The 144,179-nt window shown below is 44.2% G+C and overlaps 1 protein-coding gene across 2 annotated transcripts; it reads right to left on the bottom strand.

Moving 5' to 3' along the window:
• Positions 1-73,882: 73,882 nt before the first annotated feature.
• On the bottom strand, positions 73,883-117,891 carry LOC108925456 (rho guanine nucleotide exchange factor 9). 2 transcript variants are annotated; one of them, XM_018737400.1, is made up of 11 exons: positions 117,763-117,891; positions 94,842-95,021; positions 94,331-94,420; positions 92,372-92,572; positions 85,008-85,187; positions 83,072-83,304; positions 82,099-82,228; positions 77,114-77,245; positions 76,499-76,742; positions 75,776-75,844; positions 73,883-74,106 (listed from the first exon to the last, which is right to left on the bottom strand). In XM_018737400.1, the coding sequence occupies exons 1-11, from the start codon at positions 117,859-117,861 to the stop codon at positions 73,925-73,927; spliced, it is 1,740 nt and encodes a 579-aa protein (XP_018592916.1). In that variant the 5' UTR covers positions 117,862-117,891; the 3' UTR covers positions 73,883-73,924. The 2 variants fall into 2 exon arrangements, with proteins under 2 accessions (XP_018592916.1, XP_018592917.1); XM_018737401.1 differs by lacking the exon at positions 94,331-94,420.
• Positions 117,892-144,179: the final 26,288 nt, after the last annotated feature.

Here is a 144,179-nt window from a genome sequence, read left to right as displayed (position 1 = left end):
ACAGGTTAAAGTCCTCCAGGAGAATCAATAAGTACTGAGCTCCATGAACCTGCCCACCCTCTACAAACAGCACAAATGAAAGAGAGAAAAAAAAGATTTGTTTGTGCTACATTTGTGCTGTTTGTGCTAGATTTGTTTGTGCTACATTTGTGCCATTTTGTGATGTTAAAATAAAAATTTGTGCCATTGTTTTTGAGAGATTAGCAATTATTTTTTCCAGGCTGTGACATCACCCAGCCCCTTATGATGTGTGAACTCGAATTCGGGTTCATTGTTTAGTGCTACGTTTGTGCGGTTGTTGTCCCCTGTGGTTGTTGGGGTAGTGACAGAGGCAGCATGAAATTTAAAGGAGCATAGACCAGACAGGTGAAGAAGGAGAACAGAATATATGCACTAGGGAAGGAGGAGCAGGCCAGTGCCTCCACTTGTGCCAGAGGACTGAGGGGTGAGGGAAAAGGAGTAGATCGTGGAGAGGGCAGAAGGTGTGCCTGTGTTATCCTGGGTGACCCAAGTTCCTGCAAGGCAGTCCAGCAAGAGGGGAAAGATGTAAGTCTGGATGAAGACAGCCTTCTTTACTGCACACCGGCAGCTCCAGAGCCCCATGGTGAGGTTGAAGCAGCTTGATGGACCAGGATATAAAAAGTTGTTGCAAAGGAAGTGCCTGGGTCTCTGATGATGGTGATGCATAATTTGATTTCCAGGGATAACTTTGGTGTCAGACATTTTCTGCGTATGATCCCAGGCAGAACACGATGTGGATGGCAGAACTCACGCAATGGCAGCGGCCTCCTTCAGTGGACTCCTGCAGATAGACTTTGCACCCTGAATCTTCGCACTGTGAAGCTGCTGCTATAGAACACTTGCTATAATTTGAAGCTGGTTAATATAAGTTAGCTGAAGGGCAAAACCAAAAATACTTTGTGATTAGAACAAAAACAAAAACAAAGGGAGGTGCAATTAATCCATATGCCTGAGTAACACATAGTCTATAGTATGTGACAGAATTGGATTTTGGAGCTCATTGACAAAACTGCAGGTAAATAAATAAATAATCAACAACTGCACAACCCACAACAAGAGATGACTTGCAGGACAGATGCAAAATACACCTGCTAGTAAATGTTTTATTGACCTCCCTTGTTTCACTGGTGTCTCAGTGTTACAACATCTGCAAGAAACAACTGCTATCACAACTAGAGATTGATGAGGTACAACACAAATGTTACGGCTAGGAGGAGCCAGGACAGGTCAGGGGGGAGATATCATCATCCCCACAATCTGAGATTCGGTACCAAGCCCCAAGAACAAGGAGCCCTTGTAAGCTGAATGCAAGAGCAGCTGACCTAAGAGCTAAGATCATGGCTAAGAAGGACACCTGGCACCCCTGTGGCCGATTACCAAGACCAAGTGAAGTACCTACTGAAAGTCTACTAGAAGATGTGAATGCAGCACTATGAACAATCCCTATGGAGACCAACCAGCTGATGTACAACACAGCAACAGTGATGCTTGAGATGCTTGGGTACAAGATGAATACCAAGCATAAGAAGCAGTATCCTCCATGGAAAAGAAGGCTAGAGGCCAAGATTAAGGCAGCACGAAGGGAAGTTAGCCAGCTATCGGAACTGCAGAAAGGGGTGATGAAGACCCTGCCTAAGAAGTACAGCAAGCTGTCTATACCTGAGGCCTTAGAAACTGCCAAGCAAAGACTCACAGCCTTGGCTAACCACCAGAAGAGGTACACGAGAGAGATAGAGGGCAGAAGAATAAACCAGATGTTCACAGAACCATCCAAAGTGCACTCTCAGTGGCAGGGTAATAACATGAGAGCAGACCTACCAAGGTTGGAGACTGAGCAATACTGGAAAAACATATGAGAGAAGGAGGCATCACATAATAAGAAAGCCCAGTGGCTAGTGGATCTAAGAGCAGACCACAGCAACCTCCCTGAACAGGATCCAGTAACCATCACAGTGACAGACATCCAAGAAAGAGTCTCAAGTATGAAGAACTGGACAGCACCAGGCCCTGACATGATTCATGCCTTCTGGCTAAAGAAGCTAACTGCACTCCATGAGCACCTGGCAACACAAATGAACCAGCTTCTAATGGATGGGACCCACCCTGAATGGTTAACAGAAGGCTGGACAGTCCTGATCCTGAAGGACCCCCAGAAAGGTGCAGTCCCATCCAACTATTGCCCGATAACCTGCCTCTGCACAATATGGACGCTGCTCTCAGGTATCATAGCGGCTAAGATGAACAGACATATGGCTCAATACATGAGCGGGGCCCAGAAAGGAATTGGTAGAAACACCAGAGGAGCAAAACACCAGCTAGTGGTAGATAGAACAGTCACTCGAGACTGCAAGACCAAACAGACCAACATGTGCACCGCTTAGATTGACTACAAGAAAGCCTATGACTCGATGTTTCACTCATTGATCCTGGAATGCTTAGAACTATACAAGATCAACAGGACACTAAGAGCCTTCATCAGGAACTCAATGGGGCAGTGGAAAACAACCCTAGAGGCCAACTCCAAGCAAATTGTGCAAGTCACCATGAAGTGCGGCATCTACCAAGGAGATGCATTGTCCCCACTGCTGTTCTGTATAGGCCTGAACCCCCCTCAGCCAGATCATCACCAAGACTGGCTACGGATACTGACTACGGAATGGCGTAAACATCAGTCACCTCCTCTACATGGATGACATCAAGCTGTATGCCAAGAGTGAACGACACATTGATTCCCTGATCCACACTACCAGGATCTACAGCAATGACATCGGAATGTCATTCGGATTGGATAAGTGTAGCCGGATGGTAACAAAGAGAGGGAAGGTAGTCAGAACTGAGGGGATTGTACTACCAGAAGGCAACATAGCAGATGTTGAGGAGAGCTACAAGTACCTTGGAATCCCGCCGGCGCATGGGAATCATGAAGAGCAAGGAAAGCAGCAAGCACCAAATACCTGCAGAGAGTAAGGCAAGTCCTGAGAAGTCAGCTGAATGGGAAGAACAAGGTCCGGGCTATCAACACCTACGCCCTGCCGGTCATCAGATACCTTGCTGGCATAATAAGCTGGCCAAAAGAGGAGATAGAAGCCACTGACATCAAGACAAGGAAGCTCCTGACAATGCATGGAGGGTTTCACCCCAAATCCAGCACCCTGAGGCTGTACACTAAGTAGAAAGAAGGAGGCCAAGGACTAGTGAGCGTCAGAGCCACTATCCGGGATGAAACAACAAAGATCCTTGACTACATCAGGAAGATGGCCCCAACTGATGAGATACTTAGTGAATACCTCAGGCAGCAGAAACCTGAGAAGGAGGACAAGGAAGAACAGGAACCATCATGGAAGGACAAACCCCTACACGGTATGTACCACCGGCAGATTGAAAAAGTGGCTGATATCAAAAAATCATACCAGTGGCTGGACACAGCTGGACTGAAAGACTGTGCTGTCTAATCATAGCAGCACAGGAACAAGCTCTAAGTACAAGATCAATAGAGGCCGGGGTCTACCACATCAGGCAGGACCCCAGGTGCAGGCTGTGCAAAGATGCCCCTGAGACAATCCAGCACATAACAGCAGGGTGTAAGATGCTAGCAGGTAAGGCATACATGGAACGCCATAACCAAGTGGCTGGCATAGTGGACAGGAACATCTGTGCCGAGCATGGGCTGGAAGTCCCAGGATCAAAGTGGGATACATCCCAAGGGTGGTCGAGAATGACCAAGCTAAGATCCTGTGGGACTTCCAGATCCAGACTGACAAACTGGTAATGGCTAACCAACCAGACATAGTAGTGGTGGACAAACAGAGGAAGAAAGCCGTAGTGATAGATGTCGCCATCTCAAGCAATGGCAACATCAGAAAGAAAGAACATGAGAAGCATGAGAAATACCAAGGACTGAGAGAGGAGCTAGAAAAGATGTGGAAGGTGAAGGCAACATTGGTCCCCGTAGTAAACGGAACACTTGGGGCTGTGACCCCTAAGCTGGGAGAGTCGCTCCAGCAGATCCTGGGAATAACATCCGAGATCTCTGTCCAGAAGAGCGCAGTCCTAGGAACAGCTAAGATACTGCGCAGAACCCTCAAGCTCCCAGGCCTCTGGTAGAGGACCCGAGCTTGAAGGAGTAAGACTGCCCGCAAAAAAAAAAAAAAGGGGCGAGTGGCGATTTTTTTTTTTATAAATATATATTCACAGTCATATTCCCAAAAATGTATTGTGCACTGGAGGATTCTAACTGTCACGTCCACAGCACAGGCAACAAAACCTGACTCCGCACTAACTCATGAGTAATCACTCACTTTATAAAGACCCTCTTCAGCTCCCGTACCACTGCAGAATCTCGTTTGGGACAACCGCCCTTACTCGTGTTACTACACGCACTCTTGCTCTGGTCACGATCTCCGGTTTTTTTTTTTGGACTCCTTGCTTCGTTCTCCGACTATGTCCATGGATCCTCATTCCTATCCGGTTCGCTGATCTACTAACCCTTCGCCTGTCCCTGGTTTTGAGAACTTGCCTCTTCCTTCAGCTTCTGACGAACAACACTGCACTTGGGTTCAGCCATCCCGGCTCCCTGTGTTCCACGTGACACTAAACTGTTAATGTTAATATTGTTTTTACATACTTTGTTTAAATATCATTTTTTGCTACTGTGTCTTAATGTTACATACAGAAACCACACCACTTTATTTAAATATCCAGAGATATTAATGGGCAAAACATACACACACAGAAGCCACTTGTCGTGAGCAAGGTCGCAGCAAACCAGAGTCTAGCCCAGCAACACAGGGCACAGGGCTGGAGGGGGAGGGGACACACCCAGGATGGGACGCTAGTCCATCGCAAGGCACCCTAGGCGGGACTTAAACCGCAGACCCTCCAGAGAGCAGAACCTGGCTAAACCCACTGTGGCACCACATCCCCCATGGGCTAAACAAATAATTATAAAATACACTTTATTTAAAATTGCCAGTTGTCACGCCCCCCCTCAGCGCAATGAGGATCACCTGCAGCAGATCAGGGGATGGGTGTATAAAAAGGTGGCTCAGAGCATACACTGACGCGGAACTTTGCTTCAGCCCTGCTCCTTGCTATCAGTGTGTGCGCTTTACCTTGCCTACCTTTCCCATTCCACCTGTCCTCTACCCTGTTCTCCTGTTCCATCATCCGTCCTTTTCTTGACTCCACGGTTTTCACGATATTCTGCCTGTCTCGCAGATTACAGTTTTTGGATTCTCCTCTTGATCTCATTTGTACATCGGCTTGGCTTTCGACTATGGTTTCTGGATTCTCCTATTAAACCCCGATGCTCTGCACTTGGGTCCAACAGCTTCCTTCTGGTGTGACACCATGACAGAAGGTTCCGCCTCTGATTCGGACCCAGCAGCGTACGAGTGCTTCCAGCATGCGCTCTCATACCAGGAGAAGCAGCTGTGAGCACAGGAGCCGGCACTCAGCAGTCTGGTCACTTCTTTCCAAAATCTGGTAAGTACTTTGCTGGCTGCGGGGCTGCACATGCACACCAATCAGGCCCGGGATGTGCCTACCCCTGCGGCCGAGGCTCCACCTCCTGAACACAATCCTTGGCTGGCAACACCGATACAGTATGACGGCACACAGTCCCGGTGTGCGGGCTTCCTCATGCAAACTGAGCTTAACTTTGCGAGTCTGCCCCAGGTCTACCACACTGATCAGACCAAGATTATATTCTTAATTTTGCTCCTGACTGGCCGCGCGCTTGACTGGACCACTACCCCTTGGAAAAACTGTGCCCAGTGTACATATCAGGACTTTAAAGCCTGCTTCACTGCAGTGTTTGGTAACCCTGGAATAATAAGACTCTGCTGGCTTGTTTCAGATGAGGACTGACTCAGAATCAGCTTTATTGGCCAAGTATACAAGGAATTTGTTTCCGGTTTAGAGCAACCTACATTGCACATTCACACGTACAGAATACGTAAGCACATACTAAACTAGATATAGACTAATACAAACATGATTACCAATAATGCAGCAGACAAGAACATAGTATAATGCAGACACAATATAAAACCATACAGACGTAATACAACTAAATGACCAAGCATAGGAAAAGCACGCGTAGACCTGTATCATAAAGTGACATTATAGTGCAGTGATTGTCAGTTATTTGGAGAACATATTGCACGTGGGTATGATGTTACTCAAAGATGTAAGAAACATATTGCACATGGATATGATATTGCACAAAGATATAAGGAAACACATTACACATGATATTGCACAAAAGATGTAAGAACGTACTGCACATGGGTGTAATGCTGAACAGGTGGGGTACAGTAGTAGTAAAAAGTCCAATGATGACTGAGGTTATAGGAGGGTATTTAGAATCTTTATGGCTGCCAGGAAAAAAGCTGTTTTGGTGTCTGATAATTCTTGTTTTGATTAGTCTGTATCGCCTGCCCAAGGGAAGTAGGGCAAACAGACAGTGAGTCGGGTGTGAGGGGCCCCCTACAATTTTCTCAGCCTGTTTCCTGACACGGGACATGTACAGGTCCTGGAGGGAAGGCAGGTTGGTCCCGGTGATGCACTCTGCTGACTTAACCAGTCTGTGAAGGTGACGCTTGTACAATTGGGTGGCAGAGCCGAACCAGACAGTGACTGATGAACATAGTACGGATTCAGTGGTGGTCCTGTAAAATTGACACAGTAGTTCCTTTGGCAGGTTGTGCTTCCTTAGTTGGCAGAGAAAGTACATCCTCTGCTGGGCTTTCTTTGTTATGGTAGTGATGTTCTTCTCCCACTTCAAATCTTTGCAAATTGTAGTGCTAAGGAACTTGAAGGAATCAGTGCTGGACACAGTACAACCTTCGATAGTGAGTGGTGGCAGAGGAGAAGGTACTTTCTTAAAGTCAACTGTCATCTCCACTGTCTTACTGCTATTAAGTTCCAGGTTGTTGTGTCTGCACAACAAAGAAAGTCGGTCCACCTCCCGTCTGTATGCAGACTCATTGCAGTCCTTGATGAGTCCTATGACTGTAGTGTCATCAGCAAATGTCAGGATCTTAACTGATTAGTCCACAGAGGTGAGGTCGTTTGTGTATATTGAAAAGAGCAGAGGGGAGAACACACATCCCTGGGGGGCACCGGTGCTAAGTGTGCGAGTGCTAGATGTGAATATCCCCAGCTTCACCTGCTGCTCTCTGTTGGTGATGAAGCTTGTGATCCAGTTGCAGATGGATGTTGGCACAGAGAGCTGACTGAGTTTGTAGTGAAGGATGCCTGGAATTATAGTATTAAAGGCCGAACTGAAGGCCACAAAGAGTATTTGTGCGTATGTCTTTGTTGAGTCAAGGTGCTCCAGGATGTAGTGCAGCCCCATGTTCACAGCATCTTCCACAGCCATATTTGATCTGTAGGCAAACTGGAAGGGATCCAGCAGTGAGCCTCTGATAACCTTCAGATATGCTAGCACTAGCCTCTCAAAGCACTTCATTGCTACAGAGGTAAGAGCCACTGGTGTGAAGTCATTCAATCCCGAGATGCAGGTTTTTTGGGAACAGGATTATTGTGGAGCGCTTGAAGCACGATGGGACCATGCTTAGTTCTAACGATCTGTGTAAAGATGAGGGCTAGATGGCTCGCACAGATTTTCAGGCAGGACGGAGACACCTGATGAGGGCCGGGAGCCTTCCTTGTCTTTAATCTTTTGAACAGATGCCTTGCATTGTCTTCACTGATCATTGAAGCTGGATGGGAAGAATGGTGGCTGGGTAGAGACTGGGGGAGAGGGGTTAATGGGCCCCTCAAACCTGTAGTAGAAAATGTTCAGGTCTTCAGCCAATTGTTGGGCATTATCTGAGTGCTTTGAAGTTGGTGAGGAGTTACAGGTCTCTCCACGCTGACTCCGTATCGTTAGCTGAGAATGTTTGTTTCAGCTTCTCGGAATAGTCGTTTAGCAGTTTTGATCTCTTTGGTCAGCATGTTTCTGGCTTTGTTGTATAATGACCTGCCTCCACTCCTATAAGCTGCATGTTTGTCCTTCCGTCGCTATCTCAATTTAGTAGTAAACCACGGTTTGTCGTTGTTGAATTTCCTGCGAGTGGTGGTCGGGATGCATATATCTTCACAAAAACTTATGTAAGAAGTAACAACATCAGTGAGTTCGTCGAGGTTGTCAGCTGCTGCTTCAGATACACTCCAATCGGTGCAATTGAAGCAGTCCTGCAGAACCGACTTGGCTTCACCTGTCCATTTCTTCACTGTAGTGATTGTGGGTTTAGCAGATTTATGTTTGTATGTGGGGATTAGGTGAACCAGACAGTAGTCAGAGTAGCTGAGTCCAGCACGGGGAACAGAGTGGTAGGCCTCCTTTAAGACCATGTAGCAGTGGTCCAGAGTGTTCTTTCCTCATTGGGCACTTAATGTGCTGCCTGAATTTTGGGAGTTCAACATTTAGTTTTGCTCTGTTGAAGTCACCCAGAACGATGAGGAGTGAATCTGGGTGGTTCCGCTCCATGCCTTGAATGTGGCTGCAAAGCAGATCAAGCGATTCACTCACGCAGGCTTGTGGTGGAATGTAGACATTAATCAGAATGAAAGATGAAAACTCCCGTGGTGAATAGAAGGGCTTGCAGTTTATGAATAGTGCTTCCAGAGAGGGCTCACTCACTGTTTTTAAAACTGAAACATCAGTGCACCAATCCTCATTTATGTAAAAGCAAACTCCAGCACCTTTAGACTTTCCTGTTTGCGCAAATATGCGAGCCGCATGGTAAATCTGAAAGCTGGGTAGGTAGACCGTATTGTCAGGCGTTAGGTCGGATAGCCATGTCTCTGTGAAGTACAGTGCAGCAGATTGCGCAAAGTCCTTGTTGGTTTTGATGAGCAGATGTAGTTCGTCCATCTTATTCCTTAGTGAGCAAGGGTTAGCAAGGTGTAGAGCAGGGAGCAGGGAGCGGGGAACGAATTTCCCGATTGTGGAGCCTTACCAATGCGCTGGCTCGCTTACCTCGCTTCCATGTTTTCCATAGGAATGTAGCAGCCACATCGACTAGAATGCTCAAAAACTGAGTTGGATTAATGAGGTTGGGGATCAAATCACTCGGAGTGAGAGTTCTTATGTCCAGCACTTTCTCTGTCGTGTATTTGAGAGGGTCAGCAGTACAAATAACAATAAACATTAAAACAAATTAACAAAGCATGTAGGAGCACTCTACCTAAGTAGCCATGCGTGATGCCATGTTTAGCAATAATGACACCCGGCTGAAACAGGAAATGAGGTTCCAGGGCGAGAGGTGGATACTCGATCAGCTTATTCACACCGCCATTGACACTCTCGCCGGGGACCGTAAGTTCTGCCCGAGACCCGCTCCAGCTTCATGTTCCCTGTCACTGGAAGTGTCTGAATCACTGCAGTTAGGGCATGGTCACCTGACTGCAGAAGAACGGTGGTGGAGGTTCCGCAGTCACCTGTGTCTCTACTGCGGAGACCCAGGGCATATCCGTGTTAACTGCCCAGTACGTTGAAAGCCCCAGGTGAGTGGAACCCTTACATGTAACTGGCTCATGGTCCCCATTATCCTGTCCTGGAGCGCCATCACCGTGGAAACTCTAGCACTAGTGGACTTAGTGGCTGCCGGTTACTTTATGGACACCGCATTTATAAAGACCCACCAGGTTCCCTGGAGTATGTCCAAGGTCCGGATGAAGGTCTGCGCTATAGACGGTCAGCCACTGGGTAAGGGATTTGTGGACACTCAGACCAGGCCTCTCCGGTTGCAGGTGGGGGCCTCCCACAAGGAAAAGTTTCAGTTCCATTTGATTCCATCACCCGAGGCTCCAGTCATTCTAGGTTTCCCGTGGCTCTCCCTACACAACCCTGTTTTTCAGTGGAGCATGGGAGAACTGGTGTCATGGGGGACGCGGTGTCAAGGAACATGTTTGTGGTTCCCCTGCTGAGCCACTTCCGTCGAGTGTGCAGACCCACAGGTCGACATCTCCCCCAGAATATCAGGATCTGGTAGAGGTGTTCAGGAAGGAACAAGCAACAAGCGGCCATATTGCCTCCTCATAGACCCTGGGACTGTGCCATCGATCTCCTCCCCGAGGTCAGGTATATCCTCTCTCCATACCCGAACAACAGGCCATGCAGCGCTACGTCTCGGAGGCCCTTTCAGCAGGTATCATACATCCCTCCGCCTCACCAGCGTCGGCCGGATTTTTCTTTGTGGGGAAAAAAGGACGGGGCCTCTGCCCTTGTATTGATTACCGGGGTCTTAACAGTGTAACGGTAAAATATCCTCACCCCTTACCTTTAATCACAGCTGCTCTAGAGCAAGTCCAGAAGGCTCAGTGGTTCACAAAGCTGGAATTGCGCAGTGTTTATAACCTTTTCCATATCTGGCAGGGGATGAATGGAAGACTGCTTTTAGCACCTCCCTGGGTCATTATTTATTTTATTTATTTATTTTTTATTTTTACAGAGCACTATTCTCACGCAGTGACACAGAGCGCTTTAACACAGGCATAAAGCAAGAAAAACTGATACAAACAAAGAAGACAGTCAACTAATGGCTACCATAATGAAGAACATTGTAGAGCTATACCAACTGGCCACCGGGGAAAGGAACAAAAACTCCGAACTGAAGGTTGAGGGAGGAAAAAAAAAAAAACCGGTGGGGGTCCACGGGTCAGTGGTTGCGCACCCCTCCTGGGCATTCTAGAAAGTAACAATTTGTAAACCAGTGTGTAACAAGTAATAATGATAATGTTGGTAAATGGCATCTTGGATCCCCAACTGAGCACGGAACGTCTCGATTGTCATGGCAGATGGGCATCATCCTCTGTCAGCATGGGATTCATCTGTCACCACTGGCTGGCCTCCTCAGGTCTTATGTAGCGAGGTAGTGCTCAACGAGAAGATAGAACAGAGTTAGTAATTTATTACTTAAATAAATTTAAGTCCCAAAAGCCAGAGTTGGCGCCCGAGGTTTGGGCCGGCCGGGCACTCGGCCCCGACCACTGCCCAAATCACAACGCACCGGCCCCTTATGTCCTCTCCGGCAGGTGGTGAGCCCATCGAAGAGCGTCTCCATGTCATGGCTTCGGGGTAAGCCCGGCCAGGCCCCGTGAGCATAGACCTGGCCACCAGGCGCTCGCATGCGAGCCCAGTCCCCAGCCTTAGCGGATACTCTCCACTATTCTGGCGTTGCCCAGGGTGAGAGGCGGCGGGCTGGTGTGAGCTTATTAATAGCCCCCCAGTTCAGCTGCCATGTGTTGGAGTCTACCCCGGTGAATGAGAGGGTCGTCTCCCTACGCCTTCAGGTCAGGGAACGGTCTCTCACTGTCGTTTGTGCTTATGCGCCTAGCGGCAGTGTAGAGTACCCAGCCTTTTTAGAGTCCCTCGGGGGGGCGTGCTGGAAGGCGCTCCCACTGGGGACTCTGTCATTCTACTGGGGGACTTTAACGCCCACGTGGGCAGCGACAGTGACACCTGGAGGGGCGTGATTGGGAGGAACGGCCTCCTGATCTGAACTCGAGTGGTGAGTTGTTATTGGATTTCTGTGCTAGTCATGGTTTGTCCATAACAAACACCATGTTCATGCATAAGGGTGTCCATCAGTGCACTTGGCACCAGGACACCCTAGGTCGAAGGTCGATGATCGACTTCGTAGTCGTTTATTCTAATCTTCGGCCATATGTTTTAGACACTCGGGTGAAGAGAGGGGCTGAGCTGTCAACTGATCACCACCTGATGGTGAGTTGGATTCGATGGTGGGAGAAAAAGCTGGAGAGACATGGCAGGCCTAAACGCATAGTGAGGGTCTGTTGGGAACGTTTGGCAGAGGCCCCTGTCAGAGAGGTCTTCAACTCCCACCTCCGACAGAGCTTCAACCAGGTCCCGAGGGAGACTGGGGACATTGAGTCCGAATGGACTATGTTACATACCTCCATTGTTGGGGCGGCAGTTCGGAGCTGCGGCCATAAAGTCTCCGGCGCCTGTCACGGCGGCAATCCCCGAACACGATGGTGGGCACCGGAGACTGGACGCCGGATGCCATCAAGCTCAAGGAGTTCTATCGGGTCTGGCTGGCTCATGGGACTCCTGAAGCAGCTGACGGGTACCGGCGGGCCAGACGGAGCGCGGCTCTGGTAGTCGCCGCGGCAAAAGCTCGGGCCTGGGAGGAGTTCGGTGAGGCCATGGAGGAAGACTTTCGGTCGGCCTCAAAGAGATTCTGGCAAACCGTCCGGTGACTCAGAGGGGGGAAGCAGTGTTCCGCCAACACTGTTTACAGTGGAAGTGGTGCGCTGCAGACCTCAACTGAGAATGTCCTCGGGCGGAGGAAGGAGTACTTTGAGGATCTCCTCAATCCCTCCGACACGCCTTCCGTAGAGGAAGCTGAGGCCGGGGACTCGGAGGGGGACTCGTCCATTACCCTGGCTGAAGTTGCTGAGGTAGTCAAAAAACTCCTCGGTGGCAAGGCTCCAGGGGTGGTGTCACATCCCACGGGGTCACTGCCCCTCCTGGTCAGAGGCGGCGCCACTCAGTGCCGCTAGCTAACGCTTACCTATCACCTCACAGTCTCGTAGGACATGGAGGTATAAAAGGAGCCAGCGGAGCAGAACTAGTCGCGGATTCTTAATCAGCAGTTCTCTTGTGCTTCGTTGGCGATTGGTAGTATCTTATTCCCTCAGTTTGTTTCCTAGGTGTGCATGTTCCAGTCCCGAGTGCCCGTCCCGTCAGTTCCTGCCTCTTGTTCTTCAGTCCTGGTCCATCGTTCCTGTCCGGTATTTCGTCACGTCTCAGGGTTGCGGTCAGACTCACAGATTAGCGTTTCACTGTTCACCGTAGTTCCAACACCGTGTGTGTTTCCTGGTCTCGTGTTTCGTGTTTCACTTCCACCGAGTGTCTTACAATACTCACCGTACACGTCTAACCTCACACTGCACGTGAAGTCATTATATATTTCGTCTGTGTTTGGACGTAATAGCAACGCGCGTCCGTGTCGGACTCCCGTCCGGACGCTACAGAAGAATCCGCCAGCTAATATGACTTCAGCGGAATGGCGTGAGCTGGCGGATCTGACAGAGGCGAACCAAGAACGACTCCTGGTTTGCACAAACGCCGCTAGCCGCCTCACAGATCAGGTGGAGCAGTTGACACGACTCCTCAGTCACGGTGGGCGGGGCGCCGATCCGACCAGTTCGCAAACGCATGATGATTGGCGGACATGTCTTTTTGATCGTCTTTATGCTTCCTCGGGTTCTCGCGCGGAGCCCACGAGCCCTGTGCAGACCAATGGGATCAGCGCTACTGAGCAGCTGTCCGTTCCCTTCCAGGAGGCTTTGCAAGGTAACAGAGGTGAGAACCAGAATTACACAGAATACTCAATCCCCAGTCCAGCCTCTCTGTTCCCAGGGCCCTACTTTCCTGAGTCACCCCCTAGCCCAGACAGAAAGACAGAGAGACAGTTCTTCCCCAGCACCAAGAGTTTTCAGGTGCGTTCCTGGTCTCCAGTGGAGAAGACATCCAGCCCCCGATTGTCAAGACCACTCTCTCAGGAGTTCTCGCCGGATTACCGGAGCAACTCCGGGTCCAGCCGGACCCCGACGCCGCCAGGGCAGCAGGTGCCCTACAGCCCTGTGGACAGTGAGCCGGCTCAAGCACGCAACCTTGTCGGCTGTGCAGGGCTCGAAGAACAGTGCGTCAGACAGGGAATAATACGACTCAGTAACGGGCGTTTGACAGAAGAGGAAAGGAGGCGCCGTTTTCTGCAACGCTTGTGCTTTTATTGTGGAGCTGCGGATCACGTTCAGGTTTCCTGTCCAGTGCGGCCACCCCGTGGATCCCAACGGACCGACTTACTGGTGAGTGATGTATCTCTCCATACCTCCCTGTTGACAGTACCAGTTACAGTATCCTGGGGTTTCCAGCAGCAGCAGACGAAAGCTATGGTAGACAGTGGCGCTGCAGGGAATTTCATGGATCATGATATGGCCGCGTCCTGGGGCTTGCCCTGTGCCCGATGCCCCAAACCCTTGGCTGTTAAAGCTATTGATGGCGCTCCAATCGGGTCGGGGCGTGTAGAGCAGCGCACAGAGCCCGTTACTATGCAGGTAGGGCCACTCCATAAGGAACAGATATGGTTCTATCTGATTAAGTCCCCTGATAACCCCATTATTTTGGGATATCCATGGTTATGCACCCATGACCCTATTATATCTTGGAGTGAGGGGAAACTGCTGTCTTGGGGACGGCAGTGTCCCGAACACCTGGAGACGTCTTGTAACTCCACATCCATAGAGAGCCCTAATGCAGATCTGCCCCTGCAGCTTCCAAGGGAATATGCAGATCTAGTGGCGGTGTTTAGCAAACACAAGGCTGCAGAACTGCCTCCTCATAGACCTTGGGATTGTGCTATAGATCTTTTTTCGGGCACTACACCCCCTAGGGGGCGGGTATACCCTCTTTCTCAACCTGAACATCAGGCAATGGAGGCTTATATAACGGAGGCACTAGAAGCCGGATTCATCCGGCCGTCTACCTCTCCAGCTTCCGCTGGCTTTTTCTTTGTTGAGAAAAAGGACGGAGGTTTGCGCCCCTGTATTGATTATCGGGGGCTAAATGCCATTACTGTGAAGTACCCGCACCCCTTGCCTCTTATCACGTCGGCCCTCGAACAGGTTTCTGGTGCTACCATCTTTACGAAACTGGACCTTAGGAGCGCATATAACCTGATTCGCGTTAGGGAAGGGGATGAGTGGAAGACCGCTTTTAGCACCGCCCTCGGCCATTATGAGTACCTGGTCATGCCTTTTGGCCTGGCGAATGCACCTTCCGTATTCCAGGCTTTTGTTAATGAAGTACTCAGAGAGCTAATTAATCGCTCAGTATTAGTGTATTTGGATGATATCCTGATCTTTTCTCGGTCCCGTGAGGAGCATATTGGACATGTCAGGGAGGTGTTGCAAAAGCTGGCAGCACATAAGCTGTACGTGAAAGGGGAGAAGTGCCAGTTCCATGTGCACTCTGTGGATTTCCTGGGGTACATCCTAACACCCAACGGGGTCACGATGGATCCACAGAAGGTCTCGGCAGTTCTGTCATGGCCCCAGCCAAAGACAGTAAAGGACCTGCAACGGTTCCTAGGTTTTGCGAATTTCTATAGGCGCTTCATAAGGAACTTCAGTTCCGTTGCAGCCCCGTTGACTGCCCTGTTAAAAGGAGCCCCTAGGCGCCTGACCTGGACTCCTGAGGCGAGTCAGGCCTTTGAAGACCTAAAGAAGCGTTTTACTTCTGCCCCAATCCTGAAGCACCCTGATCCCAAACTGCCCTTTATTGTGGAAGTTGATGCTTCTGAGGCCGGGGTAGGGGCAGTGCTCTCACAGCGCCAGGGAAGTCCCCTGAAGCTCTATCCATGTGCGTATTTCTCACACAAGATGTCGCCTACTGAACAGAATTATGATGTAGGAAACAGGGAGCTCTTAGCCATAAAGATGGCCTTGGAAGAGTGGAGACATTGGTTAGAGGGGGCTACGCACCCATTCTTAGTGTTAACTGATCACCGGAACCTGGAGTATCTGCAGAAGGCAAAGAGGCTCAATTCCAGACAGGCGCGGTGGGCCATGTTTTTCACCAGGTTCCGTTTCACGGTGACCTATCGTCCTGGCTCCAAGAACGGCAAGGCCGATGCCCTGTCCCGTTTGTTCGAGGTATCGCCTCAGCTCTCCCCGCCAGACACCATCTTGTCCCCGACGCAGTTTGTGGCTCCTATCCGTTGGGCTTTATTGGACGACATCCAAGCAGCCCAACGTCAAGAACCCGGTCCCAACGAGCAGCCCCAAGACAAAGAATACGTCCCGTCCACTGTTCGGTCCGAGCTCCTACACTGGGCCCATGATGGTCCAAGTACAGGACACCCAGGGGTCAACCGAACCTTGAAGCTTCTCGCTGAACGCTTCTGGTGGCCATCCATGAAACAGGACGTACGAGACTTCGTCCTTGCCTGCACCACATGTGCCCAGGCCAAGGTCCCACGACAGCTGCCAGCAGGGCTTTTAGAGCCACTCCCGATTCCTAACCGTCCATGGTCCCATATAGCGGTGGACTTCCTTACTGATCTTCCGTGTTCTGATGGAAACACCACCATATTGGTCGTCATAGATCGCTTTTCCAAGGCCTGTCGATTGATTCCTCTGAAAGGTCTACCTACAGCCCTGGAGACCGCGGAACTGCTGTTCCAACATGTCTTCCGGCTGTATGGCCTGCCAGAGGATGTCGTCTCGGACAGGGGACCCCAGTTCACCTCAAGGGTCTGGAAGGCCTTCTTTGCCCGCTTAGGAGTCTCAGTCAGCCTCTCCTCTGGTTATCATCCACAGTCTAATGGGCAAGTGGAACGCCTCAACCAGGAGGTTGGACGTTACCTGCGGAGTTACTGTGCTCAGAATCAAGCGGATTGGAGCAGATACCTCCCCTGGGCAGAGTACGCCCAGAACTCCCTGGTCCATTCGTCCACCAACTTAACTCCTTTCCAGTGTGTGCTCGGTTACCAGCCTCCGCTGTTCCCGTGGACGATGGAGACCAGTGGGTTGCCAGCTGTGGACGACTGGTACAAGAGGAGTGAGTCGGTGTGGGAATCCGCACATGTCCGTCTCCAGGAGGTGGTATCCAACCAAAAGGAGAAGGCCGACAAAAGGCGTAGGACTGTATTGTACCAGCCAGGGCAGAGAGTATGGTTGTCCACCCAGGATCTCAAACTACATTTGCCCTCGAGGAAGCTTGCCCCCCGTTTCATCGGCCCCTTCAAGATCCTGAAGAGGATCAACCCGGTTTCTTACCGTCTTCAGTTGCCCTCACATTATCGTATCTGTCCCACGTTTCATGTTTCGCGCCTCAAGCCCCATTGTGTTTCCGCCCTGCAGAGCCCAGCAGTCTCTCCACCTCCACCGTTGGATGTGGATGGTTCTCCTGCCTACTCCGTCAGGGCCCTCCTGGACTCCAAACGGAGACGGGGTACGCTGTACTATCTGGTCGACTGGGAGGGCTATGGGCCGGAGGAGCAGTCTTGGGTACCAGCACGGGACATCTTGGACCCAGCTCTTATTGAGGACTTCCATGAGTGTCATCCAGATCGGCCTGCTCCGCGACGGCGGGGGCGCCCGCCTACCCGCCAGCGTTCTGCGGCTGGAGCCGCCCCTGGAGGGGGGGGTACTGTCACATCCCACGGGGTCACTGCCCCTCCTGGTCAGAGGCGGCGCCACTCAGTGCCGCTAGCTAACGCTTACCTATCACCTCACAGTCTCGTAGGACATGGAGGTATAAAAGGAGCCAGCGGAGCAGAACTAGTCGCGGATTCTTAATCAGCAGTTCTCTTGTGCTTCGTTGGCGATTGGTAGTATCTTATTCCCTCAGTTTGTTTCCTAGGTGTGCATGTTCCAGTCCCGAGTGCCCGTCCCGTCAGTTCCTGCCTCTTGTTCTTCAGTCCTGGTCCATCGTTCCTGTCCGGTATTTCGTCACGTCTCAGGGTTGCGGTCAGACTCACAGATTAGCGTTTCACTGTTCACCGTAGTTCCAACACCGTGTGTGTTTCCTGGTCTCGTGTTTCGTGTTTCACTTCCAGCGAGTGTCTTACAATACTCACCGTACACGTCTAACCTCACACTGCACGTGAAGTCATTATATATTTCGTCTGTGTTTGGACGTAATAGCAACGCGCGTCCGTGTCGGACTCCCGTCCGGACGCTACAGGTGGATGAGATCCACCCCAAGTTTCTCAAGTCTCTGGATGTTGTGGGGCTGTCTTGGCTGACACGCCTCTGCAGCATCGCGTGGAGTTCGGGGACAGTGCCTCTGGACTGGCAGACCGGGGTGGTGGTCCCTCTTTTTAAGAAGGGGGGCCGAAGATTGATCCCCCATGGACACACTCCTTAGCCTCCCTGAGAAAGTCTATGCTGGGGTACTAGAGAGGAGAATCCGACCGATAGTCGAACCTTGGATCCAGGAGAAGCAATGCAGTTTTCGCCCTGGCTGTGGAACACTGGACCAGCTCTATACCCTCACTAGGGTGTTGGAGGGTTCATGGGAGTTTGGAGGATTCAAGAGGATCTCGTCTCTGCTTTTTGTGGACGATGTGGTCCTGTTGGCTTCATCAAATCAAAACTTACAGCGTGCACTGGAGAGGTTTGCAGCCGAGTGCGAAGCGGCGGGGATGAGAATCAGCACCTCCAAATCCGAGACCATGGTCCTCAGTCGGAAAAAGGTGGATTGCCCCCTCCGGGTTAGGGGGGAGCTCCTCCCTCAAGTGGAGGAGTTTAAGTACCTCGGGGTCTTGTTCACGAGTGAGGGCAAAATGGAGGTAGATTGACAGACGGATCGGTGCGGCGTCTGCAGTAATGCGGTCATTGTACCAGTCTGTTATGGTGAAGAAGGAGATCTCAATTTACCGGTCGATCTACGTTCCTACCCTCATCTATGGCCATGAACTCTGGATCATGACCGAAAGAATGAGATCGCGGATACAAGCGGCAGAAATGAGTTTCCTCCGCAGAGTGGCTGGGCGCACCCTTAGGGATAGGGTGAGGAGCTCAGTCACCCGGGAGGAGCTCGGAGTAGAGCCGCTGCTCCTCCGCATCGAGAGGAGCCAGTTGAGGTGGCTCGGGCATCTGTTCCGGATGCCTCCTGGACGCCTCCCTGGGAGGTGTTCCAGGCATGTCCCACTGGGAGGAGGCCTCGGGGCAGACCCAGGACACGTTGGAGAGACTATGTTTCCCGGCTGGCCTGGGAACGCCTTGGGGTTCCCCCAGAGGAGCTGGAGGAGATTTGCGGGGAGAGGGAAGTCTGGGGGGCTCTGCTTAGACTACTGCCCCCACGACCCGGTCCCGGATAAGCAGAGGAAGATGAATGGATGGATGGAGTTTTATGGACATAAATATGTACTATTAATTCTCCAATATAATCAGTAATAATAACTGGCAGGTAAAAGCTGTACATTGCTTGGGAGAAAAGCTAAATGTAATGTAAATGCCTCTGCATTTAGATAGGAAACCTGAAACTAAAGTACATTTTTAAGTGGAAAATCTCTCCACACATACAAACTGCAATGTAGCAATTGCGACATTATATTTTTATGGGTGCCATAATGGTACAGCTTTAACATAAACAAAGCTGCTGCGAATGGTGATATCATCCTTTCAGACTTTTTAAAAATTTATTTCCTCCCAGGCATCAGCTGTCATAATATATACTTTTTATTCGAAGCATTTGAATAATTGTTCTGTTTTGATATGCACATGAGTGGGTGTGTGGAGCAGCTGGTTTGTCCAGTGCCTCGCTGTTTGGTCCTTCTTAATACCTTGTACTAGGGTGTACCTTCAGCCTTACACCCAATGTTGCTGGGAAGGCTCTGGCTTGCCGCGTCCCTACTTGTACAGCAGTTATTGACACTGAATGGATGACGTATATACTATGCACTGAGGGACATAATGTCAACATAGGTTTTCTTTATTAGTGGGTTTAAAGGATATCCTTCAAATATCACTCTGTGTATATTGGAGAAAATCACTGCAAAAATGTTGGGGAAAAAAAAAACCTAATGAAGACATGGCAATAATACGATGGGGCCTATTAAGGTTCTCTTGAGATGATTCAGTCTTGGCATTGTCAGTTTTTTTAATTTTTAATACTCATCCTTTTACCTATTGATACCAGAAAGTTGAAAGCCACTTCTGCGGCTGTTCTAAAGTCTGATAAGATACTAAGTGAAACGAAAGCATCTCATGTGCACACACCAAATCCTCCAGTGGATTGCAGAAAGATAGCTGAGAGAACTAATGTGATTAACTGTGCTGCCCTTGATTTATTCCAACTTTCACAAGCAAGCTTTGATTTTGTGAGGCTAGTATTTCTTAAGGGATCTCTTCCAAATCGCAACTGAACCACATTGTCATGTAATGGATTTCCAGTATGTCAGAATGGGAAAGGGGGGGGGGAATTGGCTGGAAAATAAAGAGACTCTTCAATTGGTGATTACCAAGTCCTGCTAGATTTTGCTAGGCAATATGTTTTCCTTTCAAAGGGCTTGAACTGATTATTGCAGAAGGCAAGGATGTACATGTGTATATGAAAAAAACACACAACTAATTATTTCAAAATTTTTGTATCTATCCTGTTACAGACGTTCCTGCTAAAAGGTATTCATGAGATGAGCAGCATTGAATAACAAACTCTATTACTTGAAATAAGGTCATCCCAATCTTCTTTGTGTGAATGTTAAAAAATAAGTTAAAAATGCTACTCATTCACATTTAAAATATTGTGCTGAATAGAAAATACTATTTATGATAAAATTTTGCCAAAAAAACAGTTTTCTATAAAAGGTTTAGTCTTTAAATATGCATATTAACTCATATGATTTAAATTAATTACCTTAGACTCGACATCTAGGGTCTACATGTCAGCTGTTGACACTGATTTTATTGCGCTTGGTCGGGATTTCAAGAGACTTGAATAAAAACCATCACTTATTGACATATCTTAATAGGCTGCAACAATCAAGACTGATTCCCAAACTTAAGCCAGGGAGAAGTGCTGAGACTTTGATAGTTGAATTTCTGGAACTATTACATGCCAAAAGTGGTGATTTTTTTTTTTTCTGCATCAATTCCAGTGTTTTTTTGTTGTTGTTTTTGATCTATAAACTGGACAAGTACACGACTCCATATGAGGGCATATTGGATATCTTGAGATTTTGCTTTTCATTTTCATGCTGTCATCTACCAGTTGACACCGTTGCTACATATGAAACGTGCTTTTCAGGTAGAATCAATGATCAAACTCAACTTGTTCTCATTATTATTATTCCTTGGACATGGTACTGTAATTACTCGAGGGGAAGTATACATGAATATATTATGAAGTACACATTACATCGATTCAAGACAAGGTCATATATAATATTGAATCTACAAGTACATTATTTATAAATTAACCAAGTAAGCAATAACTACTGTACCTAGAAATATACATCTTAAATTCATTACCCACTTACAACTATTATTAGGCATAAAAGACCCTTTACACCATTATGTATTTTACTAGTAAACCAATTGCACCTGGTTCTTTTATTTTCTCTATTGAATTTTTGTGCACAAATGTACAAGTTACAGGAATATATGGAAATTGATGTCATAGATCCATGACAGTTATTCTGAAAAAAAATCAGCTTTGACATGTAAATAATCCATTTATAGCAGTACTTGTTGAGTAGCTGGGAATATTGTCTGAAAAGATGCAGTTGAACATAAACTGCAGGTAGAAGAAGCAGGAATAAATCAATCTTTGCACTCAGCTGCAGGTGGAAAATTCCAAGACATCATTTGCAAAAGAGTTCTTTTGCTGCCATACTTATTATAAATGCCAAATCCAGTTGCCTTGTGGCTTAGTTCATCATCTTGAGCTTCATCTATATCTTTAAAATGTCAACCCTGAGCATCATGAAGATACAAAAAAAAATGGATCCCATATTGTTTGCTACAGGCATACAACATCTGTTCTCTCGCTTTATTCAAATGCACTTTGAAAAGTTCTCATTAGCGATCATAGATTTTCTTTGTGTAACCTTATGGTTTTCTCCAGAGCAAAATTTCAAAAGGAAAGACCGCTCATATTCATTAGTGCATTTTTTGACCACACCTGTCTCCTTCTATCAAAAGTGGTACTGACACTGCTTCTATTCCAGATGTATCATAATTCTTGAATAATGAACAAACCAACACACACACACATTTTCAGAACCGCTTGTCCCATACGGGGTCACGGAGCCTAACCCAGCAACTCAGGGCGTAAGGCCAGAAGGGGAGGGGACACACCCAGGACAGGACGCCAGTCCGTCGCAAGGCACCCCAAGCGGGACTCGAACCCCAGACCCACCGAAGAACAGGACAGCGGTCCAACCCACTGCGCCACCGCACCCCCTTGAACAAACCAACAGAACAAATATATATCCTTTTTAAGAAGCATTGCTGTTTTTTTTTTTTTTTTTTTTTAAATCATGAGTTTTTCACAATGGATTATACACTCCTCAGATGAATCTGGCACCTACAACAAAAAAAACTTGTATTTATAATGTAGAATCAAACCTACATGTGGGCGAAATGTTAAGGACACCTCAGATCAACATATGCTATCTGTGGGGGGGGTTATTATTTTATGATGTATTATACAAGTATTTGCATTTACATTTATTTAGCAGACGCTTTTCTCCAAAGCAACGTACATCTCAGAGAAAATACAATGTGTGCATTAGATTAAACAAAAGATACATAGCTGTAGACATATGATTCTTGAATAAATGTAGTTAGTGTCCACTCGGTGTACCAATGTTTATCGCTCAAGTAGGTTCATAAAATGCAAGATATATGAATCCTGATATCATGGTTGCAATGTTGACATGATAAAATCACCTGGATAAAACCATGGGGATGCGGGGAACATGCAAACTCCATCTAGCCAGAGCAGCAATCAAACCCATGTTTTCTTATACCAAATGTTCATTTAAAAGAATATTTAAGAGAAAAAGGAAATCATATCTAAATTCACTTAGCAGAAGTTAAATAAATGTAAATTAGCTCTGGAAGATAAAATGTAGGAAAATTGATTTTATTGATCCACATGTGCTCTGTTGGCACATTTAGCCTTGAGCCTTCTACAGTTCACAAAATGGTGAAGGCTTTCTTTCCACAGAGCATCTTTTTTGGCTTACAGACAGATTTTCCAGTACACTGCTTATCCATAGCGTGATTCCTAAGCTTATGGCTTGAGCATTTACATTACATGGGTAATGTTCAGAATGCAGGCTCAGAGAGCTATAAGGCCTCAAACTTCTACAGAGAACAGGGTTCCCATTGACCTCTGGTGGAGTCTGACAGAAAGGTGCCTGCTGATCAGATTGACTTAAACTGTGCAAAATTAGGGAAAAAAAATCCAGCATGTTACCTTTTAATTTTTATAAGGACTCTAACCAGGAGTTATGATGACATTCTTCTAATGGAAATGAATACACAGGTCTTGGGTGCTGGCTGCAGAATGAATGGCATAAAAAAAGGAAATGTTTAAAGAAAAATTGATTTTAAAAGTCAGAGTGAGAACCATTTCAGAATATAACGATTTCTTTGAAGGCTTGCACACATTTTTGCTTATTCTCTATTCAAGGAGGCTTTCTTTGTCTTTTAGTTATCTGGCTGTACTTTCCCTTTCTGATTGTGTGTTGACATGCACATGGTCCAATACCATGTCAATGGGTGGTAAAGAGAACAAAACCCTACTGCTGCTGTTGTTATTTCCTGGAAAAGTCACTTGATGAAATGGACACCCCTGCTGTGCCCACTCTCACCTATAGTGCATTCAGATTGTGTTTACACTGCTTCAATTTCTTCATTTTTTAATGTGGCAGCCTTCTGCAAAAATCATTTAAATTCATTTTTTGCCCTCAGTTTACACTCAACACTACGTAGTGACAAAGCAAAAACATTACATTGACATGCAGTATGATTTTAGATGCTTTGCTAAAATGCTTGAAATGTTGAAAAGTGCAATCTGATTTCCCTTGATTACCTTTGAGACATCTCTACACCTTGCTTGGAATCCACTTGCAGTAAACACAGCAACTTAAGATAAGTACCTTGCTCAAGGGTACTAAAGCTGGAGATGATGCTCAAACCCACAAGTTTTGGGGCTAAAGGCCACTAACCATTATGCTATCAGCTGCCCTGATGTTAAAATCATGTAACCTTCTGACCTTCCCTCCTCTGTCATCGTGTTATAAATTGTCAAGGAAATGTTTAAATACAAAAAAATACTAGGAAGGTGTTTAGGAATCATCAATATTCGGATAAAGTTTTATGCAGCTACTCGTGTGATGTAGATTAGTCATATGGTGGAAAGTAACAAACTAAGTGTACTTAAGAATCATGCATCTGGATCTAAGTCTCCTTTTTTGGTAAAGTAATGCACATATTGTATTTTCTGAGATGTATGTCATTTTGGAGAAAAGCGTGTGCTATTTAAATAAACGCAAATGTAAATTAGAAGAACCTTGAAGACTCCATTCTTTGATCCATTCCAAATGGTCATCAGGTAATTATGTTTTTTATGTTCCTTGGCAAAAAAATCAACAAAGGGCTTTTTTTCTCTCTTTAAGAAGTATGCTTACATAATAGCGTTCACTAAGAAATGACTGATTTAGTGGAATATAGACATCTAATTGTACATTATATTTTGCTTTGGAGGTCTGTCGTGTTTTGTCGGAGTATATTCTTGCTACTGCTTTTTTCTGACGCATTATTGTCATGTAGCTGTGTGGAAAGACAGACTATATAGATACAGACAGATAGACACAGTGTGCCTGTGTAGTTGTGGGTGGGATTTTTATTAATTTGTTAAATTGTATTTTGTGGTTTGTTAGGGCACACTTTCACCTAAACAATTCTGTGTCCCATAGTGTGAAGTGGGCATGATTCCGTCAACTGATCACGTCTGTTTGTTTTGATAGCAATTGTTGGAATAGTTTTGATTAGAAATCTCAACTGACTGGAATTAGCCTTGTTTAAATAGTGGCTGGTGACCTGTAGCGGGAGCGGTTGGGGCATACTCTTGGTACAAAGACTTGGGATGCAAAGACGAGGAATTCTACCTGTGGGAGTTCATCAAGGAAGGCTACCGGCATCGTATTCCACAAGAGATTATGCGTCAAACATGTTGACCATCAAAGTTTGTCCTCATTTAATCGCATGCTCTCTCTATCACTGCCCCAATCACGCTTGTTGTGGTTGTTCTTTATTACTCTCCTGGCCCTCTCAGCTGCTTCTTGGATGACCTTAACATCTTGTTCAGCTCTCTCCCTGGGGACAATGCTCCATTGATTCTTCTGGGTGACTTCAACCTGCTTGTTGATGACATTCATGCAAGCGGCCTTCTGTTGTTCCTACAGTCCTTTGATCGCGCCCTGTCCCAAGCCCTTGCTAGTCATAAAGTAGGCAACTGTCTTGATGTTGTATTTTCCTGCAGCTGTGGTTGTCCCATCCTCTCTTTCACACTGCTGCATGTCTCTGATCACTTCATTTCCTTTCAACCCTGCCTCACCACTAATTCCTCTCCTGTTTCTGCACCCATTGCCATCCTCTGCTGCAACTTAAAATTTCTCGTATCATCCTGCTTTGTCTCTGCTATGCTCGCCGCTCTCCTTTCTGCACAATTCTTGGATTTATCAACACCTTCCTCTCTGCCCTATTTTCCACCCTTGATTCTCTGTCCACTCTTCAAGAACAGCACACCCAGTCCCACCCCATGGCTAACTGATACGTTACGAGCTAACAAGACCAAACTGCAGGCTGCAGAGCAGCGCTGTCGAAATGCCAAGACGCTCACAAACCTAGATGTCTACCAGCCACTCTTAATTACTTTTTACTCTGCTGTCTCTTCAGCTAAAACCTTCTTCACCCTGCCTGGTTCGCTCTGAACCTCCCTGCAAAGCCATGCTCTCCAAATTTAAGCTCCTTTCTGAATCTGAAATCTTCACCCTCATGATATCGTACAGAACCACCCACCTGCTCACTTGATCCGATTCCATCGTCCTCGCTCTTCTCTGGCTGTTTCCCAGCTGCCTTTAAAACTGCTCTCATTTCACCTCTGTTAAAGAAACCCTCCCTGGATCCCAATTCGGTCCAAAACTACGGGCCAGTTTCAAGTTTTGTCATAGGTACTAACTATCATGGAATGCTTCTCTACAGACTATGAACAAAAACAATAGAAATATTGCACAAAACAGAACAATAACAATGACAGTAATAATGGTATAACAGTAGACAGCCAATGTGCTTGGAAGGAGCAGTCCAATTCTAGTTCCAAAAGGTGGCACATTGGTGAGTGTTGTATACGATTACAGCAGTGCGGGGGTAACAGCTTTTCCAGACCCATTCTGCCTAAGATCTCTTCAGCTCATGTATGGTGTAAATGTTCATGTACCGTAACTTCATGAGCATCCTCAGGTAAGCCTTTATCCAGCTGCTACTCAGGCATTTTATGTCTATGTATGCTATAATATTAAAAAATAAAAATGTAGGAAGGTATCAGGATTTGTCTATCCTTTGTTTTATGCACCTGCTTGGATGATGGACATCGGTGCAGCAAGTGGAAGGTAACAAAGTAGGTTTACTTGAGAGTCACATGTCTGGAGCCATGTCTGTTTCTTTTAATGTAATGCATAAATTGTACTTTTTCTGAGATGTACGTCGCTTTGAACAAAAGCATCTATTAAATGTAAATGTGAAGCTGTTCCTGTACCTCGCAGTGTGGTTTCGAATATTCCTGAGCTGCTTTCCAGATGGCAGAAAAGAGAAAATTGCCCATGCGGGCTGACTATGATTTTTCATGATGCACATTGTCGTTCTGAGGCAGTGCGTGGTATAGGTGTCATGGACTGCTGGTAACTGTGTGCCAATGATTTTCTGAGCTGTTTTGACCACCCACTGTAGGGCTTTCTTGCCCTGTATGGAGCAGCTGCCACACCAGGATGTAATGCACCGTGTGATGACGGACTCCACAGCACACCTATAGAAAGTAGAGAGGACTGTAGTAGCCGTCCTGCCTTTCTTCAGATGCCTGAGGAAGTGGAGATGTTGATGGGCCTTTTGGATGGTTGATGCTGTGTGCTTAGTCCATGTGAGTTTAGCAGTGAAAGTGACCCCTAGGAATCTGAAGCTGACCCTCTCTACAATGTCCCTTCCTGGGTGCATAAACCATATACTCTTTCTTGAAGTCAATCACCAGCTCCTTAGTTTTACTGATGTTGAGAGACAGGTTGTCCTGGCACCACTCTGCAAGGAGTCTCACCTCCTCTCTGTAAGCCTCCTTTCCCTGCTGCCTAAAACTCCTGAGCGGGTGGCCTGTGATCAATTGTCTGATTTCCTCACCCGGAACAATCTCCTTGATGGATATCAGTCTGGTTTCAAAGTTGGTCACGCCACTGAGATGGCCCTTCTGGCAGTGTCTGATGCTCTCCAATCTTCTAGAGCCCACCTCCCTCTCATTGGTGTTCATCCTTGTTGATTTATCTGCCAGCATTTGACACCATCAACCATCGGATTCTACTCTCCTCTTTTAGGCAGCTTGGGATCAAAAGAGTGGCAATAAGATGGTTTGAGTCCTACCTATCTGACAGATCCTATCAAGTGGTCTGGCGGAGCTCTCGTTCTTCTCCTCTGCCGCTATCAACCGGTGTCCCAGAGGACTTGGTACTCTCTTCTCGATCTACACCTCCTCCCTCAGCCCGGTCATAGCCCTCCCATAGATTCAAATACCACTGCTATACTGATGATACTCAAATCTCCTTCTCCTTTCCACCTTGAGCATCAGAAATTTCTGCACGCATTGCTGCCTACCTGTCAGACATCTCTTCACGGATGTCTGATCACCCCCTCCAACTCAACCTCTCCAAAACAGAGATCCTTCAACTCCCATCTGGCCTGTCCTCCTCTTACGATGTATCGCGCAAACTGGACAACTCCCTGATTTTGTCTACCTTCTCAGCTAAGAGTCTGGGAGTGATGATTGACGAGTCTGTCTTTCTCTCAGTACATCGAAGCCACAACCCAGTCCTGCAGATACAGCCTGCATAATAATCGTGTGATCCATTCCTATTTCACAACTGACGCTGCCCAACTACTTGTCCAGGCCATAGCGAGATCCTGTCTGGACTACTGCAATTCTCTCCTGTGTGGCCTTCCTGCTACTACCATAAAACCTCTGCAGCGGATGCAGAATGCTGCTACACAGGTTGTGTTTGATTTGCCAAAGCGTTCCCATGTATCTCCTGTACTCATTTCTTTGCACTGGCTTCCTATAGCTGCCTGGATCAAATTCAAAACAATGGTTATTGTCTACAAATGCCTTAATGGAACTACTCCCAGCAAATTACAAGTCTTGATCAAGCGCTACACCCCAGCCAGACCCTTTTGCTGGTCCACTTCTGCTTGCTTGGTGGTCCTGCGCAGGAAAATTAAAGCACAGAGGTTCTCGGTTCTGCCTCCATTGTAGTGGAATGACCTCCACCTCTCACTCAGAACTTCAGAAACTGTCTACATTCAAGAAGGGTCTGAAAACTCACCTTTTCTGAATTCACTTCACCCAAGATCTTTCCAGCTTATGTATGGTGTAAATTCATGCACGATAACTTAATGATCATTTCCAGATAAGACTTTACACAGCTGCTACCCCTGCATTGTATGTGAATGTTTGTGTACATTATAATAAAAGAAAAAAATGTAGGAAGGTTATAAGGATTCACATGCTGCGTTTTATGCATCTACAAGAGCAATGAATATCAGTGCTTCAAGTGAAAAGTAACAAACTAGGTTTACTTAAGAATCACGTCTGTAGCTATGTTTCTTCCCCTTAATGTAATGCACAAATTATATTTTTGCTGAGATATACGTCACTTTGGAGAAAAGCATCTGCTAAATGAGTAAATGTATTGGTTTTCCTTTGACACCGTAACAAAACAAAGGTGCCCAAAAAAAGCATCTTTCATAAAGCTGGAACGTCACTAGCACCAATGGCTTGGTCCTGAAGTTCTAATTTTCACCTCCCCTTCTCGGTAAAGCTCTTATGCAGCCCAGAGTGACTCATTAATTTCCCAGCCATACTGTTATCTGAGCTGATGGAGAAGGATAGTATTCCTGAAGACAGTAGCTACTGCACTTCAGCTGTCTTCCTCGAACAGTAAACAACATACAGCTTGATTGAACGGAATCTGTCAGTTGTACCAAATTCAAATTATGCTAGAAACGAGTTATCATAAATGATTAAAATGACTATAGAATAATTTGTACACATACAATACATGCACATAAAAGGAAAATGTTTATTTTTTTTTATTTTTGTACGATTTGTTTTAATAATCTCTTACCTTTAGGGGCTTTACAGATAGCACATTAACTGTCATCAGCTTCCTTACTAAATGTTTGTTTAAAAAAATCCATATATTTCATGAACAGTTTTATCTTTTTTTTTTTATATATATATTAAGAATGGTGAAAGACTTCTCATTCAACAAAAATGCTTTAATTCTTTTTTATTTATTCCATTAAAAAAAAAAAACCCTAATTTTACTCATTATTTGTGTATAACAGTAAAGTTGTGGCAATCCAGATCCCATGTACAGTTTGCTAGGCTTAGAAGGGTACAACCTAGGATTGAACACCAGTCTATCACAGAGTAACGACACACAATAGTTGTTGAAAACAGTTGACTGATCATTACTTGCAATTAAAAAAAAATCAACCAATTGAAATAATTGTCATTTAAAAAAGATTGGAAGAACCCAGTTAAACTTCTATCTCCATATCAGAGACATTTGACTGTGTGCAGCTGAACTAGTCCTGTCATGGTATGGGTTTCTATACTTTCTGACCATTTCTTGTAATTTTGGCCCACCGAAAGCTTTGTCAAAGAGAACAAGGACTGTGATTTTATCATGCTATAAAATCTAGTTCATTTTGAGGAAATTCATTAGAATTAAAAACATATTACCTCCTAAATTTAGTCTTTTAGAATTTTGAAGATATGAAGAACTTTGTCCTTATCAGCATGTTGATTAGATAAAATACTAAATCACATTTGTAATTGCCATTTAAATGTAAACTGTTATTGGACCTAACAACTTAAATGATATTAGCAGGTTGTGGAATGGTTAATGGTGTCATATGAAGCCATGTATGTTATACTTGTTTACCATTAAGTCCTTACACGTTAAGTATTGGTAGACTGTCAAACAATCTGTGTAACACATGGTAAAAGTACAAAAGGAGTAAATTTTCATGATGGTTAAATATGGTACTTGCATGCACATGCACACACGCACGCACGCGCACACACACACACACACACACACACACACACACACACACACACACACACACACACACACACAGAGGCTGAAACCGCTTATCTCGTTCAAGGTTGTGGAGAGCTGGAGTCTAACCCGGTAACACAGGGCATAAGGCTGGAGGAGGGAAGGGACACACCCAGGACAGGGCACCAGTACTTCTATCTTGTAATGTGCAAAGCAACACCTCTCTATGGATATCCCACTCTCTGGATATTTTTTCCCACCTGCTATTTTAACACCTCTGAGTTTTAATGTCTTGACAACATAGCTGCATTCTCCTGACCTCTGTTTTGGTGGCATGAAATTGGGGTAGAGCACTTTCAATCATAAAATGTGTTTAAGGAAGAACCATTAACAGTCACTTTCTCTGCGGCTCTTATTTTATTCAGAGGTTCTGTCAGGTGTGAGGAGGAGACTGCTTAGGCTACGACCATCCCTGGTACTTTGCACCAAGGTAGGGAGCCTTTTCTAGTACCATTGTTCTACCCTTTTACTAACCAGTCCCCATGGTCCTGTACTTTATGCTCAGAGTTGTTGTATCTCACAGCAGCTCCATCTGTCTAAAGAAGTAAACAGATGCTTAATAATGTTTGGCCTTAATGTTTTTTCCCTTGTGTGTATGTGTTTGATATAATGATGCTCACCAAGAGTAGGTTTTATTTGGTCGTCATCCTTTGTATTTAATTAGTAATGTGAGACAATGTGGTGCAAGTTTGAAGGTGGAGTGTTATCAGACCTGCTGGAAAACTTTTGCATGTTGAGCTTTGAGCTACTTACAAATCCTGCAGTACACTAAGTTGAAATGCTAAAAGCTTTAGAAAATAAATAATCCTGCTGAGACACACACACACACACACATTGTCAGAACCGCTTGTCCCATACGGGGTCACGGGGAACCGGAGCCTACCCGGCAACACAGGGCGTAAGGCCGGAAGGGGAGGGGGACACACCCAGGACGGGACGCCAGTCCGCCGCAAGGCACCCCAAGCGGGACTCGAACCCCAGACCCACCGGAGAGGAGGACTGCGGTCCAACCCACTGCGCCACCGCACCCCTCCCTGCTGAGACCCAACACATATATTGTCACAAGTTTATACTTGCTTTAGTTTAGTGGCTTTTTATACATAATAATCATGGGAATGATTTCTTTCACAATATTTTTTTATCATTTGTATTTATAATTCTACCAGTGGTATTTGTACTGGTTTCATAAAAAATATTTTAAATTATTTTTTCATATTTAATTTTAGAGTGGAGATGGAAAGACTATAAAATTCATTACCATTATTGAGATCCTTTGAAAGAAGCAAAGAAGAGAAATCCTTGAACTTTAAAAAAAAAAAAAAAAAGTTTTCCCATCTAGTTATTCATTGTCAAAATGCTAATAAAGCGGTAATTGATAGTGTAGTGCCTAGAGCTGCTGCCTTTGGATCTGATGGCCAAGCTTAATTTCTTCCAGTGAAGTTGCTCAGCTGTATAAATGGGTAAATTGGTGCAGATAGCTCAAGGTTGTAAGTTGTTTTTGAGAAAAAAATGAAATATAATAAATTTATTTTAAATGCTTATAATTCGAGGGGGGCGCGGTGGCGCGGTGGCGCAGTGGGTTGGACCAGGTCCTGCTCTCCAGTGGGTCTGGGGTTTGAGTCCTGCTTGGGGTGCCTTGTGACAGACTGGCGTCCTGTCCTGGGTGTGTCCCCTCCCCCTCCGGCCTTACGCCCTGTGTTGCCAGGTAGGCTCCGGTTCACCGTGACCCTCTATGGGACAAGTGGTTCTGAAAGTGTGTGTGTGTGTGTGTGTGTGTGTGTGTGTGTGTGTGTGTGCTTATAATTTGGTTAAAAACTAGTGTCAAGAATAATGAAAATTGGATCAACCAAATCTTCTGCATATTATTGGATCTTAATTTTGGACAGAGTGCTCAAAAGTTGTTGCTTTTAAAATCATTTCAATAACATCTGCTATTGATAAACATGATTTATTCATAACAACACTTTATTCATTAATAAAATAACGCAATTTTGATAATTTGGGAATTCACTTCACACTACAATAAAAATAAAATTTCTGGTGTCTTTTCCCCATTTTCTTTATGTTCAGTAGAAGATTTTCTGAGATCATCAGAAAAGGTATGGATACATTTGCTTGATTTCAAAGTAAACGCATTGTAAGAACAGCAAGAATAAGAAAATTGTGTTCTTTATGTATGCAGTTAAAGAACATAATTGTGGTATTAGACAGAATATACACACACACACACACACACACACACACATTTTCAGAACCGCTTGTCCCATAGAGGGTCACGGGGGAACCGGAGCCTACCCGGCAACACAGGGCGTAAGGCCGGAGGGAGAGGAGACACACCCAGAACGGGACGCCAGTCCGTCGCAAGGCACCCCAAGCAGGACTCGAACCCCAGACCCACTGGAGAGCAGGACCGTGGTCCAACCCACTGCGCCACCGCGCCCCCCTCAGACAGCATATACATACAGTTTTTTTGCAAAAGCAAAAACTACAGTGACTTGTGTGTGAGAAGTAATCAAAAACAGAAATGTGCTTTTGGTAAAGCTGAATATTTTTGAACAAACAGCTCTATTAATATGCAGCTCCATTACGTGAAACATACGAATTCTCAAAAAGAGTTTGATTTGAACTGTAATTAATTATATAAATAAAAAAGTACATTTTCCTTAGTTTGTGTTTCTTCCCTCTGGCTTCTTTTCTGAATTTTAATTATAGCATGCATAACATTTAGTGATATCTACTTTATTCAGATTTTATAAAAATAATCCGTAGTATTATTATCCACTGTTGTGAATAGTCACTGAACCTATTAATGTGGCTCTTTTGTGACAAGAACTAAGATTCAGAATCTTTTTCAGACACGTTGACATAAATTTTTAGATGGACTTAGATTCAAAGCTGTGTATAACATTTGACTGGAATGGAGTGGTTAGATCTGAGACACACACTTGTATTAAAAAATTAAGAATCACTCAGAAATGTTCATGTTTTTGAAGGAATTGATACTGTTTTAATCAAGGTATCATTAAATTGATTTAAAAATATTATTACAACATTATTTATAATTAGGGGGTGCGGTGGCGCAGTGGGTTGGACCACAGTCCTGCTCTCCAGTGGGTCTGGGGTTTGAGTCCTGCTTGGGGTGCCTTGCGGCGGACTGGCGTCCTGTCCTGGGTGTGTCCCCTTCCCCCTCCGGCCTTATGCCCTGTGTTTCCGGGTAGGCTCCGGTTCCCTGTAACCCCGTCTGGGACAAGCAGTTCTGCAAGTGTGTGTGTGTGTGTGTGTGTGTGTGTGTGTGTGTGTGTGTGTGTGTGTGTGTGTGTGTGTGTGTGTGTGTGTGTGTATGTGTATATGTGTATATGTATGTATGTGTATGTGTATGTGTATTTATAATGCTGTCACAGAATTGCTTGAAATGACTGATTTCAAACATTTGAATGAGATACCCCTCCGTGAACCGCCACCTTACCGCGGTGGAGGGGTTTGAGTGCCTGAATGAGTCCAGGAGCTATGTTGCCTGGGGCTATATGCCCCTGGTAGGGTCTCCCATGGCAAACAGGTCCTGGATGACAGACGAGACAAAGTGCGGTTCAAAAACCCCTTATAAAGAAAATAAAATCAAGGCTTTCGTTCACCCCGCCCGGTATGGGGTCACCGGGGCCCCACCCTGGAGCCAGGCCTGGGGGGGGGCTCGCATGCAAGCGCCTGGTGGCCAGGTCTATGCCCACGGGGCCTGGCCGGGCTCAGCCCGAAGCCATGACGTGGAGCCGCTCTTCGGTGGGCTCACCACCTGCCGGAGAGACCGTAAGGGGCCGGCGCGTTGTGATTTGGGCAGTGGTCGGGGCCGAGTGCCTGGCCGACCCAAACCTCGGGCGCCAACTCTGGCGTTTGGGACTTGGAATGTCACCTCACTGGCGGGGAAGGAGCCTGAGCTGGTGCGGGAGGTTGAGAGATACCGTCTAGATATAGTCGGGCTCACTTCCACTCACAGCTTGGGTTCTGGAACCACTCTTCTCGACCAAGGGTGGACTCTCCACTATTCTGGCGTTGCCCAGGGTGAGAGGCGATGAGCGGGTATGGGCTTATTAATAGCCCCCCAGTTCAGCCGCCATGTGTTGGAGTCTACCCCGGTGAATGAGAGGGTCGTCTCCCTACGCCTTTGGGTCAGGGAATGGTCTCTCACTGTCATTTGTGCTTATGCGTCTAGCGACAGTGTAGAGTACCCGGCCATTTTAGAGTCCCTGGGGGGCGTGCTGGAAAGCGCTCCCACTGGGGACTCTGTCGTTCTACTGGGGGACTTTAACGCCCACGTGGGCAGCGACAGCGATACCTGGAGGGGCGTGATTGGGAGGAACGGCCTCCCTGATCTGAACCCGAGCGGTGAGTTGTTATTGGATCTCTGTGCTAGTCACGGTTTGTCCATAACAAACACCATGTTCATGCATAAGGGTGTCCATCAGTGCACTTGGCACCAGGACACCCTAGGTCGGAGGTCGATGATCGACTTCGTAGTCGTTTATTCTAATCTTCGCCCATATGTCTTGGACACTCAGGTGAAGAGAGGGGCTGAGCTGTCAACTGATCACCACCTGGTGGTGAGTTGGATTCGATGGCGAGGGAAAGAGCTGGACAGACCTGGCAGGCAGGCCCAAACGCATAGTGAGGGTCTGTTGGGAATGTTTGGCGGAGGCCCCTGTCAGAGAGGTCTTCAACTCCCACCTCCGACAGAGCTTCAACCAGGTCCCGAGGGAGACTGGGGACATTGAGTCCGAATGGACTATGTTACACACCTCCATCGTTGAGGCGGCGGTTCGGAGCTGCGGCCATAAAGTCTCCGGCGCCTGTCGCGGCGGCAATCCCCGAACACGGTGGTGGGCACCGGAGACTGGACGCCGGATGCCGTCAAGCTGAAGGAGGAGTTCTATCGGGCCTGGCTGGCTCATGGGACTCCTGAAGCAGCTGACGGGTACCGGCGGGCCAGACGGAGCGCGGCTCTGGCAGTCGCCGCGGCAAAAACTCGGGCCTGGGAGGAGTTCGGTGAGGCCATGGAGGAAGACTTTTGGTCGGCCTCAAAGAGATTCTGGCAAACCGTCCGGCGACTCAGAGGGGGGAAGCGGTGTTCCGCCAACACTGTTTACAGTGGAAGTGGTGCGCTGCTGACCTCAACTGAGGATGTCCTCGGGCGGTGGAAGGAATACTTTGAGGATCTCCTCAATCCCTCCGACATGTCTTCCGTAGAGAAAGCTGAGGCCGGGGACTCGGAGGGGGACTCGTCCATTACCCTGGCTGAAGTTGCTGAGGTAGTCAAAAAACTCCTCGGTGGCAAGGCGCCCGGGGTGGATGAGATCCGCCCCGAGTTTCTCAAGTCTCTGGATGTTGTGGGGCTGTCTTGGCTGACACGCCTCTGCAGCATTGCGTGGAGTTCGGGGATGGTGCCTCTGGACTGGCAGACCGAGGTGGTGGTCCCTCTTTTTAAGAAGGGGGACCGGAGATTGTGTTTCAACTACAGGGGGATCACACTCCTTAGCCTCCCTGGGAAAGTCTATGCCGGGGTACTGGAGAGGAGAGTTCGACCGATAGTCGAACCTTGGATCCAGGAGGAGCAATGCGGTTTTCGCCCTGGCTGTGGAACACTGGACCAGCTCTATACCCTCACTAGGGTGTTGGAGGGTTCATGGGGATCTCGTCTCTGCTTTTTGCGGATGATGTGGTCCTGTTGGCTTCATCAAATCAAAACTTACAGCGTGCACTGGAGAGGTTTGCAGCCGAGTGCAAAGCGGCGGGGATGAGAATCAGCACCTCCAAATCTGAGACCATGGTCCTCAGTCGGAAGAAGGTGGATTGCCCCTCCGGGTTAGGAGGGAGCTCCTCCCTCAAGTGGAGGAGTTTAAGTACCTCGGGGTCTTGTTCACGAGTGAGGGAAAAATGGAGCGGCAGGTTGACGGACGGATCGGTGCGGCGTCCGCAGTAATGCGGTCATTGTACCGGTCTGTTGTGGTGAAGAAGGAGCTGAGTCGTAAGGCGAAGCTCTCAATTTACCGGTCGATCTACGTTCCTACCCTCACCTATGGTCATGAACTCTGGATCATGACCGAAAGAATGAGATCGCGGATATAAGTGGCAGAAATGAGTTTCCTCCGCAGAGTGGCTGGGCGCACCCTTAGGGATAGGGTGAGGAGCTCAGTCACCCGGGAGGAGCTCGGAGTAGAGCCGCTGCTCCTCCGCATCGAGAGGAGCCAGTTGAGGTGGCTCGGGAATCTGTTCCGGATGCCTCCTGGACGCCTCCCTGGGAGGTGTTCCAGGCATGTCCCACTGGGAGGAGGCCTCGGGGCAGACCCAGGACACGTTGGAGAGACTACGTTTCCCGGCTGGCCTGGGAACGCCTTGGGGTTCCCCCAGAGGAGCTGGAGGAGGTTTGCGAGGAGAGGGAAGTCTGAGGGGCTCTGCTTAGACTACTGCCCCCATGACCCGGTCCCGGATAAGCGGACGAAGATGGATGGATGGATGGAAGTAAATTTAAAATGCATTTTTGTAAAGGTGATTAAAAACAACCAAGGCAGGTCGAATTACATTACGAGGTGGAATGCCTGAGTGAACATATAAGTCTTAAGTCGGGATTTAAAAAGAAACAGATGGGGCATTTCTGACAGTAACTGGCAAAGTATTCCACAGTTTAGGTACTCTATACCTCCTACTGTAGTCTTATTGATCACAGATACTTTAAGGTAACCTGCATCTAATGAACGGAGGTATCGTCGTGGGATATAAAAATTAATGATCTCACAAAGGTAAGCCGGAGCAATGCCATGCATTGCCTTATAGGTCAAAAGTAGCATTTTATCATCAACTCTATAAGCGACCGGGAGCCAATGCAAGGATTTAAGTACCGGTGTTATATGGTCAGACTTCCTAGTTCTAGTGACAATTCTCGCAGCAGCATTTTGTACCAACTGCAGCCTGGATACAGTCTGGTATGGACAACCCGACAATAATCCAGCCTGCTGGAAACAAAAGCATGAACTAGTTTCTTAGAATCCTCTCTACAAAGGAATCGCCAAATTTTAGCTATGTTTCTTAAGTGAAGGAAGCACGACTTAGTCAAAGCGTTTACATGCAATACAAATGACAGGTTTCCATCCAGCAGGACACCCAGATCCTTGACACAATTCCTACACTTTAAGCTAATACCATTTTTTGTAAATATTGACGTGGTTATGTCGAGAGTTTTAGCATCACCACCCACTACAAGTACTTCTATTTTACTGGCATTTAGAGAGAAAAAATTATTACTCATCCATAATTTTATACTGGTAAAACAATTAGCTAACGACACCACATGTGATGGATCATCAGGCTTGAACGATACATAAAGCTGCGTGTCATCGGCATATGAACGGAAATTCACATTGTGTTTGGAAATAATATCACCCAATGGTAACATATGAAGTGAGAACAGTAATGGACACAACACAGAGCCCTGCGGCACACCAAACTGAACTGTAGTTGAGATGGAGGGGATGCAGTCGTCAGATTTCAATACAAATTGTTCACGGTTAGATAAATTTGATTCAAACCACTTCAGAACGGTACCTCTTAGTCCAACCAGGTTTCCAAGTCTACTCAGTAAGATACTATGGTCTACAATATCAAACCCAGCACTCAAGTCTAGTAACATAAGAATAGAGATCTGACCAGCATCAGAAGAAATGAGAATATCATTAACAACATGTGTGAGTGCCGTTTCAGTGCTGTGACCAGTGCAGAAACCAGACTGAAATTTTTCAAATATATTATGATGATTCAGATATTTTGCAATTTGGGAGGTTATTTTTTTCAAGAATTTTGGATAAAAACGGTAGATTGGAGATCGGTCTATGGGTTATTACAGTCCAGATCCAATTTCTTTTGTGGGGTCTAATAACGACGATTTTAAGAGCTTTTGGAACACAGTCATTTAGTAACGACGTATTAACAATATTAACAAAAGGTTCTGCAAGCACGGAAACTGCGGCTTTCAGTAATTTAGTGGGGATTGGGTCTAAAGGACCGGGGGTGCGGTGGCGCAGTGGGTTGGACCGCAGTCCTGCTCTCTGGTGGGTCTGGGGTTCGAGTCCCACTTGGGGTGCCTTGCGATGGACTGGCGTCCCGTCCTGGGTGTGTCCCCTCCCCCTCCGGCCGTACGCCCTGTGTTACCGGGTAGGCTCCGGTTCCCCGTGACCCCGTATGGGACAAGCGGTTCTGAAAATGTGTGTGTGTGTGTGGGTCTAAAGGACAGGTAGTACTTTTCAAAGCACGAATTAGGACGGTAATTTCCTCTACAGTTACTACGTTGAAGCTGCTGAGATGGTGCGGACAACTAATATTATCATCATCAGAAGCGCTTATGTTTGCTAAAACCGAATTAGAGGGCACTATGGATCTGCGGAATATTCACTAATTTATTATTGAAAAAACAACAAATTCATCATTAGTAATGATAGCAGAAATACATTGTTTATCTTTGTGGTTATCAGTTAAGAAAGTGATGGCATTAAACAGGGAGCGAGGGTTCTTGTGATTTTCATCAATTAACTTCGCATAGTATTTGGATCTGGCATGAAAAAGTGCTTTTTTTATATTTTTTTTTTTTATAGACAATCGGACCAGGCTACATAATAAACATTTAGTTTAGTTGAACGCCATTTAAACTCTAATTTACGACATTCTAACTTTATTGCACGAGTTGATTCGTTGAACCATGATGAGTTTCTTACAGTTCGAATAAGTTTAGTTTTTGGTGGAGCCGTAGAGTCCAGGGCAAATTTTATCACCGAATTATAATCTAAAGCCATTTGCTCAATATCTACACTCATTCCAGAATCTGAGCTTCTAATATGATCAATAATTTTAGCAGTAGTATTGTCATCAATATGCTGCACAATTTTGGTCTTACTACTGTCAGACGGCACGGGCAGGTGTAGATCAAAGGTTACTAAATGATGATCAGAAATAGCCTTGTTTAAAGGAATAATATTAACACGATGAACATCTACGCCGTAGGTTATAACGAACTCAAGCGCATGGTTCCGGGAATGAATAGGACCGGTAACAACTTGGGTAAAACTGCTGGAGTTTAAGAGAGACAGAAAACTATTAGCGAGAGTATCCAAAGACACACCTACATGAATATTGAAATCACAAATCAGGATAATTTTGTCACGATTAATGACTAATTCGGTTAAGAAGTTGCTAAATTCCACAAGAAAAGAGGAGTACGGTCCAGGTGGATGGTAGATAAGGAATATAATTATATTGTGGTTTGAGCTGAAATCTAATTGTGGAGCATCAAACGTGGTGCTATTATCACAATTTTTCTGTGTTATTTGTAATCTATTTTTGAAAAGAACGTTGACTACACCTGCACGACGTAGAGAACGAGATTTTTGGAAATAATCATGTCCGTCTGAAGCGGCATCTAACAGCGGAATCGTATTGGACTTACCGACCCAGGTTTTGCTGAGAAAAAAAAGATCGGCCTTGTAACTTGATGTCACTTACTTGGACAACTTTATGTGTTAATGAACAAACAGACAGCAGTTTATAATACTCGGGGACAGAACAAATAAACCCTTGCAGTTGAGCACCATCATGCTTAAAAAAACCTGGGCCTTTCCCAGAAAACCTCCACATTATTAACAAATGATATACAATTAGCACGGCACCACGTCCCCAGCCACCTGTTAAAGGACCCCCCCATTAAGAGTATAGGTAAAGGACCAGACACTTGTTCCGTTTCTTAGGAGTACCGGAAGACATCGTATTTGACCAAGGGCAACAGTTTTTATGGCGACAATGGAAGGCCTTTTGGCAAAAGTTGGGAGTGTACATGAATTCAACATCGGGGTTACCATCCGCAGGCAAGTGGCAGGTTGAACGACTGTAAGTTTGCTGGCAACCCGACATCAGTGATATCCCGGCCATGGACGCCTGGTATCGGGCCAGCGCAAGGGTATTGCAGACTAACCGATGACACCTCCTTTTCATCCAGGCCCAAGTCAGCCTCCCCTCCCCTTCCCTTACGTCGGCTTCTTTCTGGTGCACCACGACACACAGCAAATAATTGACTAGATGCCCCACTTCTAGCCAATGTAACCTAATCTTAGGTTTTTTTTCTTGTCTTGTAGTTTTAGTTTATATGACAGAAAATTTGTTAGGAAGTTAAGAAATTTTGCTTGCTAACTCTAAAGATTATAACAGGTTCACATGGTGCGTGGTGTTAGAACTTATTCACAATACCAAAAAAAAAACAAACCATAGTTTTTGGCTGCAGTTGGGCGGGGGCGGGGGGCTCCAAAAAAATCGCTCTTTTCGGGTGCAGCCACAACGTCTGAATGACATTCATTTCAGAACATTGAGATTGGGGATTCCACTTTTTTGTTTATTTTTAGCTATCTGGAGGTTGATTTTAGAGGGTGCGGTGGCGCAGTGGGTTGGACCGGGTCCTCCTTTCCTCTGGGGCTGGGGTTCAACTCTCGCTTGGGGTGCCTTGGGACGGACTGGCATCCCGTCCTTGGTGTGTCCCCTCCAGCCTTAGGCCGTGAGTTGCCTGATTAGGCTCCGGTTCCCCGCGACCCCGGATGGGACAAGCGGTTCAAAAGAAGATGTGTATATGAATGTAACAATCTGTTCCGGCAAAAACGTCAGTGCAGGTTTCAGGAAAGTCCTTGCTATAGTAAACTTCATCAAAATAATTCTAATTACCTTACGAACAAGTAGATTATCAAACATGAAATCACGTAATAATCAGTTTTGATAATAAATGCATTACAACCATGGTTAGAAATTATAGCATACAGTTTTGACAGTACATTCAACAACAACAGCAGATGATAGGACACAAAAAATAATAAAAAATCCAGCAAATTTGATTGAAAAATTAAAAAAATATAAATTAAGGTGGCATGACAGTCATAATTTCTTATTTTTCACATAGTGAAAATTTGTTCTTTGCATATTTCAAGCATTTGTCACTGAGGGTAATGATTGTACGGCTTTTCTAGTGAAGAACACTACTTTGCCAGAAATTACTGTCAATAGGATACACATTTTTGTCCATAGTGTAAATCTTGCAAATGGTTGTCTTTTTTGTTTACAGTGCTAGTTTCTGAGAAGCAAATTAACCGTTAATAATAAACACACAGTCAAAAACGTCTTGCCCCAGCCGGGTCATGGTGCGCCAGAGCCTACACTGCAAGCTCAAAAAGGGAGAGGACATAACCAGGCCGGAGCACTACACTGTTACATGGGTCTCCAGCGGCCAACCCGCCACGGAATTCATTTAATCAGGGAGTTGGGAGGAACTAAAATGTGCACTTCCAGGGTCAAAGTTGTGTACTGCTGAGATCCAATGATTAGTTTTAATTTGTAGATATGTAGTATGTTTATATTAATTAAAATATAAACGTTCCCAGAAGGATCACATAACGGTTTCATTTACTTGCACATGCTGTTTCAAAAATAAAAAGTCCTGTTGTTGCAATTTCCTCAGGTCACATCAAGACAACTCATTGCTGCACAATTAATTAGTATCTTAATTAGCTCAATGCCAGGGGAAATTGGGAAAGTTGCTTAAGACGAGCTGTAATTAAAAAAAATTTTCTCATTATAGATGGATCGAATAAAACAGAAGAAATTCTATACCATGTACAGTTACTAGCTTATAATTAATTTAATGGTATGCAGGGCATGGAAAAATCATGAATTATACTGAATATCAAAAAACTTTATGCCACCAACTGTATGCCCAACCATCACTCCTGCATTGAATCGCAGCGACTAAGTATTAAATAGGCTACCCGGACAACCCCAGGCTAATGGGCCTCATCTGAGTAGCTGCAACTCTGTATGATCTGCCTTGTGCTCGTCCTCAAGTCCCACCAACCCTCCCCTCCCCTCCCCTTCCCTTGGATTCAATGCTCCTGGTTCCTCAAGTAATTGCTCACGTTCTCGTGACTACGGGTCCCGAACTATCCCTTTGATGACGAATGACGATTGGCCAATCCTCGTCTGTTCTTACCTATTACCTGTCCCTCAGTAAAGACGCACCACAGATTCAGGCTCATCTGTTTGCATCTTGTTGGACGATAACATTTGTTTTCTAGATAAAACATAACACTTCAAGAATCATTGATGTACTGGTATCCAATCCTAAGTGTGTCCATTGTGCTGCTGGGTGAGGATCTGGCGTGCCACGGCCCCGCTTGTGTGTGGGTGGGTGGATTAAAGAAACTGAAACAAGAGTTGAACTCAGTGAATGTTGTCTGACATATTGCGCTCAAATCAGCCTTTTTTTTTCCTGAAATGGCAGAATATATCATTATATAAATGATTGGAATGAATTATTTCGTTTTCAATGTAAAAAAACATTTTTTTCATACCAAATAAAGTGTAACATTCACAGTATCAAAGCACAACAACATCATTCTGAATTGTTCAATGAACAGTCCTCTTTTTCATAATCTACAATTTTCGTGATTACTTGTATACTTGAATTATGAAATGACTACAAATTGCATGAGATCTGGGAAGTTCCAAGATGACCCTTTAATGAATGGACGCAAACTTTAAGGAATGAAAAGAAGAAACATCTAACTCTTGTGGTCCTCTATGCCCGATTTATCCGAATAAAAAAAAAGCTTATTCACTGGGAAGAACATTGCTGATACAATATATTGCAGTGTTTAGATGTACATGCTGTTTCGGTCATAGTGGTGTAATAGCTCGAGCCTGTAAAACACCTGTAGTAAAGCTGTTACAGGTATAATATATAATCTGAAAATTAAAACTGTATGTCTCGCAGGTTTGAAATGTCTATTTTGAACAGATGCAAATGAAACATTTAATTGGGGCAGGTGATGTGAATGAGAGAAATCAGATGTGTGACGTCACCATCATGTTGAACTCGCACTTGTTCTCTCATTTTCCAGGTGTGAAGAATGAGACAAAAAAAAAGACTAATGAATTCTTCTTTATTAATTTTAATGGATGGAGATTGAAGAATGACACCAAGATTGTCTTAAATGGCTAAGAAATGAGGAAGTTACGATTTTTTTTTGTCTGTGGAAAAATTAGCTTTTTTTTTCCCCATGCTCTTCCCTGTTTGACACAAAGAAAATTGTGATAGGAAATTGATTGAAATGCAAAAAAGAAATCACCATACCGTCCTCTAACAGCTACAGAATGTGATGAAATTTGGAAGAGAAGCAGGCAATTATGAGTGCTTCTGAATGGTCATCGTCATTTTCATTAAAGTTCTCAAGTAAATGGCGAAACATGACACTTTTACTTTATTGTCCCTGCAAAAGCCTACAAAAATGGAAACGAACTGATTGAAAAAGATTTGCATTCCAGTAGATTGTTGTCAATGGACATTCAAGTTACCAAAACCAATAATTATTCATTTACTTTTAAACACACATTAAATGCAGATTAGTGAACACAAACTCAGAACAATCTACTTCAAAGTTTAGGTCCTTTATAATTTAATGCCAGAACTAAATTCCTTTTTCTCTAAACACACACACACACACATTTTCAGAACCGCTTGTCCCATACGGGGTCACGGGGAACCGGAGCCAACCCGGTAACACAGGGCGTAAGGCCGGAGGGGGAGGGGACACACCCAGGACGGGACGCCAGTCCGTCGCAAGGCACCCCAAGCGGGACTCGAACCCCAGACCCACCGGAGAGCAGGACTGTGGTCCAACCCACTGCGCCACCGCACCCCCTTTCTCTAAACCATTTATTATTAAATATAATCATTTTTGTTTTCTCCTACTTATTACTTATGTAGTCATATACTATCTAGCTCATTCCTGGCTAAAGACTATGTCTTTCCATCAACTTTTGGCTCCTCTGGAATATCTGTGCTTAAAGTCGGGTCTCCAACTCATTCCTGAAGAAGCAGTTTACAATTCTGAAGTTCTGATATGTTCCGTTCTCCTTCATCTTTCAGAGACCCTTGGCTCACAGTGAACTTCAAGGTGACTAACTAGCGTTCTAGTTATTGTGTCAGAATCTGTTCAACGTAACAGGTTAAATAAGAACTTGAATAACTAGCAGCTGTGCCTCGAATAAAAAATGTTTTCAATTGTGTCTGTCTCAAGCCTTCTTTCCATCTTCAATACATGTCCTTCTTCAAGTCAGTGGTGGTAGAGGTGATGAAAACTTCTCATTCAGGTACCTGTCTTCCCACACCTGGTTGGGCATCTGCATTGACAAACCTCTCTCTTTTCATCGGGGGAATGTTCTAAGAAGATAAATTGTGACGTTCCAGACAACTGTTAGATCAAGAATGTACGATCAGGATGACCCAAGAAAAAAATATTGATGACAGAGTTTTGTTTAACTTAATTGGATTGCCATGTACTCATCAAGACTTGGCGCATAATTGTGGTTACATCAAGGTCTGAAACCATGTGATTCTTAGCATGTACTTTGATGAATCAAAAAATGAGAAATGCCTGTTTTGTCTTTTTTTTTTCACGTTAATGTACTTATAAGTCAAGGAAATATATAAATTAAGGTATTTTGGTGAGCATAAGTTGACCAAATCTTCCAATTGCGCAAGAGATGCATTTTAATGCGTAACGCTTAATTAAAAGCAAGTTTCTGAATCTCACTGGCATCAAACTTTACCAACATGTATTCAACACATAATACTACATTTGTAGTATTATATTATTATTATAAAGCACAAAAGATGGCTCACACTGTTCTGGTTAAGAGAAGTGGACAAAGTTTTTTTTATTGCGCAGACGATGCATGTGTGACGCTTAATCAAATACAAGTTTTTGAATTTCACTGATATAAAACTTCAACATGTATTCAACTACATTTATACTATCTTCACCACAAGTACTTTAAGGTCTATCACAGTGTTGCGGTTTGCAGAAGTGGACCACGTGGTCCAATTCTTGCGCCCGCGTGGTAAGGCATTACGTGAATTTCCGGAGAACTCAGCTCAAAAATTAAAGACCTGGCGGATGTCAGAAGAAACAACTGACATATACTCGAGGCAGCGTGGCTATAAAACCTAAATGTCACTTGGCTTTTGAAGTTTCTTGGACCACTTGTGCTCATCAGGGTTGCAGGGATCCAGAGTCAATCCCAGAATCATCAGGCACAACTGAATTATCGAGATACAAGTGAACAATTCATACTGGAGAGGTTTATTTTTTCATTAGAAATAACATATAAATCTTTTTTTTTAAGTAAATTAACATTTGTCTTATCTAATCCCTGCTTGTATAGATTCCTAAAACAACCAAGTATATAACATATTTCAGCAGTGCCAAAATGGTGACCTTAATGCGAACTGAGCTCCACTTCTACAACAAAGGTAGTGAAATACCACTATATTGTCCAGAGAACCTAATGAGAAAATTAGCATTCATTTTGTTTCCATTGCACAGCAAGCAGTCTCCTCAGTGATAATCGTTAACTCCCCCCTCATGATGCTCTTTCACAGATGGTCAGAAGCCAGCACCTACACGCTTATCACCAATTAAAACACTCCAGGGGTTTTGACAGTGATGTAAATCAAACCATTTTTGCAACATAACACATATCAGGGTTGCCACAGTAATAAAAACAGATGCGACAAATAAATATAACAATAACATAAAATATGCTGTATAATAAAACAGCAATAAATTAAATATATTTGATATGATTGAAAAATATAAAACATAACAAAACAATATAATTAAGGTGTAATAGGTAAGTTCAGTGCACTTGATCAATTTTTTTAATACGGGATCGATAAGTTAAAGAATTAAGGTGTGGCTGGATTTCGTTCCCTGGGAAGGATTACCAAAAAAAAAAAAAAAAAAAAAAAAAACTTTCCTTACAATTGGACTGTGGACTCAAGTACTGTCTAACAACTTTGTTGTAATGAAGGCTGAACAGGGAGGGAATGAGATTCAAATTCAGGGGTTAGGGTTGCAAATTCACACTCAGATTTGCAGTTTTTATAATTCCAGTTACTCTAGCACAGTACCACAAAACAATTTTGAAAGCACCTTTGTGCGAAATTAATGTGCACAACAGACAGCCGTAAATACAGAATGTAAACAGTATTTTACCATGGAAAACTGAAACAAAACAGAGACAACCATGAGCAGTTTATCAATAGGCAATAAACGAACACTGACACCAGTAAGACACATTACAAAATAATGGTTACTTTTGTTTAATAGTTAGCAGTTTTTTTCGCAATTTATCTGTCTAAATTTTTCTCTAATTTATCTCAAGTTATCTTTTGCAATTAGAGAGCTGTATGTATACGCCCTCTGGAACTGGTTGCCAATGCAAAAGGTGGCTCAAATAGTTCATGCTAAGAATATACTGTACTAACATGCTAACTGTTAATTCCATTAATTTCAGATTCGTATCTATAATTAGCCACTTTGGATTCTTTGATTTTGCTTGTCAGTACAGAACATGATTAGCAAGAATAAAGCAAGTAAATATCATTGGCCCTCTAAGATCTGCCAACTCCCTGGGACGACTCTTGTAGTCACGGTCACATCATCCAGGAAGTCTTTGATAGAAGGTTGGCATACGCCTGACTTAGTGAGAGGGCCTCTGTACTCAGCCTTGGCTGACGTCACCAGCATATTCATGGCAAGCACAAAGTCACTCAAAAGATACACACTGTGATGATAACCTTCTCAAGTTTTTGCTAGTCTGATTTTAAGGCCCTTATTTTAGCCCTTTATGAAGAGGAAAAGTTCTTATAGTAGTCCAACACGAAGCCTCTCTTATTTTCCTTACAAAGTGGAGCTGATACAGGAATTTTACCATTCTGGGGTATGGAACCATAGGAATTATGAAGGTCTAGCCACAGCACTACCATGTCCCACTATTCTCTCTGGCTTCCCTTACCAACTGAGTAACCATGCCTTTGTGCTCCAAACATCGTGAACCGTTAGAATTTCTCTGTTCTGGACTGTGGTATTGATGCGTTACTGAGGAGGTAGTAAGGCAAGCACATAGTAAGTATGGTAAAGAAAACCTTTCATTCAACAATGAGCAGCAAAATCATTCTAAACTGGGTGATGTTTGTTGTCCCCTCTTCGCTTGGAATTCACAACCCTTCTCTGCCCCTCCACTGCTTTTCAGGAATTTGCAGTATCTAAGATCTTGTTCTCTGTACCTGTGACTAAACATCTTCTGAAGAATTCACCCACTTTCGCTTCCGTGTACGAATGGTTTCCACTGCAGCTGTTTGCTGAATCCAAACAGGTTTTTGTTGTTTTAGTTTTGTACAGTGTGCGTTCTACTGATGTGTGGATGAGTCATCCGTTGTAGTGGTGTATCTAGAGGTGAAAATCACCTTGCTGAATAAGGTGTGTGGGCTGCTAACACTAGATTGAGTTGATTGGAAGGCACTTTGGAAAAAAGTGTCTGCTACATAAATAAATGTTAATGTAAATGCTATTCTACCAGCGCTGAGGGGAGTAAATGTGTAAATAGTTGGCATTAGTGTTTATGTGTGTGTACATAGTTGTGCATTGTTTCTGATTGGTTGTCGTCCTATTTATGTTCAATGTTCGAGAGTGGGATTCTGGGGAGTCCCGGGGGGAAACCCTTAACCATAGGGTGCAGCAAGGGGGCTGGGAGTGACCCAGGGGGATTCTGTAGTGTTCTGTGTCTAGTACTGTCTGAAATGTCTTTGTTAAGACTGCTGCTGGGGACATGTATGCTGTCAATAAACAGCACATTTCTTTTACTCTGTCTGTTGAGCCATTTTCTAGTAGGGGGGGATGCTACACTATAAATAAGGCCCTCTCTCTTCTATGCCTCTAATGCACTTCTAGTCTCAAAGTCAGGTTCCTCTTGCAGAGCACTTTTTACAACTCTGCAGGAGTCCTCTTTCCACCTCACAAGCCTAGCAAATAAGTATTTCTTTGGGGGAACTACAGCCAGTTGCTCTGGTGTATTTTTAACTATTAACATTAAAAAGGTTTTCTTTTAGGACTCCAGTTGTTCTAAGAAAAAGCACTTTGATAGCTGTAAGGATGCGTTATTTATAATGCAGTTTCAAAATAACACAACTATATAGATTATTTTAAATCATACCTATATATCTATTCTAGGCATTTTAGCGACGGTCTCAAAATTTCTGGCACATGTTCTGGAACTGAATACAAAAGCAGTACTTGCAGAGACCGCCACAAGAGGGAGCAGGTACATGAACACAAATATTTTAGATTTGTATGAGGGTACATCGGTTCGCATGTAATATTTTTAAAAAAAAATCATAGTGCCAGTTTTATGGTAATTATAATAAAAGATAATTTAAACTCATAAACATGTTTTTTTTTGTATTAAAGACACATTAATCCATATTTTTGAGTGTACTTGTCCCACATCTACTTTGTAAATGTAATGTTTGAAAGAGTACATAATTTTGTGACATCAAGCAGGGATAATGTTTTTTTTGTTGGGTTTAATGTTTGTTAATTTATGTTTACCTGTGAACTCATCTGACTGATTATCCAAAGGTTTATGTGGTCTGTGTATGGATCTACCAAACTGAGTATCATTCAGCGTATGTCATTATTAATAGTCCTGCCTCTTTCTCACCTTATTTTTAGTACAAAATCTCAAGCGAGCATTTATGTTTCTATTTCAACAGTCTTGTATCTTTGCCTATTTGCATATTTTACATCGCTAAACAATTCCATTCATTTCATGACAACAAATTAATTTATACATAAAAAAGAAAGTTTTATAATGATTGTATGCCATATGGCACCATTTCCAACATATGAGGGAACAATGGAGAACCTGAATCTCTCTGAAGACTTTTTTCCCGAAACACTTAGATGTGTATTGTTAGTTTTGGGGTCTGGGGGATTTAAAAATATGATTAGTTAAGAACTTAAGCTATAATTAACCACTCTTTTTATTATTTTTTATTTATTTATTTTTTTATTTTACTTGAAGAAAACAAACTTTTAGAATTACAATATTTATTAATCTGTTTTATATAACAAAATGATTAGTTTTATACACACACGCACTTTCTGAACCGCTTGTCCCATACGGGGTCGTGGGGAACTGGGGCCTACCCAGCAACACAGGGAGCAAGGCCAGAGGGGGAGGGGACACACCCAAGACGGGACGCCAGTCCATCATAAGGCACGCCAAGACGGACTTGAACCCCAGACCCACCAGAGAACAGGACCCGGTCCAACCCACTGTGCCACCGCTCCCCCTATATGATTAGTTTTATATTTTTAATAAATTGCACTTACTTAGGCCTTAATCCCTATGTTCATAAACAACAGCACAAAGATGTTTGGTTCTGCCGCTGATGTGGGGAATGGTCTCCAGTTTTGACTCAGAATTGCTCAATTGCTGTATAAAGTTTATATAGGGTCTTAGAATGCACCTCTTTCAGCACCAGTTCTCCCATTAGCTCTTAATTCATGTTATGTGTAAATTTTCACACTCTATAACTTTGAGATTATAACTGTTCAACAATGGCTGAATCTTCACACAGCTACTCTCTCTCACACACGCACACACACGCACAGAGAGTCTAAAACTGCATGTCCCAGGCATGGTCACAGCAAACCGGAGCCTACCCTGTCAAAACAGGGAACAAAGCTGGAGGGGCTGGGGATACACTCAGAATGGGACACCTGACCATTGCAAGACACCTGAAGCAGGACTCAAACACCAAACCCACACAGCTACTTGTTTGAAGTAATTTTTTTTTTTTTTTTTAAATTATTAGATATGATCTTACACCTTAATTTGGCTAACTCGTGTGATGTACATTCATCTACATGGTGGAAAGTAACTAATGGTACTTCAGGATCATGTATCAGCAGCTGTCTCTCTTTCTGCTAATGTAATGCACATGTAGAGTATTTTCTATGAAACGTATGTTACGTTGCTAAATGATTAAATGTAAAAGTAAATAAGGTGTGTGGGCTAGTAACACTAGCTAGAATCTATTGTAAGTGGCTTTCGAGAAAAGCGTCTGCTAAATGACTAAATGAGTAAAAGTTATGCTATTATCCGTATTATAGATTCCCATTACAGAGCTTTGCAGTATAGCACTCTTTTCTCCTCTTCCTATGCTTTTGTCGTAATGTTTGTTTTAAATGCTTATACATTTTTTCTATATTTATGGTTATACTAATGACGTGTCTGAATGATGGAAACATCCTTGGTTCAAACAGTTAATTTCCAAAAACCCTATAAAGTCATCTTGAGGTCTTTCACCTAACATAACACTAAAAAGGTTGATGAAAATAAGTTTCTGAGGCCAGTCAATCACTACCATTTTCCAATTTAGAATACGCTTTTTGCCACAGCTATGAACATCTCAGAGAAAATACAATTTCTGCAGTACATTAGGAGAAAGCGAGACATAGCTGCAGACATGATTCTTAAAGAAACCTACTTTGTTTCTTTGCACTTTATGCTTTGATGTTCATCGTACTAGTAGGTGCACAAAACTCGAGAGACTAATCTTGATCACCTTCCTAGCAGTTTTTTTTTTTATTTTTAAAAAGGACCACATTTACATACTATACAGAAGTACCAGCTATGTAAATGCTTTTCTGGTTATGAAAAGTGCATGAACATTTACACCATACGTGATCTTCAGAGAACTGAGTTTTCAGATCCTTCTAGACAATGTTTCACTAGTTCTGAGTGAGGGGGGGGGGGGGGGGCCATTCCACCACAATGGAGCAAGAACTGAAAGCCTTTTGAACTTTACCCTTCATGCACTGTACCACGACGGAAGCAGAAGTAGAAGAGCGAAGCAGTCTGATTGAGGTTTAGCGGTAATCAGTCATGATACTTTAAACAACCTTTTAAAAACGTCTAAATCAATCAGTTCCATCCTTAAGTGAAACATGTACAAAATGTGGGTGAAGTGCATCATGGCTGACTGATAAATTTCCATTTCATTCAACTTGACTAAATAAATAAATAATTTTCATAAAAACATGGTTTTGAGCATATAAAATGCAATTTAAATCAGTTGTCCTTTGTCCAGAGATGCAAACAATACTGGAAAGAATTAAAGAGAGGCCTTTCTCATTTAAAAGGCTATGAGTATCATCATTTAAAAAGCAAGGCTTGGATTACAAGGACCGTCAGAGTCTGCTTACAGAATTATGTCAGTATTAAAAGTAATAGTATTACTAGTAATGTTAATCGAAAATTGTTTTATGTGATAGCATTCAATGGATAGAGTTTGAATACCTAAATTTAAAAAAAAAAAACCCTGTAAAATACAAAGTATTTCATAATTAAAAGGTGTAAATTCTATCATACTCTTAAAACTCAATGAAAATGCTTCATATAGTACATAATTTATTAAATATCCAAATCCTGAATTTGCCCTTCATTAAAAGCTACATAATTTGATAATGCTGAATGGAGAGGAGAATTCTTAACATGAAAATTAAGAAAAGCCACTGGACTTAGGTAAAGTAAAAATATAACAAAAACATTAAATTGACTTCAGTCACATGACTTCATCTTTATTGTATTGTCTGTGAGGGCAATGAATGTCTGCAAGAATCAGTTCACTTCTGTTCAGGAGTCTGCCCACCCCACCACATTGCTGGCTTTTCTAATTGGAAGGTTCACTTTCCAAGTAAATGCATTCACCCCGTTGGGATGACATGGATTAACTTGAGTCTTACAACTGCTTTCATTGATTTGCAGATTATCTTGCATTGCAGACTGTTTTCCCTCTAGAAAAAGTCAACTTGAGGAAACGGTATGGAAATACCTTTCATTTCCACAGAGTTAGAGAGATTAGGGAGATCAAGCCTAGTAATCTGCAGTCCAGAGTCTAAATTTTTAAACAATGTGTCATCTGTATTGTAGGGGGAGAGAAGCAATGCAAGACAGAGAATGAATGCAAATGTATTTCATTAGAAAAATCTTTAAATAGCCATTTTGGGTCTTAGCTAGCAAATCAGTGCAAGATGTTTTATGAAATCAGTGTATAAAACTGGATATGCTTTTAGACTGTATAAGGAAAGAGGATGTTGCAAGGGTTTTTTTTTTTTTTTTTTTTTTTTTTTTGATTTATTACGTTTAATAAACTGCTAGCCAAACAGATAAAAAGTTCCCTCTTGTTTTGAAAAAAACAAATTTTACTGCAGGTTAAATTATACTTCAGCCAAATCTTTGTTCAGAAAAGCAAAAAGTATTTCACTGTTCCTCATGCAATATTCACTTAATGAAAATAATTTCATGGGGCTTGGGCAATTTGTTGAACCCTGTACAAATTCCCTTCTTGTTCTATGACTGCTTATGTATTAATGAAGGAGACAGGCACACTTTGGTGTTCTATCATAAATATTAAACCCAGAAATTGAATAAAATAAAAATACATGTATTACTGTAATTGTTATACATTACATAATTGTTTTCTCAATGGACCAGAAAGGTACACTGTTTTACCCTAAATGTTGTTTATATACATATATATCAGAATCAGAATCAGAATCAGAACGAGCTTTATTGCCAAGTATGTTCGCACATACAAGGAATTTGTCCTGGTGACAGGAACCACCACAGCACAGACAGAATGACAGTGACAAGACACAGATGAGAAGATAGAGCACGCGAGCAAGGGACAAAAAATATTAAAAAATATAAAGTACCCAATATACAAAAATAGTACAAAAATAGTCGCTAGATACAAATGCAAGGGAGTGTAAGAGAAATGTGATAAATAGTTATAAATATAAATAGCATTATGTATTGCACGGTTTACTCTCTAGGTGAGAGATTTAGGTGTTCATGAGGTAGATGGCCTGAGGAAAGAAACTTTTCTTATGCCTGGCTGTCCTGGTGCACAGTGCTCTGTAGCGCCGGCCAGATGGCAAGGGTTCGAAGAGGAAGTGGCCTGGATGTGAGGGGTCTAGAATGATTTTGCTCGCCCTTTTACTGACTCTGGACGAGTGCAGTTCTTGGAGAGCTGGGGGGGATGTGCCGATGATTCTTCCAGCAGTCCGAACTATCCGCTGCAGTCTTCTGATGTCTGACTTCGTAGCTGAGCCGAACCAGACAGTTATAGAGGTGCAGAGGACGGACTCAATGACTGCAGAGTAGAATTGCAGCAGTAGCTCCTGTGGCAGGTTGAACTTCCTCAGCTGGCGAAGGAAGTACAACCTCTGCTGGGCCTTCTTCACAATGGAGTCTATGTGGGGCTCCCACTTCAGGTCCTGTGAGATGGTGGTGCCCAGGAACCTGAATGACTCCACTGTTGCCACAGTGCTGTTCATGATGGTGAGTGGGGATAATGCTGAGGTGTTTCTCCTGAAGTCTACGATCATCTCCACTGTTTTGAGCGTGTTCAGCTCCAGGTTGTTATGACTGCACCAGACAGCCAGCTCTTGGACCTCCTGTCTATAGGCAGACTCGTCGCCATTCCGGATGAGGCCGATGAGTGTGGTGTCGTCTGCAAACTTCAGGAGTTTGACAGAGGGGTCTTTCGCGGTGCATATGTATATATATATATACATATATATATATAAATACTGTCTGAAACCACTTATCCCAAACAGGCTTGCAGCAAGCTGGAGCCTAATCCAGCAACACAAGCTGAAAGGGGCTGGTGAAACACCCAGGAGAGAATGTCAGTCTGTCACAAGGCAGGACTTGAACCTCAGACGCCCTGGAGAGCAGGACCCAGTAAAACCCATTGCGCCACCACACCACCTAGCCCCCCCCAAAAAATACATATACGTATGTAACTTTTATATATATATATATATATATATATATATGCAAGAGAGAGAGAAAGCAGATAGCCAAAAACAATCCATGTCTTTAGAAAATCTTCATTATTCATCTAACTTTAGTCTCCTTTGGGTACTATCCACCCCAGGTGCCCTTAGCTGAGCTGGGCAGGTCATGAAATCCAATAAATGTGCGATTCTGATTTCTTGTCCATTCCCCATCACAGCTCTCCAGGAGCCACTCAGAGATGCTTTCCTTCTAATTTGCACCCTATTGGGTTCTCTTTCAGTTTTGCTTTTTTATCCGAAATCCTACATAAATCCGACAAAAATTTTTGCCTAAAGAGAGTCAGACAATGGAGATCCTCTGGCTTATTCTCATGTTTTAACAGCAGGACTGCTATTAACCAAAGGTTTCAGAAAATCCTTCCTCCATTACTGATTTGTTTGCGCATGCTGACCACACAATCTGCATATTTAGCTTGTTTATTACAAAAAAGGGATTTTCCTCATTCAGTGTTATGGACACCCCTCCGCGAACCGCCACCTTACCGAGGTGGAGGGGTTTGAGTGCCTGAATGATCTCAGCAGCTATGTTGCCTGGGGCTATATGCCCCTGGTAGGGTATCCCAAGGCAAACAGGTCCTGGGTGACAGACGAGACAAAGTGCGGTTCAAAATCCCCTTATAACTATTAAATCAAGGATCTTGTTCACCCCGCCCGGTATGGGGTCACCGGGGCTGCACCCTGGAGCCAGGCCTGGGGGAGGGTGCTCGCATGCGAGCGCGTGGTGGCCAGGTCTATGCCCACAGGGCCTGGCCGGGCTCAGCCCGAAGCCATGACGTGGAGCCGCTCTTCGGTGGGCTCACCACCTACCGGAGAGAAAATAAGGAGCAGGTACGTTGTGATTTGGGCAGTGGTCGGGGCCGAGTGCCCGGCCGACCCAAACCTCGGGCGCCAACTCTGGCTTTTGGGACTTGGAATGTCACCTCACTGGCGGGGAAGGAGCCTGAGCTGGTGCGGGAAGTTGAGAGATACCGTCTAGATATAGTTGGGCTCACTTCCACTCACAGCTTGGGTTCTGGAACCACTCTTCTCGACCAAGGGTGGACTCTCCACTATTCTGGCGTTGCCCAGAGTGAGAGGCGGCGGGCGGGTGTGGGCCTATTAATAGCCCCCCAGTTCAGCCGCCATGTGTTGGAGTCTACCCCGGTGAATGAGAGGGTCGTCTCCCTACGCCTTCGGGTCAGGGAACGGTCTCTCACTGTCGTTTCTGCTTATGCGCCTAGCGGCAGTGTAAAAAGGCCGGGTACTCTAAAGTCCCTGGGGGGCGTGCTGGAAAGCGCTCCCACTGGGGACTCTGTCGTTCTACTGGGGGACTTTAACGCCCACGTGGGCAGCGACAGCGATACCTGGAGGGGCGTGATTGGGAGGAACGGCCTTCCTGATCTGAACCCGAGCGGTGAGTTGTTATTGGATTTCTGTACTAGTCACGGTTTGTCCATAACAAACACCATGTTCATGCATAAGGGTGTCCATCAATGCACTTGGCACCAGGACACCCTAGGTCGGAGGTCGATGATCGACTTTGTAGTCGTTTATTCTGATCTTCGCCCATATGTTTTGGACACTCAGGTGAAGAGAGGGGCTGAGCTGTCAACTGATCACCACCTGATGGTGAGTTGGATTCGATGGCGGGGGAAAAAGCTGAACAGACCTGGCAGGCCCAAACGCATAGTGAGGGTCTGTTGGGAACGTTTGGCGGAGGCCCCTGTCAGAGAGGTCTTCAACTCCCACCTCCGACAGATCTTCAACCAGGTCCCGAGGGAGACTGGGGATATTGAGTCCGAATGGACTATGTTACACACCTCCATTGTTGGGGCGGCGGTTCGGAGCTGTGGCCATAAAGTCTCCGGCGCCTGTCGCGGCGGCAATCCCTGAACACGGTGGTGGGCACCGGAGATAAGGGATGCCGTCAAGCTGAAGAAGGAGTTCTATCGGGTCTGGCTAGCTCATGGGACTCCTGAAGCAGCTGACGGGTACCAGCGGGCCAGACGGAGCGCGGCTCTGGTAGTCGCCGCGGCAAAAACTCGGGCCTGGGAGGAGTTCGGTGAGGTAATGGAGGAAGACTTTCAATCGGCCTCAAAGAGATTCTGGCAAATCGTCCGGCGACTCAGAGGGGGGAAGCAGTGTTCCGCCAACACTGTTTACAGTGGAAGTGGTGTGCTGCAGACCTCAACTGAGAATGTCCTCGGGCGGAGGAAGGAGTACTTTGAGGATCTCCTCAATCCCTCCGACACGCCTTCCGTAGAGGAAGCTGAGGCCGGGGACTCGTCCATTACCCTGGCTGAAGTTGCTGAGGTAGTCAAAAAACTCCTCGGTGGCAAGGCTCCGGGGGTGGATGAGATCCGCCCCAAGTTTCTCAAGTCTCTGGATGTTGTGGGGCTGTCTTGGCTGACACGCCTCTGCAGCATCGCGTGGAGTTCGGGGACAGTGCCTCTGGACTGGCAGACCGGGGTGGTGGTCCCTCTTTTTAAGAAGGGGGGCCGAAGATTAATCCCCCATGGACACACTCCTTAGCCTCCCTGAGAAAGTCTATGCTAGGGTACTAGAGAGGAGAATCCGACCGATAGTCGAACCTCGGATCCAGGAGGAGCAATGCAGTTTTCGCCCTGGCCGTGGAACACTGGACCAGCTCTATACCCTCACTAGGGTGTTGGAGGGTTCGTGGGAGTTTGCCCAACCAGTCCATATGTGTTTTGTGGACCTGGAGAAGGCATTCGACCGTGTCCCTCGTGGCATCCTGTGGGAGGTACTTCGGGATTATGGGGTTCGGGGCTTGCTGTTACAGGCTGTTCGTTCCCTGTATGAACAGAGCAGGAGCTTGGTTCGCATTGCCAGCAGTAAGTCAGACCCGTTCCCGGTGCATGTCGGACTCCGCCAGGGCTGCCCTTTGTCACCGATTCTGTTCATTATCTTTATGGACAGAATTTCTAGGCGCAGCCAGGGAACGGCGGGTGTCTGCTTTGGTGGCTGCAGGATCTCGTCTCTGCTATTTGTGGACGATGTGGTCCTATTGGCTTCATCGAATCAAGACTTACAGCGTGCACTGGAGAGGTTTGCAGCCGAGTGCAAAGCGGCGGGGATGAGAATCAGCACCTCCAAATCTGAGACCATGGTCCTCAGTCGGAAAAAGGTGGATTGCCCCCTCCGGGTTAGGGGGGAGTTGTTCTCTCAAGTGGAGGAGTTTAAGTATCTCGGGGTCTTGTTCACGAGTGAGGGAAAAATGGAGCGGGAGGTTGACAGACAGATCGGTGCGGCGTCCGCAGTAATACGGTCATTGTACCGGTCTGTTGTGGTGAAGAGGGAGCTGAGTCGTAAGGCGAAGCTCTCAATTTACCGGTCGATCTACGTTCCTACCCTCACCTATGGTCATGAACTCTGGATCATGACCGAAAGAATGAGATCGCGGATATAAGCGGCAGAAATGAGTTTCCTCCGCAGAGTGGCTGGGCGCACCCTTAGGGATAGGGTGAGGAGCTCAGTCACCCGGGAGGAGCTCGGAGTAGAGCCGTTGCTCCTCCGCATCGAGAGGAGCCAGTTGAGGCGGCTCGGGCATCTGTTCCGGATGCCTCCTGGACGCCTCCCTGGGGAGGTGTTCCGGGCATTTCCCACTAGGAGGAGGCCTCGGCTTGTCCAAATGGGGTTTTGGGAACCAGAGCCAAAGCCAGGAATACTCAGCTAAAGGGGGAGGGGATACCCCTAGGACAACACACCAATTCATCACATCACCCCTAGTGGGACACAAAGCCTAGAACCACGAAAAATTAGGCAAAAGTCCAACCTGCCCTGCCAAACGAGTGTAAATTTAATATCTTTAAATGATAACATATATCTTTTAAGATTCCCTGGAATTGTTGGAGCTTACTATACACCTGGTGCAGTAAATATTTTGTAGAAATATTTGTACATGTTCTCTTTTGACAGCTGCTCAGCAATGTGGATCTCACTTAGTGAGGCAGGAGGGACTCTGCTAAACCCTGAGGAGAGCTACCCTCCGATAGTAATGGACTTTGTTTCTGTAGTTAATGAACTGATCAAAAAAATTCAATTTTGTTTTCAGTAAGACTTTATACATTTTTTTAAGGCTGTTTGAGGGGCCTCTTCTACTCTGGGCAGTCATTTCAAGCATTTTCTTGTCTTATGTGATTTTTTCCAACTGATTTTATCTGCTATTCTCTAAAGAAACTTACAATGGTGGGTTACTTGTGATGAATGAAACATTCATACAACTTGCTCATCTGTTATAGTACCATTTCATGGTAAGTAGCTTTGCAAAGGGTACTGTAGTGGGAGACAGCAGCTGGGCTTCAAACCTTAGTTCTGAGCATGGCAGTAATTTTAGCTTTATGCCAATCTGCTAAAGAGAAGGAGGTATTTAAACTGGGTGGCTGGAGCAATATATGGATGGATGAATGGAGACAAATGCACTATGTCATGTGTATCCTTGCAGGAGGCCAGAGCACTCTTTTTTTCCTACGAACAAGAGCCCTTCTATCCACTTTCCTATGTAGTCAAAGCATGACCGCCTTTTGCTGGATTTCAGTTCTCCATCACTATTATCCTCAACATCTTCAGAGGATGAGCTGGAACATTTCTTAGTCTTGAATTACCTTTGGCGTAGTTAAATATATATAATATATTTAATATAAATGTATTACCAACTTTGCAAAATAGTCTAATTGCCTTAGTTTATTCCAGCAGCCATCCATATGATGTGTTGCATCTCATATTGTAATGGAGTTCTGTAGGATATTGCAAACATATATTTCATTACTATACAGTATGTCAGTTCATTACTGTACAGTATTCAAATATATTGTAAGACTAACTCTTTCGATAAGTGTAGGACTTCTTAGTATCATGTAAAATCACCAAAAAGGTCTGATCTTGTAAAATATCACTTTCTGGTACATTTGGAACTTCATTTTTTTTTTTTAAATCATTACACATTCAGCTGCTACTATGACTTGTTTGAAGATAAGACAATCTAAACTTATGTCTTTACTGGCAGTGTGTTTTAATTGCTTTGCGTCATACAGGGCAGGGGCTCCAGTCTGTTAGTCTGTATATCTGCCCAATTATATTGTAGAAAAGTTGCTTGCCATGTGTTCCATTCCTGTATCTAGGCAACTACTCGAGAGCCAAATATATTATTTTGCTGATGTTACGATGCTGTGAACCTTGTGTAATCCCTGTCATACGGTTCACAACACAAAATGGGAATTGCAGTTGTTCCCGAGTAGCACAACTTCAGTGCTATCTTTTAGCAGCAGCACCACCACCGGAATAATCTGTGCACTTTATTCTGCATCATGGAATAGGTTTCGGTGCTCGTGATCCATATGCCACTGGTCTTTGATTTTGAAGACAGCTCCTATGCCTTCAGAACTAGCATCTACTGATACGGTTAGCGGTTTGTGGACATCATAGTACTTTAATGTTGGTGCGTTTGTTGCTAGTGTTTTCAACTTTTGAAAACTTTTTTCTTGCTCAGTTCCCCAGTTCCATTCAGTGTCGTTTTCAAGCAGCTTTCTCAGTGGTGCACTTACTTCCAACAAATTGGGAATGAACTTGGCTAGCTACTGCAGCATACCCAGAAATCTCTGTAGAGCTTGTTTGTCTTCTGGTGGTGGTAGTTGGATTACAGCACTCACCTGCTCATCTTCTGGTTTGAGTCCATCAGCTGTGAGTACGTGACCAATGCACTTGAGCTCTGGTGTTCTAATTTGGCATTTCTTTCTGTTCAATTTAAGATTGTACTCTTGTTCTTTGCAGGAGTTTTCTTAGTCTGTGATCATGTTCTTGTGCGGTTTCTCCCCATACTAACAGATCCTCTACTATGTTGATTACACCATCCAGAGCTTCAATCATCTGTGCTAACGCCAATGATATTCCAAAAGGTAAACGTAGGACTCTATCTCCCTACTGGTGTGTTGAAAGTGCACAACCTGGAACTCTCATCATTCAATTTAATCTGCCAAAACCCTTGGTTTGCATCTAGTAGAGAGAAGACTTTGGCATTTGGCATGTTTGACACAACTTCTTCTACCGTAAGCAGTGGGTAGTGCTCTCGGTTGATTGCCTTGTTTAAGTCTTGTGGTTCAAAACAAATACGAATTTTGTTTGGCTTAACTGTTGTTAATATACTACTGACCCAATCTGTTGGTTCTATTTGTATGGTGATTACACCCCTCTTTTCCATTCTGTGTAATTCCTCGATTATCTTGTCTTTCAAGGCAACTGGCACTTTTTGTGGTGCATGAACAACTGGTTAGATGTGATGGTGTCCTGGCATACATCCTAAACCACAGAATAAATCTTCATAATCCTTCAGTATGACATTGTCCTCATCTGTCACTTCGTGTGTTCTTTTTAATTATGCCTAATGTTTGACAACTGCTTCTTCTTAGTATTGCAGAAGCATCTTTCAATTATTTGAAATTCAGTTCTGTGTTTTTGTCCTTTGTATTCACATGTAAGCAGTTTCTGTCCCAATGGCGACATCTGGTGTCCAGAGTAGGTTATCAACGTTCATGTGGATTCATTCAATTTCTCCTTTATGCCAAGTGATTTAAACGTTTTTAAGGATAGAACATTGCAATCTGCACCTGTGTCTAGTTTGAATGTGACTACGTTGTTATTCAGCCTGAGTTTCTCCCTACACTTCGTTTTATCTTTTTGCATTTCTGTTACAACGGCTTTTACGTTTTTTTTTTACTTCTTCTTTAATCGTCTGAACTTCAACTCTGCCTAGGAACACAGTAGTGTCAGCTCCGTTGTTTTGTTCAAGTACATGCATTTTTTTTTAGTTGTTTCCGTTCGTTTTAGCACATTTTGGCGAAATGGTTCTTTTTATGTAACATGTTTTAAGTGAGCCACGTGTGGACTACTCATTAAACCACAAACATTACATACTAGGGTCAGAAGTTGTAATTAAGTCGACTACGAGATGGCAGAGTTACAACCACGATCAAGCTTATGTCTCCAAGGGAATCTCGCGGAAAACTGGAAGCTCTGGATACAAAAATTTTACCTGTTCCTGACAAGCGACATTGCTGAGAAGTGGGAGAAACAGAAAGCTCAATCATTGTGCCACATTTCTGCATGTTGCAGGTGAGGAGGCTATAAAAGTTTGCAAGACTTTTGAATTTCAAGACGATGAAATAGATAAACTTGCTGTGCTGAAGCAGAAGTTTAGAGATTGAGAACCGAGAAAGAACCTACCTACAATTTTAGTGCATGATTTACACGTCTGTCCGTAGACAGGGCATTTTCTTTGTTCATGTTTGTAACCACATCTATTACATTTTATGTGTTCTTTTGACTCGCTCTTCATTCCTTTCATGTTTCAACAGTTTTAATTTTGTGCAACTTTTACATTGTTTTTATTTGGCTAGATGTGATTTCACTCGCCCGACAAATTAAATATCAACAGCTTTTGTAATGTGAATGAGGGCTGCCTCTCTGACTGAGTAGCCTGGCTCTTACTTGGTCATCTCGTATGCCACAAACAATCCGGTCTCGAACTAAAGAGTCATGCAGCTCTCCGAACTCACAGTCTTTTTTGCTTTATTTTTCAGGTTAGTAACATAGTTATCAATATTCTCGACGGTCTTGACTTGAGCGCTCGTGAAAAATATGTGACGAATGCAACTGTAACAGCAATATGGGGGAAATAAAGATCAAACACACACACATTTTCAGAACCACTTGTCCCATACAGGGTCACAGAGCCTAACCTGGTAACACAGGGCTTAAGGCCAGAGTGGGAGGGGACACACCCAGGACAGGACACCAGTCCATCACAAGGCACCCCAAGCAGGACTTGAACCCTAGACCCACCAGAGAGCAGGACTGTGGTTCAACCCACTGCGCCACCGCACCCCCTCTAGATCAAAGACACAAGCAAAAGAAACTGGGAGCTCTTATGCATTATGATAATGAATATTTATCATTATGAAAAACTACAGCAGACATGGTTCAGACTATGATCGTTAAAATGCCATAGTTTTACGCTCACATTTCCATCCATCCATCCATCTTCCTCCGCTTTTATCCGGGGCCGGGTCGCGGGGGCAGCAGTCCGAGCAGAGCACTCCAGACCTCCCTCTCCCCGCACACCTCCTCCAGTTCCTCTGGGGGAACCCCAAGGCGTTCCCAGGCCAGCCGGGAGACATAGTCTCTCCAACGTGTCCTGGGTCTGCCCCGAGGCCTCCTCCCAGTGGGGCAAGCCCGGAGCACCTCCCCAGGGAGGCGTCCAGGAGGCATCCGGAACAGATGCCCGAGCCACCTCAACTGGCTCCTCTCGATGCGGAGGAGCAGCGGCTCTACTCCGAGCTCCTCCCGGGTGACTGAGCTCCTCACCCTATCCCTAAGGGTGCGCCCAGCCACTCTGCGGAGGAAACTCATTTCTGCCGCTTGTATCCGCGATCTCATTCTTTCGGTCATGATCCAGAGTTCATGACCATAGGTGAGGGTAGGAACATAGATCGACCGGTAAATTGAGAGCTTCGCCTTACGACTCAGCTCCCTCTTCACCACAACAGACCGGTACAATGACCGCATTACTGCAGACGCCGCACCGATCCGTCTGTCGACCTGCCGCTCCATTTTTCCCTCACTCGTGAACAAGACCCCAAGATACTTAAACTCCTCCACTTGAGGGAGCAACTCCCCCCTAACCCGGAGGGAGCAATCCACCTTTTTCCGACTGAGAACCATGGCCTCGGATTTGGAGGTGCCGATTCTCATCCCCGCCGCTTCGCACTCGGCTGCAAACCTCCCCAGTGCACGCTGCAAGTCTTGACTTGATGAAGCCAACAGGACCACATCGTCCGCAAAAAGCAGAGACGAGATCTCGCGGCCACCAAAACAGACACCCTCCGTTCCCTGACTGCGCCTAGAAATTCTGTCCATAAAAATAATGAACAGAATCGGTGACAAAGGGCAGCCCTAGCGGAGTCCAACATGCACCGGGAACAGGTCTGACTTACTGCCGGCAATGCGAACCAAGCTCCTGCTCCGGTCATACAGGGAACGAACAGCCCGTAGCAACGAGCCCCGAACCCCATAATCCCGAAGCACCCCCCACAGGATGCCACGAGGGACACGGTCGAATGCCTTCTCCAGGTCCACAAAACACATATGGACTGGTTGGGCAAACTCCCACGAACCCTCCAACACCCTAGTGAGGGTATAGAGCTGGTCCAGTGTTCCACGGCCAGGGCGAAAACCGCATTGCTCCTCCTGAATCCGAGGTTCGACTATCGGTCGGATTCTCCTTTCCAGTACCCTGGCATAGACTTTCCCAGGGAGGCTAAGGAGTGTGATCCCCCTGTAGTTGGAACACAATCTCCGGTCCCCCTTCTTAAAAAGAGGGACCACCACCCCAGTCTGCCAGTCCAGAGGCACCGTTCCCGAACTCCACGCGATGCTGCAGAGGCGTGTCAGCCAAGACAGCCCCACAACATCCAGAGACTTGAGAAACTCGGGGCGGATCTCATCCACCCCCGGAGCCTTGCCACCGAGGAGTTTTTTGACTACCTCAGCAACTTCAGCCAGGGTAATGGACGAGTCCCCCTCCGAGTCCCCAGCCTCAGCTTCCTCTACGGAAGGCGTGTCGGAGGGATTGAGGAGATCCTCAAAGTACTCCTTCCACCGCCCGAGAACATCCTCAGCTGAGGTCAGCAGCGCACCACTTCCACTGTAAACAGTGTTCGTGGAACACCGCTTCCCCCCTCTGAGTCGCCGGACGGTTTGCCAGAATCTCTTTGAGGCCGACCGAAAGTCTTCCTCCATGGCCTCACCGAACTCCTCCCAAGCCCGAGTTTTTGCCGCGGCGACTGCCAGAGCCGCGCTCCGTTTGGCCCGTCGGTACCCGTCAGCTGCTTCAGGAGTCCCATGAGCCAGCCAGGCCCGATAGAACTCCTTCTTCAGCTTGACGGCATCCCTTACTTCCGGTGTCCACCACCGTGTTCGGGGATTGCCGCCGCGACAGGCACCGGAGACCTTATGGCCGCAGCTCCGAACAGCCGCACCGACAATGGAGGAGCGGAACATAGTCCATTCAGACTCAATGTCCCCCACCTCCCTCGGGACCTGGTTGAAGCTCTGTCGGAGGTGGGAGTTGAAGACCTCTCTGACAGGGGCCTCCGCCAAACGTTCCCAACAGACCCTCACTATGCGTTTGGGCCTGCCAGGTCTGTCCAGCTTTTTCCCCCGCCATCGAATCCAACTCACCACCAGGTGGTGATCAGTTGACAGCTCAGCCCCTCTCTTCACCCGAGTGTCCAAGACATATGGCCGAAGGTCAGAAGAAACGACTACAAAGTCGATCATCGACCTCCGACCTAGGGTGTCCTGGTGCCAAGTGCACTGGTGGACACCCTTATGCATGAACATGGTGTTCGTTATGGATAAACCGCGACTAGCACAGAAATCCAATAACAACTCACCGCTCGGGTTCAGATCAGGGAGGCCGTTCCTCCCAATCACGCCCCTCCAGGTATCACTGTCGCTGCCCACGTGGGCGTTAAAGTCCCCCAGTAGAACGACAGAGTCCCCAGTGGGAGCGCTTTCCAGCACGCCCCCCAGGGACTCTAAAAAGGCCGGGTACTCTACACTGCCGCTAGGCGCATAAGCACAAACGACAGTGAGAGACCGTTCCCTGACCCGAAGGCGTAGGGAGATGACCCTCTCATTCACCGGGGTAGACTCCAACACATGGCGGCTGAACTGGGGGGCTATTAATAAGCCCACACCAGCCCGCCGCCTCTCACCTTGGGCAACGCCAGAATAGTGGAGAGTCCACCCTCGATCGAGTAGAGTGGTTCCAGAACCCAAGCTGTGAGTGGAAGTGAGCCCGACTATATCTAGACGGTATCTCTCAACTTCCCGCACCAGCTCAGGCTCCTTCCCCGCCAGTGAGGTGACATTCCAAGTCCCAAAAACCAGAGTTGGCGCCCGAGGTTTGGGTCGGCCGGGCACTCGGCCCCGACCACCGCCCAAATCACAACGCACCGGCCCCTTATGGTTTCTCCGGCAGGTGGTGAGCCCACCGAAGAGCGGCTCCACGTTGTGGCTTCGGGCTGAGCCCGGCCAGGCCCCGTGGGCATAGACCTGGCCACCAGGCGCTCGCATGCGAGCCCCCCCCCCAGGCCTGGCTCCAGGGTGGGGCCCCGGTGACCCCATACCGGGCGGGGTAAACGGACGCCTTGATTTTTTTGTCATAAGGGGTTTTTGAACCGCGCTTTGTCTCGTCTGTCATCCAGGACCTGTCTGCCATGGGAGACCCTACCAGGGGCATGTAGCCCCAGACAACATAGCTCCTGGACTCATTCAGGCACTCAAACCCCTCCACCACGATAAGGTGGCGGTTCACGGAGGAGACGCTCACATTTGTCATGTTCAATTTGTAATACAGCGATAAAAATATCCGGGTAAAAATGCAATCCTATGACTTTTTATAAATTCAAGCGTGTAATTTTTACATCATATCCAGTAACTTCTTATGTCAGGGATATGGCACACTGAAATAAGTAGGTAGACTATAATGCCATATTGTCCATATTTCCAGTCTGTCTTGAAGGGCTTATATATTCTCCCTTGTGTTTCAGGAGACCAATAGAAATGGGCATTTTCAAACTTGTTTTCAATGTTAAACATAGCTCATTTAATCAGTGTTTTCTTCAATAAGTGTAATCAAGAGAAATACAGATCTCAAATGCCATGCAAAATTTTAGAGGTGGTACTGATGCATTTTGACATTGTCAGACACACCAATAAATTACATTTGTATAAGAGAATGGGAATAGGAGTCAAAGTGCAAAAATTTCCTTCATTTGTTCAAAAAAGATTTTTAGCTTAATTTGGAGAGGTTACATTTATTGTTTTGTGCCTCAGCCAGTACTATTTACTTGGGTTTATAGTCTGGCATTCTCAGTGCCAAATGGCAATTTGCACACCTTTGATCCCTTCTCTCACTAACAAACTTTGATAAATACAAAAACCCTGTAAAATATTGTCTTGTACTTTTTTTAAATTCTTTTTGTCTAGTTTAGTTGAATTGTCACAAAACACACCTGTCTTGTCTGCAATACAAATATAAAAATTTGATTTGTTCAGTATATGCTTTGGAAAAGTTTTTCAACACACCATGAAATATCTGAAAACACATTTCTGAAACATATTTTTTTACTGTTTATTTTATTATAGTTATACCTTGTATTTTAAAACATTTGCATTTTTCGTTGTAATGAACAGGAAAGATGGTACAATTCCAAAAAAAATTCAAAACATTGAGTATATCATAGATGGAAAATGGTAGCTTTTCCCTGTACATTTACTGCGAAAATGTCTTTTAGCTACTGAGCTGTCTTAGTGGTCATGAAGTCATTTGAAAGATTGAAAGACTGGTGTTGGCCTATCTAAAGGACATCCTTACTGGACCCCCCCTGCAGTTTGTTTATTGAGCAAACAAGTCTGTAGATGATGTGGTCAACATGGGACTGCACTTCATCCTGCAACATCTGGACAAACCAGGGATTTATGTGAGGATCCTGTTTGTGGACTTCAGCTCGGCCTTCAACACCATCATCCCACACCTCCTCCTGTTCAAATTAACCCACTCTCTGTGCCCACCTCCATCTGTCGGTGGATCACCAACTTCCTGACAGACAGGCAGTAGCTAGTGAGGCTGAGAAAATGTTCATCCAATACTCACACAATCAGTACTGGCGCCCCCCGCCCCAGGATGTGTGCTCGCCCCACCACTCTTCTCCCTTTACACCAACGACTGGACTGTAAAAGACGCCTCTGTCAATCTCCTGATGTTTGCAGACGACACCACACTACTCAGCCTCATCCAGGATGATGATGAGTCTGCTTACAGACAGGAGGTTAAAGAGCTGGCTGTCTGGCTGTCAACAGCCTGGAGCTGAACATGCTCAAAACGGTTGAGCTGATTGTGGACTTTAGGAGAAACACCTCAGCATTATCCCCACTCACCATTATGAACAGCACTGTGGCAACAATGCAATGATTCAGATTCCTGGCACCACCACCATCTCACAGGACCTGAAGTGGGAGCTCCACATAGACTTCATTGTGAAGAAGGCCCAGCAGAGGTTGTACTTCCTTCGCCAGCTGAGGAAGTTCAATCTGCCACCGAGGATGCTGATGCAGTTCTACTCTGCTGTCATCCAGTCTGTCCTCTATAACTGTCTGGTTCTGCTCGGCTACAAAATCAGACCTCTGAAGATTACAGCGGATAGTCCAGACAGCTGGAGGAATCATTGGCACTGCTCCCACCCCCTTCCCGTCCCCCCCAACTCTCTAAGAATTGTACTCGTCCAGATAGAGAAGAAAGGCTGGCAATATCATCCTAGACCCTTTTCACCCAGGCCATTTCCTCTTTGAACTCTTGCCATCTGGTTTGTGCTACAGGGCACTGAGTTCTAGGGCAGCCAGGCACAGGAAAAGTTTCTGTCCTCAGGCAATCTAACTCATAAACAGCTAAATGCCTCCCAGGGAGTAAACTGGTGCAATAAAGAACACTATTTATATTCATATTTAGTTTTCACATTATATCTCTAATTCACTTTCGCTTGCACTGTATATAACATACATGTACAAACATATAATGTCTAGTGTCTATTTTGTATATTCTGTACTTTATAGACTATATATATAATTTTTTTAAATTTTTTTTAATCTTTTATTAGTGAGGGGTGCGGTGGGTTGGACCGCAGTCCTGCTCTCCGGTGGGTCTGGAGTTCGAGTCCCGCTTGGGGTGCCTTGCGACGGACTGGCGTCCCGTCCTGGGTGTGTACCCTCCCCCTCCGGCCTTACGCCCTGTGTTACCGGGTGGGCTCCGGTTCCCCGTGACCCCGTATGGGACAAGCGGTTCTGAAAATGTGTGTGTGTGTGTGTGTGTGTGTGTGTGTGTGTGTGTGTGTGTGTATAATCTTTTATTAGCCCACTCTACTTTGATTATGTGTGTCTTGTCAGTCATTGTGTCTCTGCTGTGGACTTTTCTGTCACCAAGATGAAGTCCTTGTATGTATAAACATACTTGGTAATAAAGCTCATTCATTCACTCACCCCATCATTCATCTGAAAGATAATATGAAAAATTGTGATGGTTTTATGGAAGGATTTGGATTTTTTAAAAACAACCGAACCAGATATTTGAAACAATTCCATTACTCCATACTCACAGTTTATATATCCAAACAACTGGATAAAACCTACATCCAGGCTGCTAGTTTAATGTTATACAGGCTGTAGGTGAACCAACAGTTACTGGGTTCATTCAAGTTGTACTGTTCTGTGAGGTATTTTTAGATCTGTTTTGGGTTTCTACCACCTAGTGGTCATTTAGAAGAACAACATTATTCTTCATGTATTTCTTACTATTACGTTATTGGATGGATAGGCAATGTGACACAAGCATAGACATAGTTTAAAAAAAAATCAGAAAGTCTTTTCGGTCGATGTGTGTCATGCGGTCAGCTTGCAACTCCAGTTGCCTTCCCTCCTTGTTTCTTCCTTGGAAAGCATCGCTTGTAAGTTGCGTTTACATTTTTAGTAACTCATAGGAGCGTAATGCAGTGCATTTAAATATCTAAGAGTTAAGTTCTGTTTGTGAACACTGTTGATGCTGGACTGCTATGACTGGGCTATTTTCTTCACAGTAAACCTAGTTATTTTTGGTTGTATTGCACTAGACTAGTATTTTTTTCAGGATATATGTTATTTTAAGGCTGTGAAATGCTGTACAGCAGCGTGAATGCAATATTTACATTGTCAACAGTAGACATCGTGTACTTATCATGGATATTTGTATTTAAAGATGTGTAATTAACGTTTAGTAATTAGTGCTGCTTTCTTCTGTATTGTTTCAGTTTGTTTTACAAAAAAAGGAGTGAACTTTGAGAAAGAAGACAACAAGGCATTCAAGTTTACTCCAGCCTCTGACTTCCTCTGGAAGCTTGTTGTTAGCTATCTCGATTTGTGTTTAGATCATATAGATGCACACTGAGGACAGAATAAGAGTGTTTTAACAGACTGTTATGGTTATTATAGAGAAGAGTATAGTGATAACTACCAGCAGCATTTTTTTTCAGAAATATCCAGGACAGAGACAGCAAAGCCATGGAACAAATGACATTTTCATTTTGATGGTTTCATTTTTTGGGGGGGGGGGGGACGTGGTGATGCAGTGGGTTGGACTGGGTCCTGCTCTCCAGTTCGAGTCTTACTTGGGGTGCTTTACGATGGACTGGTGTCCCATCCAGCCTTACGCCCTGTGTTACTGGGTGGGCTCCGGTTCCCCGCGACCCCGTATGGGACAAGCGGTTCTGAAAATGTGTGTGTGTGTGTGTGTGTGTGTGTGTGTGTGTGTGTGTGTGTGTGTGTGTGTGTCTTTGTTTTCATTGTCCGCTCTATCTATCACTAACTAATTGTCATAAAGAAAAGTTAAAGTTACTTTTAAATGTCAAGTGGCAAACCGAAGTCATAATGATAGCCATGATATCAGTCTATGGTAACTATATTTCTGGAAATAAAAAATTTAATTTCATTAGAAAATAATGCTTAAACTAACTGTGGCACTTGGTGGAAAATGGTGATTACAGCATAAATTTGTTGTTTAATCTTCCATGTCTGAATTAATTACAGAAAGAAGAAAGGTTAAGAAATTGGGATTTTTATAACTATGTTGGATGTTCACTGCCTATTCTGATTTTATGAAGAAATGTGGTCAAGTTCTCCATGTTCTTCTCAGTAAAACTCCATTACATAAATGTGGTAAAGAAATGACAGTGAGACAAGTATAAGGAAACTATCAATGAAAAAAAAGATAGCAGTGTGGGATTTTATTTAACTGTACAAGTAAAGGCTTCATAAAGTGCAACTATAAAGTTATGCCTTTTCTTACCTGCAAGGACTTTTTCATTAGAGTGAGTTTTTTTTTTTTTCTTCTTCTTAAATGAAATAAAGGACAAAAAAACAAATACCTTCAAGTATTTTCAAAATGTATTCAAAGTTTAACTTCTCACTAGCTGCCAAGTATCCATTGTATGTGGTACAGACCTGAAAATGAGGCTCTTACTGAAATCAAGCTATGGGAACATATGGGAGTCAAAGTTCATACTTTAAGACAGAGTACACAGTGCATTGTAGAAGCATAGAGTGCAATTCTAATAAAATTGCAACCACCTTTTTGTTTTCTGTATTTGGCAAAAGACAAGAAGAAATGGCAAAAAATTTAAAAACAGACACTGTTATAAGATCCAACATGAGCTGCAGTTTACACTGAAGTAAGAATTCAGATTTCAGTTTCAATGTGGTTAATTTGATTGCCTATGGGAGAAACAAAAATAATTCAGTAACAACAAATTGGTTTGGCTTTCTTGAGATTTGTTAATCAGTTTAAAAGGGGCATTAGGCACTAGTAGATGAAAACAAAAATTTCCTCCCTAAATGCTCTTTGTTTGGAGGAAGAAGCAGGTTAATATTGCAACAGACTGCAACTTATCTGCCTGGGAAAAAATTTGCTATGTTTAAAAACAAAGTGTAATAGTATATGGAAATGGCCAAAAACTGGGGGGGGGGGGGAAAGACTGATCATATTGAAATACTCTGACACCAATGTGAAAAGATAAAATTAAACACTTGTCTAATTACATAAGGAACCAACAAAATAAGTTAGTAAGCAGTTAAACTAATTAATCCTCTGATGCATAATGTATTCTCAGTGTATTCAGAAAATGCATACTTATATATGTTTGGTTCCTCCACCTATTCAGAGATGAGGATGAACACAATTTCAGTGTTAAACAGAACACTGTAAACTGCACAGAGCTTAAAAAAGAAAGTGAATATTTATTCTTCTTTGGTCCAAAGTATGTATCAAGTTTCTTGATGAACTTGGTTTGCACCAAGTTAAGTTCTTGGTTCACTTGGTTTGAAGTAGAATGAGTTCAGTATTATAATTTTAATTTGTGGGATTTTGTTTGAAAGCAGTGTATTAAACTAAAAACATGCACTAAAAATTTCTTAAAAAATCACAGGGAACCCAAAACTGCAAAAGCTGTTTTGTGTCATGCAGAACCTTTGATGTCATGCTTTCAAAACAAAACCTAGCACATAACATCAAGAACAGCTGTATCATACTTAAAATACTAATCTTTAAATAAATGATCTTTCCTATTTACAATATATACATGATTTAGCTGCTAAGACAAAGGTAAATTATTATTCAGACACTCACTCTTCATTGTGTAACAGAACTAAGAATGTCCATGGTGCACTTTATCAAAATCTAATGTAAACAAAACCTTAAGCTCCAACTTACAGTGTCACATTGCCTGCTACAGTTCCTCCAATGCATCTGAATCATTCTCAAAGTAATAGTCAGTAATTAAAAAAAACTATATGTGCACAAAATAATTCTGTAGTTCTAACAGAAGGCAGGACAAGGAAATCAAGTCACAGGGGAATCAAAGAATACTCAGTTATGTCACTCCAGCAGAACCTTTGTTCAGTTCATTAATACTGGTCATTGACACACACACACCTCTGGTACCCCATTCTAATAAAAAATAACAGTTTCGAAATTATTACAGACATAATCTGCTCATATTGCGCAAACAATGCTGAGTATGTACTGAAAATTAATTTTTTTTTAAAACTCAAAGTGACTTATGTCTCATTTTGCTTGTATGGTGAAAGAAGATTGGACTTTGGCCATTGTGCAAACGTATTCTTGAAATTTTGGTAATGACCATGACTGTAATCAAGTGGTGTGCAAGGAAAAACACACAATGATGTCAAAAAAATGCTCTATGTGACTGACTTACCACTCTACATGTTAAGTTTTAGCAATGAAGGCACATTCAGATGGTGTTTTCTTCTCTCAAACTAGACAAAAAAAGGATTTAAAAAAAAAAACAATTCTCATCAAGACCTGAGTTTACCATGCTCTAGAGCACAGGAGGGAGCTCTGGGAGGGAGAACAATAAATACATTTGCTTTATTTTGACTGCAAAACATCTGAAACACAGCCTGTATCATGTGCAACCTGTATGCTTGTGTTTGTGTAACAAAAGGGAGAAAAAGGAAATATCATTAAACATAACAATTTGTAAAAAGGGACCTCAATAGTGTGGCCTGCATCATCTATAGTTGGAGGGGGAAAAAAAAAAAAAAAAAAACTATTGTCAACTGGAACAACTGGGAAAACCTCTAGGAACAGTTGGATGAAAATAATATATACAGTACATCCTCTCGCAGGTACAGCATGGCACCACCTACTGTTAAAGATTTATTTTCTTGTATTATCATCAGAAATACATTAAAATCACTGGTCGTGCTTTGCAGTTCCTAAAATGACAATCTGCTGCTGATATGTTGTATTTTGTGAAATTATTAAAAAATGCTGGTCTTTATTCCATGGATGGCAATTATGGGTCTTTCATTGTGGCCTGGGTTACTAGGGGAATTTGTTTCAATGGGTGAGAGTGTTTTGTAGGATGAGGGAGATGGACAGAATATGGCAATGCAGACACAGAGCTTTAATGAGCAGGGGAAAAGAGCAAAACCCACCCCACATCCACAACGTAAACTTGCGCTGATATTGCATCTGGTATCATTTCAACTATCTTTATGCCCACTGAAAATTAAAGCATGTGACATAGCTATTGGATGATTTCCTTTTGTGTCTGGGAACTCAATGCACTTCTCAGTATTTCATTTATAATTAGTAATTACCTGTTATCATGTAGAAACATTAATTTTGTACAGGACTGGCCTTAGCAATTGAAGAGCTGAATTTGGACCATTTTGGCAGGGCCTTTTACACATAAGGGTATTTCAGATTGGGTATCAGGAATACATAAAATTACACTGTTAAAGCAAAACAATATCTATATTTTTTTAGCCTATCTTTTCACATACTACATGTTAAAACAATACTTAAGATATCTTTCATATTTTCTGACTTGCAAACGCTTTCAAAATTGTTCAAAAGTTTTATGTCTTTTGCGCCACCAAATTCTATGGATAAGATTGTGATGCTATTGAGTCTACCACATATAAGATGTGATCTGTTTTAATTCGGAAAAGTTCCCATCTCTTGACACCACTGTGACTGGTACTGCTAAAATGCACAGAGCAATGAAAAAATGTGGAAAACCAACAAGTCTCTCATTCAAAGCAAGGAATTCAAAGGTTCAAAACTCTTTTCAAAATATGTGAAGAATGATGAATTGGGTTCAGTGCTTGAAGTGCCTTTCCTTGGAGCAAAACTGAGGGTAGCACAAGGGCTCAGCGTTCTTGTGATTAGCAACAAAAAGTAATCTGGAAGAATCTGAAAGATATTACTGTAACTGAAACTACTTTATGGCATAAAAAAAAGACAGTACGATCCTCAAACAAATAAAAACGATGCTGGACAGTGCAAGAGTGAGGTCAGCAGTGATTTGTACAGCTAACTGATTCATTCCATGATCCATGTGAAATGTGCATTAGAGAGATTGTTCTTGTCTGAGTGGATTTAAAACTACCACAAAAGAAATTGCCATAAGAGCATGGACAAATCAGAAATACGTGAAAATAACAAGACGAAATCTTCACGCAGAAGCACTGGCAGCCACCAAAACAGCTGTGCATGAGTGAAGCAACCACCAAAATCACAGAGCACTACATGGTGCACAAAACGGTTGAAAAGTTGACTCTAATTGGTTTCCCTCCAGTTAGGTTCATTTCTTGACACCAGAGTTTGTAATTCATGAAAATCATGACAAAAGTTCACTTCCAATTTCCAAAAATGTTAACCCTAGCGTAATTTAAAAAAAAAAAAATGCAGGTGTTTTGGTCAGACAAGTTTTCATGGGTTTCTTGGAGTTTTTGCTGCTGTTTCAATAGTGCAAACTGGTGCAGAAACAGTAGTACAAGTGACAGTTATAGTGTTAGAAGTGTCCTCATGTGGATGTACAATTCAGTGTCATTCCAAAGGGCACTCAGTTTTTTTTCAAAAGTTTGTCCTTCACAAGCCATTACATTATTTATAGGCTAGTGCTTTTCAAAAAAATCATGTCGTCCTTCTAAAAATATCAGTTTTCTCTATTTTTTAAACGGTGTTAACCTGCTGAAATTTTGCCAGAATGGAGACTGGCTCCGTTTTGGTTCATTAAAATCAAACACTTGAGATTCTGCCAAGCCGTCTGGTACCATATATTGTCCTTGGTTGATTGGATCCAGGGGAGGTGGATATGATGGTGGCATGGACCGGTTTTGGCTTACACCTGAATGCAGGAAACACAGACAGAAAAACAGAGAGTGAGCAAGAAAAGGAGGAACAGGGGAGGTGAATAAGATGATGGTATGGCTCCAGTCGGGTTTTGTCAAAAAAAAAAAAAAACATTGAAATTCTTTCAACACAAAAATATATCATGCTAAAAAGTAAATAAATTAAAAAAAAAAAAACAAATATAAACCTGACAAGTAGGTAAACACACACCATCATCATCGTATTGGCCAAGGTTGGATGCCATAGGTATCGTCCAACCACGGGGATACGATAACAAAGATTATGAAGTGCGTCGTTTATGTTAGACAATGGAAAACTGGGTAACTTGTTAATGAGAGTCACATGATAGAGGACACAGAGGTGTCAACAGAGACCTTTATGATAAATAAATGTGTTACCTGTTATATTATCACCAGTTCCTGTAAGATTCAGAGCAAGTGTAGAAATTGCCACTTAGCAATATCCGTTAACACCAACACAAAAAAAAATTTAAAAAAAAAAACCTTGCAATGAATGAAAAAGTTTCCCCAAGTCTCAAAGGTGCCATGGCATATCAAGTAATTATGCTTTGAGTTTAAAATTAAAACAAAAAATCAATTTTCAGAATCTAAATTTCACACTTAGACACAAATTCATTATTAATGCTGCAATAAATTCAGTATATAAATCTCAGATCCTCAGTAAAACATGGAATGCCTAGTGTTTTATGATATTTTCTAGATAAAGAGCATTTCAAACAAGAGTGTGCTTTGCTTTGGGTACTGAAATGCATTTCCTGCACCAGTTGCCATGACATCTTATTCAACTGTTACATTGCTACAAAGTATTCTAATGAATATACCTTTAACAGTTTCATACCATGTCCATAAAAAATGTCCAATTTTCTCAAGATGATATCTAAAAATGAATCTGAAAATTTAAAAGAATACTTCACCTTGTGCTGCCCATACACAAATGATTTCAAACACACATTATGACAAGTATCTATAATGTAAACATGACAAGAGAAAAGTATTACTCAGACACTATATAAAGATGTCAAAGCTCATGCTGCTATATATATATGTGTATCTGTATATATAAGTAATTACTTGAATATTTAAGTCCTACATTAATTTTCAGTTAATACTCATTTTTTTATTACTGAAAGGAATATTACATAAATAATGGCAACCAACAAGCTAACAGAGGTCAAACTTTGTACAGAAGTCTTTTACACAAGTCTTTTCCAGCCTTAATAAATATATGCTGCAGATTCACGTTCTTAAAACATCAACATTTTTAAGAAACATGTACAGACAGTTTACACTGGTTTTACTGAATTAACTCCTGTGTAACATCATTAGAGCATCTTCAGAAGAAATATTAAGATTGTAATAATTTTTAACAACTTTTTAAAAATATTCTTATGCTTAAAATTCATGGTTCAGATGAAGAATGTGAAATTTTCCATTGCTAATAAAGAAAAGGAACATAATTTTGGGGATTGTTCTCCTTAAAGCTACTTTTAAACCAAGCACATTGTTTCAAGAAACAAAACCACAGTACTTGAAAACTGAAATGAAGTAAAAGTAACATTTACACACTGAACAACTGCAGAAAAGCAGCTGAAATTCAAACGAATAAGTTTTCTGGTATCACCTGGTGTCTCTTTGATGTCTCACCTTTCTGTTTAGTGACTTTCCGTACTGTCATGGCTGCTTGCCGTTTCTGATATTCAGAGATTTCGAACCCTAAAGTTTTAAATGATGAGAGAAAGCATGTAAAATATCAATGTGGAACAGCATGTCAAATACTCCCTTTTGGAAATCTAACAATTTCTGTGATGTGTTCCCTAACAGCCAGATGAAATACACACACACATTTTCAGAACCGCTCGTCCCATACGGGGTCACGGGGAACCGGAGCCTACCCGGCAACACAGGGCGTAAGGCCGGAGGGGAAGGGGACACACCCAGGACGGGACGCCAGTCCGTCGCAAGGCACCCCAAGCGGGACTCGAACCCTAGACCCACCGGAGAGCAGGACTGTGGTCCAACCCACTGCACCACCGCACCCCCTCCAGATGAAATATTTCTCAAATTTAATATGGACTTTTAATTGCTGGCTGAAATATTTAAACATTGGCTTCTACTTTGCATGGGAAAAAGAGTTTCTTTTTACGGTTAATGTTACTGTAATTATTCTGACTACAACAAACAGTTCTCCTTATGAAAGCTTGAAACTCTTACAGGAACTGTAAAATAGATTTATTTGTAGTTCAAATGTACTAACACACTTTTCCCCATAATTTCATGATATGCACCCTGCCCACAGTATAGCTTCACCAATCCTAGCCCACAATGTTAGAATGAACAGTAAAAGAAAATTCAGATTTGACAGCATACCTATTTTTTCATCTTCTTGCACCATTTTTCGTTCTTCATGGAATGCTCTAAGCCATCGGATCTTCTCCTCAAGTTTCTTGGCCAGGAAGAGATGGATCTCATCTGAGTCCTTGCTTTGCAGCTTGAAAGCATTCTTCACACTGACATTGAAGTCCTCATCTCTGCCGTCGTCTGTGTCAACCATCTCGTAACGGTCCATGTCGATGCGCCCCTTGTAATACAAAATGTCTCTTCGTATCAAGTCCTGCAGGTGGAAGAAACACAAAATAAACTTTGAAGGTCTCCTTTTGCTTACAAGCAAAGCCTGTAGGATCCTGCTAGGTTCTTCATTTTGACTTGTGTAACTAAAGAGGTCTTATGCAAAAATTTTTGTCATGGGGGGGACAAAACAATCCCAATAACTATTTCGTGACTTTAAGCGAGTATCAGACTTTGATTTCCCCCCATACTTATAATTTGTTTGTAAAACCCAGTGTAAGTTGGGAACTATCAAAATTTTACAAATCACAGTTTTTGAAGCATATATAAAATATCTGAAATGATGTTAATTTATTGACTATGTCATTTGAAATCCAAGGTGAATTTTATGGCTGCTGTGTGTACTTTTCTACTCACCTTTTTACAGAGAACTAACTGATGGTCGAAAAGGAAGAAGACTCTTTGCTGACTTCTCCCATAAGGCTGGTAAATCCATGACATTTCCCCTGTATAAATCAGCTCTGAACTTCTGTCTAAGATGTCATCCCCCTATATGGACAGAACAAAATTAAAATGGGGCCTTAAAGAAAACAACATAATATTCAAACTTTGTTAACTTCTTGTTTTTTCCCACATATTGGACATTAATAAAAAGTTAAGATGTTAGTTTTTGTGATCAGGGAAAACCATTCTGTTTTTATTTAGAGTGAGACATTCACCGTGAAACACAATGAACAGTAGGATCTCTAGGTGAAAGTGTACATTGTATTATGCAGGAGGAATGCCGTGGTAGTTCATAATATTTGTGTGTTTGTTTTTCCTACCACCACAACCCAACAACAACACAACCCATCCCCCCCATGTAAATCAGAGAATAAATCCATCTGATTTGTTGTGCATTGTGTAGTCGCTTGTCTATTTTTTTTGCAACCTCTTAGTGCCTAGACTTTAGTTACAAAGACAAGAGAATCTACCTAGGGGAGCCCATAGAGGGAGGCCATCACAGCTATGCTTGCAGGTTCTATCTATCTATCTATCTATCTATCTATCTATCTATCTATCTATCTATCTATCTATCCATCCGTCCGTCCGTCCGTCCGTCCATCCATCCGTCCATCCGTCCGCCCATCCGCCCATCCGAGGGGACTTTCTTTTGAACCTCCTAGGTGACTTCAGCCTGCATGTCAGAGACATTCAGGAAAGCAGTCTTCTGTTGCTTCTACAGGCTGGAAATCACCTCAACCTTGTCTTCTCTAGATGACTGTGGCTATGCTGTCCTCTCTGTCACTCCACTGCACGTGTCTGATCATTTCTTCATCTCCTTCTAGCCCTGTATCCTTGCTACTAATCCTTCTTCTGCTTCTGTCATTTTCCATTGTACATTAAAATCTCTCTCGTTCTCTTCCTTCTCCTGTACCCCACTAATCTCTTTCCCTTCTGTTGCATAATACTCAGAGCTGTCCACAGACAATGTTACCAATGTCTTCCTCTAAACCTTATTCTCTCTAGACTCTAGTCTCCTAAAATCCAGACCAGCATGTCCCAATTTCAACTGACAGTAATCAGATGTACTACTTGCCAACAGGACCAATAGAGTTTCAGAACGACAAGTGCAGAAATCAAAAACTCTCGGAGACCTGGCAGTTTACAAGTAACTTTCCACTCTGCTGTTTCCTTAGCTAAAACCACCTTCTTCCACAGCAAACTACATTTTAAAGTCAATTCACACAGACTTTTCCCTACTCTGCTCTTCCCTCCTCTCTCATTTTTGACATTTTGCTTTATTCTTCTCAGACAATGTCAACTTCATCACAGAGAAGGTTTCAGTATCCACGTGTGCCGATCATGGCAGGTCTCTCTGCAAAGTCTTTTTGCACATTTCAACCCCCGTCTGAAGCTGCAATCGCACACCTCCTGCTGTCTCACAGAGCCAAACCTGTTCCCTCGAGCTCATCCCTTCACCTTTCCTACAGGACAATTCCACACAACTTATCTCTTTATTTCATCAACTTTCTCTTCTTTGGTTGCTTCTCATTTGCCTTACAAACTTGCTCTCATCTCACTGCTGTTAAAGAAACCCTCACCAGATGCAAAGTACCGGTTGGTCTGTCTCCTTCCTTTTCTGTCAAAAACTTTGTAACGGGCAACTTGTAACCAGCTACCTGTATTCCTCGTCCAGAATTATCTCTTTGATGGTTATCTGTTTGGATTCAAATTCAGACGTTCTCTCAAAACTGTATTTTGTTCAAGCATCAGACACTCTCCAGTCAACAAGAGTGGTCTCCCTCCCCTCAGTCCTCATTCTCCTTGACCAGTCTATAGCATTTGACACTGTCAACCACCAGATTCTACTCTCCTCTCTTGGACAGCTTGGCACCAAAGGAAATGAAATTGTTTGACACCTGTGACATAGATCTTACCAAGCGGTCTGGCATGGCTTCCAGTTATCCCCTTAACCTCTCTCAACTGGTGTTCCACAGGGCTTGGTGTTAGGTCCCATGCTTTTCTCCATCTACACCTCATCTGTTGACCCTCTCACAGCCTCCCAAGGATTCTCCTACCTTTGCTAAACTTAACTCCAACTCAAGCTTTCATTTCCTCCCTGAGCTACAGATTTTTCAAGACACATTGCCTCCTGCTTCTGTGACATTTGCCTGGATGTCTGAGCACAATCTAAGACTCAATTTCTTCAAAACAGAGATTCTTCACCTCCCAGCTAGTCAATCCTCCCATCAAGAAATCCTTCATTTCACCTACTTTACCTGCTTCACTCCTTCTGTTACTGTAATCCACTTTATGTATTGTATTCACTTTTGAGAAGAGTGTCTTCCAAATTAACAATTATAACTACAAATATAAATGTGTTGAGATGCTGTCATTGATGAAATCTGAGTATCTCAGAAATCATTGGGCTATACCTGAAATATGGTCCTTTATACCTGAGATTTCCAAAATGTAAATGCTATCACCAATTGCCACACAAAATCAGTAATCATTTAATTTTGTTCAATTGTTCAATTATTTAAATGAATTGTAAAAACTATTGTATAAAAACCTAAATTAACATAAATCATTAAGAATTCATTAATTTACCCCCTCTTCATGGTACTGTAGATAGCTTTCCCGGTCATGTATGTTTTTTTTTAAATCGGTGCTGTATCAGTACTACTGTAGTACACAAACATGATTGTAACGATGACCGTTTGTATTTGTGATCCAGATTTTCCCAGGGTGACACTTACAAAAACAGTATTTTCTATGTAGCAGTTTGTAAGAACACAAAAACGCATTCCCTCTAACAACAGGTAAACACAAGTCAAAAATGTTATTTATACAACTCATAAGACTCATAAGACAAACAGAAAAAGGTTTAGCCTATGGGCAGGACACATTTTACCTAGAGTTAGAGTCACACTTCCATCATACCCAAATGCACAATTCCCTCTTGCAGTTTTTTTTTTTCTTTTCCATTACTCCTGTTTCCTGTTTGCAGTCATAACAACCCGGAGCTGAACACGCTCAAAACAGTGGAGATTGTGGATTTTAGGAGAAACACCTCAGCATAATCCCCACTCACCATCATGAACAGTACTATGGCAACAGTGGAGTCATTCAGGTTCCTGGGCACTACCATCTCACAGGACCCAAAGTGGGAGTTCCACATAGACTCCACTATGAAGAAGGCCCAGCAGAGGTTGTACTTCCTTTGCCAGCTGAGGAAGTTCAACCTGCCACAGGAGCTACTGATGCAATTCTACTCTGCAGTCATCGAGCCTGTCCTCTGCACTTCTATAACTGGTTCGGCTCAGCTACAAAATCAGAAGATTACAGCAGATAGTTTGGACTGCTGGAAGAATCATTGGCACATCCTCCCCAGCTCTCCAAAAACTGTACTCGTCCAGAGTCAGTAAAAGGGCTAGCAAAATCATTCTAGACCCCTCACATCCAGGCCACTTCCTCTTCGAACCTTTGCCATCTGGCCGGCGCTACAGAGCAGTGAGCACCAGGACAGCCAGGCACAAGGACAGTTTCTTTCCTCAGTCCACCTAACTCATGAACAGCTAAATCCCCCTAGAGAATAAACCAGTGCAATACACAACGCTATTTATCACATCATATGTCTTACTCACATTCCCTTGCATTTGTATAGAACAAACCTGTACATACATATAATGTCTAGTGACTATTTTTTGTATATTGTGTACTTTATATTTTTTATCCTTTATTCACATATTCTATCGTCTCATCTGTGTCTTGTCACTGTCATTCTGTCTGTGCTGTGGAAGTTTCTGTCACCAAGACAAATTCCTTGTATGTGTAAACATACTTGGCAATAAAGCTCATTCTGATTCTTTTACATTTGCATAATTTATAACTGAATTCTCTCCATATTTTAATAATACACACACACACACAGAGTCTCAAACCACTCATCCCAAGCAAGGTCGCAGCGAGGCAGAGCCTAACTCGGCAACACAGCGAGCAAGGTGGGGGGGGTTACACCCAGGATGGAATGTCAGCTCGTCACAAGGCACCCCAAGCAGGACTCGAACCCCAGACCCACCAGAGAATGGGACCCAGCCAAGCCTGCTGCGCCACTGTGCCCCCCATTTTAACAATAAGCTAAATTTATTATTTTTTTGATTTTGTAGTGGTATGAAAACAAAACAGTGAAGTAATGCACATTTGTATATATTTCATATAGTGGAAAAGCACTGCTGTAAAAATAAAATACATCAAAATAAATTTAAAAGGAACTGCTTTTGTAAAGATCCATGAATACTAATTTTACAGGTTTTAAGTTGTACATATCCTTCTGGATATAAGCATATTTTGTCAATCTACTGTAAATGAAAATTACATCTTTACATTTATTTATTTAGTTGAACAGGGGGTGTGGTGGTGCAGTGGTGCAGTGGGTTTGACTTGGTCTGGCTCTCCAGTGGGTCTGGGGTTCAAGTCCTACTTGGGGTGCCTTATGGCAGACTGGTGTCCTGTCCTGGCTGTGTCCCCTCCCCATTGAGCCTTATGCCCTGTGTTGCTGGGTTAGGCTCTGTCTCCCTGTGACCCTGTATGGGGCAAGTGGTTTGGATGGTGTGTGTGTGTGTGTGTGTATTTAATTAAACAGCAGGGTAATGTTAACTTTGTGAACTTACGGCATGTACCTTCATCAAGGGTACTAGAATAAAGCCAGGTATTCAAATTGAGTGCAAGATGCCAGCACTGGCCACGCTACCTACTACCAGACTAAATGAAAGAAATTTTAATGCATTTATTTTTATGTTTTAGCGCTAAACATAGAAACAAACCAAGGTATTAAATCTGAGTGTAACTTGTGCAGTTGCTTCAGTTCCATTATCATGAATGATGAATGCTGAGATGAGCTAGTTATGGCTGCTCACCTCCCAGTCCAGAACTGATGCTTGCCATTGTGCTATCTTATCAATGTTCTCCAGCCTTCTCTTCCGCTCATTGATCTGCTGAGTGACATTCCTCATGACAGCCAAGGCTGCTGCTACATATCGGTAGTCACTAAGAGGACAGACACAAAGCATAGAAATCCCACCTTAAAATTCTACAGCTGCATTCAGTACTGCATACTAAAACACTACAGTACTGCGAACTGGTGAGAAAAAAGTTATAAGCATTACCTGAAGGTTCGTAGTTTTGCTTTATACTTGAAGCTAAAGGTTTCTGACATTTCAGTAATTAAATAACACAATTTTCACCATCTCATGCAAAAATGAAATATTAAAGGAGTAGAACAATTGAGATGTACATATCTTTGGGAAAAAGCATTTGACACATGAATAAACGTAGACGTAAATGTAGAAAAGTTGGTATTTAAGAGCTTGCATGTTTGCATATACATATGTATTAACCCCTTTTATACAATTATCCAAAGCACAACTGATTACCAGCATTGCATGTTTTGGATTTTATGAAATGTCTTATATGAGTTTGTCAAAGGCTGTTTTATATAATTACACAAACACAATGCTACAATACTTTGTTTGCATATTTATGCATTTTTTGACAGTTCCATGCCCTTAAGCTGTATGCTGATTAATATATTTCCTACATATCCAGCACTGGTATTTTTATCCACAAGTCACAAAACCTACATAAGTGTTACATTTACTTTTTGATAAATGTGAAGAGACCAACAGCATAAACTGTCTAGGAGAGAAGGAAAATGACACCAAATTTGATCCAATAGAGTGACATAACGTGCCTTAGAACAACCCATATTAATGAATCCCCTAGCGAGTTGTTAGATTACAGTTCAACAGCTTTTGAAGGAGTGTACTGACAAATGTTTTGTTTATAATGTTCATTGAGGGCAGCTGAAAGGCACAGGAAACCTGGTGATACCTGTGTTCCTGGGCGGTGTATTTGAGCAGTTCTGCAAGCTGCAGGGGGTATTTACATATCTTTTGCACTGGCGTGAGCAAGAAGCCATCGATGGCAATGTCAATCATCTGCTGCAAGAGACGGCATGCTTCGAAGAAGTGCTGATAGCGTCCATCTTTCATCAGTTTTGACAGTTCCATGCAGGCGTCCAGGTGGTTGTTGCAGTACTCAGAGTATATCCAAAAGCCATCTTGCTGTGTGCCAAAAAACAAGTGCAAATTTTTGCTTATTATTTACAATGTAGCACTATATAAGCCATATTATTATTATTATTATTATTATTATTATTATTATTATTATTATACCAACCATAATTTTCTAATGTTTTTGATGTACAGTGCATGCAAAATTAAGTTTATAATTAGCAATAATAGTTGAATCAATAAATTCATAGTGTATGACCAAGCGGTTCAGAAAATGTGTGTGTGTGTGTGTGTGTGTGTGTGTGTGTGTGTGTATGACGCTAACTAGCTAATCTAGTGAGCTACAGTACATACTGTATGATTACAGCTTACTGAAAGAAATGACCAAGGTGCACATTATTACCTTTCTGGTATGGTTATTTTTTTAATGCAGTTGGCATGTTCATAAGCTTACTGTACTTATTCATAAACTGATTTATTTCTAGTAACCCTGGATACTATTCCTAATATCATTAGCAATTGTTGTAATAATAATAATAAAAGAAGAAGAAGAAGAACAACAACAACAACAACAATATGGGTAGCTGGTAGCGTGGACCCAAAGTTCCCAGGATCAGACCTTATCTCTAGGTTTAGTACCCTTGAGCAAGGTACTTACCCTGAAATTAGTTCAGTAAAGTTATCCAGCCGTACAAATGGGTAAATAATTGTAAGTCACTTTGGCGAAAACCATCGGGTAAGTGTAATGTACGACTAATACTCTGGACTGCATACTGCATAACAATAGAGAGCAGGGTTATTTCACAATTTGATGTTTATTCAATCTATGAATAATAAAGAATTCGATTAATTTTTATAATTTCTAATTAATTTTTCAAGATTACAGTATACAGAGTACAACTAAAACAAACGCAAATTATTATTCAAAGTTTATTCATGAAAACTCGATACCAGATATTCTGCTAAATTCATCAGTCACTTCTCATGTTCCCATGCTCCAGCATTTCAGAGTTTTATCACATAAGCAGCATCAACTTAAATTTGGGGTTCATGTTATGTTATCCCATACATTAAAAAAAACAAAAAAAACCTCTGAAGGCTGAAATGATCTGTCAGTCTAAAATATCTTAAAATGCCTCAGCTATCAAATAACTATGCTATTCCATGTCATGAATACCCTAATATACAGTATGATCTGGTTCACATCACCTGAAGGTGGAATAACATGTATCCCTGGAAAAAAGTAAGAACAGTGCCCAGCATTATAGTATAATCCATAATGTACACATACACACACTTGCTGAAGCTGTTTGTCCTAAATCGGGTCATGGCAAGCCAGAGCCTAACCCAGCAACACAGGGTGTAGAGGGACACAGCCAGGACAAGATGCCAGTTCATCACAAGAGGCACCCCAAAGCAGGACTCGAACCCCAGACCCACCAGAGAACAGGAACTGGCCAAACCCCTGCGCCCCACAACTTAAATTCAATAGTGTTTCATTTTACTGAATGACATTCCAATGAAAAATAGTAATGAAAATACTGTCTTCCACGGTCTTGTATTATTTTCTAACGTTGTGATATACATACTTTGTAGGTATTTTTTTTTTTTATTAGATTACTACGAAGTGGATCACCTTTAGTCAGATTGACATGCTGTACCTGCAGTTTTTTTAAAAGAAATCTCAGCTACAACAGTGCAACCCAAGAAGAAGGTATAGGTTAGTGAGGCCAGTCATAAAGATGTATACTTACATGTTCAAGGAAGCAAGGTCCAATTTCGCTTAGATGAGGTTCTTCCGTATTGTACTGCTTCTCCAGGTCCCGGACAAATCCCATTTGGAATCTGTATATGTCTTCAATATTCCCAAATATGACTTTCACTTGATCATCATTAAACATGTCTCTCCTCTTTTTGCATTGCCTCAAATAACCCTAAAACAAAGCACATGAAATGAAAAATGCTTTCCACATATTTTGCAATTTTACAAATGCCCATATGAAAAAGCTAAGAATTATTGATGACTGACTAATTTTACTGATTTCAGGTAAACATGTACATTGACATGGGGGTGTGGTGGCACAGCGGGTTTGGCCTAGGCCTGCACTTTGGTGGGTCTGGGGTTCAAGTCCTGCTTGGGGTGCCCTGTGATGGCTTGATATCCTGTCCAGGGTGTGTTCCCTCCCCCTCCAGCCTTGCACCCTGTTTTGCTGGGTTTGGTTCCAGCTTGCCGTGACCCCACTTGGGATAAGCTGTCTGTTTGTGTCTGTGTGTGTGTGAGACAAAGCAATATATATTGATTCCATATATTAGGATATCAATAAATTAGGACATAAATGCTAACAGACAATCATTATACACATGCTATATAAAGCTAGAAAAGTCAGGCTTGGTGGTTACAAACCATGTATTGTTGGAATATGCATAGGAAAAGTTAAGGTATAGTCTTTGTATCAGCTAAATCATGGTTGATTATATGCATGCCTGTACTTCCACATCTTCCCACACAAACATCCTATTGTCCAAGCCAATCAGATTGATGCCTGCAAAAAGGAGTATCTCAGGTATACATAATGAATGCAAAGAGCGATCTATTGATGCAGCATTCCCGTCTATATATATTCCAGTGTTTAACTGTCACAACTTTCTAGTACAACAACATTGCAGTTCAAAATCACTAACAGGAGTAAAACCTACAAACTTCAATTTGTAAAAAACTAAAAAGACCAATTAAAATTTAGAGTTAATGTTGTGTCACGACCAGGCCCGCACCTCAACCAGCAGCACCTGGTTCTAATTAGAGCACCTAGTGGTAATCAGAGCAACTGGTGTAAAGAGTACCACTTCAACACTGCCTGGTTGTGGAATCTCATCTGAGACAACTGGGCCTCCTGCTCCTGCTCCATGACTTTTGATCCTTGTCTTCACAATGTTTACCCATTGACTAACCATTACCTGTCCCCAACCACAGACCCTGCTTTGCCCTCCAGTACCTCAGGCAAGATCCTACACTTGGGTCCAGTGCCCTGTTTGCTGTCTTTTCAGCCTGACAGAAGATTCTGCCATAACATGGACCCAGCAGTGATTAAGTGCCTCCGGAATGCCATCTCTGCACAGGGAGTGCACCTTGGGTTGTCTGACGAAACCTTGTGGCAGATGACTGAATTTTTGCAGGAGATTTTGTTTGCTCCAAAGGAAATGCCCTCCAGGACCTGACTGAGCAGCCACTTCCACATCAGCTCTCTCATAATCTGCAGTTGCTGTTGCATCTGTGCCAGTGATGGGCCTTGCTCACTGCACTCCAGAGGTATAAGAGCAACCTGGAATCTGGGGGATTCTTCTACAATGCAAGCTTGTCTATTCCAGTTTGCTGCATGTCTATCAGACTGACAGTTGAGTTACCTACATTGTGTCCTTACTGACAAGACCAGCATTGGAATGGGCCATGACAATTTGGAGACAGCACTCCACCTTTATGTGCGCAGACTTCAAAAGACAATTCGAGGCTGTCTTTGACCACCCTGTGTCCGCCTACTAACCCTCCAGGAGGGCGACTGGCTCAGGTCTACAGTGGAATGATGCTTCCAGCAAGGTCTAAATCCCTGCATATAAACTAAGCTAGTGTATCGGGGGGATGATTGGATGCTAGACGAGTTCATTAACAATGCCATTCTGATAAACGACCTAGCGCGGAAACGTTAGCTGCACTCCTAGTAGGTGCCTTCCTTGTCTGGACCCCTGTTTGAGCCCCCTGAGCCCCTGTGTGAAGGTAGAGGATGTCTGAGAGAAACTTTGCCTCTACTGTGGGAAACCAGACCACTTTCTGAGCACCTGTCCCAAATGGCTATCCCCTGGAGCCACTTGTCAGGAGCAAGAGGGGAGTGTCCTCCTTCAGCTTGCCTTGCAACTCCACGTGCCCATTACCGAATCTTGGGGGGGTAAAGTGTCAACTCAGGCATTCGTAGATTCTAGGGCTGCTAGCAGTTTTATGGATGTTGCATTTGCCAAGGTGCAGGGAATCCCACTCATGGTTGTGACGTTACGTTGCGAGAAAACGCATTGAAGGGGCAGTCCCTAGGAACAGGGCTAGTAGAATTCCAAACAGAGCCGCAGTGGCTCCAGGTTGGGACTTGCCATATGGAAGACCTCTCCTTCTTCCTTATCAAATCATTCTGGTGTTTACTTGGTTGGTCAAACACAATCCTGTGTTTTCCTAGAGCACCAAGGAACTTCTGTCTTGGGGTTCCCAATATGCTATTTCCTGTCTGTTGATTCCATGTAGAGCCTTGCCTTATCCATAGAAAGTCCCACTATAACTTAACCCCTTGAAGTGCCTGAAGTTTACTATGATCTCATAGAGGTCTTTAGTAAGGCCAGGGTTTCTGCCCTGCCTCCATACCAACTGTGGGATTGTGCTATTGATTTTCTACCAGGAACTTCACCCTCTAGGGGTCAAACATATCCTCTATCCTTACCTGAGCAAAAAGCGGTGGAGGAGTATATGTCTGTCTGTGGGCCTCTGGTATTATTAGGCCTTCAATCGCTGCTGCCTCTGAGGCCCCTTTTTTTTATTGGTAAGGACAGGGGGTTGCATCCTTGCATCGATTACAGGGAACTCAATGAAATCACAGGAAAGTACCTGCATCCCCTGCCTCTCACCACTGAGGCACTTGAGCAGGTACACAGCACCAAACTAGACCTGTGAAGCACGAAAAATTTGGTTCAAATAAGAGAGGGAGATGAATGTAAAATCGCATTTAGCACATCCTTGGGCCACAGTGAGTACCAGGTCATGCTTCTCGGGTTAGCAAACGTAGGCCTTTGTGAACCACGTGTTCGGGGATGTAGTGAATAAGTGCATTTTGGTCTATCTAGATGACATATTGATTTTTTTTTCTACCTTCCTGGAGGAGCACATGAGATGTGCGTAGGAACCTGGACCTGTGGAGGTTGCTTGACAACAACCTCTTCGTAGAAGAAGAGAAATATCTTTCACCAAGATCAAGTCTCTTTCCTGGGTTTTATTCTGAGTCCAGATAGGGTAGAAATGGACCCCGAGAAGGTCCAGGCTGTTTACTGTCACAACCAGGTCTGGCCCTCAACCTGCAGCACCTGGTTCTGATTAGAGCACCTAGTGGTAATTAGAGCAACCGAGTAAAAAGAGCACCACTCTACCACTGCCCGGTTGTGGAATCTTATCTGATACAACCATGCCCCTCAATGCTCTCCACTTTGGTTTGTGCTCTGCCCCTACTCACTCGGTATGATCTCCTGCTTTGCCCTTGGACCACAACTTTGGATCCTCACCTTGAAAACATCTGCCCATCGACCGACCATTTGCCTGTCCCCGACCGTGCCCTACTTAGCCCTCCAATAAGTCAAGACCCTGCCCTTGGGTCTAGTGCCTTGTTTGCCATCTCGTTGCCCTGACAACTAGACTGAGACAAAACTCATGGAATGATCCTGAATGAATTAGGCTTGAAATCCACAGGAAAATGTAATTGCCCTCTTTTGAATTTTCTGTCTTTTTGAAGCTTTTCAACATACAATTTCATCAGATATTTTTATTAATATTGCTTTATATTTGTTAATACCACATCTCATTATCTTCCACACCAGGGAAGTGACACAGTGCTTTATGTCAACTCAGTCAATTACTGGTGCACCCCCTGTAGTTGCAAAGACTACAACTAAATGCTTTCTGTACCTTTTGACCAGGGTCTCTCATTACAGTGAAGGAATTGTGGTCCACTAATCCATGCATAAGTGCTTTAGCTCAACAATATTTGCAGATTTTTGAACATAAGTCTTTTCAGGTATTGTCACAATACACACACACACATTTTCAGAACCGCTTGTCCCATACAAGGTCGCGGGGAACCGGAGCCCACCCGGCAACACAGGGCGTAAGGCCGGAGGGGGAGGGAACACACCCAGGACGGGACGCCAGTCCGGCACAAGGCACCCCAAGCGGGACTCGAATCCCAGACCCATCGGAGAGCAGGACCCGATCCAACCCACTGCGCCACCGCACTCCCATGTTGTCACAATACAGTTGCAAGACACTGTTGGAAATATATGGATATCTGCATTACTTACAAAATGTGGCCTCAAGTCACAATAATAAGAAAATAATCTGTTCAAACTAATAACACACAAACAATTGTTCTGCTTCTCGTCAATACTGAATACATAATTTAAACATTCACAGTCCACAAAGTTCATGTGTTCTAGTCTATTTAATGACGTTGGAGGTGCCCTGCCACATACTGTAAAATGGCACACAATTTAGTTGCTGACAGATTCAGTTCTTCTCAAGAAAGATCTGTTCATGTAAACCATAGCCTGATCATAAGAATTTTAAGAGAACTTAGAAAAATTGTAGATATGCAAAAAGCCAGAAAAGTCAAGTTGTCTAGAAATGGATAAAATTTGGTACTGCTGTTACTCTCCCGAGACGTGGGTTTCCTGCAAATATCGCAAAAGAGCACAATCATCCAATACAAAGGAGGTGAAAAGGAACTCCATTGTAACAGCAAAGGGCCTGTCAAAGTCTCTGTTCATGTGTACACTAAACAAGAATGGTGTTCATGGAAGGATGCCACAGAGAAAACCACTGCTCTCAAAAAAAAAAACATTTCTGAATGCCTCAAGTTTGCAAAAGACCACCTAGAAGTTCCACAATGATTTTGTGGACGGATGACAAAAAAGTTGAACTCTGGCAGAAATGTACCACATAATGTTTGGAGCAGAACAGGCAGAGCATGCAACCTCCAAACCTCATCCCAACTGTGAACCATATTTTGGAACTGCTCTGCTGCCTCAAGGCCTTGACAGCTTGCTGTTATAGCAGGAACACACACACACATTTTCTGAACCGCTTGTCCCATACGGGGTCACAGGGAACCGGAGCCTACCCGGCAACACAGGGCGTAAGGCCGGAGGGGGAGAGGACACACCCAGGACAGGACGCCAGTCCGTCGCAAGGCACCCCAAGCGGGACTCAAACCCCAGACCCACTAGAGAGCAGGACCCGGTCCAACCCACTGCACCACTGCGCCCCCCCCCCATAGCAGGAACAATGAATTCAAAATTGTATCTTTCAATTTTTTAAGAAAATCTCAGGATAGCCGTTCATCACCGGAAGCTTACTAGAAGTCGAATGATGCCACAAAACAATGATCTGAAACACAGGATTAAATCAACAACAAAATGACTAAGAAGAAAATTACTGTTCTGCTATGGCCAAATCAGAGTTCAGACCTCAACCCATTTGAAATACTGTGGCATGACTTGAGGAGAACTGTTCATGCAAGGAATGCCAGACATATCAATAAACTGAAACAGTTTTGTTAGGAGGAATGGTCTACAATATCTCCCAAATGTTTTGCATGTACAGGAAATGTCTGGTGAAGGTTCTTTCTGCTAAAAGAGGTTCTAACAGTTCCTAAATACAAAAGTTTTTCCAACCTGGACTGTGAATATTTAAAATATGTATTTAGTATTGACAAGTACAATTGGTTTGTTAATAGTGTAAGCAGTTTGTGTTTTCTTTTAACTCTTTCAATATTTTTCTTTCAGCTGTTTTTCCACTGGATGACCTTACATTCTCCTTCAGAATTTTCTGATACAAAGAGGAAAAGAGAGCTCCTTCTTCTAAGTCTATTGATTAAAATCTAATAGTAAATTAAATGTCCATGATGGCAAAAATTTTTTACAGGTTTTTATGCCTTTGCATTTTTTGTGTATGAATACATTTACATTTATTTATTTAGCAGATGCTTTTCTCCAAAGCAACTTCCAATGAACTCTATGTAGTGTTACCAGCCCACACACCTTATTCACCAAGGTGACTTACACTGCTCAATACGCTACTTACCAAGGGTCACTCAGGATCATACAGTAAATGAGATTCCAAACATCCTCAAATCAACAAAATTTACTTCCGTACTGCTTGCCACCACTTGCATCACTTCCCTTTCAGACACAATTTATAATGGGTGGATATCACAAGAAAATGAATTTTACATCTACTTGTACCTAGAATCAGAAGCCCACAAATTAAAAATATGAAAGTGCAACACCTTGATTCGCACAGACTGAAACTTCGGAAACTAGAGTATTTATAGCTGTTAGTCTAATACGTAAACCAGCATTAATACAACATTTATGCAGGGTGTATTGCTGAAAACAGGAAAGGCATCATTGGTATCCAGCTATTATTAAAATTCAAGTTTGAATACACACACACACACATTTTCAGAACCGCTTGTTCCATACAAGGTCGCAGGGAACCGGAGCCTACCCAGCAACACAGGGCGTAAGGCCAGAGGGGGAGGGGACACACTCAGGACGGGACACCAGTCCGCCGCAAGGCACCCCAAGCAGGACTCGAACCCCAGACCCACCAGAGAGCACGACTGCAGTCCAACCCACTGCGCCACCACACCCCAGATCATAAAACATTGCAGTCATTTATAATGGACAATTGTAAATGGGAAATGACTTAGAACATGGTAACATGTTGAAAATAGGCAAGCTGTGTCAAAACAATGTTTTCTATCTTGCATTAACCAGCCACAAAGTAAATTTTAATGTACATTTCTCAGCAGATTCATTGTTGTTTTCCACTGAGTAATATTTACTGATGTAACTAAAATTCAGTTCAATTCAATATATTTTTATAGAGTACTCTTCTCACCCAGTGACATAGAGCACTGAACAAAGGATCAGAGGGACAATGCAAATAAAATTGTGTTCATATTTATTTACATTATGTATTTATCAGACTCTTTTCACCAAAGTGACTTCCAACAAATCGCATCTAGTGTCACCAGCCCACACACCTGGAACACACACTCTGGGTGAACCTGAACCTGTCTTCAGACTGTGAAAGGAAATCCATGCAGACGCAGGGCGAACATGCAAATTCCACATAGACTGAGCAAGGATTGAACCCATGTCCTCTGCACCACAACTTGCTGTGCCACTGTGCTGCTATTATTTGAACTTGCCATTAATCTTTCCACAAAGCAAAAGCAATTAAATCACTACAGGACTATAAACAGGATGACAACCTGCTTATGATACATTTTCATCGTACATATGCTTTTCTTACCTCACAGATGTCTTTAAGGTGTTTTATGTAGTGTCTCTCTGTGCTCATAATTTCATTGATTACATTGGCTCTCATCTGGTCCCGGTTCTGGAGCGGTCGGCCTAGACACAGGCAATCGCTGCTGGGGTCCAGGTGGCCATTCTGTACCTCACTGCTCCCCTCTGCTGGCTCCACGTTGCCATCTTCTTGGTTAACCCACAGCTAAAGAAAAAAGGACATGAGACACTCATAAATACAAACTAGCATCTGTCAATGCAGACAAACCTATTGCAAACAAAAATCATTGCTAAAGAAAGCCAACAACATCTTAAATTAACTAGGTGACTGGGACAATCTGGTTTTCTATAATATAATTTGATCATATTAGTTAGTTATATATTTCTGGCATTTTCTAGTCATGTACAAATAATAAAGTGATGTGTATGTTTCAAAAAGCCCAAAATTCTGTAAAAATTTTACTGGAACAAATATGAATTAAACCAAACATTTTAAAAAATACTAAAACACACAGAAATTAACCAGGGATGAAAATATATGTATTTTTTTAAAGGAATACATTCAAATAGACAGCAAGTCAGAGACTGTATATGAACTTTTCATATTCCAAACTAACTTAAATTGATATAACATGTAATTTAACACTGTCAGCTGAAAAGCGTAGAGCAAGTTTTTTTTTTTTTAATTTCACAGTATATGTACTCTGGAATTTTACAGAAGATTACATAACCATTATAAATGAAGACATCATATTTGTTTTTGTGACTACTATATATAATAATTTAGAATGCTTGGGGAGCCTTGCGACAGACTGGTGTCCCATCCTGGGTGTGTCCCCTCCCCCTCCAGCTTTGCGCCCTGTGTTGCCGGGTTAAGCTCTGGTTTGCTGTAACCCTGCTTGGGACAAGTGGTTTCAGTCTGTGTGTATGTGAGTATGATTTGAATGTAACTTACAAGGATTAGTCAATATTATCTGGACTAAAACATACAAATCATAGAGACTTCTACTGGTCATGGAGAAATTAGATTAAATTAAAATATTAAATCATGGGTGCTTTGTTGTTCATACTTTAAATTAACGTATTTTTATTGTTAAACTAACAGTGAGAATCAGAAATGTTTTGAAATAAAGAAGTAAGAAAGGATACACACCAGACTATATTTATGTTCATTTCAGTTAATTCTCACAATTAGGTTTTTTCCACCTGGAGAAATAAAATAAAGCCCTATCTGAAACCATGTCAAAGCCAATCAACGCATTACTTGTTTTAATTCATGAAAAATAACAATTTAACAAATTGCATGAGCTTCACATAGTGAAGACATTCCTCACATGTTACATATGTCAGTGACTTAGCTATGATACACACTACAGGAATGTTCATCAAAATGCAATGTAAACACGAACCACATGTCCACAGACATAAACAGCACATGAATATGTACACACTAAATGAGTCCTTCTGTACAAAGCCTACATGAAAAACACAAAATGAAACACAAACTTTCTTGACTATGTTTAGTTCCGGGTATTCTGACACTTAGTTGACTTTTGGTGACGGAGTCACTACAAGCACTGAATTTTAGAGAATTCGGTCAACACCTGAAATCCAAATCGTTAACTATTAACTTGAACACTTGCTTGGATTAAAAATTAAAACACTGTTTTTGGAAAAAAGACAATACTTCTGCACATACTTTACATTTCCAAAAACAGGCATATTGGACAATTTACAAATGTGGATTTTCTTGTGCATTTTGAAAGAAAATAATGCCTCTCACATTTTAATATGATGCAGCATTTCCTTTAAGTAACTCAGTGGTCTCTGTTTTATTTTACCAGCAAGATGACAAGTGATCATGATCATGGCAAAGCAATGAAAACTGGATGTGCTTGTGAAAAAAAGCCACTTAACACTGACTCAGAGGGACGCAATATGGTTTATGAACTAAAGAACGCACCTTTGTAGTTGTGTTTTGGAACCTTGGAGTTGCTATAGGGTTGATATAGAAAACTTGTTTTGTTTGTGGTTGAGGAAGGTGGGTTTCAACCTTGGAAAAGAACAACAAAAATACACTGATTCTAGTGTTGGAGCCACTATAGAATATGATTTCTAAAGGGAGATGGAAAACATTAACATTGGTAAGTGTGAAGTAGTGATGTTGGGGTAGTAAAAGACAGCAATAAAAAAGCACCGCAATTAAAAACTTGAAAAATATTTTGTAAGGGGTGTCAAAAAATATGTTTGGCTTTTCATGGTTTGCCAGATTTAGGGCAAGCAATGCAAAATTTAAAAAAATAAAAACTGAAAGTCACTTCAGTCTTCTGCAGTCTCCAAAAAAAATTCACTGTACAACTCACAACAGGAAATAATTCCAGTAAATGCTACAAACCCATTAACATAGTCTGATCTTTTTAGTAAATAAATATTATGAATGTACCACAGAGGTAAATTATTAGAGCCAGCCTCACCCTCACAAAGCTGGCAGGGAACCATCCTTCTTGATCGTCGATTTGTCCCCACCACCAGTCCTTGTTAGAGGCATCAAGGACTTTGATGACGTCCCCCGCTTTAAATGCCAGCTCCCGGTCGGCCATGGTGATATGATCCCATACTGCCTCTGCACTGACAACTGAACCACTACTTATCAGCTAAGAACAGAGGGAAGAAACAGGCACATTGAGTTAACCAAGTCTGTGGACTATGACTAAGAAATCACAGCATATATATTTCTCATTATCCTTTTCAAGAGAATGTTTTATTAGCAAGATGTTACCACTTAAAAAGGATGTTGTACTGAATAAAAATTTTAAGAAAATACAGTAATGTATATTTAGAAAATGTAAAAAAGAAAGAATGAGTATCACATTCTCAGCTTTTATTGCCATTATATTTTCAGCCCCTGCAGCATGAAATATTTTCAATTCATTGTGGCATTATCTTGCAATGCAGACACTGTGGACTTTGACATATTTTGTTCGTACAAAAGCAACGGTATCAGTACAAAAAAACAAAGCAAAAAGCCTGTATGACAATTACTGTGAACTGAAACAGAAAACTCTGTAAGGAACAGTATTCGGAAAGACCAAAAGTGACTTTTAAAAATGACAGACATTCACATTTTGTGCATGTAACATACATTAGTTTCAGAAAATAATGTGAGAAATACATGTATACACATGTATATATGTCTACATACAGTTGTACAAAACAGTTTGTGAAGAGCTCAGAATTATCTGAATTTCTATATGAATGGCTTCTAAAATGTGATATAGTCTTCAACTAAGTAATAATAAAGATGTATTTGTCTTATTTAACAAACACACAAAATTTTTAACTGCCATATCTTCATTGAATGAATGATGTAAACAAACTCATTTATGAGAAACGTAGGTGAAAGTTTGAAGAAAGTATAACTGGAGTCAGGTATTGCAGTCAATGAGTCTGATGTTCCAGTGAATTCGTGTTACTTTTACTTACATTTACATGTATTCATTTAGCAGACGCTTTTCTCCAAAGCGACATACACCAAATAGAAAATATAATGTGTCCATTACATTAGCAGAAAGAAGGAGTTATTACTTTCCCTGCCATGAACATACACACAATTTAGGTTATGTGATAATATAAAGCACAATATAGCCCAGAGATTACAGAAGAGCCCAAAAGTCCACTTTGGTCTGACTGAACTGTTGTTGAAGCTTGTCAGACTGGAAAGGGTAATGAAAGACTTACTACAGAGTTGTGCCTCTGCATCAACCCACAGTCACACAGATGGCTTACAAATGGAAGCTATTTAGTATCATAACTACCCTCCTGGGGGGGTGGCACGGTGACGTGGTGGTGCAGTGGGTTGGACCAGGTCCTGCTCTCTGGTGGGTCTGGGGTTTGAGTCCCGCTTGGGGTGCCCTGTGACAGACTGGTGTCCTGTCCTGGGTGTGTCCCCTCCCCCTCCAGCCTTGTGCCCCGTGTTGCCAGGTTAGGCTCTGGCTCCCTGTGTCCCCAAATGTAACAAGTGGTTCAGAAAATGTGTGTGTGTACTACTCTCCTTAGGAGTGGGTGTATTTAGAGAGACTGGCACAAGAGAACACACCATACAATAATTAAACAAAGTGGCAGTGGACCATAGGATGACAGATAAGGATCTACAGACATGAGTTCTACTTGGTAATGCCAAAGTGCTAGCATGTATCTCCTCTACTCATCTCTCTGCACTGGCTTCCTATAGCTGCCCGTATCAAATTCAAAACCCTGGTTACTGTGTACAAATGCATCAATAGAACTGCTCCTGGCTATTTACAGGACTTGATCAACCGGTAGGCCCCTTCGCTCATCTACTTCTGCTTGCTTGGTGGTCCCGCGCATAAAAGGCAAAGCTCGGAGGTTCTTGGTTCTGGGTCTGTTGTGGTGGAATAACCTACCCCTGTCACTCAGGACTGCGGAAACTCAGTCTGTTTTCAAGAAAGGTCTGAAAACCCACCTTTTCTGGATCCACTTTGCCCAAGATCTCTTCAGATCATCTATGGTGTAACTGTTCACGCATCGTAACTCCAGATTTTACTCCAGAAGCATCCCCAGATACAACCTTTATTAAGCTATTACTGCTCATTTGTGTATCTTATAATATTTCAGAAAAAAAAAACTGGTGTGGGTATCAGGATTTGTATGTGTCTTATGCACCTACTTGAACGATGAACCTTGGTGTAGCAAGTGGTAGGGAACAAACTAGGTTTGCTTGAGACTTTCATGTCTGCAGCTATGTCTCCTCTCAATGTAATGCATAAATTGTACTTTTGCTGAGATGTACGTCACTTTGGACAAAAGCATCTCCTAAATGAATAAATGTAAATGTAATATCTGTGTTCATGAGTCTACAGCAAGAATACAAACAAGAGTGGTATTCAAGGGAGGATGGCATGGAAGAAAACACACACACACACACACACACACACACATTTTCAGAACCACTTGTCCCATACAGGGTCGCAGGGAACCGGAGCCTACCCGGCAACACAGGGCTAAAGGCCGGAGGGGGAAGGGACACACCCAGGACGGGACACCAGTCCGTCACAAGGCACCCCAAGGGGGACTTGAACCCCAGATCCACTGGAGTGTAGGACCCGGTCCAACCCACTGCACCACCACACCCCCCCCCCTGCAAACTGACAATAACCCAAAATACAGGAGTAACTTAGCAACACAGTGGCTCAGAAAGAAAAAAATTCTATATTTTAGAACCACCAAATAAAAGTCATGACCTCCAACCTTATTGAAATGCTGTGTTGTAATCTGAAGCAGTGTGGTCAAGTAAGACACACCAAAAATATACATAATTTGAAACAGTTTTGTACAGATGAGTGGGCAATTATCTTGATTGTTTAAATTATTTATTTGTGTCTTAAATAATGGCATGGTGAGTAGCGCTGCTGTCTCACAGTGCTTGGATGGTGCAAGAGGACATAGGTTTGATCCCCGCTCAGTCTGTGTGGCGCTTGCATGTTCTCCCCATGTCTGTGTGAGTTTCCTCCCACAGTCCAAAGACATGCTGTTCAGGTTCACCCATAGTGTGTGAGTGATAATTGAAGTGGGCTTATAATGCTACATAGAGTTCATTGGAAGTTGCTTTGGAGAAAAGCATCTGTCAAATAAACAAATGTAAACTATACAGTATTTATTATTGAATTGCATGAAGGTCAGATCACATAATACAGGCAATTCATAGAGACATCCAGATAACTGTACAGGGTTTAAATTTTTTTCTCAAAGCTCTAACCACTATGTCACCAGCTGTCCTCTGTTAAAATTCACTTATTTATCTGATGTGTTCCTCCAAAGGCACCACACAGTATTACACTACATGCAATGATTTAGCAGTTACACAACAGCGTAACTTTTAATCTGGTGTCCCATCTATGGCACACCCCTACTATCCTAGCATCCAATTATTCCTGCATAGGCTTCCAACCACCGTGACTCTGACAAGGACAAGCAGTTAATGAAGGTCAAAAGGGTAATATTACTTCATCATTTCAGGGTTAGGACCATGATCCAGAATGCTGCAGCAGGATCTGGGATTCAGCATGCGTCCTTTGAGTGGAAGGCAACAGTTGTAACCACTATGATGCCTGTTGCATGTAATTAAACATGTATTTGACAGTTCTGTTGTGCAAAAACTGTAGCCATGTAAACTGGCAGATCCTCCCCAAATGGTGAAACATGGCATATCACAGATAACATGTTAGAGAAACTGTGTTTAAATCTATAAACAAACCAGCTATTAAAGAAATTGTCTTCCAAAGAAAAAATTGATTGCACTTACATGTGAAAATAATGGTTACTTTTCCCATAAACAAATTTAAAACTAGTTAGCCATACCAGGTAACATAACCATCTCTGAGTCAGATGTCACCAGATACAGATGTGTGTAAACTAAACTACACTGAATACAATGGAATTTGATCATTTTTATTTTAAAATCTGACAGAAAAAAAATGTAAAAAAAAAAAAAACCTTTAAAGACAAGAGAAAGGCACAAGTACCCTGGATCCAACTTTAATTTTATGTGATATCAAATGCTGGAGGACCTAAAACAGCCTATAAAAAAAGGAACATGGCAGTGCACTGTTGCACTGAATCTGAAATGTCTGCTGAGCTTCAGAAACAAATAATTTTCAGTGTATTGTTCAGCTCGGTACAGAATAAAAAGTGAGTCATTCACGCCTGTAGCTCTAATGTAGTCAGCACCAAACGCACCCAGTTATGGACAGCCAAGCTTGATCTGGGATAACGCATTAGATAGATAGATAGATAGATAGATAGATAGATAGATAGATAGATAGATACCCTGATTTTCCTGCATTGATTACAGTTCACAAGGATGTTTTAAACTAAGTCATTTTCATATTTTTTTGTCTTCACAATCTATTCCAAAATCAGACAGATGCATAGTTTGATGGGGCAGGTTAAACGTAAACTGCATCTGTCCTTTAGACAACAAGAAACAAACAAAAAATAATAATGTCGAGCCCTGTTTATGCTGAATTCACAGTGACCTCCTACTTACAAATAAACTATTAAATATGTACAGGCTATGCACGAGCATCTTTCATGGATGATGGAAATTTAAATGCAAGACTGGACAGCAGTTTGGTGCAGCGGCTTCAGTTTTCAGTAACGTTGTACAGTGCTGTGGTGAAGAAGTGAACAAATCTTGGAATTTCTGGTGTTGTCTATATCCTCATCCCACCTATGGTCACAAGCATTGTACAAGCTCTGTTGGGAAGGAGAGGTCACACTCTGTGACAGGGTGAGAGTCTTAGCCATCAGTGAAGCAGTAGGTGTAGACTTGCTACTACTAGAGATCAAGAGAAGCTAGTTAAAATGGTTTGGGTGCTAGCTGAAATACCCTGGGGCTGACCAAAGACATGCTGGAGAGATTGGGGACGGCCAAGGAACAGCTGGGGAAGCCTTAGCAGGAGCTGAACACCATTGCTGTGGAAAGGGAAACTTGGTCTATTGCCATTTGTGACTCTAACAAGGGCAAGGACTCTGGGGCAAGCACTCTGAAAATGGATGGATGGATGGGTAGATAGATATAGAAACACTGCCAATTACTGTAGATGACAGATACATTTTTAACTTTTTTTTTTCTTCTCACCTTTGGAGAAGACCAAACATGAATGAATACAAATCATAAGATTTAAAAATTAAAAACAAATTAAATATTTTGGCAAAAGCACAAAGAAGTAAAATGTTATATAGCCTATATAGGCTACTGAAAAAGGTGAAGAAAATGAACTTAGTTGTAAACTCTGGCATTAGACTATGATCCTGGGCAATCTCTCTCCAGCTGGTTTTTGCAAGATACAGCACAAATGAGCCATAAGTAAACATGATGTAAGACAAATGACAACAATTTTAAAAAAATTTAAAAAAAAAACCTGCTGCAGTGACCATATTCAGGTAATAATGTCCAAAATCGTGTAGACATAAGACAACACACTAATAGACACCAAACCCACATGTGATTAGTGTTTAACTTTTCTAAAGGTACTGAGTTTAACTGGGAGAATGGCATTAAGTAGTATGTTAAGGATGCAGCAGAGATTAGATAAGATAAGATAAGATAAGATAAGACAGAACTTCATTCATCCCGAAGGAAATTCTTGTGCCAGAGATTGATCAAACAGATTAACCACAACAATTAAATATACAAAAAAAAGTACGCAAAAAAGTAAGAAAGCAAGTGGAAGGTAGAAAGTGACACAGCACATGATATTACACCTTATATTACATTATTATCTTAAAATTTAAAACAAGTGCACATACTATTGGATCGTTATCGTTGCTAGAGAACACACAGATGCACACTGTCTGAACTGCTTATCCCAGGCAGGGTTGTGGGGAGCCAGAGCTCATCCCAGCAACACAGGGCATAAGGCACTTCCCAGCAAAGCTTAAAGGAGCTTATATAGCCTGATATCCGGTGTCCAGCACAACACCTTATCACTGGAATTTTCTAGAATTCATAAAAGCATTTGGTTGCAGTTATTGCCAATAAAGAAGGTTCCCTTAGTTACTAAATATAAGGATTCACATACTTCTTCCATCAATGACCTTGGCTGTCTTTCACTCAGCAAAGCAAGCGGATATTAAACTTCTTCTATAATAAAACTAACCACTGTACCTACGTCCTACTACCCTTTTTCCCTATAATTGCCTATTACTTCACATTGAGAATATCAACCAATCATAACAGTAAATATGGCATATTGTAATTTTTGGAAATGAACTGTATTGACGGGGAGTGCGGTGGCGCAGTGGGTTGGACCACAGTCCTGCTCTCCGGTGGGTCTGGGGTTCGAGTCCCACTTGGGGTGCCTTGTGACGGACTGGCGTCCCGTCCTGGGTGTGTCCCCTCCCCCTTCTGGCCTTACGCCCTGTGTTACCGGGTAGGCTCCGGTTCCCCGTGACCCCGTATGGGACACGCGGTTCTGAAAATGTGTGTGTGTGTGTGTGTGAACTGTATTGACATAAAAATAACTCATTCTTTCCAATTAAAAACAGTGCTTATTAATTTATAAAGAATTTTTTAAACAGTAAATATTATACCATACTCAATCACCCATGCAGTCTCACGGTACTGTAGGAGAATTACACTGCATTTTTGTGGAAATTGCACTCTTAGAGAAAATATTTACCAGATAAAATTTCACAGCTAAAAATCTGAATATATTTCATATTGCTATGACAGATTATCAATTTTATTTGCAAATAAATCTTCATCCCATTTGACAATCTTGACATGACAATGAGAGCTGCTTGTAAAGGAACACAGAAATTACTATCAATTTATATGTAAATTTGTGATCATCAGTTAAATTAAAGTTATGCTGTGGCCCTGAGCCCAAAAATGTCACCAGTTTCTCACAAAAATAAGTAATCTAAGCATTCATAAGCTTTCAGCAATACTTAGTGCCACGCCCACACCTTCGGACCAACACGGAACACCTGTGACCCAACGCAGACCGCAGCATAAAAGGCTGCGTCGGACAACCAGCTGATGCGGAACCTTGATCTGCCTCCTCATTAGCGACCTTCTCCAGCCATTTCCTGTTCCTGAACGCCTTCCCCGAACCCGTCCCTTGTTCCCCCGATCTACTGCTTCCTTCGGATTATCGACCTCTTGCCTGCACACTGACCTCGCCTTTTGGATCCTCCCTGTTACGACGTTCGCACCTCGAAGACCCTTTGCCCGTCCTCTGACCTCCTCTCTTGGATTTCCCCGAAGACACCACGATTACCGCTCTGCACTTGGGTCCGCCGCTTCCCTCTGACGCGACCATGACAGAAGGTTCCGCCAGTTATACGGATCCAGCGGAGCTGAACCATCTCCAAGCGGAGTTGGACTCGCGTGAAGCACGCTTGGCAGGTATGGAACAGACGCTGCACAACCTCATCGCCTCTTACAAGCAGGTGGTAAGCGTGCTGAATACGTCGCGTGCACCCCCACAACCCGTTGAGAAACGCGCAGCCGGTCCTGCAGCGCCTGACTCGTCGAACGCCACTCCTTCTCCTTCACGCGGTTTCCACTTGTCTCCCCTGACCCGCTTTGATGGGACCCCAGCACAATGTGAAGGCTTCTTGCTTCTATGTGAGCTCGTTTTTTCCAGTATGCCCCCAGTTTACAGCACAGAACAAAGCCGGATCGCCTACGTCCTCTCTCTGCTCACGGGCAAAGCACTTGAGTGGGCGACAGCAGTCTGGACAAATGGCCTCCCCAGCACTTATGCGCAGTTCAAGAGCCGGTTCCTCGCCGTTTTCGGACTGGTTCAACCGGAGGAACAGCTAAGTGAAAGACTCCTGAATCTACAGCAAGGTAACCGACCCGTGGCAGATTACGCCCTAGAATTTCGTGTTCTCGCAGCACGCAGCGATTGGGGAGAGAAAGCCTTGTTGGCTAGTTTTCGCCGTGGTCTAAACCCACGCATCCGTGGTGAAATGGTGTTCCGAGGAGAAAGATGGACCCTTGATCGGTTCATAGAAACCGCGGTAACCTTAGATAATCAGATCAGAACCCAGGGACCAGCCTCAGAACCGGCTCCAGAAAGATGCGGTCCTAAACAGGAGGAAGCAAAGCCGATGCAGCTGGGGCTGGGGTGCCTGCCCCTCCCCGAACGACAGCGAAGACTACAAAATCGCCTCTGTCTTTACTGTGGTGACCCTAGTCACTTCCGTCTCCAGTGCCCGGTCCGCCCTGAGATCAAGGTGAGTGGCACCCTCTGTTGTAACCGCCTCGCGGTACCTGTAATGTTATCCTGGGGAGCAGGACAGGTACAGACGCAAGCACTGGTGGATTCAGGAGCAGCAGGGTGCTTCATGGACATTGGGTTCGCTCGGTCTCATAGCATTCCCTCCAAACCCATTGGGGGGCGTCTTAAAGTGACCGCCCTAGATGGCCAGCCCCTCGGTAAGGGTTTTGTGGACCACCAGACAGCCCCTGTAACTGTGAGAGTAGGTGTATGTCACCAGGAAATGTTGAGTTTCTATTTGATTTCGTCTCCGGAGTTGCCCCTGATTCTCGGGTTCCCTTGGCTCTCCAAGCATGACCCAGTGTTTCAGTGGAGTACTGGGGAGTTGGTGGCTTGGGGACCCCAATGTGAGAGAACCTGCTTACAGCTACCCTGTCGAGCTACGTCTATAGAAGGCTCAGAATTGGCACTGCAGGTGCCAGTTCCTCCCGAGTATCAGGATCTAGCGGAGGTTTTTAGCAAGAAACGCGCATCCGAGCTCCCACCGCATCGCCCGTGGGACTGTGCAATTGATCTCTTGCCGGGTACCACGCCTCCGCGTAGTCGCATTTACCTGTTGTCCAGACCCGAACAATCCGCCCTCCAAACTTATATCACCGAAGCCTTAAAGACAGGAATTATTCGACCATCCACGTCCCCCGCGTCTGCCGGGTTTTTTTTCATCGAGAAAAAGGATGGGGGGTTACGCCCTGTATTGACTATCGGGGGTTGAATAATATTTGTGTGAAATATCCACATCCTCTGCCCTTGATCTCAGCCGCACTTGAGAACATTCAGCAGGCGCAATGGTTCACAAAGCTAGACCTGAGAAGTGCGTACAATCTAGTCCGTATCCGGCAGGGTGATGAATGGAAGACTGCTTTCAGTACCACCCTGGGTCATTACGAATACCTGGTTATGCCTTTTGGTCTTGCGAACGCACCCAGTGTATTCCAGGCGTTTGTGAATCATGTGCTCGGGGACATGATCCACAAAGGCGTCCTGGTATATCTTGACGATATCCTGATTTATTCTGATACGTTGGCCAAGCATGTATTGACTGTCCGACAGGTGCTCCAGAGACTGTTGCAGAACAGATTATATGTGAAGTTGGAGAAATGTGAATTCCACAAGCAGAAGGTCTCCTTCTTGGGGTTCATACTTACCCGAGACGGCATTGCTATGGATCCGGGTAAGGTCCAGACCATCCAGCAATGGCCTCGCCCAACCACCACTAAGGCTCTCCAGCGATTTTTGGGGTTCTCCAATTTTTACCGCCGATTCATCAGGAACTTCAGCACGATCGTCGCACCATTGACAGCACTTACAGCGAGTAAAACCCCTCGTCTCCCGTGGAACCCAGAAGCCCAACGAGCCTTCGAGAACCTCAAATCCAAGTTCTCTACAGCCCCCATTCTGCATCAACCCGACCCTGAGTTGCCATTCGTGGTGGAGGTTGACGCCTCTGAGTCAGGGGTAGGCGCTGTCCTGTCTCAGAGGCAAGGTAAGCCTGTGAAATTATACCCTTGCGCATTCTTTTCCAGGAAACTGTCTGAGGCTGAACGAAACTACGACATAGGAAATAGAGAGCTCCTGGCAATTAAGTTAGCCCTAGAAGAGTGGAGGCATTGGCTAGAAGGGGCACAACACCCTTTTTTGGTATTCACGGATCATAAGAATTTACAATATCTGCAGACAGCCCGGCGCCTCAACGCGCGTCAGGCCAGGTGGGCGCTGTTCTTTTCTCGGTTCAACTTTACTGTCACTTACAGACCAGGTCCCAAGAACATCAAAGCGGACGCCCTTTCCCGGTTGCATGACGAAACGCAGGAGGTAACGGAAGCGGACTACATCCTGCCCAGGTCCTGCTTTGTAGCACCCGTTCAGTGGGACTTCACCCAGGACCTGGCCCAAGCCCAACAAGGGGACCCCAAACCACCAGGTAAACCTTCTGGAAAACAATATGTTCCACCAGGTCTGAGGACGACTCTCCTACAATGGGCCCGTGACCATCCAGCGGCAGGGCACCCAGGGTTTGGGAAGACTCAGGCTAGGATCCAGCAGCTCTACTGGTGGCCGTCCCTCCGGGAGGACGTACAGGACTACATCCGGGCGTGTCCAGTCTGTGCTCAGTCCAAGGCTTCAAATCAGAGTCCAGCCGGGCTCCTGGAACCCCTGCCGGTACCCAACCGTCCCTGGACGCACCTAGCGTTAGATTTCTTAGTGGACCTCCCACTGTCAGGTGGTAAGACCACCATCTTGACCGTGATCGATCGTTTTTCCAAGGGCTGTCGCTTGATTCCTTTGCCCAAGCTCCCCTCTGCCTTGGAGACAGCAGAGTTGCTGTTTCAGCATGTATTCCGGCTCTACGGTATACCCGAAGACATAGTGTCCGACAGGGGTCCTCAGTTCACATCGCGTGTGTGGAGGGCCTTTTGGAAGAAACTCGGGGTCACAGTGAGTATGACATCGGGGTACCACCCTCAAGCCAATGGGCAGGTTGAACGGCTACAGCAAGACATCGGTCGGTACCTCAGAAGCTATTGTCTTGAACACCCAACTCACTGGGTTCGATACCTTCCGTGGGCAGAGTACACCCACAATACGCTCACCCATACCTCTACAGGTGTCTCTCCTTTTCAGTGCATCTTGGGGTACTAGCCACCATTGTTCCCATGGCAACCGGGATCCAGCGATGTGCCGGCTGTGGACTCTTGGTACCGAACCAGCGGCGAGGTATGGGCAGCTGTCAGACGACATCTCCAAGAATCACAAACCCGTATCAAACATCAAGCCGATCGACATCGGCGGCACCTCTCCCTTGCACCCGGACAGAGGGTGTGGCTGTCAACCCGGGGTCTCCAAGGACCGTATATGTCTAAGAAACTCAGCCCAAGGTACATAGGACCCTTTAAGATTATCCGCAGAGTTACCCCGGTCTCTTATCGCCTGCAACTGCCCCAACACCTACGCACACACCCGACGTTCCACGTATCCTTCCTCAAACCCTTGGCCACCTCCCTACACCAGCCCGCAAGCACGCCTCCAGACCCAATTCTCCTGCCTGACGGTGGTGCACCAGCGTATGCGGTACGGGCGCTCCTGGATTCCCGCCGTCGTGGAGGGGTACTCCAGTATCTGGTGGATTGGGAAGGATACGGACCTGAGGAACGGTGCTGGGTAGCGGCACGAGACATCCTTGATCCAAGCCTCATTGCCGACTTCCACAGCAGTCATCCGGATCGGCCCGCACCTCGGCCTCGAGGCCGTCCCCCTGGTCGCCCTCGAGTGTTCGGGACCGATCCTCGGGGGGGAGGTACTGCCACGCCCACACCTTCAGACCAACACGGAACACCTGTGACCCAACGCAGACCGCAGCATAAAAGGCTGCGTCGGACAACCAGCTGATGCGGAACCTTGATCTGCCTCCTCATTAGCGACCTTCTCCAGCCATTTCCTGTTCCTGAACGCCTTCCCCGAACCCGTCCCTTGTTCCCCCGATCTACTGCTTCCTTCGGATTATCGACCTCTTGCCTGCACACTGACCTCGCCTTTTGGATCCTCCCTGTTACGACGTTCGCACCTCGAAGACCCTTTGCCCGTCCTCTGACCTCCTCTCTTGGATTTCCCCGAAGACACCACGATTACCGCTCTGCACTTGGGTCCGCCGCTTCCCTCTGACGCGACCATGACACTTAGGAGTAGTTTTCATAGCTTAAGAAGTTTTCATACTGTACACGCTTCCTAAGCTGTTGTAGAATGTTGCAGAGCTACTGTGTAAAACATACATTTTTTAATTTGAAACAGCATTAAAATTCAATTCAAATTATTTTTATACTGCCCTCTTCTCACACAGTGACCAGAGCACTGACCAAAGGATTAAAATAAATCTGAAATTACTGAAAAAAAAAACTATCCTTCCACAACCTCCTAATAAATCCTATTGGCTGACTGATTCATCCCAAAAGCATCTACAGCATTCCTTGTGATCACTTACATTTACATATTCATTTACATATATTCATTTAGCAGACACTTTTGTCCAAAGCGACGTACATCTCAGCAAAAGTACAATTTATGCATTACATTAAGAGAAGAAGACATAGCTGCAGACATGAAAGTCTCATGCAAACCTAGTTTGTTCCCGACCACTTGGTGCACCAAGGTTCATCATTTGAGTAGGTGCATAAGACACAGGAAAGACAAATCCCAATACCCTCCCACGAATTTATTTATTTTTTTTAAATATTATAAGATACACAAATGAACAAGTACATTGCCAGAGTAATGGCTGAAAAAAACGTTGTATCTGGGGATGCTTCTGGAGTTACGATGCGTGAACAGTTACACCACAAATGAGTGGGAGAAATCTTGGGCAAAGTGGATCTGGAAAAGGTGGGTTTTCAGACCTTTCTTGAAAATAGACAGAGTTTCCGCAGTTCTGAGTGACAGGGGAAGGTCATTCCACCACAACGGACCCAGAACTGAGAACCTCCGAGCTTTGCCTTTGGTGCGGGGGACCACCAAGAGAACAGAAGTAGATGAGCAAAGGGGCCTGGCTGGGGTGTACCGGTTGATTGATTAAGTCTTGTAAATAGCTGAGAGCAGTTCTGTTGATGCATTTGTACACAGTAACCAGGGTTTTGAATTTGATTCGGGCAGCTATAGGAAGCCAGTGCAGAGAAATGAGTAGAGGAGATACATAGGTGCACTTTGGCAAATCAAACACAACTCGTGCAGCAGCATTCTGTAAAAGCTACAGAGGTTTGATGGCATTAGCAGGAAGGCCACACAAGGAAAGAGTTGCAGTAGTCCAGACGGGAAGCCACCATGGCCTGGACAAGTAGTTGGGCAGAGTCAGAAGTGAGGTAGGGAGGGATCCTACGAATATTATGCAGAATGTATCTGCAGAACTGGGTTGTGGTTTCAATATGTTGAGAGAATGACAGACTCGCATCAATCGTTACTCCCAGACTCTTAGTGAAGGAGCTAGGCGAAATGAGTGAGTTGTCCAGTTTGATCGAGAGGTCGTGACAGGGGGATAGGCCAGCTGGGAGGTAAAGAATCTCTGTTTTGGAGAGGCTGAGTTGGAGGTGGTGATCATACATCCATGAAGAGATGTCCGACAGGCAGGCAGCAATGCACCAGGTTGAAAGGAGAGGAAGAGCTGGGTATCATCAGCATAGCAATGGTATTTGAATTCATGGGAGGCTATGACTGCACCGAAGGAGAAGGTGTAGATGGAGAAAAGAAGAGGACCCAATACCAAGCCCTGCGGAACACCGGTTGAGAGAGGCAGAGAGAAGAACGAGAGCTCCGCCAGACCACTCAATAGGATCTGTCAGAGAGGTAGGACTCAAACCATCTTAGTGCCGCACCTTTGATCCCAAGCTGGTTAAGAGAGGAGAGTAGAATCCGGTGATTGGCAGTGTCGAATGCTGCAGACAGATCGAGGAGGATGAGGACCGAGGAGAGGGAGGCAGCTCTAGCAGCTTGGAGAGTATCAAATGCCGCCAGAAGGGCGGTCTCAGTGGAGTGACCAACTTTGAAACCAGACTGATAACCATCAAGGAGATGGTTCCAGGTGAGGAAATCAGACAGTTGATCACAAGCTGCCCACTCAAGGGTTTTGGACAGGAAGGAGAGAAGAGAGACCGGTCTGTAATTTTCAACCAGATCCAGGGAGGATTTTTTTAACAGAGGTGAAATTAAAAGTGGTTTTGAAGGCAGCTGGGAAACAGCCAGAGGAGAGTGAGGAGCTGATGATAGAAGAAATGAAGGAGGAGAGTTGCGGGGAAATGTTCTGAAGGAGTGATGATGGGATCAGATCAAGCGAGCAGGTGGTGGCTCTGCGCAATATCAGGAGGTCACCGACTTCAGATTCTGAGAGCAGCTTGAAGTTGGAAAGGATAGCTTTGCAGGGAGGTCCAAAGCAAACCGGGCAGGTTGATGGTGAGAATTTATCAGTGATCGCTTTGACTTTGTCTCTGAAAAACAAAGCAAAGTCTTCAGCAGTGAAAGAAGGGAGGAGCAGGTGGCAGGGGACACAGAAGGAATGAGAAAGTGGCACAGAGTCTGTGTGGTTTTTTTGGATGCAGACTGTATTTTGTTGTGGAAGAAGGAGGTTTTAGCTGAAGAGACAGCAGACTGAAAAGCAGCTAAGAGTGACTGGTAAGCATCCAGGTCCAATGAAGTTTTGGATTTAAGCCATCCTTGCTCTGCAGCCCGCAGTTTGGTCCTGTTACCACGTAACGTTTCAGACAGCCATTGGGTAGCAATGGGGCGTGCTGGTCTAGAAGACAGAGGACAGAGAGAGTCAAGGGAGGAAGATAAGGCAGAGAGAAAAGTGTTACTGGCATCATCTGTAGATAGATCTGAGAGTTGTGGAGCAGAAGGGAGAGCGGCCAGAGTAGCAGAGGCAAAGCAGGAAGGTGAGAAAGATTTTAAGTTGCGGCGAAAGGTGACAATGGGTGCAGGAAGAGACGAAGAGTTAGTGGTGAGGGAGGGTTGAAAGGAAATGAAGAAGTGGTCACAGACATGCAGTGGAGTGACAGAGAGAGCGGGACAGCCACAGTTGCGGGAAAATACAAGGTCAAGACAGTTGCCCGCTTTGTGAGTAGGAGGGGATTGGGACAGGGAGAGATCAAAGGACTATAGGAGCAACAGAAGGCCGCCTGCATGAATTTCATCGACATGTAGGTTGAAGTCACCCAGGAGAATCAGCAGAGAGTTGTCCCCTGGCAGAGAGCTCAACAAGATGTCAAGATCATCCAAGAAGCGGCCAAAAGGGCCAGGAGAGCGATAATGGACAACCACAGTAAGAGTGACTGGGGCAGTAATAGAGACAGCACGCCATTCAAAGGGGGACAGATCATGCAAGTGAAGAGGAAGAATAGAGTATTCCCACTGGGGAGAGATAAACAGGCCTGTGCCTCCACCTTTGCCAGAGGAACGAGAGGTGTGAGAGAAGGAGTAGTTAGCAGAGAGTGCTGCAGGTGTGGCTGAGTTGTCTGGGGTGATCCAGGTTTCAGTTAGGGCCAGGAGGTCCAGTGAGAGATGGGAGACATAGGCTAGTATGAAGTCAGTTTTTCTCACAGCGGACTGGCAGTTCCAGATTCCCTTAGAGAAAGTAAAACAAAATGGAAGGTTTGACAGGTGAGGATAAAGAGCGAGAGTGCCCAGGTCTTCGGCAGTGGTGAAATCGCATGGTTCACTTATCGTAGAAGACTTTGATGGCCAACATGTTGGATGCATGCTCCCTTGAGGACAACTGTAACAGTGGCCTTCCTCGGGGACTCCCGCAGGTAGACTCCCTTGTCTTTGCACCCCAAGTCTTCACACCAAGAGGCTGCCGCAACCACTGCCGCTACGGGTCACCAGCTGCTATTTAAACTGGGCTACTGCCTATCAGCTGACTTCCTAATCGAAACCGAAACTACACCAACAATGACGACCAAAACAAACAACCAACCAGACGCGATTAATCAAACTCACGGAGTCACACCCACTCCTGCTACGGGACACAGAAATGATCCGGAGAACGGTCGTCTTAACAAACCATTAAATACTACTTAACAAACAAAATAATTACAGTGCCACGCAACGCTACACAAACACACAACCGACTGTATCTATCAACTTGCACAGCTACACAACACGAATGCGAAAAAGTGGTAGCAAAACAACTACACTTACCAGAAACACCACAAACAGTAGCGACGCACCTCCAATGCAAAATATAATGCACACACTTTCAACTTCATACAAGCAAAAGGTTAACATTACAGACATCTTGTGATTTATTATAGGTCTGGTTCTGTAAATGTCTTCAAAAAAGCCATAATACATTAAAGCATATTTACTTTTCTTGTGATAGAATGGCATACCCTGTACCCTTACTATGGTTGCATTCTGTGCTTCCAGGACAGGCTCTGGACCACCATGACTCTGACTTGAACGTACAGCTGACAACAGTGAGTCAGTGACTTTGCTTCATTAACATTTTCATTAGCTTCTCCCTTTATTAAAGATTAAAACTTATTTAAAATGACTGAAAATAAAAAGATACTGTATTATCCACAGCAACGTGGTGGCACAATGGGCTTGGCTGGGTCCCATTCTCCAGTGAGTCTGGGGTTTGAGTCCCACTTGGGGTACCCTCAGATGGACTGGCATCCCATCTTGGGTGTGTCCCCTCCCCCTTTGGCCCTGCACCCTGTGCTGCTGGGTTAGGCTCCAGCTTGCTGTGACCCCACTTGGGACAAGCAGTTTCAGCCATTGTGTGTGTATTTTTTACACAAACTCCTGATTAATGGCAGTTGTTAACCATGTCATCTTCTGAACTTATTCATCATCTTATTATTGTAGAGTGTCTTATTATTCTGTATGAACCTCTCTAGTGTCATTATGTCATCAGCTACTAACCCCTTCTTTCTTCTTGAAAATTGTATCCCCATGATGAGTCCAGAGGAGGCTGGCGGTGATACCAGCACTCTATATTGATTCCCAGATTACAGACGCTGATGACTGCATACCATGGTGGACAACACATGTCTCTGTGATACTGGACTTCAAGTTATTAGCACCTAGCTACTGTGTCATAAATGCCTTTAAACTATTTCTTAATCTAGAATGCCCAAGAGGGGTGGGCTGGCAATTGGACTTTTGTTCCTTGCTTTTTGGGAGTTCAGAGTGTTTTTTTTGTTATTTTCTTAAATGGCCAGTAGGCTCACACCATCTCTCTCACTCACACACACACACACACACACCACTGTCTGACCTGCTTGTTCCATAAAGGGTTGCAGGGAACCAGAGCCTAACCTGGCAACACAGGGTGTAAGGCTGGAGGGGGAGGGGACACACCCAAGATGGGACACCAGTCCATCGCAAGGCACCCCAAGCAGGACTCGAACCCCAGATCCACCGGAGAGCAAGACCCGGGCTAACCCACTGCACCACCACACCCCCCGCCAGTAGGCTCACTTACAGCTTTAATAATTACATAGTTATTTCAGTAATTTAATGTACAACCATCTATTTGTATTATGCCTCATCCTTGTTCAGTGCTCTGTGTCACTGTGTGAGAAGAGCGCTCTATAAAAATAAACTGAATTGAACTGAATTGAATTATTGATCACAGGTAGTACATACACAAACACATACACACATATATACACACACACACACACACACACACACATATATATATCGTTTATAGAAAATTTTCTGTCAAATAACTGTCTCCTTCTTGATGTTGTTTTAGCTGCACATTTCATCCTGGGTTGTCAACATCTGATAGCTTGTGACCTTGTAAATATTGTGTCATATCACCATCAACAAAGGTTAAAGAATAATAAAGATCAAATTAGTGTATTTTGCTCATAAACAATGTTGACCACCAGTCATAGTGATCACCAGCAAAAAGTCATCAACCATAACATAAATGCCTGCAAATAGTCAAAGCCAAAAAGTGAACATTTACAGCACTGTCAGGACCCCAGGCTGTTGGAGATGTGTAGTGCAATGTCACATATCAGTTTGTACATAAATAATGACAGTGAGCAGTCAGACTCACATGAGAATGTGACCAATATCCGTATTTACATTTATTGAGCTAGCACATGCTTTTCTCCAAAGCGACATGCATCTCGTAGAAATGTATACCTCAGTTGCTCAAAGAAAACTAACAATGCAACCAAAAAAAAAAAAAAAAAAAAAAAACCCAGGGACACCTTGGTCATATATAACGGATGGCTACACCAAAAGTATGTTGATTATAACCAACAAAGCCTGTATTTCAAAGCCATCAATACAGGTGGTCCTCCATTTAAGATGAGGTTCTGTTCTACTGACCTGATCATAACTTGACTTTGTAATTAGTTGAAATTCCTCTTATACATTTACTCACTTAACTGACACTTTCTCCAAAGCAGCTTACAATGTTAAGGTATTTACAATTATTTTACCCATTTATACTTTGTATTTCTGTATTATAATTTTAAATTTTACGCTTATAACTGTAATAATTGTAACCCTAACATTGCAAGTCACTTTGGAAAAAAGCATCAGCTAAATTAAGAAAAATTACACAACTGGGTAACATTACCACAGAAATTTTAGGGTAAGTACCTTACTCAAGGGTACTACAGCCAGAGGTGACATTCAAACCTGCAACCTTTGGACCCAAAGGCAGAAGCACTAAGCACACTGCTACCAGCTGTTCCATGAAGTTCACTCTTATATGTGTACATCAAAGTACAAAATTTATGTATCACACACACACACACTTTCAGAGCCGCTTGTCCCATATGGGGTCGCAAGGAACCAGAGCCTACCCGGTAACACAGGGCATAAGGCTGGAGGGGGAGGGGACACACCCAGGACGGGACGCTAGTCCATCACAAGGCACCCCAAGCGGGACTCAAACCCCAGACCCACCGGAAAACAGGACTGCGGTCCAACCCACTGCGCCACTGCCCCTGGTATATGTATCATACACTGTCATATAAATCATAAGTATATACAACCAATTAACATTCATTAATACCACATTGTACAATACGGCTTTGAAAGATTTTTTTTCTAATTTTTCTGATTTTTTCTACACACCATTCATATTAAAATAAAACGAATATAGAATAACAATAATAACTATCTGAATATAGTAATTATAAAATGAAATATATGAATGGGAATAGGGGGGTGTGGTGGCACAGTGGGTTGGACCAGGTCCTGCTCTGCTCCCCACACCCAGGACAGGACACCAGTCCACCACAAGGCACCCCAAGTGGGACTCAAACCCCAGGCCCACCGGAGAGCAGGACCCAGTCCAACCCACTGCGCCACCGCGCTCCCCGATTTGAAAACAATACAAGGTTAATGGGACCACCTTCGTAAGTCACAGATGTCATAAAGTGAGGAGTACAAGAACTTGTTTACTTGTGCAGCTGAAATATTCAGTGTTTCCTTTCGTTTATAAATAAATTTTTAAAAGCCTTTATTCTACCAAGGGTCAAACTAAAAAATCTGGACTTGAACATAGAGCTCAGGAGCTGTGAGGGAGCAGCTCTATCTCCATGCGACCATGTACTTTCCACTTATCCTATAATCTCTTCCTACAGAAATATTTATATGCTTTGAATACATAAAAAAAAACACACACACACAATGTCTACAATCGCTTGTCCCGAGCAGGGGTCGTGGCGAACCGGAGCCTAACTGGGCCACACAGGACGAAAGCCCGGAGGGAGGGAGGGGACACACCTAGGACGGGATACCAGTCCGTCGCAAGGTGACACAAGCAGCACTCGAATCCCAGACCCACCAGAGAGCAGGACCTGGGCAAACCTGCTATGCCACCACACTCCCTACTAAAGAAAAATAATACTCCTGAAATATCGAATTAATTCAAAGGATTGCTGTTGTTTTCCATTCTCCACTCTCTGTATTTCTTTTGATTTCTTAATAGGTCTGAGAAATTTGCATGTTATGTAACCAGTGTTTCTGGTGACCATACAGGGTTCAATTTGCTAAATACAAGACAAAATTTTTGTTAGAAAACAGACTGTCTATCATACACCAATGTATAAATATGCCTTTACTTTCTCATGTACACTGTAGCATACAATAATCTGACTTCCAAACCCTTCACAACGAAAATATTTATTGTAAAGAAAATTTACTTTGTTAGGGGATGTCCTAACAATAGAACTGTAGGTCATTTTATGTGGTCTTTTGTTTAAAAATTAAAACTATTAATTCAATGTTTGTAGTACCTCTGTGTCACGAAAGCCAGAGCTCAGTTTAAAAAGCCATATTACTTCAGTTCCTATTGTAACAGTAGTTAAAAAATGATACTGTACAGAAATACAAATAGTTCCTGTCTACCTACATTTTTATATGTAATCTGTCCTTCAACAAGGTACCAATTAAAAACATGCAAATCTGTTTTGTACCAATTGTGGAAATATATATACTTAATCTCAATAAAAACAAGGCTATATCTTTGGTTATACCAGATTAAAATAAATACCAAGAAACCATGGGATGCATCTAAACATGCTAGGAATTTCATTTTCGCTGAATAGTTTTCATAGATGAGAAATGTCATGCTTTTTCTGAAAAAGGCACATTTTTCAGCATTCCAGATTGCTAAACCTCTTCCCCACTTCTGGCAAGAATTATTATGTAATATGCTTACATCTTAGTCTGAGGACAAATCAAAGTTGCTCCGCATCAAACCAAAAAATCGCCATGCAACACAAGACATTTATATGTACAAGTGTGTGTGCATGTACAGCTGCTTTTTACTGAAAAATGTATTGAAAAAAAGAATTCTTTGGCTATAAAGACTTTGATAGAATATCTTCCCACAAGGAACAAGAGATTCCCAGAAAAGCCCAAATACAATACACGCCACCTCACCTCCCACTCACAAACATAAATGGCTCAGTACTTCTCACATACATGATGCTAAAACTGAACCTCCAGCACATGTTCCAGAAAGTGCTTATATTTAGCCCCACATGCAAACGCATGTGACAGCAGCACTGTCTGCATTAAAACATGCATGCCTCGCTTTTACCATGGCAACCTGCATTGTGCTCCATGAGACACGCTATGGCAGTGAATATTGTGACTTTAAACGTGGATGTCACAGTAAGGAAACAGGTTTGGGATTTTGTTAAACCTGATTGACTTTGGCCGTGAATATTTTCCTCTACAGTATGAGCTCAGGGTTGGTTGCTTTGGGGTTGGTTGCTACAGGGTTGCTTCGTAAAAACTCCAGCTCTTTTTTTTCCAAGTCTACTTATATCAGTGCCATTCTCTGCTCACAAGACCCACAGAATATTGCTATATATTCAAAACTTTTAATCTTGGTTTTATACACAGTAAAAGCCATCATAAAATATCTACTTCGCCCTTTTAGTCTGTGTTTTTTCCAGTACTGTGTTTTATATATCCAGTTAGTCATGTTAAACGGAAAACCTGTATATATGTATTTATAATACTGCAGTTACCTATATATACACACATACTGTACCCATATGTAACTGCAGTATTATAAATGTACAGAACATTGCTTAGTTATTCTAAAGCCCAACCAACACAGACATAACATTCTATTAATACTCTATTTCCAGACCATATATCCAGTGGTATATATAAGACAGTTATGTAAATCAGCTGACCTGTCAGAAAGAGTTATTTAAACGCTCATCGTCCATAAAAATATATAAAATATGAATCTGGTAACTGAAATGGTTTGAAAAAATTAGAGTACTGGGCCAGATGAAAATAATGTGCGTTGTGTGGTCTGCGACCTCGTTATAAACAAGCACTGTACTGTCAGTAAAAATATGTCTATAAGGATAAAGGGAGATGGCACGGGGTTCCGATACAAGGCTGCGATGTATTTACGCAAATAACACTTCTGTTAAATTCACATCGTCATCTCAGATCTGTTCATGACAAACGCATTTATATAACAAAGGGCTAAAACTGGGTCGCTTGCTTATTCCGATCGACGGATATAAAAATATTCCCACATTACTAAAACACAAATTTAACGAACACGCGGGGGACGGAAAGGTGAGGCCATACCATGGCATGAAAAAAACATATTTTCTGGCAGAAAAAAAAACGTGTGCCAGCACCTACCATACGGACGAGGCTCAAAAAGACAACACGCGACAAATAATCGATTTGGAGATGATAATAATTATACCAACGTCATTGACGCGGGTGCACGGCCGTGGCAGAGCGCCGGGGCTCCCCCGTTCTGCGTGTGCGCGCCCGCCCGTCGCTGCGCCGCTGCCGTGCGCGCCTCAAGCCCTCATCCATCAACTGGAGCCCAAGAAGAACATGAGGACGACGTTGATGAGCACCAGCAGGGCGATCACCGTGAACACAAGCACGGTCTGCGTGTCCAAGGTCATGCTGCAATGCAGGAGGCTGTGGTACTCGCGGCGCTGCGGGGCGGGCGGCGCGTTCTCAGCGCTCAAGCCGGGCTTCGCGTAATTGTCCATACATCCACCATTATGGTAATAAAGACACTGAAGGAAAAAAACAACAACAGTCCCTCTTATAAAGGTTCCCTTCCTCTCGCATACATTTAAAGACGGCCAACGAAAGCATCATCACGATTATCATCCTCCTTATCCTTATGATTCCCAGACTCGGAACCGTAAACTCAAGTAAAACGCCGGTGTGTTTGTGGGTTTCCAATCATGTGTCCGACAGAGAGGAGCGTTTGGGGCAGCGCTCGCACACCCCGCTCCCGCGGTACCCTGCTGCATCCCCCTTCGTATGATAAGCAGCCGGCAGCCACGCAGCGAAACGACCAGCCATCAATCAAAAAGGGGGCCGTCTACTGCGGTAACGGCGGATATTTTCTCAATTAATGCGAAAATATCAAACAACAACATGATTAGCATCCGTGATTGTATAACCTCAAATCATGCATGCTCTGTCTGTCCTGACACGTCGAACAAGGAAAAACAAACATTTCACAACGGAACACAGAATGCATTTCTACTTCCACCATTTTTTCTCCACGACTCCTAATGACACTAATTTTGCAGCAACCGATTATTTATCTCACCTCGTGGCATTTCACCGACATTCCATGATTGATGGAATTTAAATCCATATCTTCCACAGCCGAGTAGAGCTGTACAGTCCGGCAGCCCTGAGCATACATGAACGCGTTTGTTTTATTTATTTATTTATTTATCTCACCTCAGCCCACCACTCGCCCACCCCCACCCGTCCGTGACGTAGGTACTCCGGCTGCGGGTGAACTGTGAATCCCTGCGCAGCCGGGGGGGGGCCTTGAGGTGAGGTCGACATGCAACTGGCATCTATGAATAGGACTGGCTGACACACATTAGCTCTCTTTCAGGTGAAAGGATACAAAATGACAGAAAACTGAAACCTATTCACATTTTGCAAGAAGGCACATTGAATCTTCTAAAAAATTGCATTAAACCAAGTTCAAACTTTAAGGTATTAATTCAAAAAGATATGTTGTTGCAAAGTCAACACTGCTCATCACCTAAGGAACACAGTGCCTATTGTCAAGCATGGTGGTGGCAGCACCATGCTGTGGACCTGCTTTTCTTCAGCAGCAACAAAGGCTCTGGTCAGGACAAAGGGGCAATGAATTGGTTCAAAAATCAAGATATTTTATGCTCACTATTTCTTTAATAAGGGGGTGTGGTGGCGCAGTGGGTTGGACCGCAGTCCTGCTGTCTGGTGGGTCTGGGGTTCAAGTCTCGCTTGGGGTGCCTTGTGGTGGACTGGCGTCCTGTCCTGGGTGTGTCCCCTCCCCCTCCAGCCTTACGCCCTGTGTTACCGGGTAGGCTCTGGTTCCCTGTGTGTGTGTGTGTGTGTCTATATATATATATATTTTTATTTCTTTAATGATCTATTTGATGTTCAGTTACGCTGGCTGTAAGTTAAGTATAACGTATAAAATAGGTTAGGTATTACGTATAAGATCTTATTGAAAATGGCCTGAGATAATTCCTCATGATTTCAGCTTTATAATAACAAAGCTGAAGTTTCAGTAAGGGTGTGTAGCCTTCAGATATCCACTGTACATATAGGGGCTCAGGTGGAAACAGGACATTAGCTGTTTATTGAAGGCTAGGTTTTCCATGTGTAATCCTTATGAGGCTTAATGGATATGCTGATTTGGAATTTAGAATGTGTTTCAGTGTTTATATCCCTCTTCAGCATTGGTATGGTAATAAAGAAATGCTGGTGTTACAACCCAAATTTCAAAAAAGTTGGGACAGCATGGAAAATGCTGATAAAAACAAAAAGAAATTATATGTAAATTTACTTTGATTTGCATTCAAACAAAAATAGTATAAAGACAAAGTGCTTCAACCAACCAACGTCTACAACCGCTTGTCCCAAGTGGGGTTAAGGTGAGCCAGAGCCTACCCAGGACACAAGACAAAAGGGAAAGAGGATACAGGCTGGACAGGACACCAGATCACCACAAGCAGGGCTTGAACCCCAGACCTGCTGGACAACAGGCACTGGCAAAAGCCACCCTGCCACCGCATCCCCCGGTACAAAACATTTTCTTTTGTACCTAATAAATTGCATTCTTTTTTTCAAACCATACATTTATTCTGAAATTGATGCCTTCCAAACATTCCGTTACACATTCCAAAAAAGTAGGGACAGGGGTAGTTTAGGAAAAATAATGATGTGACAAGTAGAAATAACAAGGTGATGAGAAACAAGTGATGTTAAACAAATGAGGCAATCATGTTACAGTATATAAGGAGCGTCCAAAAAAAGTCTAGTCCTTCAAGAGCTAGGATGAGTCGAGACTGGCCAATTTGCAAATGGATGCGTCGATAATCCAGCACTTCGAGAATAACCTTCCCCAAAGACAAACCGGCAGGATTTTGGACATTTCACCCTCTACAGTGCACAATATAATGAAAAGATTCAAAGAATCCAGTCAAATCTTGGTGCATAAAGGGCAAGGCCGACAACTTCATTCGAATGTGCGTGATCTCCGATCTCTCAGAGCACTACCAATTTGTCTGGGCTCGAGATGGATAGTAACACAGTGGAATCATGTTTTGTGGTCCAACAGATCAACATTTTAAATATTTTTTTGGAAAAAACAGCCATAGTGTTCTTTTGGCTAAAGAGGAAATGGACCGTCTTACCAGCATCAGGTCCAAAAGTCAGCATCATGGTATGGGGGGTGTCAGTGCCCATGGTGTGGGTATCTTGCACATCAGTGAGGGCACCATTAATGCAGGAGGATAAGTACAAATTTTGGAGCAACATATGCTGCCATCCACACGCTGTCTTTTCCAGGGACGTCCCTGTATTTTCCAGCAGGATGATGCCAAACCGCGTTCCGTCAAGCTTACAAGTGCATGGCTGTGTAAACTGAGAGTGCAGTACTAGATTGGTTTGCCTGCAGTCCTCACCTGTCTCCAACTGAGAATGTGTGGTGCATTATGAAGCACAAAATACAGTAACGAAGGCCCTGTACAATTGTACAACTGAAGACCTGCATAATGGATGAATGGGGTAAAACTCTGCTTGCTAAACTTAACCAAACTCAAATGGCCTAACTTTTTTGGAACGTGCTGCAGGCATCAATTTCAGAATAAACGTATATTTTCAAACAACAATGCAGTTGCAGGTAAAATATGAAATATCTTGTCTTTATACTGCTTATGTTTGAATACAGTGGTGGCGCAGTGGGTTGGACCAGGTCCTGCTCTCTAGTGGGTCTGGGGTTTGAGTCCCGCTTGGGGTGCCTTGTGACAGACTGGCGTCCTGTCCTGGGTGTGTCCCCTCCCCCTCTGGCCTTACGCCCTGTGTTGCCGGGTAGGCTCCGGTTCCGCGCGACCCCGTATGGGACAAGCGGTTCAGAAAATGTGTGTGTATGTGTTTGAATACATGTAAATGTACAAATCACCACTTCTGAGTTTTACTAGCATTTTCCATACTGTTCCAGCTTTTTTGGAATTGATCTTTTATATAGAAATATGTTTGTCTCCCGTTTAAAGTTCAAGTTTATTGCACAATCCATAGTCTGTTCTGTGAAAACCACACAGTTCCACACAGTAGCTGGTAATTTCTGTCAAAAGAAAACATCACCAGCACATACAATATTTGTGAACTGAAAAAAATTAAGATCCGAAAGCAATACAATCTAAAGCATATACACTGATGCTATTTATATAGAAATTAAAAGCATAGGAGGGGATTAATAGAGACATGCATGTTTGCTTCAATTTTAAAATATAAGCACTATGCATTTATACTGACAGTAAAACAAAGGCATTTTAAATTCTGATTACCATGGTACTGTTACTTCTACTAGTACTACTAAGAATAATAACAGAAATTGAAATATCATTAGTTTCTTATTTTAATCCTAGTTTTTTTATTACAGATAAACAGCATAAAGAGCACTCCCCTTTTGGGAAAAGTGAACTATGAACAAAGGTCCCACAGAGTCTACAGGGGGTTGTGTTGCAGTTGTCCTGTGTGCTGCAAAATAACCATTTGGGACACAATATTTGCCCTCAGGAGACCCACTGTTCCCACACCCTATCTTGAACCTATCAACACCCAGTGAAATTAAGCATATTCATATTTGGGGCTTCTTTTAGAACACCAAATGGTTCTTGCTCTTGACTGATGTTTGACTAGTGCCATGCCCCCCACTTCCACACAACAAGGGACACCTGCAGCTGATCAAGGGACAGAAGTATAAAGGGTGGCTCTGGATGCAATGGTTCGCGGAACCTTAGTTCAGCCTTACCTGATAACTGCGTTAGAACCTGTTTTCCTCGACCCCCTCCGTGTTCCCTGTTTCCTCGTCCGTTTGCCTCCTCATCATTGTCTCCCTGGTTTCCCCAACTCACGGTTTGTTTCTTGGATTTTGTCTCTTGTATTCTCCTTGTAACTTCGTTTGTACCTCGGTGACCCTTTGCCTGTTTTTGACTACAAGATTGGACTGCCCTGTGAAGAAATTACCCTGAGCACTACGAATGGGTCTGATGCCTTTCTTCCGTGTGGGAAACCATGACAGAAGGTTCTGCCTATCCTTCGGACCCAGCGGAACTGGAGCACATACAGCGCACGCTTGCCTCCCAGGGTGCGTTGCTGGGAGCACACGACCAAACACTGAACCAACTCGCTGAGGCTTTCTAGGAGCTGGTCCAGCCATTACAGGACAAAGAAATGGGTGTGCTGACGGAGCCTTACGGCGCCAGCGAAGGCCTGTAGCCCGGCCCCACCCATCCCTGAACAGGACCTTCGCCTGGTGACTCCACAAAGGTATGATGGCTCTCCGTCTCGATGTATGTCAAGGATTCCTTATGCAGTGCAAACTCATCTTTGCAAGCCTGCTCCAGGTATACCACTCAGATCAAAGCAAGATTACTTATCTCCTTGCCCTTCTGACCAGCCCGGCATTATTGTGGGCAACGGCCGCATGGGAGAACTGCTCTAGGACCACATATGCGGAGTTCAAGAAGTGCTTCCAAGCCGTGTTTGGACACCCCTTGTCAGCATGTGGAGCGAGTGACCGTTTGATGGAACTGAGACAAGGTGGCTGAGTATTCTCTTGAATTTCGGACCGTAGCAGAACAGAGTGGGTGGAACAAGGCTGCTCTCTTGGTGAGTTTGCAACATGGGTTAAGTCACAGGATGAAAGCTGAACTAGCGTATAGAGGGGAAGACTGGGAGTTGGACCGCGTCATTGAAACAGTGGTGGCGATAGACAACCTAGCCCGGGACAGGAACCCTCGCCCTGAACCGCACACTCTCATCCCCCCTACCCAGAACAAGGGAGGGGAACCAATGCAGGTCGGGCACGGCTGGCTGACCCCAGAAGAATGACAACGCCGAATCCATAACTGCCTATGTTTATACTGTGGCTGCCCAGGTCACTTCTGTGCTGGCTGCCCAACCCATCCAGGAGCTAAGGTGAGTGGGACCCACCAGGGCAATTATCTCACGGTACCGATAGCTCTGTCATGAAGAGCACGATTCGCACATTTGCCCTAGTAGACTCTGGAATGACTGGCTGCTTCATGGATAGTGGGTTTGCTGAAATGCACCACGTTCCCTGGCGCCCTTGTGAGTTAACGCTACGCATTAGCGCCCTTGATGGAGAAACATTGGGGAAAGGGTTTGTGGATGCCCAAACTGAGCCCTTGCTCCTGGGCATGGGGGCCTGCCAGAGGGAACAGCTATGATTCACTCTCTCACTCTCTCTCTCTCTCTCTCATACACACACATTTTCTGAACTGCTTGTCCCATACGGGGTCGCGGGGAGCCAGAGCCTAACTCGGCAACACAGGGCATAAAGCTGGAGGGGGAGGGGACACACCCAGGACAGGACACCAGTCTGTCACAAGGCACCCCAAGCAGGACTCGAACCCCAGACCCACCGGAGAGCAGGACCCCATCCAACCCACTACACCACCGCACCCCCCTCAGCTACGGTTCTACATGATTATTTTGCCAGAAGTCCCAGTCATCCTTGGTTTCCCTTGGCTGCCCTACATGACCCCGTCTTCTGTTGGAGCAAGGGGGTGATGGTAGCGTGGGGGCCCCAATGCACCAAGATATGCTTGTCATTGCCATGTAGAGCCACCTCGGTTGAGTGCTTGGATACGACCCCACAGGTGGAGGTGCCTTTGGAGTATTGAGACCAGTCAGAGGTTTTCAGTAAAAAACAAGCTGCTGTGTTCCAACCTCATTGGCCCTGGGATTGTGCTATCGACCTTCTCCCAGGGGTAGTTCCTCTGCAGGGATGAGTGTACCCCCTCTCATTGCCAGAACAAAGGGCAATGCAGTAATGCGTGAACGAAGCACTGCTAGCAGGAATTATTCGCCCTTCCACATCGCCTGCTTCGGGTTCTTTTTTGTCGAGAAAAAAGACGGCGGTCTCTGTCCGTGCATAAATTATCAAAGCCTGAATTGCATCACGGTCTGATATCCACATCTCTTGCCCCTGATCACTGTGTCTCTAGAGCAAGTGAACCAAGCACGGATCTTCACCAAATTAGATCTTCATAGAGCTTACAACCTGATCAAGATCAAGAAGGGGAATGAATAGAAGACGGCTTTCAGCACAACCCTTGGCCACTATGAACATTTGGTAATGCCGTTTGGTCACACTGGCAAATGCACCCAGTGTGTTCCAGGCTTTTGTCAACCATGTCCTGGGGGATGTGGTGAACAATGGTGTCCTGGTGTACCTAGATGACACCCGTACCTACTCCCAGTCGAAGGAGCAAAATGTCCAACAGGTCCGGCAGGTTCTACCCCGGTTGCTGCATCACCGCCTCTTTGTGAAAGCAGAGAAATGCCTGCTCCACCAGACACAGATCTTGTTCCTGGGGTTTGTGCTGAATAGCGATGGAGTGGCCATGGATCCAGGTAAGGTCATGGCCGTGACTCAGTGGCCCTGTCCACTGACTGTGAAAGCCTTACAAAAGTTCTTGGGCTTTGCAAACTTTTATTGCCGTTTTATAAGGTATTACAGTTCTATTGCTGCCTAACTGACTGCCTGGTCCGCAAGTAAGAGACCCCGTCTCATCTGGACAGATAGTGCTCAGCATGCCTTCGACTCCTTGAAGAGGTGGTTTACCTCCGCCGCGTCCTCTGACACCCTGATCCAGCCCTGCTGTTTGTAGTAGAGGTGGATGCCTCAGAGACAGGGGTAGGTGCAGTGCTGTCGCAACGACAGGGAGACCCTGCCAAATTGTATCCCTGTGCGTTTTTTTCAAGCAAGATATCCCATGCTGAGCAGAATTTTGATATCAGCAACTGGGAGCTTCTGGCCATCAAGCTGGCCCTCGAGGAATCAAGACATTGGTTTGAGGGCGCTGTACATCCATTTGTCTTGTTAACAGATCACAAGAACCTGGAATACCTCCTGATGGCCTGGTACCTGAACCCCCGACAAGCCAGGTGGGTTCTTTTCTTTATGCACTTTCACTTTACGGTAACGTATAGGCCCGGCAGTATAAACACAAAGGCTGATGCCTTATCCCGGATACACGAATGAGACCCTGTCCCGGATAACGCAGAGTATATCTTGCCCAAGAATTGCATGGTGGCTCTCGTTCAGTGGCACTTTCTTCAGGACCTCCACAGAGCTCAAGAAGCAGAACCCGAACCTCCCAAGAAACCCGCAGGCCGCCTATATGTCCCAGCCAGCATGTGACCCGCACTCCTGCAGTGGACACACAATAATCCCACCAATGGACACCCGGGTTTCAGTAAAACTCAGGCCCTTCTCCAAAGGCATTTCTGGTGGCCCTCCCTCCAGGAAGACGTCCTGGACTTCGTCCAAGCCTCCGTGACCTGCGCCTCAGTTAAGTCCTCGACCCAGAAACCCGCGTAGCTTCTTGAACCCCTGGTTATATGTTGCCCTTGACTTCCTCATGGACCTTCTGACTTCAGACGGTAAGACCACAGTGCTCACCATAATTGACCGGTTCTCTAAGGCCTATCATCTTGTTCCTCTCCCCAAACTCCCCACAGCCCTAGAAACTGCAGGACTCCTGTTCCACCACGTCTTCCGTCTCTCAGGATTATCAGAAGACATTGTGTCAGACACAGGCCACAGTTCACCTCCCGTGTCAGGAGGGCCTTCTGGCAACGGTTAGGAGTGTCGGTGAGTTTAACGTCCAGTTCTCATCCCCAGGCATTCGGGCAAGTAGAGTAGCTCCACCAAGACATCCGCTGGTTTCTACACAGTTATTGTGCCAACAAACCACAGCAATGGACACGGTACTTACCCTGGGCCGAGTATGCCCACAACTCCCTGACCCATACATCCACAGGACTCTCCCCTTTCCAATGTGTATTAGGGTATTAACCCCCTTTGTTTCCATGGCACCCCATCTCGAGTGACATACCCGCTATTGATGCCTGGTGCAAGGACAGTGCAGAGACGTGGTGAGCAGTCCGGAAGCATCTGCTATGGACCAGGGACAGGGTCAAACAAGTGGCTCGCCGCCGGCATCCGCTCTCCTTCATCCCAGGACAACGAGTCTGTTTGTCTAGAAAAGGCCTTTGGTGGACTCATATCGGTCTCTTTAAGGTTCTCCGCTGTGTGACCCCAGTCTTTTATCGGCTCCACTTGCCCCCACACCTACGAGTGCACCCTACCTTTCACGTTTCCTGCCTTAAGCCCTGTGCCACCTCCTTGCACCAACCGCCGCTTGCCACCATGCCGCCACCTCCTGTGCTGGTCAGGGATGCGCCCGCATATGCAGGACCTGCTGGACTCCTATTGCTGGGGTGGTCATTTGCAATATTTGGTGGACTGGGAGGGTTATGGGCCGGAGGAATGATGTTAGGTGCCTGCCCATGATATCTTGGACCCTGGTTTGATCTCCGCTTTTCAGAGACCATCCAGACTAGCCGGCACCCAGACCCTGAGGGCGTCCTCCTAGCCACCACTCGCATGCTAGTGCCTAGTGGCCACGTCTATGCCTACGGGGCCTGGCCGGGCTCAGCCCAAAGCCATGACATGGAGTCGCTCTTCGGTGGGCTCACCACCTGCCGAAGAGACCGTAAGGGGCCGGTGTGTTGTGATTTGGGTGGTGGTCAGGTGCTCGGCCGACCCAAACCTCGGGCACCAACTCTGGTTTTTGGGACTTGGAATGTCACCTCACTGGTGGGGAATGAGCCTGAGCTGGTGCAGGAGGTTGAGAGATACCGTCTAGATATAGTCGGGCTCACTTCCACTCACAGCTTGGGTTCTGGAACCACTCTTCTTGACCAGAGGTGAACTCTCCACTATTCTGGCGTTGCCCAGGGTGAGATACGGCGGGCCGGTGTGGGCTTGTTAATAGCCCCCCAGTTCAGCCGCCATGTGTTGGAGTCTACCCCGGTGAATGAGAGGGTCGTCTCCCTGCGCCTTCGGGTCAGGGAACGGTCTCTCACTGTCGTTTGTGCTTATGTGCCTAACAGCAGTGCAGAGTACCCAGCCTTTTTAGAGTCCCTCGGGGGCGTGCTGGAAAGCGCTCCCACTGGGGACTCTGTCGTTCTACTGGGGGACTTTAACGCCCACGTGGGCAGCGACAGTGACACCTGGAGGGGCGTGATTGGGAGGAATGGCCTGATAAGCGGAGGAAGATGGATGGATGGATGGATGGATGTTTAGCTCTGCTTCCAGAAGTATTTGCTGTCTTAATATTAGAAACCTCTTAGAACTCTGAGACTACTATCTGAGCCTTCATTCCACCACTATGTGACATCAGTTATAGCCCTTTCCAAGCACAACACACAAAATAGTTAAGAATGGTCAGACATAAATAAAACTAAAGGAGATATACACTTGGCCGGGTCCTGTTCTCTGGTGGGTCTGGGGTTTGAGTCCCGCTTGGGGTGCCTTGCGACGGACTGGTGTCCTATCCGGGGTGTGTCCCCTCACCCTTTGGCCTTGTGCCCTGTGTTGCTGGGCTATGCTCCGATTCGCGCGACCCCACTTGGGACAAGCAATTTCAGCCTGTGTGTGTGTGTGTGTGTGTGTGTGAGTGAGTGTGTGAGTGTGTTAGAGATACACACTTGATGTCTCAAACGCAAAAGTTTTTTGTCCCTCAGTTATGGCAGTCGTGCAATTTTCTGGTTAAATCTAATGTATTAACCTGTGTATTACCATGGAAACAATGACCAATTAGTGTCTAAATATGGTCTGAATAGTGGATGAATTTCTCAGTTTTAATACTAGCACGTTTACCCTTTCTCTATAGCAAAACCAATTACTGTGTATACTTTCCACTTCCTATTTTCAATTGCATTAAACACTTCAACCAGTTTAAAAATTTCAAGCATCAGTTAAGATGATTGCTAAAAACTGATGACCAACTCCTCACTATGACCTGCTAACTGATCTCAAGTGTTTCAGCCCTGCCTAGAAAAGGAACCTTTATATGTTCAGATATCATCCATCCAGTTTTAATACCTGATTTGTCCTGAACAGGGTCTCATTGATCCAGAGCCCAATCCGGAAGCACTGGGCACAAGGGAAAAGGAGGTAGACACTGGACAGGACACCAGCCAATCCTAGGGTAGCCACACACAGTCACCTACCCACAGAGTTACCAATTTACCTGGATTGCATGTTTTTGGACAGTGGGAGTAACACTTATAGAGAGATACACAAGTTCTGTGCAAACTCAGCAACTGATACTTTCCTCCAAAGCAGATTACACTTTTAAGCTACTTAAACTGGTTTACTCATTTCAATTTAAATTTAAATTTCGATTTCAATTTCAATTTCCATTTACTTATTCAGCACATGCTTTTTACCAAGGGTGCCATGATGGCACAATGAGCAGCGCTGCTGCCTCACAGCAGATGGGTGATGTGAGAGAATGTGGGTTTGATCCCTGCTCAGTCTGTGTGAAGTTTGCATGTTCTTCCTGTGGCTGTGTGGGTTTCCTCTGGGTGCTCTGGTTTCCTCCCATAGTTCAAAGACATGCTGTTCAGGTTCCCCTGTAGTGTGTGACACCCAGAGAGTGTGTTTCACTGATGTATGGATGAGTGACCCATTGTCAGTAGCATATCTAGCAGTGTAAGTCACCTTGGTGCATAAGGTGTATGGGCTAGTAACACTACATAGTATCCATTGTAAGTCAGTTTGGACAGCTGGCAGTGTAGGGGTTAGAGCTGTTGCTTTTAGACCCACAGGATGCAGGTTTTAGACCCACAGGATGCAGGTTTGATCCCCACCCCCCTCACCAAGGTACTTACCCTAAAATTGCTCCAGTAAAATTACGCTGCAGTATAAATGAGTAAATAATTGTAGGTAGACTGACATTATAAGTTGCTTTGGAGAAAAGCATCAGATAAGCATAAACTGACATCCTTAAACACTACACCATCTGCAACATGTTTCAATGTCTGTGTGATAATATTAGCTGGAATGTGAATTTAAAGTCATCAGAATACTAAATGCATTCCATGGATGCATTGCACACAAAAGTCTACAACTGAGCCCTTGTAGGTGGAGATGATAACTGAAGGATTGTTTCCCAAAACGAAGGAAAGCATTATGAATGCTTTACATGTTGCTCCATTTGTACTGTGGACTAAGAAAGTTAGTGAGACTTTTCACAGAGCTCTCTGTTGTGGCTGTACCAAACACACAGTGTTCTGTTTGTGATAAATTTGCCCTCTTGACAAAAGGAGGTGTGGTGGCATGGGGGCACAGTGGGTTTGGCTGGGTCCTGCTCTTGGGTAGGTCTGGGGTTCAAGTCCTGCTTGGGGTGCCTTGCAACAAACTGGTGTCCCATCCTGGGTGTGTCCCCTCCCTCTGCAACCTATGTTGCCGCATTAGGCTCCAGCTTGCCACAACTCTGCTTAGGACAAGTAGTTTCTGACTGTATATGTATACCTTGACCATTTCCAGGGTTGGTTTTATAATTAGGAAAACCTAGGCAGTTAAGTTGGCTGAAACTTAGGGGCCTCAAATTCAGCTTTTAATATCAAAAATTTAATAGTAATCTTGGAAAGAAGCAAAAAAAATTACTTAATGAAACTTCTTTTATTATGAAATTGCTGATCTGCCACCATATATTATGAAAACATCATATAATACATCCTACTCCAGGTCTTTTTTTAAATGAACTGTTAAGCAATAGTATAGTAAATTGATTCTTGTGTAGGAGCAGCAAAAACCTGAGCACCAGCAATTACCATTTCCTAATTATGCCTGTAGATTTTCTTTAGGAAACGGTTAGAAGAATTTTATTTCTCAGTCATAAATTACTCTGTTTGTGGCTGTACTTCAATGACAGCAGGGAAAGCTCGACACACCCATTTCCTCTTTGCAGTGTTGCACTTCCCTTTCTTCCAGTTCAGCTTGCAAGCATCCTGCCCTGCAGTCTGAGTACTCTAAAAATACCCAAAAAAGGGCAATGCTCCCTAAATACAATGTGCATTATTATGGCATTGCTTGTTGGCTGGATTTAAACTACTATGCACAAATGTCCCAATTTCATCTCCACTGAATTTAATTGCAGGCACCATTCTTAGACTTTTATTTGTAGTTAGCATTGTATTCCTTCTACTTGATATATTGATCTATTCATTATAAAGGCCGTAAATAGGACACCCAAACTCCCTTATATGATGTGTTGTGGAAAAAAAAGAAAAACTATGGATGTGCACGGGGAGATGGCCTCAAATCTAATCAACACAAGGTACAATATGTGGTTATCCTCTAGCCCAAAAAGGGAGCATAACTCTTCCTGATCATATCAGTTCTGGCCAGGCTTCAAATTAATAAACAAAATGGATTATTATGCAAGACCAATAACATCTGGAGAGTTATCTGTGTAAATCTGCACAGTTTTTCTATTTTTTAATTAAACTTTGAGGTCTTGAAATAGAACAACTACACACTACTAAAGTAATCCAGACACAGGGTGGTACTGTTTATCAGTATATCTCTGTTCCTTTCTGAAGCTAGAAATCAATGTCACAGCTCTCAGAGCTGGTAAAGGCAGTACAAAATCCTTGTTGATCAAGCGTTCAAAAGTTAACTCATTCCAACAGCAGTGATGGGCTCACAGTGTACTTTATATAAAGTTGCAAGAAAAGTTTGTGAACCTTTTAGAATTATGTATTATTTACTCTAGCCATGGGGTGCGGTGGCGCAGTGGGTTGGACCGCTGTCCGGTGGGTCTGGGGTTCGAATCCCGCTTGGGGTGCCTTGCGGCGGACTGGCGTCCCGTCCTGGGTGTGTCCCCTCCCCCTCCGGCCTTACGCCCTGTGTTGCCGGGTTAGGCTTCTGTTTGCTGTGACCCCACTTGGGACAAGTGGTTTCAGACAATGTCTGTGTTTATATTGAATAATGTTGAATGTTAAATAAATAAATTTTTTATTTATTTTTATGAGTTAGATGAAGATAAGATCACATTTAAATGCCATTCAGGCAGAAATCCAGATCATTCTAAAGGGCTGAAACTTTTTCTCAGAACTATATACTTTTAGAAACTGAAAACAAATGTGTAGAACCAAAAAATACATGGGGCAGTACAATACCCACACACACAGGCTAAAACCACTTGTCCCAGGCAAGGTCACAGCAAACCGGAGCCTAACCTGGCAATACAGGGTGTAAGGCTGAAGGGGGAGAGGACATGACCAGGATGAGAGGCCAGTCCATGCAAGACAACCCAAGCAGGAATCAAGCCCTAGACCCGCCAGAGAGAAGGACCTGGTCAAGCCCGCTGCATCACTGTGTCCCTGTCCTATAATGTATACAACTGCTTGTCCCAAGTTATATACATCAAGCCTACCTGGCAAGACAGGGTGCAAGGTCAGAGGGGGAGGGGAAACACCCTGGACGGGACACTGGTCCGATGCAAGGCACCCCAAATCTGCCCAGTGCAATACCCATTTGAGTCATATCTTCTCATAACTGGTTCATTAAGAAAATCTGTCAAATCTGTCAGATGTTTCTCAAACATGTTTACAGAATTTCAAATTGTTCAGATGTTTGCTTGATGTCTGAAGCTTGAAAAGAATGCAATATTTGCTGAGAAAGAAAATGACATTTCCAAATCAATGATACATGGCATGTTATCTGCACATTTAAATTTTTTACTGTATATTCTATCATACCTAGATTTTATTAAACCGTCCAAAGATGTAGGTTCCTGAAATGGCTTTTATGAGGTATACATATATGATGGGGAACATACAGTAAGTAAGTCAAAAATCATCTGCAGTACTGTTAATGAAAAATGTAAAATTTATTGTGAATACTTTTTGACTTACCCTTGTACTATTGACACCTACTGTAAATCTAAGGCAACTTTTGATTGTACTTTTGTATCGTAAGCCATTAACCAATATATACAGCAATGTATTGGAGCTTTCTGAGCAAATACCTTGCTTAAGAACACTACCACAGAGGAAAGATTCAAATCCAGGTTTTTCTGCCTGCACGTTAACAAGTTTAAAAATTATGCTATTTGTTTCCCTATGTATCTTAAGTAATCAGGAATCAGTTAGAAGTAAGACTTAGTTTGAAAACAAAAACAGGTCAAAATTACTTAAAATGCTGGAAGTATACAATATGATCACTTATGGCAAAATGATCAATGATTCTTCACTGACAACAAAATTGTTATGTGCCTATCATCATCTTGTTTTACCCTCATAATTAGGTTCAGTGTTTCTCCTAGGAAAGTGTTTTATCTGTACAGCTATGGAACAATGTCCTTTGGTAGGGAACTGGGGCCTCTCTGACGTGTGGCACTAACACAATTTCGTGCTTAAAACTAGAGGGGACTAAACTGGACTAAATAAATCAATATAGCTTGATTTTTTGAGTAGTAAATGCAGTCTTATATATTATATATTACAGTATTGACAAAGTTTTTATAAATCAAGTGCTTTTTAGTTATGAAACTGATCATTACCCAATGCTTGCTGTGTCATATTTACAATATATAAAATATCAGCAATATTTACAATATGTAAAATCTCAAATTTACATATTTTAAAAGCCATAAATTCACATCCACAGGAGAGCTCATTTGTAATAACTGAACCATGCTTGCACAGGCAGTATCGGGCTTCTTTTCAATTAAACCAAGAATTATTTATTGTAATTGAAAAACTTTATACAGATGAAAGATTTAGGCCTGTGATGTCCTCCATAATTTAATGTTCTTTCTTTCTTTGACAGTAAGCACATGAAACAAATTTGTAGTTTAACAGTAGAAATGGAACAACATTATTTCACATTTTACCGATATTACAGCAGTGGTGTTCTATCAAAACTAGAGCACTGAGATCTGCAGTTTGATGTAATATGGATGTGTCAGAGCCCATCATTTTGCTAAATACACTGTTACACTGTTGTGTTACACTGTTTGTAACATTTTCCTACTTCAAACACAGTTATGAGTATCACAGCACCAGCACCAGGCTTAATGTCAAAATAGTATGATCGTCATCATAATTATTCAGGCTAATGACTGCAACAAGAACGATGGCAATAATAATTAATAGGATTATTAAGGCAATTCTTTTTGTTCTTTATATTCCTTCCTCTGTTTCTATTCCTGCAGAGGTAACTGGCCTCACCTTACCACAAAAAGTAGCTTAATTATCAAATTCTACTGATTTACAGTATTTACTATAAAATAGAATAAAGCTTGCACAAATATTTCATGTGGCTAAGCATCAAATGCAACTTTGTGTACTCCAATGAAGTACTTTTTAATTATTTCCAAGCCAAGTAGGTCTTAAAAATCAAATAAAATAGAGAACCATATTTTAACATCTTTATATTACTCAGTTTTGCTTCAATTGCATCCCATCTGTGATATGGGGTTTAGGAAACCTAGTGAATGTACCCATGGCTTAGTTTTCAAAGTGATGCCATACAATATTAGATATCCCTGCTTTAAAGGTATTGTTTAATTTTATTATTCATTGGACAGGAAGCAGCTATCTTATCTGAGTAGGCAGTCATGTGAATCATTATCCCTTTTTATTCAGTTTTATTGTTGTTTCTGGATGTGTTGAAAGTCAAAGTATGAGCCACAGATCATTGTGCCACTTGGTCTCTTTTTGGCACTGAAAAATAATCTTGGAAGTGAAAATTAAAAACAGTTTTACAAGAGCTGGAGGGAGAGACTGAGCCCCATGATGCTGGCACATACCAGGTAGTTGTTTCATGCTGCCATGTTATTTTGTCCAAACATGTAAAGACATGTCTTAAGTTTAATTTTAAATGTTGTTAATGTAAATAGAAAATAAAATAAAATATTAGGTTCAGTTTTTAAACTGGGGTGAATTTTCACATCTGTAATTTAGACACATGGCTATAAAACAAAATTTTCACTCAGACTTATATTTCTTAGTGAATAATATAACACACCAACAATATAGTTATTCAAGCATTTGCATTGTACAAATACCTCAGGGTACCTAGTCACGGAACACACACACACACTTTCAGAACTGCTTGTCCCATACGGGGTCACAGGGAACCAGAGCCTACCCGGTAACACAGGGCGTAAGGGGACACACCCAGGACGGGACACCAGTCCGCCGCAAGGCACCCCAAGCGGGACTCGAACCCCAGACCCACCGGAGAGCAGGACTGTGGTCCAACCCACTGCGCCACCGCACCCCTTCCATGGAACACACATACTGAGTATATCTGCAGTAAAGTACAGCAATGCATTATTTCTTCAGCAGGTTAAAATTCTTCGGGGCCAGAAATTAGGTTTTACTTTTGCTTTTCACAGCATTCAGAGCATCATAAAGTACTTTGTTACAACTTGGTAAAGCTGTTTTTCTGTTAAACCTAAGACCAGGTTTCTCCAAATACTCCAGATTTGTTGCAAGATTGTGGGCCATCCTCTTGAGCAGTGCTTTCTGACAGCATAGTGGAAGAGTATAGAAAGATTTAAGCCCAGCATCTCTTCTGACTCCTCACATGTGCTACACAGTGAATACCTGGTCATGCCCTCAAACAGGTAGTGTAGAGTCCCAGACTCAGTAGGTTTAAGAATTCTTTCATTCCTGAATCAATTATGCTGCTCAGCAAAGACAGCAGTATACTCACACACACACACACACACACACACACACACACATTTTCAGAACCACTTGTCCCATATGGGGTCACGGGGAACCGGAGCCTACCCGGTAACACAGGGCGTAAGGCCAGAGGGAGAGGGGACACACCCAGGACGGGATGCCAGTCCATCGCAAGGCACCCCAAGCGGGACTCAAACCCCAGACCCACCGGAGAGCAGGACTGCAGTTCAACCCACTGCGCCACCGCACCCCCACACGCAGTATACTCAGGAAAGTGCAATTATAGTCCAAAATAACAACTGTCAGGTCAGAACAAAAATTGTAATACTCTTGGTGAATAATCTAAGTGTATGACTGCTGGACATTTTAATGTACGTTGTGTGTTGTCTTGATTTTTCATTTATAGACTGTGTCACTTGGAAAATCACTCTGCATTTTTTTTACTTATTTATTCTTACTATTTTTTTTATTGTTTATCATATTTTTATTATTTTCTCATTACTTATTTTTACCTATTCTTTTTTCTTTTCTCTAATATCCTTCAGTGCTGCAATGTGCTGTAATATTGCATCCTGAAAGATGGAGCTGCTATGAGGAAAACAAATTTTAGAAAAATTTTACAATGAATTTCAATCATTTCATATTTGCCACGCCCATGCCCATGAGCACAACGACAACACCTGGTACCAATCAGCCCAGCCAGGTATAAAGGCAGTACCCTCCTGGTACTGGGTGCGGAATCTTGCAAATGTCTTCCGATGTGGCTTTGTGACATTCAGCGTTCTTCTCCCTGTCCCGAGTTCCCTGTTTTGTGTTTTTGACTCTCCTGGTTTCTGATTCTCCTGGTTTCCTTCTTGCTATCCCGGTTACCAGGCTTTGCCCTGGAAACGACGTCTGCATCTCAAAGACCCATGCCGCGACCTCTCTTTTTGCCTGTCCCTACGAACGCACCTGCACTTGGGTCCAGTCCCTTACCTCTCCTGGCCCCGGCGCTGACAATATTGTGTACTGAATGTTTTTCATTTTTTGAGTGTAATTAGTTAAAAAGAAATTATAGCTTCTGTGAAAGTTAAATATTCATAATATTGGCTTTAAACACAGAATGGAAAGGTTATGGTTTAGAAACCACCAATATCAGTAATATCCCAAATATTCCAGTTACAAGAATTCAGTTTCATGAGGAGTTTAACTTAATACCCCTACTTCACTTTACAAAGCATGTCTTTGCATTTACCACAAGCAAAGCTGAGTTTTGAACCTACCCCTTGCTGAACAGACATTTTTTTACATTTCTTCATTTAGCAGATGCTCTTCTCCAAAGCAATATGCAACAGTTAAATAGTATTCTGCTGACAAGTTTATCCAAGGTGACTTACAATGCTAGATACAGTAACACTGTCTGTTAAGTGTAAATTCATTTGCTTTATTTTTATTAATTTCTTTACTCTTAGATGCTTTTTGTTGGCAACAAGAGTTGAGTCAATACATGAACCCTGAGCATTGTGTATGTTTAATAAGTGTACAGTACGTATCACTTGTAAAAGAGTTGAAATGAAAAGGCAGGGACAAGGACAACAGCGCTAAGAAAGTGCTATCCATTGCAGTACTAAATCTCATCTTTTTGAATCAAACCCATAGAATACCACCATTGCCCCTGAATTCTGGAAGTGTTAATTCCATGAATTCAATTTGCTTTCCATGTTAATTCCATGTCATATAACATTTAGAACAAAGCAGAACAAAGATCCCCACACTTGAAAAACGTGTGTCTTTCTAATGCACGCACACCTCAGAAAAGGGGATTTACAAAGTTTTTCAGATTAGAGGGTGTTATCTCATGGTAAGAGAGTTTCCATGAGAAGTGATTTCATTTAGCTTAACTGTTGCCCTGGGTTGCAAAAGAAAACAGCAGCTGACAGTGACAACTCTGAAAGTAAATACACACACTGTCAGAAACTGCTTGTCCCAAGCAGGGTTGCAGCAAAACAGAGCCTAACCCGGCAACACAGGGCGAAGGTTGGAGGGGACACACACAGGACAGGACGCCAGACCGTCGCAAGGCACCCCAAGCAGGATTCGAACCTCAGACACACCAGAAAGCAGGCCCCGGCCAAACCTGCAGCACCAACGCACCCCCTCTGAAAGTAAATATATCAAACAAAACCACAAAGATATGGGGTAGTGATGGGATAAGGAAAAGCACTAAAATAATGTAAAAATGATATATACCTTTTTAATGCAATGGGCTTATTTTTAGGGTGTTGTCAGTCTTAACCATTACACAGTGATTTCACTTATCAACAGCATCCCATCAGACACTTGTATGTGACATTTCTCAACAGAGGTGTAAACTTAGTGTCTCAGACACAAACAGTTTTGTCACTCAGTATCAATCTAGTTATTTCCATTGTGTCACGTCCCCAGTAGCCAGGACATCAGCGACACCTGCTGTTCATGGAAGTGGGGAACTGGCGGAATCGATGCGGAATCGGCGAGGAAATCACGTGGCGTGGGACATGCTTCTACATCAACGAAAGGTGGTGTACAGATGTAACAGCGTTGAAGAAGATGTGCTGTCCCGACCTAGAAGTGCTCTTCATCAACTGTAAGCCTTCCTACTCGCCGTGGGAGTTTTCCTTGTTCATCCTCGTAAGTGTTTACATTCTACCGCAAGCATGTGTGAACGCAGCGCTGCAACAGCTGGCCGATCAGATCACAGACACAGAGCAACAACACCCGGACTCTGTTATAATCATTCTCTGGGACTTTAATAAAGCAAATCTCTCCCGTGAACTGCCAAAATACAGACAGCACATTACATGTCCTACCAGAGACAGTAATATACTGGACCACTGTTACACCGCAATAAAGGATGCATATCACTCTGTCCCACGGGCAGCTTTGGGGCTCTCTGATCACTGCCTGGTCCATCTTATACCGACCTACAGGCAGAAACTGAAATCAGCTAAACCTGTAATAAGGACTGTTAAAAGATGGACTGAGGAAGCAGAGCAGGACTTACAAGCCTGCTTCGAGTGCACTGATTGGAGTGTTTTTGAGGCTGCTGCTACCAATCTAGATGAGCTCACAGACTCTGTAACATCATGTATCAGTTTCTGTGAGGACATGTGCATCCCTACCAGGACTCATTTAACATACAACAATGACAAACCGTGGTTCACTGCAAAACTCAGACAGCTTCGTCAGGCCAAAGAAGACGCCTACAAGAACGGGGACGGAGTCTTGTATAAACAGGCCAAAAACACACTGGCAAAGGAGATCAGAGCGGCCAAGAGAAACAGTTTTCAGCCAATGATCCTGCATCAGTGTGGAAAGGCCTGAAAGACATCACCAACTACAAGATACCATACCCCAGCAGCACAGTGTCAACTCAACAACTGGCTGATGATTTGAATGAGTTTTATTGCAGGTTTGAAAAACCCTGTCTCACACCCCACACCCATTCTGACCCTCTCTCCACGCATCAATTAACACCTCCAGTAACCCCCACCTTCCCCCCTCCTGCACCTTTGATCTGTGAAGAGGAGGTGTGTTGGGTCTTCCGCAAACAGAAGACAAGGAAAGCACCAGGCCCAGACGGTGTCTCACCAGCCTGCCTAAAAACCTGTGCTGACCAACTGGCAACTATCTTCACAAAGATCTTCAACAGATCACTGGAGCTGTGCGAAGTCCCTTCCTGCTTCAAATGCTCCACCATCGTCCCAATTCCGAAGAAACCCAAAATCACAGGACTTAATGACTACAGACCTGTCGCCTTAACGCCTGTGGTCATTAAGTAATTTGAAAGACTGGTGTTGGCCTACCTGAAGGACATCACTGGACCCTTGCTGGACCCCCTGCAGTTTGCTTATCGAGCAAACAGGTCTGTGGATGATGCAGTCAACATGGGACTGCACTACATCCTGCAACATCTGGACAAACTAGGGACTTATGTGAGGATCCTGTTCGTGGACTTCAGTTCGGCCTTCAACACCATCATCCCACACCTCCTCCTGTCCAAATTAACCCAACTCTCTGTGCCCACCTCCATCTGTCGGTGGATCACCAACTTCCTGACAGACAGGCAGCAGCTAGTGAGGCTGGGAAAATGTTGATCCAATACTCGCACGATCAGTACTGGCGCCCCCCCAGGGATGTGTGCTCTCCCCACTACTTTCTCCCTGTACACCAACGACTGCACTGCTAAGGACCCCTCTGTCAAACTCCTGAAGTTTGCAGACGACACCACACTCATTGGCCTCATCCGGGATGGTGTCGAGTCTGCTTACAGACAGGAGGTTGAAGAGCTGGCTGTCTGGTGCAGTCATAACAACCTGGAGCTGAACACACTCAAAACAGACGGGATGATTGTGGAGAAACACCTCAGCATTATCCCCACTCACCATCATGAACAGCACTGTGGAAACAGTGGAGTCATTCAGGTTCCTGGGCACGACCATCTCACAGGACCTGAAGTGGGAGCCCTACATAGACTCCATTGTGAAGAAGGACAGCAGAGGTTGTACTTCCTTCGCCAGCTGAGGAAGTTCAACCTGCCACAGGAGCTACTGATGCAATTCTACTCCGTAGTCATCCAGTCTGTCCTCTGCACCTCTATAACTGTCTGGTTCGGCTCAGCTACGAAATCAGACATCAGAAGATTACAGCAGATAGTTCGGACTGCTGGAAGAATCCTTAGCACATCCCCCCCAGCTCTCCAAGAACTGCACTCGTCCAGAGTCGGTAAAAGGGCTAGCAAAATCATTCTAGACCCCTCACATCCGGGCCACTTCCTCTTCGAACCTCTGCCATCTGGCCGGTGCTACAGAGCACTGAGCACCAGGACAGCCAGGCACAAGAAAAGTTTCTTTCCTCAGGCCATCTACCTCATGAACAGCTAAATCCCCCCTAGAGAGTAAACCAGTGCAATACACAACGCTATTTATATTTATATTTATAACTATTTATCATATCTCTTAGTCACATTCCCTTGCATTTGTATAGAACATACCTGTACATACATACAATGTCTAGTGACTATTTTTGTATATTGGGTACACCGTTTCCCTCCGGAGTGTGATTCCTGTTACTCCTTCTGATCTTGACCTTTCACCTGTGTGTTTTCACTAAGATTCTTGCCTCACCCTGTGTACTGATTGCTGATCGCCCGACCATTGCCTGTCCCTCGACTACTCCCTTTGGATTGCGCTTGTCTGCTACAATAAACATCTCTTTGAAGAACTCTGCACTTGAGTTCGTCCTCTCGGAACACGAAACCATGAAAGAAGATTCCGCCTGTAACCAGGACTCAGCAGAATGTGTTAAGATGCGTACGGCACTCGCTACCCAGGGCACTCTCCTTGGTGCTCACAACCAGGCCCTTAAGTGCCTGGAAGAAATGTTGGAGAGACTGATTCAGGCGCTGCAAGCCAGAGGAATCATACAGCCTGTCACTGTGGCGGCACCCGCGGTCCCAGAAAAAAACGCCCCGCTTGCACCCCCAGAGGCTTTCGGGACCGAGACGCACATCGCGACCCCAGAGTGGTATGATGGCACTCCCGACCAGTGTCAGGACTTTCTGATGCAATGCAAGTTGGTGTTTGAGTGCTCTCCTCGCATGTACAGAACCGATGAAGCTAAGATGGCCTTTGCCCTGTCCTTACTGGTGGGTCCGGTTCGAGCATGGGTGGGGTGGCACACGCGTCAAAAGACTACCTACACCACCTTTCGCAAGAAGTTTGAGGCGGTGTTTGATCACCCTCACGCCAGCCGCACAGCAGGGGACTGTCTCTGGCACCTGAAGCTGGGAAACCGTACTGTGGCAGAATACGCCCTTGAATTTCGACCCCTTGCAGCGAAGAGCAGCTGGAACTCCGCTGCCCTCCTTACTGGTTTCCATAACGGTCTGAACCCATGGATCCAGGCTGAGCTGACGTACAGGAGGGAGGATTGGACTTTTGACCGGTATGTGGAGACCACCATTGCCATTGATAATCTCGGTCGGAATCGACAAGGTCATGGGGGGTTGGCTCTCTCCCCCTAATCCAGGTCCAGCGATGAACCTGAGCCCATGCAGGTAGGGCCGAGCTGGTTGGGTCCAGAGGAACGGAGGCGTCGCCTGGTGGGGAACCTATGCCTCAACTGTGGTTCACCAGAACACCTCTGAGCATCCTGCCCAGTAAGGCCACCCCAGGGGACCTCAAGGGAGTCCAAGGTGAGTTCTGGGGAGTACAGTGGCCAATTACGATTACCTGTCTGTATAACATGGGAGGGGAATCAGGTTCATACAAGAGCGCTAATTGACTCCGGAGCCGCTGGGTGTTTTATGGACTGGGGCTTTGCTAAGAAACATCAACCTTGTAAAATTTGTGAAGTCACACTAAAGATTAAAGCACTTGACGGTCAACCCCTCGGGTCCGGAGTAGTGGACACTCGCACCATACCCCTACAACTAGAGAGAGGAGCATGCCACCAGGAGGTACTTACCTTTTTCCTAATACGAGCCCCTGACACCCCAATTATGTTAGGATTTCCCTGGTTGATGAGACATGATCCAGTTTTTCGTTGGAGCACTAAAGAATTGATTTCTTGGGGACATAACTGTCGCTCTTCTTGTTTAACTCTTCCCTGCCGCGTTAAGTTGGTAGAGGGCGTAGAGGGACTTTCTCCACCAGAGATTCCCCCAGATTACGAGGACCTTCGGAGGTATTCAGTAAAGCCCGGGCAGCGGAACTCCCACCGTGCCGACCCTGGAACTGTGCAATAGATCTCTTGCCAGGAACCACACCTCCCGGGGGTTGGATATACCTGCTGTCCTTACCGGAACAGAGGGCCATGCAAGAATACATCTCTGAGGCACTCGCTTCTGGGCTCATCCGACCATCCACTTCTCCAGCGTCAGCAGGCTTCTTCTTCATCAGTAAAAAAAGAATGGGGGATTGCGACCCTGTATTGATTATTGTGGTTTGAATGCCATTACGGTTAAATATCCTCACCCTTTGCCTTTAATCGCAACCACCCTAGAAAACATTCACGGTTCCTCATGGTTCACCAAGCTTGATCTCCGCAGTTCTTATAATTTGATCCGGATCCAAGAGGGGGATGAATGGAAGATGGAATTTTCCACCACCCAGGGGCATTATGAGCATCAGGTCATGGTGTTAGGCCTCGTGAATGCCCCCTCCGTCTTCCAAGCATTTCTGAATCATGTGTTGGGTGATTTCATTAATCATTGTGTGATAGTATATTTCGATGACATTCTGATCTACTCCAGGACCCGAGAAGAGCATACCCGTCAGGTCCATGCAGTTCTGTTGCGCCTTCTTGAGAACAAGCTGTATGTCAAGGGAGAGAAATGTGTCTTCCACCAGGGCCAAGTCTCCTTTCTGGGTTACATTCTGAGCCGCGAGGGAATCTCCATGGACCCCCAAAAAGTCAATGCGCTGACGTCCTGGCCCCGACCTACGACGGTAAGAGCGCTCCAGCGTTTCCTAGGCTTCGCTAACTATTACCGTCGTTTCATCCGTGGTTTCAGCACCGTGGCGGCCCCCCTCACTGCTCTCACCGCCTGTAAGGAATGTAGGCTCCCACAGGCAGAAGACGCAGAGAGGGCATTCCAAGAGCTGAAAACTCGCTTCACGTCAGCCCCAGTACTGAAACAGCCAGACCCCTCTTTGCCATTTGTAGTGAAGGTTGACGCCTCCTCGGTCGGGGTAGGAGCAGTTTTATCCCAGAGGCAAGGGGACCCTCCAAAACTGTATCCAAATGTATCCAAGGTAAGCCCGTGAAATTATACCCTTGCGCATTCTTTTCCAGGAAACTGTCTGAGGCTGAACGAAACTACGACATAGGAAATAGAGAGCTCCTGGCAATTAAGTTAGCCCTAGAAGAGTGGAGGCATTGGCTAGAAGGGGCACAACACCCTTTTTTGGTATTCACGGATCATAAAAATTTACAATATCTGCAGACAGCCCGGCGCCTCAACGCGCGTCAGGCCAGGTGGGCGCTGTTCTTTTCTCGGTTCAACTTTACTGTCACTTACAGACCAGGTCCCAAGAACATCAAAGCGGACGCCCTTTCCCGGCTGCATGACGAAACGCAGGAGGTAACGGAAGCGGACTACATCCTGCCCAGGTCCTGCTTTGTAGCACCCGTTCAGTGGGACTTCACCCAGGACCTGGCCCAAGCCCAACAAGGGGACCCCAAACCACCAGGTAAACCTTCTGGAAAACAATATGTTCCACCAGGTCTGAGGACGACTCTCCTACAATGGGCCCATGACCATCCAGCGGCAGGGCACCCAGGGTTTGGGAAGACTCAGGCTAGGATCCAGCAGCTCTACTGGTGGCCGTCCCTCCGGGAGGACGTACAGGACTACATCCGGGCATATCCAGTCTGTGCTCAGTCCAAGGCTTCAAATCAGAGTCCAGCCGGGCTCCTGGAACCCCTGCCGGTACCCAACTGTCCCTGGACGCACCTAGCGTTAGATTTCTTAGTGGACCTCCCACTGTCAGGTGGTAAGACCACCATCTTGACCGTGATCGATCGTTTTTCCAAGGGCTGTCGCTTGATTCCTTTGCCCAAGCTCCCCTCTGCCTTGGAGACAGCAGAGTTGCTGTTTCAGCATGTATTCCGGCTCTACGGTATACCCGAAGACATAGTGTCCGACAGAGGTCCTCAGTTCACATCGCGTGTGTGGAGGGCCTTTTGGAAGAAACTCGGGGTCACAGTGAGTATGACATCGGGGTACCACCCTCAAGCCAATGGGCAGGTTGAACGGCTACAGCAAGACATCGGTCGGTACCTCAGAAGCTATTGTCTTGAACACCCAACTGACTGGGTTCGACACCTTCCGTGGGCAGAGTACGCCCACAATACGCTCACCCATACCTCTACAGGTGTCTCTCCTTTTCAGTGCATCTTGGGGTACCAGCCACCATTGTTCCCATGGCAACCGGGATCCAGTGATGTGCCGGCTGTGGACTCTTGGTACCGAACCAGCGGCGAGGTATGGGCAGCTGTCAGACGACATCTCCAAGAATCACAAACCCGTATCAAACATCAAGCCGATCGACATCGGCGGCACCTCTCCCTTGCACCCGGACAGAGGGTGTGGCTGTCAACCCGGGGTCTCCAAGGACAGTATATGTCTAAGAAACTCAGCCCAAGGTACATAGGACCCTTTAAGATTATCCGCAGAGTTACCCCGGTCTCTTATCGCCTGCAACTGCCCCAACACCTACGCACACACCCGACGTTCCACGTATCCTTCCTCAAACCCTTGGCCACCTCCCTACACCAGCCCGCAAGCACGCCTCCAGACCCAATTCTCCTGCCTGACGGTGGTGCACCACCGTATGCGGTACGGGCGCTCCTGGATTCCCGCCGTCGTGGAGGGGTACTCCAGTATCTGGTGGATTGAGAAGGATACGGACCTGAGGAACAGTGCTGGGTAGCGGCACGAGACATCCTTGATCCAAGCCTCATTGCCGACTTCCACAGCAGTCATCCGGATCGGCCCGCACCTCGGCCTCGAGGCCGTCCCCCTGGTCGCCCTCGAGTGTTCGGGACCGATCCTCGGGGGGGGGGGGGGGTACTGCCACGCCCACACCTTCGGACCAACACGGAACACCTGTGACCCAACGCAGACCGCAGCATAAAAGGCTGCGTCGGACAACCAGCTGATGCGGAACCTTGATCTGCCTCCTCGTTAGCGACCTTCTCCAGCCATTTCCTGTTCCTGAACGCCTTCCCCGAACCCGTCCCTTGTTCCCCCGATCTACTGCCTCCTTCGGATTATCGACCTCTTGCCTGCACACTGACCTCGCCTTTTGGATCCTCCCTGTTACGACGTTCGCACCTCGAAGACCCTTTGCCCGTCCTCTGACCTCCTCTCTTGGATTTCCCCGAAGACACCACGATTAC

The sequence above is a fragment of the Scleropages formosus genome, chromosome 13 (genome assembly GCF_900964775.1).
Source record: "Scleropages formosus chromosome 13, fSclFor1.1, whole genome shotgun sequence".
In the NCBI taxonomy this organism is placed as follows: domain Eukaryota; kingdom Metazoa; phylum Chordata; class Actinopteri; order Osteoglossiformes; family Osteoglossidae; genus Scleropages; species Scleropages formosus.
The sequence above is the reverse complement of the archived record's forward strand: the minus strand, read 5'-3'. Positions and strand labels throughout refer to the sequence as shown.

Excerpts from the sequence above, each read along its gene's own strand:
- LOC108925456 (XM_018737400.1), bottom strand. The coding sequence starts at position 117,861 with ATGTATGCTCAGGGCTGCCGGACTGTACAGCTCTACTCGGCTGTGGAA. Across the intron at positions 85,188-92,371 it reads ACCTTAAAGACATCTGTGAG|GGTTATTTGAGGCAATGCAA; the intron begins GTAAGAAAAGCA and ends GCTTTGTTTTAG. Across the intron at positions 82,229-83,071 it reads TACACCGCCCAGGAACACAG|TGACTACCGATATGTAGCAG; the intron begins GTATCACCAGGT and ends CTGTCCTCTTAG.